At 37.1% G+C, this 144,179-nt stretch overlaps 1 protein-coding gene across 1 annotated transcript; it reads right to left on the reverse strand.

Annotated features, from left to right (window-relative positions):
• Positions 1–18,241: 18,241 nt before the first annotated feature.
• Positions 18,242–92,666, reverse strand: LOC149198954 (uncharacterized). The gene is made up of 2 exons (XM_089400417.1): positions 92,100–92,666; positions 18,242–18,459 (listed from the first exon to the last, which is right to left on the reverse strand). The coding sequence occupies exons 1-2, from the start codon at positions 92,632–92,634 to the stop codon at positions 18,242–18,244; spliced, it is 753 nt and encodes a 250-aa protein (XP_089256543.1). The 5' UTR covers positions 92,635–92,666.
• Positions 92,667–144,179: the final 51,513 nt, after the last annotated feature.

The following is a 144,179-nucleotide window of genomic DNA, read 5'->3' on the forward strand; positions in this document are numbered from 1 at the left end:
ACCTCCTCTACGTTGATCATCAATTTTGCAGAATTAAAAAACAATGAAACATCAATCGCATGTGCACATTAACACAGTATGTAACCCGGGGAAAGCATACAACTGAAAACCCCCAACTATTTGTATATTATAATGATTGAGATCATGTAACAATACATAGTACAATACTCCTCGCAAGTACTCAGTACTATCTCCACCTGTTACACACAAACTATCTCAGATCTGATGCCTCAAATCTCCTCCACTTTTTGCTTGCCTCCACTGCGCAATCCTGCATGAGAATAATGATGAATGGCTGAACCAAACTCGTTATACCTTGTGTGTGACCACGCAATCCTCATTGGCATTACTCAATCCATTGATTGTGCAAATCTCATGCACAACTATAGTCACAACTGACAGCTGTCTTGCCCTTCACTCACCTCTGACACCTGTCTCCACTGAACTGTCCATGCACTGAGTTAACTGATGTATTCTTTAGTTGCTTTATGAGTTAATAACTAGTGAATTAATTCACACAACTCATCACTGGTGTATTCTTCAGTTAGACTGAATACAACTAGTTCAACCAAGTCAAACTGAACACAACTCCATCAACTCCTCAATCAACTCCACCAAAACTCAATCACTTGAGTTCTAACTGAAGTCCATCATGCAATAGCTCAACTAACCCATAAGAAAAGTGTATTTCCTTCTGGCAGCTGCATGTGCCACATCCGTAGCTCGAACTGAAGTGCTCCAAGAGGATAAGAGAATGTTTATAGTCCAAATATTTTTAAGAGCTAATAATATTCGACTGTTCTATATTTAGACTTGGCAGTCTAAAAATAGACTCTACCCATATGTCTAAAAATAGAAGTCCATATATTTTTACCAACATGACCAATCATCCACAAATAGCATCCTGCAACTCATAGACCATGATCCATATGTCTAAAAATAGACATGGTCTAAAAATAGACTTTGCGCTAAAAATAGCCTGCGGGCAAACTTAGTGAAGACGACTCCTTTCCACTAATCTCCATCATCGTGTTGAATTTTCAACATGCAATGTGTTCTATTACAACGCAGGGTAATATTTTGTTATTTAGGTATAATGTATTAGTTGGTTTATATACTATTTTTTAAAGGAGTTGTCTTTAGTGCGACTTTTGGACTTTCAAGTGCCAAAATCCGGTGGAAAATTTTAAGGTGAAATCTTGATTTTTGTTAGTTAAACTAGTTTTTTGACTGTATATATGGATTCAGCACACTGGAAAACCCCTAGGGCACTTCGATTGCATAGGATTACCCATCAAGTTTGTGATTTCAATAAATTCTTACCAGATTTTAGAGAAATTTGACCAGAAAAACCCACTGTAAAAGCTTCCAAAAAGTCATACTAATGACAACTCCTTTTTTAAATTTAGTTGTATATTACTATCAAACAAAGTCTTTCGGTAGAAATCACATAAGCGAATTTTTTGGCCGACGCGTTTCGAACCAACAAGTGTGGTACATTATCAGGGCCAGATGAAGAGGCAGACCACGACAAAGGCTTAAATATAGAGCAATGTAGAGACATAATTTCAAGTAATGGCTATATTTGAACAACAATATTTAAATTATGATATTAATTTATTAATATATTAAAAATAAATATTATTAAGTAACGATTATATTAAACAGTTAGTTTTTGAAAAAAATATTTAATTAATGATATTATTTTATTAATTTATTAAAAATATTAATAGGTAACGGCTATATTGTTGTTCAAATATAACCGTTACTTGAAATTATGTCTCCACATTGCTCTTTACTTAAGCCTTTACCATGCTCTGCCTCTTCATGTGGTCCTAATGATGAACCACACTTGTTGGTTCGAAATGCATTGGCCAAAAAATTCTCTTATGTGATTTCTACCGAAAAACTTTACTTAATGTATATTACTATGTTAATCTATTTCTGATTAAAATCATAATTCTGTATAAAAAAAACTTAAATTAACTATATACTATGAAATTTGGTTTTGCATATTAAATATAAATAAATATTTATAATTTCTATGCTTTGATTTCATCTAGATTTAATTTGAATTAAATTTGTATAAATAAATTTTATAGTAATATTAAAATATTATTAATATTAACAAAATTTTATGTTTAGTTCTGGAGTGATTCGTTTGTTCGTTCAAATCAAAACCACAATATTATAATAAAATATATAAATGTAAAGACATGGATGGAAAACGAGAAACCCAAATTGCACAAGATTTTAAAAAGAAAAACGAAATAAAATTATCTAGTTGTTTCGTGGAATGAACCATTTCATAAAACAAAACAAAGTTGTCCAAAGTCTTCACAATTAAAAAATAAAAATAAAAAATTCCTTCCACCGGGCCTCTCTTTACACAATTATTATTATATTTGCATGGCTTCTATCTACATGTTAATTAGGTAATTGGTTTAATTTATTAATAGAAAGTAGTAAAATTAATTTATTTCACTTGAACAATTTTCATAAAATATATCATTGATGGTAATTATCCACTTGATCCTTAATGTTTAATTAAATAAATAAACTTAATACTAAATGTGAAAAAGAAAATATTAATTAATATTAATAATAATTTTATAATGATTAAATAAATATATTTAATATTAAATGTGAAAGAAAAAATATTAAATTAGTATTAATAGTAATTTTAAAATCATTGTAGTGCTTGTTTTTAATGAATTAGTTCATGTTATACATGAACGTGAATATGAATTTGTTGTTGTTATTATAATATTTTTCAAAATTTTGGTTTATATTTAAATTTCAGAATTTTTCCTTAACTTTGTAAGTTGTTGTTTTTAGTAGCAAGAGTTATCTCATGTATATGTTTTAAGTTTTTTAGTCTTTTTTGTGAATATTTAAGTGTTGTCTTTTGGCATGGTAAATGTCGCACATCACAAAAAGCAGAGTTATGGTTTATTTCAAGGGTCAATTTTGGTGATGATGGGTCTTATTTATCATATAGACATGTATTAGACTCATTTCCAAAGTTTCATGCATTGTCACACAAGTATCGTCACTATCGTCGCCAAGTGTATCTTAAGTGTCACACATGGAGGAGTATGTTGTTTTGTCGTCGCATTAAGGGGACCATGTTTTTTCTGAGTGTTGAGTGTTTAATATTGTTTCGTCGATTGTTTTGATTGTATGATCATGTTCAAGTCCAACCTTGGTTTCATATCTGGTACACTGATCCCCCACTTAGCCAAAATTTGGAATATTTTCTGCTTGAAAACCTTAAGCTCACTCTGCCCTCTTTGAATTGCACATTGTTCAATGGCAAGCCTCAAGCGTGTACCCTTGCCTCCCGGAACTACACAATGTGTAGTTTCTGCCTCTAAGGCATTGTGCGATCACAGTGATCAATTTCCTTTTGCGCATTAGCAATCCAATCTGCAGTTTGCCTCCCTAGCTCATTGAACTGCACAAATACACAATCTACTGGCCTCCCTCTCTCTTGAGTTGCGCATTGTGCAGTCATAGTGGGAAAGCCTACCTCATTGTGACACTCAACTACGTAGTATTCCTACTCAGGCCTCCAATGCTACACATTGCACAATCACAAGCCTCAACACCTCGCACCTAACCTCTAGAACTACACACTGCACAATTCTTGAGCCTTCCTCCCAGTCTAGTATCCGGTTCTAGTTTAATCAGTTATTTTCATGAATCGTGTTAGAATAGGATTTTTTCAAGCTGATGCCATCTTGTCATGAGTGATTTCCAGTTGCAAGTACTATATCTGCATATGATAGGGTGATGATCAAGGAGAAGGAGAAGGAGACTATACTAGAGGACATTTATGAAGATGCAAAGACAAGTTGATTATTAAGAAAGAAGATGAAGGGAAAATAGATTACGACAGAAGTGAAGATCAAGATCATAATGAAGACTCCCTATCTTCAAGCCTTATGGAGAAGGAATAAGAGGAGTATGTATCATCTCTCAAGAAGACACAAAGATAGCAACAAAAAGAGTGGCTTAACAATGCCACATCATCATTAAGTCCATGTCATCAATGTCATGTCATGTATTGTCAAGGTGTCACATGAGTCATCATTTTCGACATCATTTATGGATGTAATCATGTAACTTTCAATAATATGAGAAATTTAATGTAAGGTGGAAGTCCAAGAGTCACCTACAGAATGTGAAAAGTCATGTAGAAGTCAAAGAGTCTCATGGAAATTCGAAAAGTTAGATGGAAGCTCAAGAGTCATGAGCGGAGTCCAAGAGTCACAAGGGAGGTGGAGAGTCACCTCATTTGTTATATATACACCCTCATACCTCAAGAAGATTACTTTTCACCTTATCTCCTCTAACCAAGCATTAGAGAGGAAGATAGTTCTTTTGAGGAGCAAGTGGTAGCTCTATCGTGCCACTGTTGGAGCTAGTGGTGTTCATTGTATCAATGTATCTTGGAACTTTTGCTTAAAAATTTAAGCTCATTGAGACAATACACTTTCATGCATATGTCGCAAATGTTGTAAGACTATTCTTTGAATTTTTGTGATATATGTTGTTTTTCATTTGTACTAAAGAAATGGAACTATTTTGGTGGCTTTGGTGCTTATCTTGTTGAAGGTGTGTTGTACTTTTTTAATGATTGTTACTTTTGTTAGCATCAAGTTTACGCCTTCATTTCAAGGAAATGATATCAGTCCATCCTTTGCAAGGTCATCATTATGTAAATGAGGTATTGTATTCATTGTAAGGTTTGCTAGGCCTAGGGAAATGTATCATTAAAACTCTTTCACCTAACCCTAATTTTATACAAAAATTCTCACAACATTTTGACCTATAGTAAAATTTTGGTTGGCGCTACGAAATGTACTAGATGACAATTATGAAGATGCAAAGTTGTCAAAGTTAATAGAATCAAACAGGTTCTATGCTTAGCAAATTGCAACTTTACAAGTACTCCAAGATAATGAAATCAGAGTTCTCAAATAGGAAACAAACATCAAACTCTAAACAATCTCCTTAGATCATTAAGAATAGATTCATGGTCTGCAACAACAACTGAATAAAATTCAAGAGGTTTTAGTAAGTATTAGTTCTTTTAGAGAACATGCTTTGAAGGTGAATGATCAACTTAAAGGGGTACACTTTTTTTTTCAAACAAATGGGAAAGATTTATAGTTATTTTCAGAAGTTAGTACCTCTTTCTAAAAAACTTTATTTGTTAATTAAAGATGACAAGTTCACAAAGCATAGATTTGGTTTGATTACTGTTTGGAAGAAATAATTCACTCTGAAAATATTCAAAGGTTATCAAAGAATGATAAAAAACTAATGTGGGCATCACTCGATGAAAGGGATTCAAATTGTAATCAAATTAAAGAATGGATTATTAAGGCTACTACAATTTGTGATGTTGTTTGGGATCTTTGTCTAGATGTAACAGAATATTTTGATATGACCTATCGTAAAGCTATTCGAGAGGTAGTTTCAACATAAATCAATCGGTAGGAAGTCCAAGAAAAGACAAAATCAGATTAAAACATTATCTAAGAAATCAATGTATGGAAAGTGAAAAATGTGCAAAGGTTCTTTCAATTTCCCTATGATCAGATGAAGTTAATATCCAAATTTTCATCTGAATACAATGATAAAAAGAGACATATAGGAGAAAAACATCAAGTAAAAATAGAGAGCAGTCATGAAAAGAAGACAACTAGAATTTGAATTTGGTGACCTATTGATGGCATACCTGAGAAAGGAGATATTTCCTATGGGACACATAACAAACTTAAGCTCAAGAACACTGGTCCATGTAAAATTTTGAGAAAATAATATTCTAATGCTTATGAATTGGAACTTCATAAGGACATTGGAATACCATCAATTTTTAATGTAGTATGCCAATACCCCTTCAAGGAATCATATAGTATTATATAAGATGCACCTAGTATAAGTTATGAAGATTAGACTAGAAAATGGAAGAATAAATTTCCAAAAGCAATTCATATTGAAGTTGAAACAATATTGGGTGAGAAAGTAGTCAAGAAAACCATAGGTAAAGAGTATATTTAACATTTGGTTAAATGGAAACAACAACCAACAAAATATGCTACATGGATGACAAAATTAGATATTATCAAGTATGGCACAAGTGTTGAGAAGCTTATGAACAATTATTTTCTTCCTAATGAGTCTAATGTAGGAGCATCTACAAGCCAAGATCATTTTTTACCTCTTGGGTAAAAATTCATTTACTATGGGAGTTGGTTCCCTAATTTATCTACCAAGGGAATTTGGGTTCCCTAAGCCATTTAATTGTAATATTTTTAGTCATATTTTTGAAGGAATCTATGTAGCTAGAATGGATGTTATCAATCTCTTATGTAATAGGGAAATCTAGCCAATTTAGGGAAATTGTTAGAAGTTAGCTTTGGAGTTTTTTGAATATTATTTTATGAGAGATTTTTGTGCAATAAAAATAAATGAGAAAGATATTTCTTGAGGAGAGGGAGAGACATAGAAGAGAGAGGCAAAGGAAGAGAGAGAGGAAAGAGAGATAGAGGGGAGAGAGACCTGCAATAGAGATGAGATAAATCAGATCTTGGAAATTCCCTTTCCAATAATCTGATCTATATGTATTTTTTCATATGTTGGAATGAATTTATATTGGTTGAATGTAGATCAAGTTGAAGCATAAGATGTGTAGTATTGCAGGTTAACCAAGTGAGTGTAGAGTGGCAAGGTTTGAGTCTCATCAAAGAAACACTTCACTGAATTATACTTTTCTGGAATTTTATGTGAATTGACACTGATATAAGTCTTTTCGTCAACCTTTATGTTTATCTCCCATCATCTACTAGAGATAACATCGACTTGGCATAGATTGAACCTTTTCCAATCGATCTAGTAACCATCGAGTGGTCCCATTAACTAACATACATCTTCTTGTTAATCTTTCCATCTATCGGCCATCGACCACTAGAGATATTATTTTCTTAGCACCGATGAAACCTTTTCCAATTGATCCAATAAATATTGAGGTGATCTCATTAAGTAACAATCCTGATAGATGGGTTATTCGATGAAAATTTCAATTCTATTTGCCACCATCGATCTACGAGGAAGCACCAAAATTTTCCAATGTTGACAAGTGTTGGGGTAGTCCCATCAGCTAACAAAACCATTAGATGGCCTAGAGCCTTTGGCATTGGCCCTTAGTCATAATGCTGGTCCCATGGACCATTTTGGTTAGCACCTAAGAGCTGACGAACTTGGGAATAGTGATACAGATCGATTCACTAGATATTATATATAAGTTTAATATTTTTAATGCCTAAGAAATAGGCTATATTCATAAAACCCCAATGCATAATGGAGTGGGTATTGTTTTCTCTAATATACCCATGTGCATTCCAAATGTGTGAGGGTGTGTGTGGTTAATCTCATTGGAATCAACAATAGAGAATAGAATATGGAAGCATCTCTTTACTCCATGGCAAGAACCAAAACATCCCCAAAAGCCCTAGAAAATCATATAAATAAAATGGCTTTCAAAGGATGAAGGGTCTCTCTCTCTACTCTAATATATGAAATGAAGGTATTGGATGGAGGTTTGAAACAAAACGAATGAGGTGGGAAGGAACCCAAATAATGTCGTGAGGTCATCGATTTGATAAATGAGGTATATCTCCATTGTAACTCTCTTTCTTATCATTTTCTTTCTTTCTTTCTTTCTTTTTAATTCAAAGTGAATGTTCCTAATTTCTCTTCCTTGAATTTAAGCTTTTTTTTGTTGTTCATGTATCAAATTTACTAGTTTTATTTAGGGATTGAATTAGTTTGGTTTTGTGTGCTTATTTTGGCTTCATTTGATTAAATATGTTAGTAAGATATATTGTTATAGATATGAAGACTATTTTAGTATGGAAATTAGGTTTTTCTTATTGAAATATATTGTATGTGTTTCATAGATCTATTGCATGGTGATGTGTTTTCTCTCCTACTTCTTTAAGGCTACATTCAATCCCTTAATATGTTATAGATTTTTCTCATACACTATTTTTTTTTTTCTTTTTTTTCAATCATTTTTTATTTGCTTCCATTTTTCTCTATAATCTAGAAAACAATAAAATTAATATTCTTAATTTTAAAAAATAAATTTTAATCATACATGAATACCTTCCTATTTAAATTTTTCCTTAATAAAAAATATTTAATTTTTTATACTATCTATGTATATATTTTTTTTAAATACTAATACCATTACACAATTTTTCCTTTAACCATAAATAAGTTAAATAACAAAATGATAAGTATAAAATTTCAAATTTCAAATCATTAAAAATAATCCATCCAAAAAAATATTTTTCACTCAAATTAATAGATATAAAATTCTAAAGCACTTAGGATGATCACCCACAAAGAAAGAGATTTTTTTTCATTTTCTTCCCAAAGTGTTAACATTAAATTTCCATGGTATTAACGCATTAATTTCTTTTCCCATTTTAATCATTGTTTAATTTTAACCATAAAATTACACAAAAAATTGCAAAACGACGAAGACAAAATTTTGAAACATGCTCTTTTAACGAAGAAAAAAATTGATTATTAAACAAAACTTGAAAAGGTCACCATTTTTTTTTATGACTGTTTTAGTATATGATTATTAAAACAAATTAGATCATAAGTCTCTATCACTTAAGAAAGTAAAAATATAAAATGCACGGGTCTATTACTAGATTTAAAGCCATGTCCATATTCTCTGTTTTTTTAGTGAATATAATTTTTTGTTATTGGTAAAATTTTAAAATTAAATATATATAATTTTTTTGGTAAATAATATTTTTAGAAATTATTATATATATATATATATATATTTATTAGGAAAAACTATGCTGACGTAAGTTTATTATTTAATATGGATATTATTATGATTATTTTTATTAAAAGAAATAATGAACTAAAATATTTTTTGCATTCAAGTTTCTATGATCCATAATGAATTAAGCAAAGTTTTTTTGGTATAAATTATATAAGAAAAATTTTTGGCTGATGCGTTTCAAACCAACAAGTGTGGTTCATCATGAAGATCAGATGAAGAAGCAGACCATGGCAAAGGCTTAAATAGAGAGCAATGTAGAAATATAATTTCAAGTAACGATTATATTTGAACAATAATATTTAAATTATGATATTAATTGATTGATATATTAAAAAACAATTATTATTAAGTAACGGCTATATTAAACAGCTAGTTTTTGAAAAATAATATTTAAATTATGATATTGGTTTATTAATTTATTAAAAACAAATATTAATAAGTAATCACTATATTAAGCAACGAGTTTTTGAGAAATAATATTTAAAATAATTTATTAAAAAAAATTCAAAGTCAAACTCTAAACAAGGAAGGAAGTCAAAAATTATAAAAACGAGCGAAGACTCTAATCGAGACAAGATCATTTGATAAATAAAATAATTAATGGAAATAATATATATATATATATATATATATTCAAAGAAAAATAATCAATAAATAAAACATGGTCAACAATAAAATATGGGGCTGAGGCTCATTAAATAAATAACAAAAATACTAAAGGAAGTTAAGAATGAATAGGATGATAAAATACACAAAAAACACTAAGGATCAAGAAAATAAACTCCAATGAATAATAAATCAACAAAAAATACAATAAAAAAGACGCCAGTACCTACATAGATAAACAAACAAACAAAATAAATCCCAAAAAGAAGTAAAAAACTAGGAGGACATGATAGGGATCCAACTTCTACTAATATTCCAACCATCATCTCTATTCAAATTATTGGGTCTTTTTTCAATTTCTAGGGCCTCCCTCAATTTACGATGATGGAAATGACTAACCCTAGCAATGACTTGGGCCTCCTCAATGTATATGTGATGCTTAGATTTATCTGCATGCTCCACCAAAGCAGAGGAGCGGGTCCTGTCATGCTTGATGTCAGCAACATGCCCACGAATTCTTTGATTAATCGAGCATGATGTTGACATCAATCCTAGCAAGACCGGAATTCATCAAGACCAGTATTCTGAAGCACTCCCAAACCTTGAGAACAAACCCTAGCCGCATCGTCCCATGACCACCTTGGGGGGGGGTTCGACCCCCCCAGCCTTCAGCCCCTTCGTCTTCGACAGTTTTCCCTCTTCGCCCTCCAATACCCCATCAAGCTCCCGATCCAGGGTCAATGGCAAAGCTCCGACTGCAAACCATAATCCTAAAGCAAATGGATCTGTGGCCGTGGGGAACATTCCCAGCCAATACAGGGCAACAGGTTCGTCCCCTTGCAAACCGCTATCGGAGGAAACACCATCATTGATCATCGAAGACCCCTGGATCGACGAATACAGAGATCATATGAGTAAACATGCCCTAATATGTCGTTTCATGGGAGTTCGACTCAATGAAAAGGTTCTCTGCTGGTGGATAAACCAGAAATGGAAGCCAAAAGGGAACTATGAACTTTAGCTGGGGTAAAGAAGTTTTTTCATCGTCATCTTCGCTCAAAGGGATGACAGAGACTGCACTTTCGAAGGAGGCCCATACTTTTACAACTTGGCTGGACTCACATGACGTATTGGAGACCCAACTTTTCTCCAGAAAAGGAATATTTCAAAAAAGTGCCAGTTTGGCTCAAACTCTACTCCCTGCCTGTTGACTATTGGAATAAGTGCATCTTGGAAGCCATTGGGAATAAACTGGGCGTCTTCGTCAAAACCTCAGATCTCACATCTCAAGGTAAATACACTGCCTACGCTAGAATCTATGTTTACATGGATGTTTCAGGACCCCTCCCAGGTCATATTGATCTGATCCACAGAGGAATTCATTGGAAACAATCCATCGACTATGAAAACATCCCATTCAGATGCCGGAAATGCCGACAACATGGACATCTTAGTCATGGATGCCCCCTGAATCAACCTCCACCACAAACCCAAGCAGACAAGGAGGATAACCCACCCCCAAATTTCATCCCTGTTTTAAGGAAGAAGAAAAGGCAGAAGGGCAAAAATCCTCTGAAACCCTCCACCAACCCGACCCCAACCCAGCAGAATGGCTTTGAAGCACTGGGCAACCTTAATCCAAACGAGAATCCACTGGAATCCCCACCGCCACTGCTCAAGATCTACCCATGCATGTTCAGCCTTCAAACCCATCAAACACCTCCATCCTGAACCCTAACTCATACCAAGCCCAACCACATCAAAAAACCCATATCCCAATCCCATCCAGAACAATACAAGCCCTGTCTCAATGCAAACCCCTCCCTGCATAGAATCTCACTCAGACCAGCCACCCTCAACCACTCCAACCAATCCTCTGGAAGAGATCCTAGGTGACCTAGATCTCCAAAAGGTCAACGAGCAATGGTCCAAATTGGGAGTGGACGCCATTCCCTAGGAACATTTGGAGAAAATCAAAATGGCATACCTACAGTTAGAATATCTCAACCAGAATGCAGCCAAGAAGAAATGGGGAAACAATAGCCAAACAGGAATTCAAGCCAGCCTGGATCTGGACCAATACAAGTCAAAAGGTCCGGGAAGAAAAAGGGGGAGAAAATCGACAAAACAACAAATACAAGAACTCGACAGCTGCCTAATCAATGAATGAAAAGTTAGGGCTTTGGTCCTATCCACTCCAAAGGTCACTCAATGAAGATCACAACTTGGAACATCAGAGGGCTAAATGGCTCCTCCAAAAGACGAGTCCTAAAAAACCGTCTTTTCTCGCAATCCCCAGACCTCATTCTTCTTCAAGAATCCAAATTCTCCTCCAACGGCATAGAGACACTTAAGAAACTCTTTGCAAAATGTTATCATTGCATAAGCACAGAAGCCATTGGGCAAGCAGGAGGGCTTCTCATGTTTTGGAATAAAAACAAGTTCTTTATACAGAATGATCTGTCCACTAAGCATTCGTTATTAGTTATCTTCAACATGCCAGAATCAAAGCACACGATATGCATCACCAATGTGTATGGACCTCAACGAATCCAAGAAAAATTCAAGATGCTGGAAGACCTGGACGAGATCCGACAACACCATGGGGCCAACCACTGGATCTTAGGTGGGGATTTCAACATGATCACCACCCTAGAGGAAAAGAAAGGAGGCTTAAGAAGACTGGATAAAGATGCGGAAGCATTCAAAACCTTCATAGCTGCATCTAAACTCATTGATGTTCCCACAGTCAATGGTCTATATACTTGGAACAACAAGCAAGGGGGAAAAAGGCAAGTTGCATCGAGGCTCGACAGGTTCCTCATCTCGGAATCCATCATGCTCCAAAATCTAGATATGGAGGCCAGCATTTTGCCTATTGGGGGATCTGAACACTGGTTAGTGTAGATGCACTTCACCAATATGGACAAGCCTCAAAACAGTCCTTTTAGATTTGAAGGATTTTGGATAGAGCATCCAACCTTCATGCAAAATATACAAAGCTGGTGGACTCAAACCACAATAGAGAGCGATAATATCATGTACATCTTCCAGCAAAAGCTCAAGAACATCAAATCCAACCTTAAATGCTAGAACAAGAACACCTTTGGCAACATTTTTCAAGCCAAAAGAGAGCTCGAGGAAAAAATGGCGGGTCTCCAACAAACAATGATCGAGGAAGGGCCTAATGAGGAAATGTTGGCTCAGGAATCAAACCTACGTAAGCAATGGGAAGAAAGGCTAAGACAAGAAGAGCTGCTCTGGAGACAAAAATCAAGGGTGCAATGGTTAAAATGTGGAGAACGCAACACAAGCTTCTTCCATAAGTCAACCATTCAACATAGAGCCAACAATCGTATTCTATCCCTCACAAAAGCTGATGGTGCTAAAGTTTATACCAAGGAGAAAATAGGATCTGAACTTCACTCTTACTTCAATTCACTTCTCATTGATCCCATTCAAGATAGAACCCAAGCCATCAATAAAGTTATCGGTGCTATCCCACCCTTAGTAACGGAGGAGCAAAACTCCCTTCTCTTAAGAGATTTCACTGAGCAGGAGATTGAAGAAGTTGTCTTCACCATGGCCACTGACAAAGCCCCCGGACCAGACGGCTTTACAATTGAATTCTTTAAAGCTCTCTGGCCCATTATCAAATCCGACCTCTTCAATCTTATTAAGAACTTTCACAGAACCAAGAGAGTGCTATCGGCCATCAATGCCACCTTCCTCACCCTAATTCCTAAATCTGATCAAGATGACTCTCCCGACAAGTTCTGGCCCATAGCCCTTTGCAATGTCCTTTATAAAATCCTTTCCAAACTGATGGCTAACAGACTTAAACCTATCCTCCCCTCAATCATATCTCCTGAACAATCAGGATATGTGGAAGGTAGACAGATAATTGGCAGCATAATTCTCACTCCGGAAGTTTTGCATTCTATCAAAACACAAAGGATCCCAGGTATGCTCATCCAGCTTGACCTCTCAAACGCCTTTGATAAAATTAGCTGGATCTACATTACAGCAATCCTCCAGGCCTTCGGCTTCAGTCAGATTTGGATAAATTAGATAATGGAAATGGTCTCCAGAGCTTTCTTTTCAATCATGCTGAACGGAGGGCCCCTACAATAATTCCTTCCATCCAAAGGTATAAGAAAAGGGGATCCCCTGTCGCCTTTTCTCTTTGTTATCATGGCAGAGGGTCTGGGAAGATCTCTATCCCAAGCACACCAGAAGAATCAGCTCTAAGGCATCAAAGCTGCACATCAAGGCCCCACAGTAATGCATCAGCAATTTGTAGATGATACAATGGTCATGGGATCCCCCACAGTGAAGGAAGTGCGAACCTTTAGCAAGGTCCTAAGGACTTTCACAGAGGCCTCAGGTATGAAAATCAATCTCATAAAATCCAAACTGTTTTTATTCAATACTTATACTCCTGTGCAGAGAAATCTTAGCAAAATTCTCAATATTCAAAAGCACTCCCTTCCAACCAAATACCTTGGCATTCCACTCTCGGAATATGCCCCCAAATCTGCAAACTGGGAAGACCTCCTTAACAAAATGAAGGCCAGATTAAGTAGTTGGACTCACAGAGCCCTAAACATGGCCAACAGACTGGTGTTGGTCAAATCAGTTCTTCAAACAATGCCGGCCTACATGCTCTCGGCCCTAGCGGCACCTAAAGCAGTTTATCAATCCATTCGAAACATCCAGCGGTCCTTCCTCTGGAGTGGAGACTCTAAGAAACCCAAATGGGCCCTCCTCAAGTGGACAAACATTTGTAAACCAAAATTGGTGGGAGGACTGGGCCTAAGAGATCCTGAAATCCTAAGCAAGGCTGTAGCAGTGAAAATTTGGTGGAAATGGGTGGAAAATCCTAATTCCCTCTGGGGCACCTTGTGGAAAGCAAAGTACACGAATCAAGTCCAGGACAAAGACCTTATCAGGCTCACTGGTAACACTCAAGGATCCCCCCTCTGGAACAAAGTATGGGAAAATCGACATATTTTTCAGCAGCACAGCTTCTGGGAAGTGCACCAAGGCAACACCGCCCTCTTCTGGGAGGATGCCTAGCAGCAACTCCCCCCCCCTGGACCACCCAGATTGGACTACTCTTAAAAGGGACATGCAAGAAGAAGGGTTGGTGAAGGTAGCAGACTACTGGCAACCTAGAACATCGGCTGCTACATGGAAAAAATGGTTATCTAAAGAGCAATGGCTAACCCAAGACCACAATGAGAATATAGACCCTCTCTTACAAGATCTAGACCAGCACAGAATCCTCACATCGAATAAAGAGGATATCCTTCGGTGGGGAAATAATCCTAAAGGAACTTTCAGCCTCAAAGAAGCCTACAAAATCATGGCTGCTTCTCCTGACTTACAACCAGACCCCAAATGGCACGCTCTATGGAATAGAGGAACCTGGCCCAAAATCACCCTGTTCTCCTGGCTGGTCTTGCATAACAGAGCACTCACTTGGGACAATCTTTAGATACGAGGTTTCATTGGGCCTTCCCGCTACGTCCTCTGTGAGAATGATCTGGAAACTCTCAATCATATTCTCAACACCTGCCACACTGCTTGCTCTCTTTGGGATGACATGGCCATAGTCTTCAGACAATCCAACAGAAATAGGAACTCTATCTATCACACATTGAGCAACTGGAGATCCTCCATATCCTCCAACAGTCTGGTCAATAGAGCATGGAATCTCATTCCGGGAGCCATTGCTTGGATCATGTGGAAAGAGCGTAATGCAAGAATATTCAAGAATTCAGCAATGACAACGAAAGTATTAATAGGAATGTTGCGACAGCTAATCACCGAATCGATCCATGCCATGGATATAATGCAGCAAGAGGGAAACACATCTCCGAATGACCAAAGGATAATCCAGATCTAAATCTCAGAGCCAAGACCACTCCCACAGGAAGGAACTAGGCCTCCGCTGCGATGATGCAGGATAAATGGTGTTTGCCTCCATTGCAAACATTCAAACTGAGTTTCGACGGGCATCAAAGCAAAATCCAGGAAAAGCCGGTTATGGTGGAGCAATCAGGGATCACACTGGTAACATCCATCTGATCTACCATGGTAATCTTGGCATGAGTACCAATAATTATGCAGAGCTAATTGCTCTCATCAAAGGCATCACCCTCGCTGATCGCTACAGACTTCTACCTTTGGTGGTGGAAGGAGATTCGGAGATTGTCATCAAGATGATGAGAAAACTCCAAAATGGCACTCAGGTGGACAAGCTAACACCCAGCTGGAGGCTCTCGACAATCCTGAAGGATCTACAAGGCCACCTCAGCAACATTCAACGTGTCACCTTTCAAGTGGTTCAAAGAACAAAAAATAAGTTGGCCGACGCCATGGCCAATGCTGGAATTCAATCCAATCTTGAAGATTATCACATCATTTGGCAAGACCTGGAGGAGGGGGAACTCAAATTAAATGCAATACCATAAACAATGCGGACCATCGAGCCCTGTAAATAGGCAGAGCATGATGATCACGATTTTCCTTTGATTCTTCTTTGCATGCATCTATATCGATAATTCTACAGGCTGTAAGTGTTCTATTGGAAAAAAACAGAACAGAGACTAGACCCGCTCAGCTGTATAAAGGCAGACACAGGGAGGTCCCCTTGAATCCCACTCTGGACTATGTATTCTATTGTATTCTATTAATATAAAGTCCCGCTGAACCTTCACAAAAAAAAAAGCATAGCAAGACCTGCTCCTCTGCTTTGGCGGAGCATGCAGATAAATCTAAGCATCACATCTGCATTGAGGAAACCCAAGTCGTTGCTAAGGTTAGTCATTTCCATCATCGTAAATTGAGGGAGGCCCTAGAAATTGAAAAAAGACCCAATAATTTCAAGAGAGATGATGGTTTGAATATTAGTAGAAGTTGTGTCCCTGTCCCGTCCTCCTAGTTTTTTAGGCTTCTTTTTTGGATTTATTTTGTTTGTTTGTTTATCTATGTAGGTATTGACATCCTTTTTATAGTATTTGTTGTTGATTTATTCTTCATTAGAGCTTATTTTCTTGATCCTTCGTGTTTTTTTATGTATTTTATCATCCTATTCGTTCTTACCTCCTTTTAGTATTTTTGTTAATTATTTAATGGGCCTCAACCCCTATTTTATTGTTGACCCTGTTTTATTTATTGATTACTTTTCTTTGAATATATATATATATATATATATATATATATATATATATTCTTTTGACTTGGGTGTATATTTGTTTTATTTTGTTTATTTTTCCATTAATTATTTTTAATTTAGTTTATTTTTTTCATTAATTATTTTACTTATCAAATGATCTTGTCTCGATTAGGGTCTTGACTCATTTTTATAATTTTTGACTTCCCTCCTCGTTTAGAGTTTGACTTTGATTTTTTTTAATAAATTAATTGAAATATTATTTCTCAAAAACTAGTTATTTAATATAATGATTACTTATTATTATTTGTTTTTAATAAATTAATAAACTAATATCTTAATTTAAATATTACTTTTTAAAAACTAGCCATTTAATATAGCCGTTACTTATTAATATTTTTTAATACATTAATAAACTAATATCACTATTTAAACATTATTTTTCAAAAACTAGCTGTTTAATATAAAGTTACCTATTAATATTTTTAATAAATTAATAAACTAATATCATTATTTAAATATTATTTTTCAAAAACTAGCCATTTAATATAGTCATTGCTTAATAATATTTGTTTTTAATATATCAATAAATTAATATCATAATTTAAATATTATTGTTCAAATATAGCCATTACTTGAAATTATGTCTCTACATTGCTCTCTATTTAAGCCATTGCCATGGTCTGCCTCATCATCTAGTCCTGATGAACCACACTTGTTGCTTCAAAACACGTCGGCCAAAAATTTCTCTTATGTGATTTCTTCTGAGAGACTTTTTTTTTCAGAAAGAAAAATCTTCATAGATTTATATTAAGATAATATAAAGATCATAGGACATGTCATTGGACAGCACATCCTGCCCGGATATGAGAGCAGCTTATAACTAAAATATTGTTTGTAAAAATGTATGTTAAATTCATAATAAATGTCAAATATTTAGTAATGTATATATAAATTAAATGGTTAATAAATGACAACAATCCATGATAAATATTGAAACATTTTATTATACATTTTAAGTTTGTAAAACAAAAAAAAAACATATAAAAATTAAGTAAATTATATCTTTATTTAAAATAATAATTAATGATAAAAAAATTAATATATAAGTTGTATATATACACATTAAAAAAAACATGTAACAAGATTTTTAACTATAGATATGGATCCCACTTTATTATGGAGATTGTTAATTTATAAATAAATTATAAATAAACTTTCTCATAATATCATGGACCTACGACAGAACCAAAAACTCATAACTATTTTAATTTTTTAATTAAGAAAAAAGATATAACTATTTTGAAAATAAATCTTATTATTTATATATTATTAAAAATATTATAAAATATTCAATAAAAAATAAATCTCTACAAAATCTATTTAATAATTAAATTAAAATTCCATTTAATAATTATTAATAATTTAAAATTATTAAAAGCCAATTTCAAAATAAACCTAACCATCAACCTAATTTTAAAATTCTGAAAACCTATTAATAAGTACATCCTACTTTCATAGCGACAAATTCAAGAAGCGTGCATTTTGTTTTCGATACTTTTCCAACTAAATCTCTATCCATTAATATTAAGGCGATGAAAGAAGACACCCATAAGCTTGTTGTACCACGGCTCCGTTATCTCTCTTCCGCATGAAGATGAGGATGAAAGGGCTCTACCAACGGTTTCTCCGCCATGGACGCTTACCCCACAACATTCAATGGTTGTATCCTTCGAACAGAGAAAGAATGTGCGGGAACCCAAGTCCTTGACCTTATCTCCTGGATCTAAACCTGCAAACCAAATCCTACTATTCAAAAGACTGGAAATTGTTCATCTACTTAAATCGAACAGAATGGAATAAAGCAAACTCGGAGTCCATTAATAGATTTTAGGTACATAGACAATTTTTGTGTTAGAGTATACTCTCTTCTGTTAACTGAAGTCATCAATCCCGGTTCAAGTTATCAAGTTATTTTTAGAAAGTTAAATTAGAGGTCAATCATGTGTGTGAGAGCTAAGATATCATCACTATTCTTAATGGTTTTGAGTCACTATAATCTTGTAACTTTAAGCAATTGAATGTGTCGATGTGTGTGAGTTATGTGAGTTAAGATAGCATGATTATTTTTAAAAGTTTGAATGTGTAAATTATGTGTGAGTTAAGATAGCATGACTATTATTAAGGGTTTTGAGTTCTTATAATTTTATAATCTCAAGAAATGAAGAAATTCACTAAGCAACCGCACATGGTTTAGTATGTTATTTTGTTGTTTCTTTCTCTATTTGTCTACCAAATTGGTATCAAAACCTCAGTTAGAAAATTCCTAGTCTGCCACCATAGTCTACAAAGAAAAAATTCATCGTTTATTAAATTTTGGTCGAGGGAGCCATTGTCCACTAGCTTGCAGATATTTGCACGACTTGGCCACAACCATCGTTGTTGTGAGCAGCCCGCAGGCCATCTCCTGCAGGTCAGTTTATTTGCTAGTATTCTCTACCAATCCTTGTGATCAAAGCCACAATCTACAGAGAATTGGAGTTGTGTGTCGAGTCGAATCTTGATCCACAATTTTTAATCATTGACCATAATGAGTTGAATATGGGTAATACGAGATTGTATTATCTGTTGAAAAAATTAATCTAATCACCGCATTAAATAAACTGAAAGCAGCCATACTTGAGGTACACAAGTAAATCAAATAAATAGAAGCCATACTTGATGTACACAAGTTGTTGGGTGTGGAACCTGATTATCTTCTTTATTCAAAGGTATCACCACATTGGGCCCTAGTTCGTAATGTGGCGGCAACCTCGCCCGTAATATTTGCATTGCAAGGGGGTCCAAGGGGGGGCGAAAGAGATCTTTAGGATCCCCCCCGCAGGGATCGGGGGCAGTGCCCCTGAAGCTAAAAATAGATGTAAAATTGCCTTTTAAAATGTTGTAATTTCTTAGTCAATTTGGCCCATTCATTAGGGGGAGATCTGACGGTAGAAGTTATGTTTAATTTAGGGTTTTTTCCCTAGAAGGCAACCCCTCGCTATATATGATGGAATTGTATTGCATCTATGTAGATTTGTATTCTTAAGAAGAAAGAGAGAGGATATTTTGTAAGAGCGAAGAGAGAATTACAACGGATCTGTTGTAGGTTGTATCTCTTCAGTCTGCTAGATAATATAAAAGGAAGGACTGGTTGTTTCCCGTGAACGAAGCCCAAATTGGGTGAACCACATATATTTGTGTCTCTCTTGTTTTATGTGTTTACATTTCTGCAATATATTTTATGTGTTCCATTGCTCTGTAATATATAATTTTCTAACATGAGTAAATAGACTTTGTTTGCAAGTTGCATATTTTTTTTGCACGCTGAAGGGCGTAGATTAAATGAAGTTTTGAGTAAGAGTACAAATTCCCCATTTTGCAACACATAAGATAATTAAATTCAAATGAGCATTTAATGAAGGGTTGTTGAATATGTATGGTCAAACATTTATTCAGTGACTAAAATATGTACTCCGCAACATAGAAAATAGTTTCTGTAAAATCGCCCATCCTGTGTCTTAATGTTTTTTTCTATCATGAATTAATGTGTTGAAATGTATGTTTGAATATACATGTGAAGAAGTTTTTTTAGTAGATGGGGTGTAAGTCTGAGAGGTCAAGAGGAGAAAATCGTGGATAAAATTGTGGTGGTGGCGTAAAAACAATTTTGCTATGGGGTTTTACAGAGTTACCCCGCAACTCTTGGTGAAGCATAAATCATAGTAATAATTTCGTTTTACTTCGTGAAGGTGTTGCAAACACTCTATTTTACTATTTAAATTTCTATGTTTTTAGCTCCATTTTAGTTGTGAAGTCTTCAGAGAGACTCCTTTTCCCTATTTCTTTCACGTGGTATCAGAGTTTAGTGTAAGAACAAGTGTTTTTACTTGGAGTTAAAGGTTGTTTGAAGGCATTTTTTTGGAGCGTATTTACCAGCAAGGAGAGTTTTTTTACAGTCAGAAATGGAAACATCATGGACAAGTTTAACTAATCCTCAGAAACCTTAATTTAATGGGAAAAAATTATGATTATTGGGCTATAACAATGAAAGCTCTATTTTCTTCCCAAGATAATTGGGATTTGGTGGAGAATGGGTTGAAGAACCAACAGATGAAGCAACATACAATGTCTTATCACAAGGAAAAAGGGATTTGTTGAGGGACAACGGGAAGGATTCAAAATCCCTCTTCTACATTTTTCAAGCAGTTCATGAAAGTATTTTCCCAAGGATTGCAACATCAACAAAGTCCACACAAGCATGGGTGTAATGACCCATTTTCGATTTATAGGAAAAAATGTACTAACATGTATACAATGTATGCATATGATAGCTACATATGCATACACAACATACTTTGCACTAATATACTTATTAAATAATTATGAAAATTGTTTAAATAAATAATAAAAGGTTTGAGTACCTCAAATAATTAAGAAAGAAGTTATTACCTAAAATTTGACATTTAAAATATGCATAATAAATATTTCATAAGTATAAGATTAATGAATAAAATGAATACTCTCCACCATAATATTAAAGTAATAAGTTAATAATATTATATATATTATTTTATTTAAATATTATAATTAAAGTTTATAAAGTTAATTTAGATAATAAACATTACAAACATATTAATATAAATGTACTTATAATTAAAATTTAAAAGTAAAAGACAAACATATTAATATCTATGGTTATTAAATATTTGTACCTCACCTTTTAGCAACACATAACATTATGACTCCCTAAATATAATCTGTCGAGAGCGGTGGAAGAAGGCGGTGACCACCTGGGAAAGCTACTTATACAAGTATGTGGAGAACTAGAGGGGGAGGAAGGGGAATGAAATATTGAAATCCTGAACTAAAGATTGGAATTTGAAGTTCAAGGATTGGAATTCAAAACTGGAGATTTGAGAAATTATTCTTGAAGCTTTCGAGCATGGGGGCCAAATTACTTCAAATTAGAAGTATTTTGGAGCTGGGTACATAGATTGTGTCTAGTTTGGAAGGGATGTTTTGGTCATTTGGTAACAAGAGCAAATTAGGAAACATCAAACAAGAAACTTCTTCAAATTAACTTCCAGGTATTCTTCTGCATTTTATTTTCAAATTCACTGTTTGGTTAATGATAAATTAGGGCAAAAATTACGAATTCTGGTTAAAGTAAACGTCTGAGTAAATTATAGAGTTGGATATATTTATGTAATTTAGGGCTCTACAATAGGACACCCTCCACACAACCTACCAAGGGATGGAAAAAGTTAAGACATGAAAACTACAAATGCTAAGGAGAGACTTTGAGACAATTTGTATGAAAGATTATGAGAATGTAGACTCATTTTTTACACATGTAATTGGATTTCTTACTCAAATAAGTTCTTATGGTGAGACACTTGAGGAAAGGAGAATAGTTGAGAAAACTTTGAGAATCCTTCCAGCAAGATTTGATGCCATTGTTGTGGCCATAGAAGAGACAAAGGATCTCTCACAATTTTCAGTGGATGAGTTGCATGCATCATTGATTTCTCATGAACATAGACTGAACAGAGTGACAAAATCCTCATTGGAACATGCCTTCAAGACACAAGTTTCATTTGGTCAAGGTAGAGGCAGAGGAGGATCAAATGCTAGAGGAAGAGGAAGAAGCCCACACAGAAATGGAAGATGCAGCCCTTCAAACTCAAGTGGAAGGGGAAGAAATCAGAATCCAAGTCAAGGCTCAAGCCAAAATCAAGCACAAGGTCAGAGGTATGATAAATCTCAAGTTCAATGTCATTATTGTAAGAAGTATGGTCATTATGCAAATGAATTTAGAAAGAAGTAACATGATATAAGTAACAAACCAAGTGAAAATTTCACAAAGGAAAATTAGAACCAGGATAACATGTTTTTAGCTTGTAATGTAGCACAAGAAAAACAAAGTGATGTATGGTTTCTATATTCAGGGTGCAACAACCACATGTCAGGGAACATAGAAATTTTTTCCAATTTAGATGAAAGTGTAAAATCTGAAGTGACATTAGGGACTGATAGCAAAGTCTTTTCCATGGGAAAAGGATGAGTCAGTATTCTAACAAATAAGGGGGAGAATAAATACATTTATGTTGTTTATTTTGTCACTGTTTTGAAACATAACCTCATAAGAATTTGATAGCTCATGCAAAAGGTGTTGGCATTATGATACAGGTGTTGTCCTTGATGGCAACTCACTCAGATGACAGTTCATAGTACAATAGGTTAACAACAAAGGATTACAGATCAGACTCCAAAGATTGAAGAAAGAGAGGTATATGTTGGTTCACTTTGTCCAAGAAGCATATACACATGGGTTAACAGAACAAAAGGAGTGTAGACGTATACACGCACTTTCACAGGAGACAAAACACGTACATGTTGGAAAACCAAGGTATTTTGATCCAAGGTATTGGTCCAAGGTATTTGTTCTGAGGTATTTGGTCCAAGGTATTGACCCTAAGTATTTGGTCCAAGGTATTGGTCCTAAGTGGTTTTGGTCCAAGGTATTGAGAAAGGCCTAAGAGTATATAAGGAGGAGAAGACCATTAGGCCAGGTGTGCAAGTACTGAATATTTGATGAATTGTTAGATCAAATATTGATCCGAATTGGATCCATGAAGAAGAGTTATCAGAGGACCATGACTGTATCAGGTCGGGACAGGCTTCAAAGAATTAAGAGCAGTGATCAGAAACACCTCTAAACAGTGGCCCAGTTAGTAGCCAGCATGGAACAACGAGGACCTTGGTCGAAGCACACTGACCGAGGCCCAAGGAGACTGCGCAGGAGGCGAAACTAGCCCCTGGGAAGCCCAGATAAGGAAAAGGAGGCAGTTTTTGATGTGCGATTCGCGCATCACTAGGCAAAACCCCTCGAGAAGGAGAGGACCCGAGCACTCGGTCGCATGGGAGCCAGGGAAAACTATGGGGAAAAGGCTAAAGTCTAAGGCAAGACCCGCGCTCCAAAAATCGGCTGTATTTATCGGGGGCACCCTTGGGCGGTAAGCAGATTTGGCGAAAACGGAGCAATTCCACTAAGCGCTCGACGCGTGGCAAGCGGAGGAGAGAGAAAATCACCACTCATCTTGCACTAATAGTCGAGCAAGTCAACCGCGCGAAATGTGCGAATGGCATAGGATCTTGAGGCCCCAGATCTAATGGCTGAGATCGCGGCCGATGGGGAAACCAGAATTGACAGGGGAATAAGCTGCGATCTATAAGAATTGAGTTCTGATTTGACCGCCAAGGTGGTACAAGACTCATTCCATGACGTAACCGAAGAATTGAACCAACGAAGCAAGCTGGCGCAGCTGGCAGGAGGACAAGTGGCCACTCCCTGTGAGCTTGATGATGACACTGAAGCAGGGAACTCCAAGCAAAGCTACAGCAGGTGATCCAACGGAAGTGGAAGGGGAATCGAATATCCATGAGCTCGAATGGCTTTAAAGCCATGAGCAGACAAAGCAGAAGACACCGAGGAAGGAAGACAGAAGACAGAGAAAACAAAGAAAGACAATGAAGCAAAAGAAGTTGAAAGAAGACAGAGGGCCGAGCTAACCAAAGGCAGCGTCAAGCAGCAGAGAGCTTGAGGGATTCAAGCCATCCCTGAGAGGATCTATCAGGGCTGAGCATCACACTCGGCTCCTTCCATTAAATACCAAAGAGGTGAAAAAGCTGGTGAGGAAAAGAGTCTGTGCACTCTAGTGGCTTGGGGAATCCAAGAACCACCCTGCCAAGCAAATTCTGCTCAGGAGACTCATATTGAGCTCCTTCATTGTAATTCTCTACTTTTAAGAAACAATAAAAGAAGGCCACCATTGAGAGCTGGACCAGAGATGTAGCCCTGGAGGATAGGGTGAACTCCTTATTAAATTCTTGTGTTCTTATAATTTATTACTGTATTTCTCTGTTGTTTTCCATTTCAAGTGTTCGTATATTTGCAATCTGATCGACCCGTTGCCTAAATAACATAGACACACACCAGCGCATGAGTCTGTAATACCTTCATTTAATAAATCTTTAATTGAGATCACCCATAGGGTGATTTTTAGATCAAGTGGTGTCAGAGATTTAGGCTGTAAAGGTTAGAAAAGCTTGTGTTGGTTTAGCTGTTGAATGCTCACTAGATCAAAGGTCAAATTAGAAGAAGAAGAAGAAGATGAGTCTTATTTCCATGACCACTCCAAAGGAAAAGGAAAAGAGGAAAGCTTTCTCACACCTCCTAATAGCCCCGTGCATCACAAGAAGGCATCTTTAATCAAGCCAGATGTTAAATTTGATTTGCCTATATATGATGGAGAATTAAATGCAGAAAAGTTGGACAATTGGATTAGACAAATTGATGTTGATTTCAGAGTTCAGAACATCGACTCAGACAAGAGCAAGATTCAGTTGGCAAGACTACGCCTAGGAGGCACTGCCTTGGTTTGGTGGGAAGGTAGGACCCAAGCTAATATGAAAAGACATGGTAATACTATCTCTGTCAGGAATGAATTTGTTTCTGCAATCAAAAAGCAGTTCTATCCATTGGCCTACATGCAACAAGCCATGATGAGTTGGCAAACTCTTTGGTAGTTGAAAGGGAAAAGTGTGCAAGGGTACACTCAAGAATTTAGAAAGAGAGCATTGATTCTAGGAATCTCATTAGACTCACCATAGACTTTGTTGAAGTACATTGGTGGTCTACACAGCTACATGAGGCATACCAACCTCATGTTTAATCCCACTAGTATAGATGAGGTATTTGTACAAGCTACTCATCTAGAAGCTAGAGGAAAGAATGGAAATCCAGAAGTTGGGGGACCACCCTAACCCACTGCAAGCAAGAGCAAGGAGAAAAGAAAGCAGAAGTGGAAAGCAAGGAAGGCTAACACTGCATAGAAGAGAAAAGCTTCATGCACTCACTATAAAAAGGATGGGCATGATGATGAGCATTGTTGGATTCTGCATCCAGAGCTGAGGCCTAAGAAGTTCGAGGGCAAGAAGAAGAAGACTGCTGCAGCTATTCAGAAAGATTTGGGGTCAGACTTAGGAGATGAAATAACCATTGTAGCCACATGTATAAAAGGTAAGAATTCTGAAGCATCTACTAGTAATTCTGCTCAATCTATCATTGATGAAGAGGATGAGAGAAAAAGGCATGAGCTTTTCCATATTCGAGTTGTTTCCAAATATCAAAAGATTGATACTTTGTTTGATAGTGGCTCACAAGTAAATTTAATTTCTGAAGCAATTGTAACGAAAATGGGATTAGCAACTACACCTCACAAGAAACCATTCCCATTAGGATGGTTGAATGATAAAGCACAACTACAAGTGACTACACAGTGCAAACTCAAGTTTTCTTTTGGGTCAGAATTTGTAGATGAGGTGGAGTTAGACATAATTCCTTTGGATATATGTGGAATTGTTTTAGTAAGTCCTTACTTGTATGATAGAAAGGCTATTTTCTATAGAGCTGAGAACAAGTATCTACTTGTTAAAGATGGAATCGAATACTTTGTAAGAGCTCATAAGCTCAAGAATAATTATACTCTCATAAACTTAGGGCAGATGAAAAGAATGATAAATTCATGCAAACAATTCTTACTGACGGTTGCAAAGGAAAAGAAACCTGATAAAACCAATGTATTTGAGGGTTGTAATGCTAAACAACAAACTGATCTAGAAAAGGTTGTTTCAGAGTATGATATCTTGTTTCAAGAACCTAAAGATCTACCACCTAAGAAGGAAATAGTACATGATATTATTTTGCAGCAAGATGCTCCATTGCCTAACATTGGAATGTATAGGTTGTCTACTTCAGAGAATGCTGAAATCAAGAAGCAGGTGCAGGAGTTGCTCGAGAAGGGGTTCATCAGGCCTAGCACATCACCATGTGGGTCACCAATCGTTTTACTGAGAAAGAGAGATGGCTCATGGAGAAGGTGCATTGACTATTGAGAACTAAATAAGATAACATTAAAAAATCATTATCCCCTTCCTCGCATAGGTGATCTTTTAGATCAATTGAAGGAAGCTGTTTATTTCACCGAGCTAGACTTGCACAGTGGATACCATCAAGTCAAAGTGGCAGAACAAGATGCATGGAAGACTGATTTCAAAACAAAGCAGGGATTGTATGAGTGGTTGGTTATGCCTTTTGGCTTAACTAATGCTCCTGCTACTTTCATGATATTAATGAATGATGTACTCATACCTTTTCTTGATGATTTTGTTATTGTGTATCTGGATGACATTCTGATTTTTAGTAAAACATGGGAAGAACACTTGAAGCATGTTAAATAGACATTAGATGTTTTGAAAAGAGAAAAACTTTATGTTAAACTCTCAAAATGTGAATTTGGCAAAACATCTCTAAATTGTTTGGGTCATATACTAGTGGGTGGTGAATTGAAAATAGATCCCTCTAAAGTGGCAGTCATTGTGAACTGGCCTAAACCCAAGTCTTCTACAGAAGTGAGAAGCTTCTTAGGAGCAACACAATATTGGAGGAACAACATTTCTAAATTATCCTCAATTTCAGCTCCCTTACATGGTTTAACGGGATTGAACAAGGTGTTTCAATGGGGAGGCAAACCTCAGAAAGCCTTCGACACCTTGAAAGAAAAGATTAGTACAACACCTATACTAGCACTGCCTGATCTGCAAAGACCATTTGAGATCCAAACAGATGCCAGTGACTATGCCATGGGAGCAGTGTTGACACAGCATGGTAAACCCATATGTTATCATTATGAGACTTTTAATCCTGCAGTAGTTAACTATCCTACATATGATAAGGAATTGTATGCATTAGTTCAGAGTGTGAAAAAGTGGAAACCTTACTTAATGGGCAAAGAGACAGTAATACATATTGATCATCAACCACTTCAATATCTACACTCCCAAACTAAGTTGCAACAATCAAGACATTATAGATGGATGGGTTTTCTACAACAGTTTCATTTAGTCATCAGAAATAAAAATGGCATACATAACAAAGTTGCATACATGCTATCTAGACCCATTATAAATGCATCTACTATACTTAAGCATAATTATGTGCTGCATGAAAGCTACGTTGAACAATATGCTCAAGATATAGACTTTAAAGATGTATATGCAACTTTGAGTCAAGGCAAAAGAGTAGAATAATTGGATTACCATGTGAAGGACCGAATCTTATACCATTGTGGAAAACTCTGCATTCCAAAAACTGAGAGAATAAAGATAATTAGGGAAGCACACACTTCTCTAATATTAGGTCATTTTGGGGTAAGTAAAATAGTTGCACAACTACAAAGATTTTTCTATTGGTCAAAAATGAATGAGACAATTTCTAGATATGTAAGAGGGTGTACTATGTGTGCTAAAAGCAAGTACAACAACAAAAAACTAGGCTTGTACACTCCATTACCAGTACCTTCTCACCCTTGGGAAAGTGTTTCCATGGATTTCGTTGGGGGACTGCCTAAATCTAGAAAAGGTCATGATTATCTATATGTTGTTGTGGATAGGTTCAACAAAATGTGTATTTTGATACCTTGTAATAAACAGATTACAGCTGAACAAACTGCAAAACTGTTCTTTGAACATGTATGGGTTCATTTTCGATTACCCACTTCTATTGTATCTGATCGAGACACCCGATTTGTGGGGAAGTTTTGGTCAAGTCTGTGGGAACTGATGGACACCAAACTAAAGAAAAGCATAGCTTTTCATCCACGAATTGATGGCCAGACAGAAGTAGTCAATAGGGCAATGATCCAGTTACTCCGAGGATATTGCAGCAAACATCCTAAGCTTTGGGATGAACATTTGTGTTATGTGCAACATGCTTACAACACAGCCAAACATTCTTCTACACAGAGATCTCCTTTTGAGACTTGTTTTGGTTTCACACCAAGGTCTCCTTTGGATTTTGTCTTTGGTAAAGATACCACAGTTGAGGGAAACAGTGATGTGGACAGGGCAACTGGGTTCATTGACCAAATCCAAGAGATCCACCAGGTAGTATAGGAACAACTGGAAAAGAGCCAAGCCAAATACAAGGCTAGGTATGACAAGCTTCAGATGGAGCATAGTTTTCAAGTTGGTGACCAAGTCTGGCTATATATCAGTAAGGACAGGATGCAAGGTGAAGGTAAAAAGCTAAAGCCTATCAGGTATGGATCTTTCAAAATACTTGAGAAGATTGGTGAGAATACTTTTCGCCTTGATCTATCAGCTTACATGCACATCTACTCAGTCGTAAATGCAGATTGCTTTAGATTGTTTGAACCCTTACTGATTGAGGATCTTGAAGAGTAGAATCAATTGCCTTCTATTGGTGACCTACTATCTGAATATCTTAATGAATTACCGGAAACACAGTGCTGGACAGGAAGGTGAGGACAGAACGCAGAGGATATTTTGAGTACCTCAGAGTAGGGCTCGAAGGTTCAAAGCCGAGCAGTGCAAAGTGGATTGAGATTGGACAAGTGAGAAAACAATACCCTCACTTAGTCGATGCTTGAAAACCAACTTTTGGTGGTCTAAGATCTTTTTCAGTGGGAAGGTTGTGATCCGAATTGGATCCATGAAGAAGAGTTATCAGAGAACCATAACTGTATCAGGTCGGGACAAACTTCAAAGAATTAAGTGCAGCGATCAGAAACACCTCTAAACAGTGGCAGTTAGCAGCCAACATTGAACATGAGAACCTCGGTCAAAGCACACCGATCGAGGCCCATGGAGACTACACAGGAGGTGAAAATAGCCCTAGGAAGCCCGGATCAGGAAAGGAGACAGTTTTTGATGCGCGATTCGCTGGGCAAAACCCCTCGAGAAGGAGAGGCCTCGAGCGCTTGGTTGCATGGGAGTTGGGGAAAAAGCATGGGGAAAAGGCTAAAGGCTAAGGCGGGACTCGTGCTCCAAAAACCGGTGGTATTTATTGGGGGCACCCTTAGGCGGTAAGCAGATTTGGCGAAAATGAAGTGATTCCACTCAGTGCCCAACGTGTGGTAAGCGGAGGAGAGAGAAAACCGTCGCTCATCGTGCACTAATAGTCGAGCAAGTCAACCATGCAAAATGTGTGAATGGCATCGGATCTAGAGGCCCCAGATCTAACGGCTAAGATCACACCCGATGGGGAAACTAGAATTGACAAGGGAATAATCCGTGATCTATAATAATTTGAGGTCCGATTTGACCGCCAAGGTGGCAGAAGACTCATTCCACGACGTAACTGAAGAATTGAATCGACAAAGCAAGCTGGTGCAGTTGGCAGGAGGACAAGTGACCACTCCCTGTGAGCCTAATGATGACACCAAAGCAGGGAACTCCAAGAGAAGTTGCAGCAGGTGATCCGACGGAAGTGGAAGGGGAATCGAATAGCCATGAGCTCGAATGGCTTTAAATCCATGAGCAGAAAAAGCAGAAGACACCAAGGAAGGAAGACAGAAGACAAAGAAAACAAAGAAAGACAGTGAAGCAAAAGAAGCAGAAAGAACACAGAGGGCCGAGCTGACCAAAGGTAGCGTCGAGCACTAGAGAGCTTGAGGGATTCAAGACATCCCTGAGAGGATCTGTCAGGGCTAAGAACCACACTGGACTCCTTCCATTAAAGACCAAAGAGGTCAAAGCTGGTGAGGACAAGAGTCTGTGCACTCTAGTGGCTTGGGGAATCTAAGAACCACCCTGCCAAGCAAATTCTGCTCAGGAGACTCATATTGAGCTCCTTCATTGTAATTCTTTGCTTTTAAGACACAATAAAAGAAGGCCACCACTGAGAGTTGGACCGGAGACGTAGCTCTAGAGGATAGGGTTAACTCCTTATTAAATTCTTGTGTTCTTATATTTTCTTACTGTATTTCTCTGTTGTCTTCCATTTCAAGTGTTTGTGTATTTGCAATCTGATCGATCCGTTGCCTAAATAACATAGACACACACTAGCGCATGAGTCTGTAATACTTCATGTATTAAATCTTTAACTGAGATCACTCATAGGGTGATTTTCAGATCAAATATGCATGTTATGGGTTTATGGTGCTTTTCTTGATCTGAACTAAGGATGAAACTTATTGGTTGATGAGGGATGACATCTAATGATGGATCAGGATCTAAAATGAATTATTATTATCTTGGATAGTCTAGATCGTAATACTGACACATGTTTTATTATGTAAATGTTATGATCTGAGTATGACTGAAGTCTGGAATAGCTGTGAAGTTTTAAGTTAGTATTTCCAATCTGTATGCTAGTTCTCTTTGGTAAAAGCATGTATACATGTTGGTTCGACACATTGAAGTAGCGTATACATTATGAAATGTGATATTTGAAGTTGAAATTGGATCTGATTGTTGTTGTAGAGTTATGGGTTCTACTTTGTGTTCTAGTGATTATGTTCTGTTGACAGTGTTCTGAAAGTTCAAATTGATTGATTGTGATTTGCTTCACTGACGATGGGTTGTCAGTGATTGATATATTCAGTTGTGGTTGATTTAGAGATTGATGATTGAGTTTCAGTGATTGGTTTACATACAGATGTATCTGATGGTTTTATTGCAGTTGTGATTCATTTTGAGCTTGTCAGTAGAACCGGAAGCTTAGGAATTCACTAGGCCATTTTATGGATATAAAAAATGCAAGATAGACATGGACCACATGCTTTGAATCTAGATTAGCCAATTTTTTTCAACCATAAGGTGCTTGCTTGCACATTTTCTTTGGCTTGCTTGTCTTTCTGGCTAGACTGGAAAGCAGTCAATCCCTCTCTTCATTCATTTCACTCAACTAGTGTAGAGGAACAAGCGCAAGCACTAGCTAGCGAGGTGGGGATGATGGCCCAGGGGACTAATGTTGTTGATGGGTCCAGTATGAAAATCTGATGAAACATGGCCTTCAGATTTTGGTGTTCTGTTCCAGGAGTATCCAGTCTGAAAATTTATGAAACGTGGTCCTTGGAGGAAGAGAGAAGGTCGTAGCCTTCTGTAGGTCAGCGCCTATGTACTGGTAAACATATCGGACAGTACAAGAGCCAGGGGGTTGGAGCTCCCTTAAAGTAGAAGCTGGAGAACGAGAGTAGGTTGTAGCCTTCTGCAGGTGGGTGCCTACATACTGGTATGAGTCTGCACTAGTAGAAGATTGTAAACAGGCATTTCTTATATTAAAAGAAGACAGCAGTAGGTGGTTTTTGTCCCGCATTGGGTTTCCACCTTAAATCTTGGTGTTCATGTGTGTTTCTTATGTGTGATGGTTTGTTCTGTTATTACTGCACATGGTTATTGTTTATATAAAGTATTGATGCATTGATTAAAGATCGACATATGATGAATTAACTGAATCATAAGTTTATTGGATATACGTTGGTTGCCTTAAATACAGTTGCGTGTACACGCAAGTTACCTTCATTGAAGTAGTGTATAGAAATCAGAGTATGAAATGAAAAATTTATTGATTTGACTAAATTGATTCACACCCCAACCCCCCCCCCCCCCCCCCCTCCTTTTGAGTATTATTTCCAACAATTGGTATGAGAGAAGGTCCTTCAGAAGAAGCTTGATCCCTTGAAGGAAGATCCATCAAGATGAATAATCACGGAAGCATGGGATCCATCAGACTACCAATCTTCGATGGGAGAAATATTTTTTATTGGAAAATAAGAACCACAACTTATCTACAATATCTTGGAACAAATGTATGGGAAATTGTGGAAGGAAGATATAAATTTCCAACAACAATTCCTACAAACACGACAGGTAAAAAGCAATATGAAACCAAAACCAAAGTTGTCAATACTTTATTGTTGAAAATGCAACAAGATGATGGAGCTTAGTGAAAAGAAGTCGCCTTCACTAAGTGAGCCCGCAGGCTATTTTTGGCGTAAAGTATATTTTTAGACATATGGATCATGGTCTATGAGTTGCAGGATGCTATTTATGGATGATTGGTCATGTTGGTAAATATAGATGGATCTCTATTTTTAGACATATGGGTGTAGTCTATTTTTAGACTGCCAGTAAAAAAAATAGAATAGTCGAATATTATTAGCTCTTAATAATATTTGGACTATAAACATTATCTTATCCTCTTGCAGCACTTCAGTTCGAGCTACGGATGTGGCACATGCAACTGCCAGAAGGAAATACGCTTTTCCTATGGGTTAGTTGAGCTATTGCATGATGGACTTCAGTTAGAACTCAAGTGATTGAGTTTGGTGGAGTTGATTGAGGAGTTGATGGAGTTGTGTTCAGTTTGACTTAGTTGAACTAGTTGTATTTAGTCTAACTACCAAATACGCTAGTTATGAGTGATGTGAATTAATTAATAATTAATTCACTAATTATTAACTCATAAATCAACTAAAGAATACATCAGTTAACTCAATGCATGGACAGTTCAGTGGAGACAAGTGTTAGAGGTGGGTGAAAGAGTGAGACTACTATCAGTTGTGACTATAGCTGTGCATGAGATTTGCACAATCATTGATTGAGATTGGCAATGAGGATTGTGTAGTACAAGCCAAGGGAATTTAAACTTGGATCTGATCTATTCTCAACTTGGAATGCGCAGTAGAGGCAAGCAAACAGTGGAGGAGATTTGAACCCGTGACTTGTTTAGATTTGAGCTAGTTTGTGTGTAGCATGTGGAGCTAGTATTGAGTACTTGTGAGGAGCATTGTACTATGAATTGTTACATGTTCTCTACCATTATAATATATAAATAGTTGGGGGTTTTCAGCTGTATTCTTTCCCCATTACATACTGTGTTGATATGTGTGATTGATGTTTCAATGTGTGCATGCGATTGTTTTTTTATTCCGCAAATTGATGATCAATGGTAGAGGAGTTTATGTATTATGCATGCATTCCACAAATAGTTTATAATTAGGATAATCTCTGTGAATAAGTGTTATATTATTCAAATTTCTACATTTATTGGGAAGTTTGTCACAATCAGAGTTTGTCAAAGTTATGCAGCTCAAATTAGCCAAGAAGATTTTGGACAAAATCGTTCAGAGCTATGAAGGATACTCTCAGGTAAAATGTGTTAAGCTTCAAACTCGCAAAATTCAGTATGAAACTATTAAGATGCATAGTGATGAGAGTATAACTAGTTACTTCTTACATATAGATGAGGTTGTTAATTGTATGAAGAATCTGGGTGAAGAAATAAAGGAAGTTACCCTAGTTGAGAAAATTTTTAGATCCTTGTCTGCTAAATTTGAATCAAAAGTGTTTGCCATAGAAGAAAAATAGGATCTGCAGAATATCACTATGGCACAGCTTCATGGAATCCTAACTGCTTTTGAGATGAGAAAAGGAGGTCCATCAGATATGAGAGAAGCCGCATTTAAAGCTTCAACAAAAGGAAAAGAAAAGGAAGAACATAATGAATCAGGACACATTTCAGAAGAAGAAGATGAGGTAAATTTTGTCAAGAAGCTTCAACGGGGTTCTGGAAGGTTCAGAGGTAAGCTACCTTTCAAATGCTTTGCTTGTGGTAGAGTCGGTCATTATGCTGCCAGATGTCCTCATAAAGATAAATATGAAAAGGAAAGGAATATGCAAAAGGGAATAAGAAAAAAGTTGTGAATAGGAGTTACTATGCTCATGAAGATAGCGATGGTTTATCTAATAGTGATGAAGATGAAAATGGTCAAGATTACAGACTTCTCATGTCTTATGATAGCAATGATTTTTGGGATAGTTTAGAAGAGAATAGTGATGGTTTATCTAATAGTGATGATTATAGACTTCTCATGGCTTATGACAATGATGCTGATTTTTGGGATTCTTTAGAAAAGGAAAAACTTCATGAAGAAAACTCAAAATTTAATTATAAGAAAAGAACATGATCATAGATACCTTGACATGCCAACTTGCTAAAAAGGAAAAACACAATGAAAAACTAGAATGTGAAATTGTGGGTCTAAGAAAAGATCTTGAGAAAACAAAATCTCTCAATCTTAGATTTGCTAAAGAATTAGAAAATTTAAATGAAATTATCAAAGTTTAGCATTCTCCTCTGATAAAGACAGGTCTTGGATATAATGAAGAAGCATCTCAATCACAGAAGTCGTCAACCTCCACCAAAAGCTATCTTGATGTAGCAAAGACTAGTGAACAATACAGCAAAGGCATAAAGCTGATCACCAAGTAAATAACACTCAATTTGTTCCAAGGATGAATATCAATAGAAGCCACAACCAACCTCAGGAAAATCATATTCAATTTGATCCAAATATGAATATCAATAGAAACTACAATCAACAGGTAAATAGATTCGATAGTCACAGAAACTTCTTTAATGGGCAATGTTTTTCATGTCATAATTTGGGAAAAAAGCTGCTCAATGCGTTGCTTACAAAACCATCATGATTAGAGAAGCATGAAATCAAAGAAATGTAACAGGAATCAAGAGAAGTTCCTATAATAAATTTTCTCCTCTTGAAAGTGAATAGAATGCTCGATTTGTAACAACTTTGGTCATGAAGAATCTGAATGCAGGAGCAAATTTCGGCCAACACTTCAAAAGGAGCAAACTCCATTTAATCCCAAGATATGGAGAAGGAAGGAATATTAATCAGAAAGATGTGGCATAGCTTTGTATGCAGAAGGACAAGAAAATCAATGGTACATTGACAGTGGATGCTCCAAACACATGACAGGTGATAAAGGGAAACTTCACTCATAGAATGTTTTAGAAAACGAAAAGAATGTCTCATTTGGAAATGACACTCCAGCTTTCATCAAAGATAAAGGTTCTGCTTTCTTGAAAGAAAAGGTTAAACCTGGAAATGTTATGTATGTAGATCGTTTAAAGCATAACATGTTGAGTGTCAGTCAAATGTGTGATCAAGGAAATGAAGTGGTGTTTCGATCAAACAAATGTGTCGTTTGTGAAATTGACACAGGAAAGACCGTGATCAAAGGTATAAGAACTCCAAACAACTTATACATACTCAAAGGAGGACAACAACAATGCTATCTAAGCAAAACAGATGAAAACTGGCTATGGCATAGAAGATTGGGACATCTAAGCTTTTCTCAAATAAGAAAAGCATGTAGGCTCAACACAATTCGTGATCATCCAGATATCAACATCCTAGAAAATACCATATGCAAACCATGTCAATCGGTAAGCAACCCAGAGTTCACTTCAGTGAAAAGGAAGGGTCAGCAAGTAAGCCTCTTGAACTCATTCATACTGATTTATGTGGACCAACAAGGAAAACGTCACCTCGTGGGGAAGAATACTTTATTTCGTTTATTGATGATTTTTCCAGAATGTGTTGGATAGGTGTTCTAAAGCATAAAGATGAAGCATTTGAAAAGTTTAAAGCCTTCAAAGATTTGGTTGAAAATGAATCAGATCGAAAAATCAGATGTCTCAAATATGATCAAGGGGGAATTCATATCAGATGAATTCATTGATTTTTGTGAACAACATGGAATAAAAAGGAAATTATCCACTACAAGAACTCCTAAGCAAAATGGGGTGGTAGAAAGGATGAACATAATAGTTCAACAAATGGCCCGAGCTATGCTAGATGAATCTAGAACTCCTGCAACCTTCTGGGGTGAAGCTGCATTTGCTGTCATGACTATTCTCAACAAAGCAAATGTTCGGGTAAATAGCTCTCAAACTCCACATGAACTTTGGTATGGTAAGACTCCTACTGTAAAATACTTTAAAGTTTTTGGAAGGAAATGTTTTATCAAAAGGACTGATGAAAAACTTGGTAAGTTTGAACCCAGAGCAGATGAAGGGATTCTTGTTGGTTATTCTTCCAGAAGTAAAGGATATAAATGTTATAATAAAAGACTTGGGAAAATTGTTGAAAGCATTGAAGTTGTAGTTGATGAAGCATGCAAAAATAAAAAACAGATAAAATCAACAGAAGATTATGACAATGAGGAAGATGGGGATTACTTTCCCACATCAAATCAAAATTATTTTGAAGAAGAAACCAATGAAGCACCAAAAGAAGATATAATGGTAGAAGAAAAGACTCCATCCAGGTATGTTCAGAAAAATCATCCAGAAACTCGAATTTTATGAGAAAGGGAGGCCGATGTACAGACAAGCAGAGCTATTATAGGGACCTCAAGCTATCTAGCATTACTATCCTCCAATGAACCTCAAAATGTAAATGAAGCATGCAAAGATGAATGTTGGGTCAAGACCATGGATGAAGAACTTGAGAAAATTGAAAAAAATGACACTTGGGAATTAGTTCCTAGACCTCATGATAAAAATATTATAGGAACTAAATGGATATTCAACAACAAGCTGAATGAAAATGGAGAAGTCATTAGAAACAAGGGCATACTTGTTTGTAAAGGGTATGTTCAACAAGAAGGTATAGATTTTGAAGAAATTTTTGCACCTGTTGCGAGACTTGAAGCCATAAGAATGTTTCTTGCTCTTTCCAGTTTTCGGAAATTCAAAGTATACCAACTGGATGTAAAATCAACCTTCCTTAATGGAGACTTAGAAGAAGAAGTTTATGTTGAATAGCCAGAAGGATTCATTCTTGGAAATGATGCAAAACTTGTATGCAGACTCAAAAACGCTCTCTATGGTCTGAAACAGACTCCAAGAGCTTGGTATTACTACCTTGACAAATATCTTCACCAACGACGTTTTACAAAAGGTTTTGCAGATAACAATTTATATACAAAGATTGAAAATCATAAATTGCTAATTAGATATCATTTTGGGATTCAACTGCGTTAAGTAAGTCATTCATGTATGACCATTTCCATGAGAATGACCATTTCCATGAGAGGTAGTCGTAACTGACTAATTTCTCATGATTTTTGAATAGTTCACTTAGCACTTATTGCATCGGGTGATGCTCACAGGGGTGAAGAAGTGGGATTGAAACTAGTGAAAATGAATCACATAGCATCAATCATCAATTCCGGGGCTTGCACCCGGTAACCAGGACTTCCCAGGAGGTCACCCATCCCAGAACTCCTCTGGCTCAAGCGCGCTTAACTGTGGAGTTTTCCCCACAATCAAGCCCACTTAGCTTGCTACCCCATTTGCAAAACCTTAGCAAGTATTGTGCCTCATGAACCATTCAAGTAGAGATCCCTTGACTCTTTTTGAATTCAAAAAGAGTCAAGGGATCTCTACTTGAATGGTTCATGAGGCACAATACTTGCTAAGGTTTTGCAAATGGGGTAGCAAGCTAAGTGGGCTTGATTGTGGGGAAAACTCCACAGTTAAGCGCGCTTGAGCCAGAGGAGTTATGGGATGGGTGACCTCCTGGGAAGTCCTGGTTACCGGGTGCAAGCCCCGGAAGTGATGATTGATGCTATGTGATTCATTTTCACTAGTTTCAATCCCACTTCTTCACCCATGTGAGCATCACCCGATGCAATGAGTGCTAAGTGAACTATTCAATAATCATGAGAAATTAGTCAGTTACGACTACCTCTCATGGAAATGGTCATACATGAATGACTTACTTAACGCAGTTGAATCCCAAAATGATATCTAATATAATGCACTGCGTAAACCCCCATACTTAAATTGCTAATTATTATTGTTTATGTTGATGATATCATTTTTGGTAGCAATGAAGAATCCATGAGTCAGAATTTTTCTTTAGTAATGCAACAAGAATTTGAAATGTCCTTACTTGGTGAACTTACCTATTTTCTTGGTCTACAAGTTCAGCAAACTAAAGATGATATTTTTCTTTCACAAACTAAATATCTCAAGTAAATCTTGAAAAAGTATGGAATGGAAGATTCTAAACCTATATGTACTCCAATGGTAACATGATGCAGTCTCAGCTCAAATGATGAATCAACAGCAATACATCAACCAACTTACAGATCCATGATTGGCAGTCTACTTTATCTAACAAGTACCCACCCTGACATCATGCATGCAATAGGAATAGTTGGAAGATTACAAGCAAATCCAAAGGAATCACACCTTCAGGCAGTCAAAAGAATTTTCAAATATCTTCAAGGAACTCAGGACTTTGGACTATGGTATCCTAGAGATGCAGATCTTACTCTTCATGCATATACAAATGCAGATTGGGAAGGAAGTGTTGATGATAGAAAAAGCACTAGTGGTGGTGCATTCTATATGGGTTCCAGGTTAGTTTCTTGGTTCAACAAGAAACAAAGTTCAATTCCTTTATCTACAGCTGAAGAAAAATATGTGGCTGTTGCATCTTGCTGCACACAACTACTTTGGATGATGCAAACTTTGCAAGACATTCAGATCAAATGTACTCCACCTATATCCATTCTATGTGATAATACAAGTGCCATCAGTATTTCAAAGAATCCATTCATGCACTCCAAGACCAAGCACATACCCATCAAGTACCATTGTCTACGAGAACAAGTGCTTGAACAAAAGGTCAAATTGGAGTATGTTCCCTGCAAAGAACAAGTTGCTGATATATTCACTAAACCACTGCCCAGAGAAACATTTGAATATCATAGACAAAAGCTGGGAGTAGTTACTGCATCATACTGCTGTTAAATCCAATTTTTTTAGAGGAAGGTTATTATATGCGGGTTTCATGAAGTATAGTCACGTATACACACGACTTTCTATGGATGAAGAAGCATATATGTTTTTCTGACAGGGAACGCAGTGGGACAGACTGAAGAAAAGGGGTCTGATATGGTTCAGTCAATTATCTGCTCTGATTGATGATGGTTACAATCTGTTGATGATATGTGGAAATGTGTTGGTACTCATAAGGTTTTAAAAAGTTGATGTATATCTGATTAATGATGATGCCTTGATGATTCTCACTGATATTTGCAATGATCAGATCTGACAATCAATAGTTGGCACAGGTTCAGGGGGAGCATATGTTTCTAATAATGCGTTGCTGGCATTATGTTAGAATATCTTGGCACTTGAAGATGCTTATATTGATGATCCACATAGTTGTTTTGATTCAGATGACTCTTTTTTATGATGTACATATACAGGCTGTTGATCTTGATGCTATTGACAGATGTTGATGGTGCAGATCATATATGGTGTATGATAGTTGTTGATGACTATCATGGTTTTGTTTAGATTGTTGGTCCCCGTTATAAATGTCATGTATATCATTTGATGTAAAGGTCATGAAAACACCTAATTTGTAACCCCATTATGCATGGGCAGGATGATGTAATAATTTCTATTTCAGTCATTTGGTATATCCCCACTTGGTTGGGTGGATGAGTCAAAATTGGTGTATCCCCACTTGATTGGGAGATTGATGTATGTATGAGTCATTAGTGATAGGAAGGTCATACTCACTTAGTTGAGTTTTAGAGTCAGGTTATTCTTTTGAAAATATTTTTGTAGACTCTACATGTGCTGAGGGGGAGCATGGACAGTTTAGTGCATTTGAGCATGTACAAAGGGGGAGCTTAATAAGAAATCTCAACATGTACTGAGGGGGAGAATATCTTGGTCCGCCCTTTACCCTTGATATCAAAGGGGGAGAGTGTCTTGGTGTTGTTGTTGCCATCAAGTCCAAAGGGGTATATTGTTGGCATTATGATACAGTTGTTGTCCGTGATGGCAACTCATTGATAGTTCACAGTACAACAAGTTAACAACAAAGGATTACATATCAGACTCTAAAGGTTGAAGAAAGAGAGGTATATGCTGGTTCACTTTGTCCAAGAAGCGTATACACGTGGGTTAACAAAACAAAAGGAGCGTATACGTATAAATGCACTTTCGTAGGAGGAAAAGCACGTACATGTTGGAAAACCAAGGTATTTTGATCCAAGTTATTGGTCCAAGGTATTTGGACTGAGGTATTTGGTCCAAGTTATTGACCCTAGGTATTTGGTCCAAGGTATTGGTCCTAAGTGGCTTTGGTCCAAGGTATTGAGAAAGGCCTAAGAGTATATAAGGAGGAGAAGATCATTAGGCCAAGTGTGCAGGTACTGAATATCTAATGAAGTGTTAGATCAAATATGCATGTTATGGGTTTCTGGTGCTTTGCTTGATCTGAACTAAGGACACATGCTGGTTAGACACATCGAAGTAGCGTATACATTATGAAATGTGATATATGAAGTTGCAGTTGGATCTGGTTGTTGTTGCAGAGTTCTGGGTTCTACTTTGTGTTCTGGTGACTGTGTTCTAAAAGTTCAGATTGATTGATTGTGATTTGCTTCAGTGATGATGGGTTGTCAGTGATTGATTGATTCAGTTGTGGTTGATTCAGAGATTGATGATTGAGTTTCAGTGATTGGTTTATACAATGTATCTGATGGTTGTATTGCAGTTGTGATTGATTTGAGCTTCAATGTTGTTGATGGGTCCAGTATGAAAATTTGATGAAACGTGGCCTTCAGATTGTGGTGTTGTGTTCCAGGAGTATCTAGTCTATAAATTTATGAAACATGGTCCCTGGAGGAAGAGAGAAGTTCGTAGCATTTTGTAGGTCGGCACCTACATACTGGTAAACATATCGGTCAGTACAAGAGCTAGGAGGTTGGAGCTCCCTTCCAGTAGAAGCTGGAGAACGAGAGAAGGTTGTAGCCTTCTGCAGGTGGGTGCCTGTGTATTGGTATGAGTCTGCACCAGTACAAGATTGTAAATAGGTATTTCTTATATTAAAAGAAGACAATAGTAGGTGGTTTTTGTCCTGCATTGAGTTTCCGCCTTAAATCTTGGTGTTCATGTGTGTTTCTTATGTGTGATGGTTTGTTTTGTTATTACCGCACATGGTTACTATTTATATGGTTAATAAAGTACCGATGTAATGCTTAAAGATCAACATATGATGAATTAATTGAATCATAAGTTTGCTGGATATACACTGGTTGCCTTAAATACAGTTGTGTGTACACGCAAGTTACCTTCATTAAAGTAGCATATAGAAATCAAAGTATGAAATGCAAAAGTTATTGATTTGACTAATACTGATTCACCCCCCCCCCCTCCCCTTAGTATTATTTCCAACAAAAGGGCTACAATGTCTTTTTCAAAAATGATGAGTGCTCAATTTTGGATAAGTCTCCAAGCAGATATTTGATTGCAAAAGTTCAGATGACAAGAAATAGAATGTTTCCCCTAAATATAAAATCAGATTTGAAGGAATAAGTTGTGCAAGAACAACTGTCAATGAATTCAAAAGAAGATGAAATAAAATTTGCAGCTGTCACACAAGTCAACTTTCAAGTAGAAGTCAAAGATGGAAATTGGTTATGGCATTTTAGATTTGGTCATCTCAACTTTTGAGGTTTAAATTTGCTACATAGGAGAGGCATGGTGAATGGATTTCCACTCATAGAAAAACTGGACAACCTATGTGAAGGATGCATCTTGGGCAAACAACATAGAGAGACATTTCCTGCAGGAAAGTCAATAACGGAAAAGGTACCTTTGGATATTTTCCATTCATCCTTATGTGGACCAATGCAGACACCATAAATTTGGATTAGCTATTATTTTTTGACTTATATAGAAGATTATACAAGGAAGACATAGGTATACTTCCTAAAACGGAAAAGTGAAGTGTTTGAGCACTTCCGCCAATACAAAGCTCTTGTTGAGAAGCAAAGTGGTCACTACATTAAAGTCTTGAGGATTGAAAAAGGTGGAGAATACATCTCAAATGACTTCCTTTGATTTTGCAGGGAGCATGGAATTCACAAGCAATTTACAACAAGGTATACACCTCAACAAAATGGTGTCGCGGAAAGACAAAATATGACCATTATGGAAATGGAAAGGAATATATTGAAGGAAAATCATTTTCCAAGTGACTATTGGGCTAAAGCTATCTCTTGTGCAACATATATCATTAATAGGTGTCAAACCAAAAGTGTCAAGAATGTGGTTCCTGAAGAGGCATGGAGTGGAAGAAAGCATAGTGTCACTCACATGAAAGTGTCCATATGTGTGGCTTATGCACATGTCCCATATGAGTTAAGGAAAAATTTGGACAACAAGGGGGAGAAATGCGTATTTGTTAGATATAGTGATGAATCCAAGGGATAAAAGATCTACAATCCATCATCTAAGAAGGTCATAATTAGCTGAGATGTGCAGTTCATAGAAGAGGAAGCATGGGATGGAATTCTAGAGAAGACAATCAATGTGAAAACATGTAATGCACATGAAGATAAAGAGAAATTGACCACAACAAGTAATTCCTCAACATTGATTCCTTCTACTCCTATTCAAGCGCAACAAAAAAGTCAGCAAGTAACACCATCAACAAATAATAGGACAACATCACACAATCAAGCAAGTGTTTCTCCAAGCACACTGTAAAGAACCACAACGTCATCTACTTCAAGTGCAACATCAAGTGATATGTCAAGCCCATCTTTTGCAAGCATAAGAAGAGAAAAAATCATAAATTTAAGTGAAATTTATGAGCAAGATTATGTTGATAGTAACGTGGTCTAAATCCCTTATTTGCATTTCTTTGCCATATAGATGACCCAATCCATTTTGAAGATGAAGTCAAAGAAGAAAATCAGTTTGCGAAAATGAATGAAGAAATAGGAGCAATAGAAAAGAATGGCACATGGGAGTTAGTGGACCTTCCACAAGGAAAAGAATTCATTGGAGTGAATTGGGTTTATAAGACCAAGAGCAACGCTGAAGGAAACATTGAAAGGCATAAAGTAAGGCTAATTGTCAAAGAATACAAGTAGCAATATGGAAGAGATTATGTAGATACATTTTCACCAGTCACGAGGATGGATATAGTGTGTACAATGTTTTTGATTACTGCACAACATAAATGGAAAGTGTATCAAATGGATGTAAAATCAACGTTTTTAAATGGAATGCTGAAAGAAGTGTTGAGAAATCTAGGGCTTTGATATGTTAATGATTTCTCAATCTAGGTAACTACTTGTGAATTCCATTTTTAACTTTTTATTTATACAAAAAATTTCTTCCCTATGTGTGCGTTCATTAACTTCATCAACCGGCTACCATGAAAAATAAACAAAAGAACAATAACACAAGATATAGGCAGTAGCCAGGGAAAAACCTCTTCAAGACCTTGAGAGGAAAACCCACAGAAAATATTCTTATAGAATCTTCACTTAACAAAATTTAAAAGACCTAGACAAAGACCCTTTGAGTAATGTGTCTCCAAGATCAAGGCAAGTACCTTTGATTGTTGTTTTCCTCTTACTGCTACTGTCCTCTAATTGTTGTACAACTGAACCAACTCCTAGATGAGCTAGGAGAAACTTATACCTTCCTTGTACCTTTACTCAAATTTTACTTGTTTCAAGGGTGATTACAAATCAAGTTTTTACCCAACAACTTGATCTTCCTCTTGCAATTTTAGTCTGCCCTGTAAGTCTGCAATTTCACTATGAATGACTTCACTAGATATCAATTTGCTCTCCTATCCCTCCTATATCTTCACTTTCCTTAAGGATTAGTATTGTGTACCAATATCCTTACCCTTGACCTTATAACAAACCTTTTGGACAAATTTTGGATGACTGTCCTAGCAGCCCTAAATCAGAGAAGAAAAGGCCTGCAATTCAAGTTCACACATGGGAGAGGTTTAGGGCTCTTATAGCCCTCCTAAACCTTTAGTCTTCTAGTAGGATACTTCCACTTATTTCTTCCCTTCAAACTGACCCAAAAATGAACCCTTTCATTGCCAAAACTATCAAACAATATGATGCCCTAGTCTTGATCTATTTCCGCACGTGTGGACATACTTCTTGCTGTTTCAGATGGGAGAACAAACTCCTTTTTCTCGCTGACCTGTGGCTCCTTGTCTTGACCTTTTCCTCTCACCTTTATCTCTGATTTTGACCGATTTCTTGAGTATGAGAGAGTGGCTGAATCGATGTCCTTGTATGAGGTGAGAGGGGTCCTTTTATATTCTTCTTGTGATGCCTCATTAGGCTGACTTGATGATTATCCCTAAACTGACATGAAATCTGCCATGAAGCCATTTTCTATCAATGCATGTGTAAGCCTTATTTGTGCCAAATTAATGGCTCTTTTGCCTTGCTTTTGGAGGAGGAATTTTACATGGTCATTGCCCTTGATCTTGGAGACACAAATTCTCATTTTGACATATTATTTACAAGTGTAACAATTACAATAATGACACAATCCTATCACCTAGCCTAGAGCTCACAATGGGAGCTACTAAAACAATTTTGAGAACAAAACCCATGACTCAACTTTTAAAAAATAATTTTCTAGATACAAATTTACATCATGTGTCATTATAAACACTGAACACAGCTACACTTTATTCAAATCTCCCTCTTAACTAGGGAGGTATTTATACATACATGGTACTTGGATGATTTTTCAAGTTCTCAAAATAATTCTCATAAGAAGATCGTATTTGCAATCAATGTTATAACATCATTTAAACAAACATTGTTTTCATTTAGCAAGGCCTTGACTAACAACTCTATCTCTCACTTAGATGAGAGCATACAATTTTGGCGAGACCAATGATTGATAGACATGCATCATCATTGTCTCTCGTAGGGTCATACAAACCCGGGCGCTTTCCGAGTATGCCCTACTAGGACTATTCTCATCTTGGGTTCCCAACCCTGAAGAATACTATTCCAGTTTTCCACTCTTGTCTTGGATGCCCTAACACATCCTCAAAGAGTGTCAGATTCCATATGACTACAAAATCCTCCATTATTTCTTCCAAACTGAAGACAAGAATGTCGTGTCTAACTCTCCCTCTTAACCAGGGATGAGTTCCAAGTTTCACCTTACTCAGAAACTTGTTCAAGTTCCTTTCCTCATAGAAACTTTCCAGAGCTCCCTCTCAAATAGGGACTCTTTCATCAACACTTTATAGGGTCTTCTAGTTGCTTGATGATCCATAACCTTGATGTCATCACTTTCTTCATATGTAGGGTCCAACCATCCATCAATTTCCTTCATCATGTCATTCCTTCTTTCCCGGAAAGTATCCTTATTGGCTTTATATCTGTAGCTTTCTTCATAGGGCCAACTATCTTCACTTTTCCTTCAATGGTGATTTATTTAGATCACAAGGAACATGGTTGTGACATCCTTCACAAGTCTTCTTTCCATGGCCTTACACACATGTCCAGGCCTTCTCCAAGAAGTCAAAAACCAAAACAAATCACATGTTACCTTTTGGTGATGGCCTTTTCTAGAGACATATTTTACCAATATCCTCCATGCTCCTATCTCCAAGGTTGTTTAAGTGTCAAAGGGTATTCTTCTTCTTTTACAGTTCTTCATGGCTTCTATTGGGAGATGTCATATTTCTTGGATATTGAATTCTTAAGATCAATGTATCTTCTTGGATCTCTTTCTTCCTCTTTACTGTAGTGCTCCACCTCATGTCTCAAATGAGGTCATGTGTTCACTTGCACAACCTAGAGAAAGAGATCTTCTATACCAAAAACAAATGACATGATATCTTAAAATACAATAACATACATACCTCATCAATCTTGAAGCATACCATGATTCTTGCAACAGACTTCTTGAAGGATCTTTGACCTACAATGGAGTTGAGTTGACTCTTGCAGCTTCTCTTAATACCATCATTCTGAATTTCATGAACTTGGATTCTTTACATAGAATATTTTCCTATAAAACCCTTCAAAGATTCAGAGAACCAAAGTGTTCTCATTTTATGGTTTCCTACAGATTGTAATTCATTCTTTCCTAGAATCCTTTCATAAATAAATTCCTATACAACACACTTGGATCATGACTTTAACAGTTCTTTTAGAGGATTCAATGTATCTTTATACATCAAGTGTTTCTCTATGAATGGTACAAAATACAATGTACATAGTCAGACAAAACATCCTTCAAGAAAGTACTAACCATTACTACATAAGAATGTTCATGAATTTCAACATGTCATAAAATTCTTATGCAATCTATCATGCAACTAAGATATATGTAAGAAAGCAGGAGGTGATATTTCAATCATAGTAAAGATCTTGTGGGTCATCCTTTTTTGGCTTCTTTTGATTGTCTTGTATTTCCTAGTTGACATGTGTTGCTTCATGTTTCCTCTTTCCATTCTTATTTCACTTGGGAAAATCTCTCCAGTAGTGTCCATATCCATGAGATTCAAAGCATTAAATATTTGATACGTCTTTCTTGGGACGTTGCTAGTGACCAAACCTTTCAAATTTTCTAAACTTCCCTTTTCTCTTGAAGCTGGAAGCAAATGTTTGCTCCTTGGGTACAACTACAATGTCTTCCTTGGCCTTCAATCTAGCTTCTTCCACTTTGCATATTGACCAAATATCATTGAGTGAGGATGCCTCCTTTCTAGCCCATATTTTGGTTGTAAATTTTCCCCAATCCTCAGGCAGTGCATTTAGCACTAAAGTAGTCATTTCTTGATCACACATGATTTCTCCATGATCTTATAACTGATTTATTATTTCAGAAACCCTCATAATGTATGGAGCTATACCTTCTTCTTCATTGATTTTCATCTTGTATAACTCATTTCTTAAAGTGATCCCTTCTCCTGTAGTGCTGATGGAGAATAGTTCTATCAATTTGTCATAGATTTCATTGACTGTTTCAAGTTTGGTCACATAGGGAATCAAAGAGTCTTTGATAGATTCTGTGAGAATATTTTGAGCTTTTATTTCATTCTTGTTGTGCTTGGCCAATTCTTGACTATCAGTAGGAACATAAATTTTCTTTTGCACATGTTCCATAACTTCTTGTTCTTTTAAGTTGATGTCATTTCTCTTCTTCCAAGCAAAGAAGTTGGCAACCCCAACTAACTTATTGCTTTCCTTGTAAGAGTACATCTTTTCAAGATTAGTTTTTCTCATAAAATAAGATACTTACTTGATATGATGATCCTTGACGCTTGTCTTTGGATGGTTTCCTTGAGGAAGCTTGTACGTTTGTCCTTCAACTTGAATATGAGGGAACTTGATATCTTATTCTTGAGGATATTCTCTTCAAGTGGAGTGTGAGGATTCCTTTTTCGTTCCTCTTATATATCTTCCCTTTAGAATAGTAGATCTTTCCTTCCCTTTGATAGATCTAGGGTTTTGGAATGTAGATCTAGATCTTGTTTTTCCTTAAACTTCAACTGACTTGCCTCTTCTTTAATGTTCTTTGTCAACCCTTCTTTGATGTGATACCATACCCTCTGATACCATGTTGAGAAATATATGGATTTAATATGTTAATGATTTATTGATCTAGGTAACTGCTTGTGAAGTCCTTAACTTTTTATTTATACAAAAAATTCTTCCTTGTGTGTGCGTTCATTAACTTCATCAACCAACTAGAATGAACAATAGAACAAATAACAATAACACAAGATATAGGCAGCAGCCAAAGAGAAACCTCTCCAAGACCTTGAGAGGAAAACCCACATAAAATCTTGTTGTAGAAGCTTCACTTGACAAAATTTCAAAGACCTAGACAAAGACCCTTTGACTGATGTGTCTCCAAGATCAAGGCAAGTACCTTGACTACTACTGTCCTCTTACTGTTACCATCCTATATCTGATGTACAATGAATTGTATTAGCTTCTAGAGGAGCTAATAGAAGATTCTACCTTCCTTGTACCTTTCCTCAAATTGTACTTGTTTCAAGGGTGGTTACAAATCAAGCTTTTACCACACAACTTGATCTTCCTCTTTCAATTTTAGTCAACCCTGTAAGTCTGCAAATTCATTGTGAATGACTTCACTAGAGGTCAAGGGGTGGCTGCCCTAGCCCTCCTATATCTTTGCTTGCCTCAAATATTAGTCTTTTGTATCAATATCCTTACCCTTGACCTTATAACTAACCTTTTTGAGACCTTGTGGATGACTGTCCTAGCAGCCCTAAATTAGAGAAGAATAGACATGCAATTCAAGTTCACACATGGGAGAGGTTTAGGGCTCTTCTAGCCCTGCTAAACCTTCACTATTTTACTAGGATACTTCCACTTATTTCTTACCTTCAAACTATCCCAAAAATGAACCCTTTCCTTGCCAAAATGAGCACACAAGATGATGCCCTAGTCTCAATCTATTGCTGCACGTGTGGATAGAATTCTTGCAACTTTGGATGGTAGAACAGACTCTTTCTTCTCATTCATCTACAACTCCTTTCCTTGACCATTTCCTCACACCTTTATCTCTGATTTTGACCTAGTTCTTGAGTATGAGAGAGTGACCGAATTGATGTCCTTGTATGAGGTGAGAGGGGTCCTTTTATAGTCTTCTTGTGATGCCTCATTAGGCCTACTTGATGACTGTTCGTAAGCCGACTTGAAATCTTCCTTGAAGCCATCTTCTATCAATGCATGTGTAAGCCTTATTTGTGCCGAATTAATGGCTCTTTTTCCTTTCTTTTGGAGGAGGAATTTTACATGGTTATTTCCCTTGATCTTGGAGACACAACTTATCATTTTGACATATTATTTACAAGTGCAAAAATTACAATAATGACACAATCCTATCACCTAGCTTAGAGCTCACAATGGGAGCTACTAAAACAAGTTTGAGCATGAAACCCTTGACACGAATTTTACAAAATAAATTTCTAGATACAAATTTACATTTTGTGTCATTACAAATACTGAACCTAGTTACACTTTCTTGAACAAGAGGAAGTATATGTTGCACAACCACCTGGTTATGAGGTAAAGGCCAAGAAAAGAAGGTGTATAGATTGAGGAAATCTCTTTATGGGATGAATCAAATATCGCATGCATGGTATAACAACATAGATGCTTACTTGTTCGACAATGGCTTTGACAAATATGATGGTGAGCCTACTCTCTACATCAAAGAGAGTGACATTAAGCTTCTTATTGTTGTCTTATATGTAGATGATTTGATTTTTACAAGCAGTGAAGATTTCCTCATCATTGATTTCAGATGAGTCATGAAAAGTGAGTTTGAAATGAATGTCTTGGGGTTGTTAAGGTATTTTTTGGGCATAAAAGTGGAGCAAACAGAAAATGTATTTTTATTTTTCAAGCAAAGTATGTAGGAAACATTGTGGAGAGGTTTAATATGCAAAATAGCAAGCCCACACCAACTCCGAATGTCATGGGGTTGAAGTTGAGAAAAGAAGATTGCAACAACAATGTCAATATGACATTACACAAAATTATGGTGGATAGGTCGATGTATTTGATAACAACTAGGTTGGATATAATGTATGAAAAAAGCCTTGTGTCAAGGTTCATGGAGACACCCAAGGAGACGCACTAGCAAGCAGCCAAAAGGATTTTACAGTATGTCAATGGGACAAAGGAGTATGGTATTTTTTACACCACAACAAATTATTTTAGGTTGGTTGGTTACACTGACAGTGACTGGGCAAGAAGTGTTGATGATAGAAAGAGCATGTTAGGATATGTTTTTCATTTGGGTTCGGGAGCCATTTCATGGGCCTCCAAGAAGCAACCGATAGTGTCATTGTCAACAACAGAAGCTGAATATGTCACTGCAACAACAACTGTGTGTCGAACAGTTTGGATGAGAAGAATATTGAGGGATTTATGCCACGACCAAGAGGGAACAACAACTATTTTCCGTGACAACAATTCCGCAATTGCACTATCAACAATTTATGTTTTTCACAAAAGGACCAAGCACATTGATGCTAAATATAATTTTATTAGATAATTGATTAACAATGGTGAAATTGTGTTGCAACACTATTGGTCACAAGAAGAATTTGGATACATTTTCACAAAACCATTGGCATGTGAAAATTTTGTTTATCTTAGAGTTTGTTTTGGAAATGTCAAATGGTGGTAGTTTTCATTAAAGGGGAGTGTTGAAAAAATTAATCTAAACTACCGCGTTAATAAACTAACATCATCTATACTTGTGGTTCACAAGTAAATCAAGTAAGCATACTTTGTTTACAAGTTGCGGATTTTTGTTTGCAGGCTGAAGGACATAGATTAAATGAAGTTCTGAGCAAGAGTACAAATTCCCCATTCGGAAACACATCAGACCATTCCGCAACACATCATATAATTAAATTCAAATGATCATTTAATGAAGGGTTGTTGAATATGTATGGTCAAACATTTATTCAGCCACTAAAATATGTACTCCGCAACATAGAAAATAGTTTTTGTAAAATCGCCCATCCTGTGTCTTAATGTTTTTTCTATCATGAATTAATGTGTTGAAATGTATGTTTGAATATACATGTGAAGAAGTTTTTTAGTAGATTGGGTGTAAGTCTGAGAGGTCAAGAGGAGAAAATCGTGGAGAAAGTTGTGGTGGCTGCGTAAAAACAATTTTGATACGGGGTTTTACAGAGTTACCCCGCAACTCCTAGTGAAGCGTAAATCATAGTAATAATTTCGTTTTACTTCGTGAAGGAGCTGCAACCACTCTGTTTTACTCTTTTCTACTATGAGTTAAATTTCTATCTTTTTAGCTCCATTTTAGTTGTGAAGTCTTGAGAGAGACTCCTTTTCCCTAATCCTTTCACGTGGTATTAGAGTTTAGTGTAAGAAAAAGTGTTTTTACTTGGAGTTAAAGGTTGTTTGAAGGAATTTTTTTGGAGCGTATTTACCAGCAAGGAGAGTATTTTTTATAGTCAGAAATGGAAACATCATGCACAAGTTTAACTAATCCTCAGAAACCTCAATTTAATGGGAAAAATTATGATTATTGGGCTATAACAATGAAGGCTCTATTTTCTTCCCAAGATAATTTGGATTTGGTGGTGAATGGGTTTGAAGAACCAACAGATGCAGCAACATACAATGTCTTATCACAAGGAGAAAGGGATTTATTGAGGGACAATGGGAAGGATTCAAAATCCCTCTTCTACATTTTTCAAGCAGTTCATGAAAGTATTTTCCCAAGGATTGCAACATCAACAAAGTCCACGCAAGCATGGGTGTAATGACCCATTTTCGATTTATAGGAAAAAATGTACTAGCATGTATACAATGTGTGCATATGATAGCTACATATGCATACACAACATACCCTGCACTAATATACTTATGAAATAATTATGAAAAATGTTTAAATAAATAATAAAAGTTTTGAGTACCTCAAATAATTAAGAAAGAAGATATTACCTAAAATTTGACATTTAAGATTAATGAATAAATGAATACTCTCCACCATAATATTAAAGTTATAAGTTAATAATATTATATATATTATTTTATTTAAATATTATAATTAAAGTTTATTAACTTAATTTAGATAATAAACATTACAAACATATTAATATAAATGTACCTATAATTAAAATTTAAAAGTAAAAGACAAACATATTAATATCTATGGTTATTAAATATTTGTACCTCACCTTCTAGCAACACGTAACATTATGACTCCCTAAATATAATCTGTTGAGAGTGGTGGAAGAAGGCGGTGACCGCTTGGGAAAGCTGCTTATACAAGTATGTGGAGAACTAGAGGGGGGGGAAGGGGAATGAAATATTGAAATCTTGAACTGAATATTAGAATTCGAAGTTCAAGGATTGGAATTCAAAACTGCAGATTTGAGAAATTATTCTTGAAGATTTTGGGCACGGGGGCCAAATTACTTCAAATTGGAAGTATTTTGGAGCTGTGTACATAGATTGTGTCTAGTTTGGAAGGGAGGTTTTGGTCATTTGGTAACAGAAGAAAATTAGGAAACATCAAACAAGAAACTTCTTCAAATTAACTTCCAGGTATTCTTTTGCATTTTATTTTCAAATTCACTGTTTGGTTAATGATAAATTAGGGCAAAAATTACGAATTCTGGTTAAAGTAAATGTTTGAGTAAATTATAGAGTTGCCTATATTTATGTAATTTAGGGCTCTACAATAGGACACCCTCCACACAACCTACCCAGGGATGGAAAAATTTAAGACATGAAAACTACAAATGCTAAGGAGAGACTTTGAGGCAATTAGTATGAAAGATTATGAGAATGTAGACTCATTTTTTACACATGTAATTGGATTGCTTACTCAAATAAGTTCTCATGGTGAGACACTTGAGGAAAGGAGAATAGTTGAGAAAAAATTGAGAATCCTTCCAGCAAGATTTGATGCCATTGTTGTGACCATAGAAGAGACAAGGATCTCTCACAATTTTCAGTGGATGAGTTGCATGCATCATTGATTTCTCATGAACATAGACTGAACAGAGTGACAAAATCCTCATTGGAACATGCCTTCAAGACACAAGTTTCATTTGGTCAAGGTAGAGGTAGAGGAGTATCAAATGCTAGAGGAAGACGAAGAAGCCCACACAGAGGTGGAAGATGCAACCCTTCAAACTCAAGTGGAAGGCGAAGAAATCAGAATCCAAGTCAAGGCCCAAGCCAAAATCAAGCACAAGGTTAGAGGTATGATAAATCTCAAGTTCAATGTCATTATTGTAAGAAGTATGGTCATTATGCAAATGAACGTAGAAAGAAGTAACATGATATAAGTAACAAACCAAGTGAAAATTTCACAAAGGAAAATCAGAACCAAGATAACATGTTTTTAGCTTGTAATGTGGCACAAGAAAAACAATGTGATGTATGGTTTTTATATTTAGGGTGCAACAACCACATGTCAGGGAACATAGAAATGTTTTCCAATTTAGATGAAAGTGTAAAATCTGAAGTGACATTAGGGACTAATAGCAAAGTCTTTGCCATGGGAAAGGACGAGTCAATATTCTAACAAATAAGGGGGAGAATAAATACATTTATGTTTTTTATTTTGTCACTGTTTTGAAACATAACCTCATAAGCATTTGATAGCTCATGCAAAAGGTGTTGGCATTATGATACAGGTGTTGTCCTTGATGGCAACTCATCATATGAAAGTTCACAGTACAACAGGTTAACAACAAAGGATTATAGATCATACTCCAAAGATTGAAGAAAGAGAGGTATATGCTTGTTCACTTTGTCCAAGAAGCGTATACACACAGGTTAACAAAACAAAAGGAGTGTATACGTATACACGCACTTTCATAGGAGGAAAAGCGCGTACATGTTGGAAAACCAAGGTATTTTGATCCAAGGTATTGGTCCAAGGTATTTGGTTTGAGGTATTTGGTCCAAGGTATTGGTCCTAAGTGGTTTTGGTCCAAGGTATTGAGAAAGGCCTAAGAGTATATAAGGAGGAGAAGATCTTTAGGCCAGATGTGTAGGTACTGAATATCTGATGAAGTGTTAGACCAAATATTGATCCAAATTAGATCCATGAAGAAGAGTTATCAGAGAACCATGACTGTATCAGGTCGGGATAAGCTTCAAATAATTAAGAGCAGCGATCAGAAACACATCTAAACAGTGGCAGTTAGCAGCCAGAGTGGAACGACGAGGACCTCGGTCAAAGCACACTGACTGAGGCCCATGGAGACTGCGTAGGAAGCGAAACTAGCCCCTGGGAAGCCCAGATCGGGAAAAGGAGGCAGTTTTTGATGCGCAATTCGCGCATCGCTGTGCAAAACCCCTCGAGAAGGAGAGGCCCCAAGCACTCGGTCGCATGGGAGCTGGGGAAAACCGTGGGGAAAAGGCTAAAGGCTAAGGCGGGACCAGCATTCCAAAAACCGGCGGTATTTATCGGGGGCAACCTTGGAGGGTAAGCAGATTTGGCGAAAACGGGGCAATTCCACTTAGCACCCGACGCGTGGCAAGCAAAGGAGAGAGAAAAGTGCCACTCATCGTGCACTAAAAGTCGAGCAAGTCAACCATGCGAAATGTGCAAATGGCGTTGGATCTGGAGGCCCCAGATCTAACGACTGAGATCACGTCCGATGGGGAAACCAGAATTGATAGGGGAATAAGCCACGATCTTTAAGAATTTGAGGTCTGATTTGACCGCCAAGGTGGTAGAAGACTCATTGCATGACGTAACCGAAGAATTGAACCGACGAAGCAAGATGGCACAGTTGGCAGGAGGACAAGTGGCAACTCCCTGTGAGCCTGATGATGACGCCGAAGTAGGGAACTCCAATTGAAGCTGTAGCAGGCGATCTGACAGAAGTGGAAGGGGAATCGAACAACCATGAGTTTGAATGGCTTTAAAGCCATGAGCAGACAAAGCATAAGACACCGAGGAAGGAAGACAGAAGACATAGAAAACGAAGAAAGACAATGAAGCAAAAGAAGCAGAAAGAAGACAGAGGGTTGAGCTAACCAAAGGCAGCGGTGAGCACCAGAGAGCTTGAGGGATTCAAGACATCCCTGAGAGGATCTGTCAGGGCTGAGCATCACACTGGGCTCCTTCAATTAAAGACCAGAGAGGTCAAAAAGCTGGTGAGTAAAAGAGTTTGTGCACTCTAGTGGCTTGGGGAATCCAAGAACCACCCTGCCAAGCAAATTCTGCTCAGGAGACTCATATTGAGCTCCTTCATTGTAATTCTCTGCTTTTAAGACATAATAAAAGAAGGCCACCACTGAGAGTTGGACCGAAGACGTAGCCCTTACTGTGAACTCCTTATTAAATTCTTGTGTTCTTATATTTTCTTACTGTATTTCTCTACTATTTTCCATTTCAATTGTCTGTGTATTTGCAATTTGATCGATTTTTTGCCTAAATAACGTAGACACACACCAGCGTATGAGTATGTAATACCTTCAGATTAAAAATATTTAATTGAGATCACTCGTAGGGTGATTTTCAGATCAATTGGTATCAGAGCTTTAGGCTGTAAAGGTTAGACAAGCTTGTGTTGGTTTAGCTTTTGAATGCTCACTAGATCAAAGCTCAAATTAGAAGAAGAAGATGAGTCTCACTTCCATGACCACTCCAAAGGAAAAGGGAAAGAGGAAAGCTTTCTCACACCTCCTAATAGCCCCGTGCATCACAAGAAGGCATCTTTAATCAAGATAGATGTTAAATTTTATTTGCCTATATATGATGGAGAATTAAATGTAGAAAAGTTGGACAATTGGATTCGAAAAATTGATGTTTATTTCAGAGTTCAGAACATCGACTCACACAAGAGCAATTTTCAGCTGGAACGACTACGCCTAGGAGGCACTGCCTTGGTTTGGTAGGAAGGCACGACCCAAGCTGATATGAAAATACATGTTAAGACTATCTCTGTGTGGAATGAATTTGTTTCTACAATAAAAAAGCAGTTCTATCCATTGGCCTACATGCAACAAGCCATGATGAGTTGGCAAACTCTTTAGTAGTTGAAAGGGAAAAGTGTGCAAGGGTACACTCAAGAATTTACAAAGAGAGCATATATTCTAGGAATCTCATTAGACTCGCTAGAGACTCTGTTGAAGTACATTGGTGGTATACACAGCTACATGAGGCATACCATCCTCATGTTTAATCCGACTAGTATAGATGAGGTATCTGTACAAGCTACTCATCTAGAAGCTAGAGGAAAGAACGGAAATCCAGAAGTTGGGGGACCACCCCAACCCATTGCAAGCAAGAGCAGGGAGAAAAGAATACAGAAGTGGAAAGCAAGAAAGGCTAATACTGCACAGAAGAGAAAAGCTTCATGCACTCACTGTAGAAAGGATAGGCATGATGATGAACATTGTTAGATTCTGCATCCAGAGCTAAGGCCTAAGAAGTTCGAGGGCAAGAAGAAGAAGACTGCTACAGCTATTCAGAAAGATTTGGGTTCAGCCTCATGAGATGAAATAACCATTGCAGCCACAGGTATAAAAGGTAAGAATTCTGAAGCATATACTAGTAATTCTGCTCAACCTATCATTGATGAAGAGAATGAGAGAAAAAGGCATGAGCTTTTCCATATTCGATTTGTTTCCAAATGTCAAAAGATTGATACTTTGTTTGATAGTGGCTCACAAGTAAATTTAATTTCTGAAGCAATTGTAAAGGAATTGGGATTAGCAATTACACCTCACAAGAAACCATACCCATTAGGATGGTTGAATGATAAAGCACAACTACAAGTGACTAGACAGTGCAAACTCAAGTTTTCTTTTGGGTCAGCATTTGCAGATGAGGTGGAGTTAGACATAATTCCTTTGGATATATGTGGAATTGTTTTAGGAAGTCCTTACTTGTATGATAGAAAGGCCATTTTCTATAGAGATGAGAACAAGTATCTACTTGTTAACGTTGGAATCGAATACTTTGTAATAGCTCATAAGCTCAAGAATAATTATACTCTCATAAACTCAGGGCAGATGAAAAGAATGATAAATTCATGCAAACAGTTCTTACTGATGGTTGTAAAGGAAAAGAAACCTGATAAAACCAATGTATTTGAGGGCTGTAATGCTAAACAACAAACTGATCTAGAAAAGGTTGTTTCAGAGTATGATATATTATTTCAAGAACCTAAAGATCTGCCACCCAAGAAGGAAATAGTACATGATATTATTTTGCAGCGAGATGCTCCATTGCCTAACATTGGAATGTACAAGTTGTCTGCTTTAGAGAATGCTAAAATCAAGAAGTAGGTGCAGGAGTTGCTTGAGAAGGGGTTCATCAGGCCTAGCACATCACCATGTGGGCCACCAATCATTTTAGTGAGAAAGAAAGATGTCTCATGGAGAATGTGCATTGACTACTGAGCATTGAATAAGATAACAATAAAAAATCATTATCCCCTTCCTCGCATAGATGATCTTTTAGATCAATGGAAGGAAGTTGTTTATTTCACCGAGCTAGACTTGCACAATGGATACCATCAGGTCAGAGTGGCAGAACAAGATGCATGGAAGACTGATTTCAAAACAAAGCAGGGATTGTATGAGTGGCTGGTTATGCCTTTTGGCTTAACTAATGCTCTTGCTACTTTCATGAGATTAATGAATGATGTACTCAGACCTTTTCTTGATGATTTTGTTATTGTGTATCTGTATGACATTCTGATTTTTAGTAAAACGTGGGAAGAACACTTAAAGCATGTTAAGCAGAAATTAGATGTTTTGAAAAGAGAAAAACTTTATGTTAAACTCTCGAAATGTGAATTTGGCAAAACATCTCTTAATTATTTGGCAGTCATTGTGAATTGGCCTAAACCCAAGTCCACTACAGAAGTGAGAAGCTTCTTAGGAGCAACACAATATTGGAGGAAGTCCATTTCTAACTTCTCCTCAATTGTAGCTCCCTTACATGCTTTAACGGGATTGAACAAGGTGTTTTAGTGGGGAGGCAAACATCAGAAAGCCTTCTACACCTTAAAAGAAAAGATTAGTACAACACCTGTACTAGCACTGCCTGATCTGCAAAGACCATTTGAATCCAAACAGATGCCAGTGACTATGCCATGGGAGCAGTGTTGACACAACAAGGTAAACCCATATGTTATCATTCTGAGACTTTTAATCCTGCATTAGTTAACTATCCTACATATGATAAGGAATTGTATGCATTAATTCAGAGTGTGAAAAAGTGGAAACATTACTTAATGGGCAAAGAGACAGTAATACATAATGATCATCAACCACTTCAATATCTACACTCCCAAACTAATTTGTAGCAATCAAGACATTAAATATGGATTGGTTTTCTACAACAGTTTCATTTAGTCATCAGATATAAAAAGGGAATACATAACAAAGTTGCAGACATGCTATCTAGACCCATTATAAATGCATCTAATATACTTAAGCATAATTCTAGGCTACATGAAAGCTACATTGAAAATATGCTCAAGATATAGACTTTAAAGATGTATATGAAACTTTGAGTCAAGGCAAAAGAGTAGAAGAATTGCATTACCATGTTAAGGACCGAATCTTATACCATTGTGGGAAACTCTGCATTCCACAAACTGAGAGAATAAAGATAATTAGGAAAGCACACACTTCCCTAATATCAAGTCACTTTGGGGTAAGTAAAATAGTTACGCAGCAGCAAAGATTTTGCTATTGGTAAAAAATGAATGAGACAGTTTCTAGATATGTAAGAGGGTGTACTATGTGTGCTAAAGGTAAGCCCAGCAACAAAAAACTAGGCTTTTACACTCCATTACCAGTACCTTCTCACCCTTGGGAAAGTGTTTCCATGGATTTTGTTGGGGGATTGCCTAAATCTAGAAAAGGTCATGATTATCTATATGTTGTTGTGGATATGTTCAGCAACATGTGTATTTTGATACCTTGTAATAAATAGATTACAACTGAACAAACTGCAAAACTGTTCTTTGAACATGTATGGGCTCATTTTGGATTACCCACTTTTATTGTATCTGATCGAGACACCCTATTTGTGGGGAAGTTTTCGTCAAGTTTGTGGGAACTGATGGACACCAAACTAAAGAAAAGCAAAACTTTTCATCCACAAACTGATGGTCAGACAGAAGTAGCCAACTGGACAGTAATCCAGTTACTCCGAGGATATGCAACAAACATCCTAAGCTTTGGGATGAACATTTGTGTTATGTGCAGCATGCTTACAACACAGCCAAACATTCTTCTACACAGAGATCTCCTTTTGAGACTTGTTTTGGTTTCACACCAAGGTCTCCTTTGGATTTTGTCTTTAATAAAGATACCACTGTTGAGGGACATAGTGATGTGGACAGGGCAACTGGGTTCATTGAACAAATCTAGGAGATCCACCAGGTAGTATAGGAACAACTGGAAAAGAGCCAAGCCAAATACAAGGCTAGACATGACAAGCATCAGATGGAGCATAGTTTTCTAGTTGGTGACCATGTCTGGCTATATATCAGTAAGGACAGGATGCAAGGTGAAGGTAAAAAGCTAAAGCCTATCAGGTATGGACCTTTCAAAATACTTGAGAAGATTGGTGAGAATACTTTTCGCCTTGATCTATCAGCTTACATGCACATCTACTCAGTCGTAAATGCAGATTGCTTGAGATTGTTTGAACCCTCACTGATTGAGGATCCTGGAGAGAAAAATAAATTGCCTTCTATTGATGACATGCTACCTGAATATCTTAATGAATTGCAGGAAGACACAGTGCTGGACATGAAGGTGAGGATGACGCCCAGAGGAGATGTTGAGTACCTCAGAGTAGGGCTCAAAGGTTCAAAGCCGAGCAGTATAAAGTGGATTGAGATTGGACAAGTGAGAAAATAGTACCCTCACTCAGTCGATGCTTGAAAACCGAATTTTGGTGGTCCAAAAGCTTTTCAGTGGGAAGGCCATGATCTGAATTGGATCCATGAAGAAGAGTTATTAGAGAAGCATGACAGTATCAGGTCAGGACAAGCTTCAAAGAATTAAGAGCAATGATCAGAAACACCTTTAAATAGTGGCAATTAGCAGCCAGCATGGAATGACGAGGACCTCGGTCAAAGCACACTGATCGAGGCCCATGGAGACTGCACAGGCGGCGAAAATAGCCCCTGGGAAGCCCAGATCAGGAAAAGGAGGCAGTTTTTGATGCGCGATTAGCGCTTAGCACTAATCGCGCATCGCTGGGCAAAACCCCTCGAGAAGAAGAGGCCTCGAGCGCTCGGTCGCATGGGAGCCAGGGAAAACTGTGGGGAAAAGGCTGAAGGCTAAGGCGGGACCCACGCTACAAAAACCTATGGTATTTATCAGGGGCACCCTTAGGCGGTAATCTGATTTGGCGAAAATGGAGCGATTCCACTTAGCACCCAATGCGTGGTAAGTGGAGGAGAGAGAAACCAACATAAACATTCTTATCAGAATTTGAAGACAAACTAGAATTGTTTACCTCTTCTTCAAGCTGATACTTGGCTAAGGCTTCTTTGTCAACAAGGAGTTGTGTCTCCAACTCATGCATCCTTTCCAGCTTCATGTTTGCAATATGAAGTTGGCCTTCCATTTCCTACAATTGGTTAGAAAGCAACTGATTCTATTTCCTCATGGAATTCAACTACTCTTGAAGTCTAGAGCTCTTTCTTTCATCCTCATACATTTCTCTCACCATATTCATCATGATGAAAAATTCTTGCTTCAAGCCTTCATCAAAGAATCTTGTGAAGGATGACGATTTTGAGAACTCACTTATGGAAGTTGTCATTGTAAAAATGAACAAAAGAGCTTCAGCAACTCAAACAACAAGTAGTTTGCAGAATAATGAAGCAGTCAATCTTCAACACTGCTTAAGACACCTTTCAAGCTACACAATCAAGCTAGTGATGTCAGTCAAGAAAACCTAGTGCTCTGATACCATCTGATCTGAAAATGGAATGTACTTGTTTAAGGGTGCAAGGTATCCATTTCCAATAATTTCAACTGTGAGCTAGACACTCCAAATGACCTCTAAAAATGTATAAACTTCTTATTTCTTATACAGAGATAGACTGTAGGGGCATTCACCGGACATGTCACCTCTAAAAAGAGGATGAGTTCCAGAGGCTACCTGGCCCTCTACAGGCTCTGCCTAAAGAAATAACAAAATAAACACTTAGAAGTCTCTGACATACACATACTTGAAGTTTAAGGTCTTGCGGAATAAGACAAGTAACTTTCTGCAGCTGAACAAGTGATTATGTGTGTATGCAAGTTATATTTATTTGCTGTTTAAAACTTTATATCAGTTTTGTTTAGCATCTCATCTTCAGCAAATAAAGACATCAAAATGATAAATAAGTTCACCCCTTCTGGGCTACATCTGCTGGACCAAGCCTCTCCAACTAGGCTTGTCCTCTTGTATTAAAATTGCTACAAAGGCTAATACAAGAATATGGGTGTCTCAAAGGACAGATCTAACTGTAAATACAGAATCAGAAGATAGGAATTAGCTAAACATGCTCTTTCCCAAACACTAAACAGTGAATTTTGTACCTTATACAGTACTTTTCCCAATTGGCCCTGGTGGCCCTTTAAACTTGCATGGAGAATTTCGAGGTGAAGATTACCTCAATTGGTTCTAAAACCTCTACCATTAGACTCAGGAGTTCGAAAATAGTAGACATAGGCTTTTGAATCACCAAAAACGGATGAACAGAGCCCCCAAACAGCCCAATCCCTGAAATGTCCCTGGTGGCCCTGAAAGCTTCCCTGAAGCTAAACAGTGAGAAGAATTCCTAAGAAGGAAAAACAAGCTGTAGAAATGGATTCAGAATGCTGAAAACCTTTAGGAATGACCTTCGTTCCACATTCACTGGCTGCACAATTCCCAATGCAGCTCCCAAACTGATTTGGCCCTGGTGGCTCCTGGAACTTCCACGAAGCAAAAACACCTGCAAATGACCTCAAATGGTTGTGAAACCTATGCCAATGGCTTCAGAAGGTCCAAATTACCCAAAATAAAAAATAAAAAAAAAATCGTCCAAAACGGACTTTCCTAGCCAAAGTTATGGCCATTTACTCCCAACTGCCAGCTTCGCTTAAAAAAACTCCAGTTAACTTTAGTTATGGCTAGATAGGCCCGCCAAATGTGGAGCAGCCGCCAAATTTGGTGGCTCCGCAAAATATTATGCCATGCTAACTGTAGTTACAATAAATGTTTATGAATGTTGGGTGGTTAACCTCGGATTTTGTGCCGGCGGTTAGGGGCTTAGCCCACGGTTCTCGGCACCTGGTCGTATAGTATGGGGGATGGCCCCCTTGGGGCCCCGCCCAAAGTCATTTAAACTTTAAAAAATGCTTTTTCTGCCCATATAACAAGTCTCATGCGTGTGGTGCATTGGTAATGTGTTGCACTTGTGTGGAGTAGGTTGTGAGTTCAAACCTCTTCGCCACCATAGAAATTTTAATATGCACCCAACCAACATTTGTTGACGTCATCATGGGCCATGTGGTGCCCTCCAGGTCTGCCACGTGGCAGCTTTTGATTGGCTGGAAAAATATTCCAAGGAATATTCCGTGGAATATTCTTTTTAAATTTTTTTTTTTAAATTTAAAAACTAAGGGTTATTGGGCAATTTTGTTTTTGGCATAACTTTCTCATACGGCGACCGTTTTTCGAACCGTTTGCGGCACTAGAATCAGGAAGATGAGCTCTATCCGGTCATTCAGGTTCCAATCAGTTCTGGATACTTTCATTTTTGACCATTTTACGACACTTGGTACTGAGCTCCGGATCAATCTAGTCTGAAAATTTATGAAATGTGGTCCCTAGAGGAAGAGACAAGGTCGAGGCCTTCTGTAGGTTGACACCTACTTACTGGTAAACATATCGGACAATACAAGAGCTAGGGGGTTGGAGCTCTCTTCCAGTAGAAGCTGGAGAATGAGAGAAGGTTGTAGCCTTCTGCAGGTGGGTGCCTACGTACTGGTATGAGTCTGCACTAGTAGAAGATTGTAAACAGGTATTTCTTATATTAAAAGAAGACAGCAGCAGGTGGTTTTTTTCCCACATTGGGTTTCCACCTTAAATATTGGTGTTCATGTGTTTTTCTTATGTGTGATGGTTTGTTCTATTATTACTGCACATGGTTATTGTTTATATAAAGTATTGATGCATTGATTAAAGATCAACATATGATGAATTAACTGAATCATAAGTTTATTGGATATACGTTGGTTGCCTTAAATACAATTGCGTGTACACACAATTTACCTTCATTGAAGTAGCGTATTGAAATCAGAGTATGAAATGAAAAAATTATTGATTTGACTAATACTGATTCACCCCCCCGCTTTGAGTATTATTTCCAACAATTGGTATGAGAGCAGGTCCTTCAAAAGAATCTTGATTGCTTGAAAGAAGATCCATCAAGATGAATAATCACGGAAGCATGGGATCCATCAGACTTTCAATCTTCGATGGGAGAAACTTTGTTTATTGCAAAATAAGAACCACAACTTATCTACAATCTCTTGGAACAGATGTCTGGGAAATTGTGGAAGGAGGATATAAATTTCCAACAACAATTCCTATAAACACGAAAGGTAAAAAGCAATATGAAACCAATGCCAAAGTTGTCACAATCAGAGTCTGTCAAAGTTATGTAGCTCAAATCAGCTAAGAAGATATGGGACAAAATCGTTCAGAGCTATGAAGGATACTCTCAGGTAAAACGTGTTAAGCTTCAAACTCGCAGAATTCAGTATGAAACTCTTAAGATGCATAGTAATGAGAGTATAACTAGTTACTTCTTACGTATAGATGAGGTTGTTAATTGTATGAAGAATCTGGGTGAAGAAATAAAGGAAGTTACCCTAGTTGAGAAAATTTTGAGATTCTTGTCTGCTAAATTTGAATCAAAAGTGTCTGCCATATAAGAAAAATAGGATCTGCAGAATATCACTATGACATAGCTTCATGCAATCCTAACTGCTTTTGAGATGAGAAAAGGAGGTCCATCAGATATGAGAGAAGCCACATTTAAAGCTTCAGCAAAAGGAAAAGAAAAGGATGAACACAATGAATCAGGACACATTTCAGAAGAAGAAGATGAGGTAAATTTTGTCAAGAAGCTTCAATGGGGTTCTGGAAGGTTAGGAGGTAAGCTACCTTACAAATTCTTTGCTTGTGGTAGAGTCAGCCCTTATGCTGCCAGATGTCCTCATAAAGATAAATATGAAAAAGGAGAGGAATATGCGAAAGGGAGTAGGAAAAAAGTTGTGAATAGAAGGAGTTACTATGCTCATGAAGATAGCGATGGTTTATCTAATAGTGATGAAGATGAAAATGGTCAAGATTACAGACTTCTCATGTCTTATGATAGCGATGATTTTTGGGATAGTTTAGAAGAGGATAGTGATGGTTTATCTAATAGTGATGATTATAGACTTCTCATGGCTTATGACAATGATGATGATTTTTGGGATTCTTTAGAAGAGGAAAACCTTCATGAAGAAATCTCTAAACTCAAAATTTGTTTATAAGAAAAGAACATGATCATAGATACCTTGACATACCAACTTGCTGAAAAAGAAAAACACAGTGAAAAACTAGAATGTGAAATTATGGGTCTAAGAAAAGATCTTGAGAAAACAAAATCTCTCAATCTTAGATTTGCTAAAGGATCAGAAAGTTTAAATGAAATTATCAAATTTTAGCATTCTCCTCTGATAAAGACAGGTCTTGGATACACTGAAGAAGCATCTCAATCACAGAAGTCGTCAACCTCCACCAAAAGCTATCTTGATGCAACAAAGACAAGTGAACAGTATGACAATCATCAACAAAGGCATAAAGCTAATCACCACGTAAATCATACTCAATTTGTTCCAAGGATGAATATCAAAAGAAGCCACAACTAACCTCAGGCAAATCATACTCAATTTGATCCAAAGATGAATATCAATAGAAACTACAATCAACAGGTAAATAGATTCGATAGTCACATAAACCTCTTTAATGGGCAATGTTTTTAATGTCATAATTTTGGGAACAAAGCTGCTCAATGTGCTGCTTACAAAACCATCATGACTAGAGAAGCACGAAATCAAAGAAATGTAACAGGAATCAAGAGAAGTTCCTATAACAACTTTTCTCCTCTTGAAAGTGAATAGAATGCTCAATTTGTAACAAATTTGGTCATGAAGAATCTGAATGCAGGAGCAAATTTCGGCCAACACTTCAAAAGGAGAAAATGCCATTTAATCCCAAGATATGGAGAAGGAAGGAATATCAATCAGAAAGATGTGGCATAGTTTTGTATGCAGAAGGACAACAAAATCAATGGTACATTGACAGTGGATGCTCCAAACACATGACATGTGATAAAGAGAAACTTCACTCATATAATGCTTTAGAAAAGGAAAAGAATGTCTCATTTGGAAATGACACTCCAGCTGTCACCAAAGGTAAAGGTTCTGTTTTCTTGAAAGAAAAGGTTAAACCTGGGAATGTTATGTATGTAGATGGTTTAAAGCATAACATGTTGAGTGTTAGTCAAATGTGTGATCAAGAAAATGAAGTGGTGTTTCAATCAAACAGATGTGTCGTTCATGAACTTGATACAGGAAAGACCGTGATCAAAGGTACAAGAACTCCAAACAACTTATACATACTCAAAGGAGGACAAAAACAATGCTATCTAAGCAAAACAGATGAAAACTGGTTGTGGCATAGAAGATTGGGACATCTAAGCTTTTCTCAAATAAGTAAAGCATGTAGGCTCAACACAGTTCATGATCTTCCAAATATCAACATCCTAGGAAATACCATATGCAAACCATGTCAAATCGGTAAGAAACCCAGAGTTCACTTCAGTGAAAAGGAAGGGTCAGCAAGTAAGCCTCTTTAACTCATTCATACTGATTTATGTGGACCAACAAGGAAAACGTCACCTCGTGCGAAAGAATACTTTATTTTTTCTGTTGATGATTTTTGCAGAATGTGTTGGATAGGTCTTCTAAAGCACAAATATGAAGCATTTGAAAAGTTTAAAGCCTTCAAAGATTTGGTTGAAAATGAATTAGATTGAAAAATCAAATGTCTCAAATCTGATCGAGGGGGAGAATTCATATCAGATGAATTCTTTGATTTTTGTGAACAACATGGAATAAAAAGGAAATTCTCCACTGCAAGAACTCCTCAGCAAAATGGGGTGGTAGAAAGGATGAACAGAACAGTTCAACAAATGGCCCGAGCTATGCTAGATGAATCTAGAACTCCTGCAAACTTTTGGGGTGAAACTGCATTTACTGTCATGACTATTCTCAACAAAGAAAATGTTCGGGTAAATAGCACTCAAACTCCACATGAACTTTGGTATGGTAAGACTCCTACTGTAAAATACTTTAAAGTTTTTGGAAGAAAATGTTTTATCAAAAGGATTGATGAAAAACTTGGTAAGTTTGAACCCAGAGCAGATGAAGGGATTCTTCTTGGTTATTCTTCCAGAAGTAAAGGGTATAAATGTTATAATAAAAGACTTGGGAAAATTATTGAAAGCATTGATGTTGTAGTTGATGAATCATGCAAAAATAAAAAACAGATAAAATCAACACAAGATTATGACAATGAGGAAGATGGGGATTACTTTCCCACATCAAATCAAAATTATGTTGAAGAAGAAACCAATGAAGCACCAGAAGAAGATATAATGGTAGAAGAAAAGACTCCGTCCAGGTATGTTCAGAAAAATCATCCAGAAACTCAAATTTTAGGAGAAAGGGAGGCCGGTGTACAGATAAGCAAAGCTATTACAGGGACCTCAAGCTATCTAGCATTACTATCCTCCACTGAACCTCAAAATGTAAATGAAGCATGTAAAGATGAATGTTGGATCAAGGCCATGGATGAAGAACTTGAGCAAATTGAAAAAAATGACACTTGGGAATTAGTTCCTAGACCTCATGATAAAAATATTATAGGAACTAAATGGATATTCAAGAACAAGCTGAATGAAAATGGAGAAGTCATTAGAAACAAGGGTAGACTTGTTTGTAAAGGGTATGTTCAACAAGAAGGTATAGATTTTGAAGAAAATTTTGCACCTGTTGCCAGACTCGAAGCCATAAGAATGTTTCTTGCTCTTTCCAGTTTTCGGAAATTCAAAGTATACCAAATGGATGTAAAATTAACCTTCCTTAATGGAGACTTAGAAGAAGAAGTCTATATTGAATAGCGAGAAGGATTCATTCTTGGAAATGATGCAAAACTTTAATGCAGACTCAAAAAGGCTCTCTACAGTCTGAAACAGACTCCAAGGGCTTGGTATTACTGCCTTGACAAATATCTTCACCAACAACGTTTTACAAAAGGTTTTGCAGATAACAATTTATATACAAAGATTGAAAATGATAAATTGCTAATTATTATTGTTTATGTTGATGATATCATTTTTGGTAGCAATGAAGAATCCATGAGTCAGAATTTTTCTTCAGTAATGCAACAAGAATTTGAAATGTCCTTACTTGGTGAACTTACCTATTTTCTTGGTCTACAAGTTTAGCAAACTAAAGATGGTATTTTTCTTTCACAAACCAAATATCTCAAGTAGATCTTGAAAAAGTACGGAATGGAAGATTCTAAACCTGTATGTACTCCAATGGTAACAGGATGCAGTCTCAGCTCAAATGATGAATCAACAACAGTACATCAACCAACTTACAGATCCATGATTGGCAGTCTGTTTTATCTAACAAGTACCCACCCTGACATCATGCATGCAATAGGAATAGTTGGAAGATTCCAAGCAAATCCAAAGGATCACACCTTTAGGCAGTCAAAAGAATTTTTAAATATCTTCAAGGAACTTAGGACTTTGGACTATGGTATCCTAGAGATGTAGATCTTACTCTTCATGCATATACAAATGCAGATTGGGCAGGAAGTGTTGATGATAGAAAAAGCACTAGTGGCGGTGCATTCTATATGGGTTCCAGGTTAGTGTCTTGGTTCAACAAGAAACAAAGTTCAATTGCTTTAACTACAGCTGACGTAGAATATGTGATTGTTGCATATTGCTGCACACAACTACTTTGGATGATGCAAACTTTGCAAGACATTCAGATCACATGTAGTCCACCTATCTCCATTCTATGTGATAATACAAGTGCCATCAGTATTTCAAAGAATCCATTCATGCACTCCAAGATCAAGCACATACCCATCAAGTACCATTTTCTACAAGAACAAATGCTTGAACAAAAGGTCAAATTGGAATATGTTCCCTCCAAAGAATAGGTTGCTGATATATTCACTAAACCACTGCCTAGAAAAACATTTGAATATCTTAGACAAAAGATGTGAGTAGTTGCTGCATCATACTGCTGTTAAATCAAATTTTTTTAGAGGAAGGTTATTATACGTGGGTTTCATGAAGTATAGTCATGTATACACGTGGGTTTCTATGGATGAAAAAGCATATATGTTTTTTCGACAGGGAACGCAATGGGACAGACTGAAGAAAAGGGGTTTGATATGGTTCAGTCAATTATCTGCTCTGATTGATGATGGTTACAATCTGTTGATGATATGTGGAAATGTGTTGGTACTCATAAGGTGTTAAAAAATTGATGTATATCTGATTAATGATGATGCCTTGATGATTCTCATTGATATATGCAATGATCAGATCTGATAATCAATAGTTGGCACAGGTTCAGGGGGAGCATATGTTTCTAATAATGCATTGTTGGCATTATGTTAGAATATCTTGGAACTTGAAGATGCTTATATTGTTGATCCACATAGTTGTTTTGATTCAGATGACTCTTTTTGATGATGTACATATACAGGCTATTGATCTTGATGCTGCTGACAGATGCTGATTCTGCAGATCATATATGGTGTATGATAGTTGCTGATGACTATCATGGTTTTGTTTAGATTGTTGGTCCCTATTATAAATGTCATGTATATCATTTTATGTAAAGGTCATGAAAATACCTAATTTGTAACCCCACTATGCATGGGAAGGATGATGTAATAATTTCTATTTCAGTCATTTGGTATATCCCCACTTGGTTGGGTGGATGAGTCAAAATTGGTGTATCCCCACTTGATTGGGAGATTGATGTATGTATGAGTCATTAGTGATAGGAAGGTCATAGGCACTTAGTTGAGTTTTAGAGTCCGGTTATTCTTTTGAAAATATTTTTGTAGACTCTGCATGTGCTCAAAGGGAGCATGGACAGTTTAGTGCATCTGAGCATGTACAAAGGGGGAGCTTAATAAGAAATCTCAGCATGTACTGAGGGGGAGAATATCTTGGTTCGCCCTTTACCCTTGATGTCAAAGGGGGAGAGTGTATTGGTGTTGTTGTTGCCATCAAGTCCAAAGGGGTAGATTGTTGGCATTATGATACAGGTGTTGTCCTTGATGGAAACTCACTTAGATGATAGTTCACAGTACAACAAGTTAACAACAAAGGATTACATATTAGACTCCAAAGGTTGAAGAAAGAGAGGTATACGTTGGTTCAATTTGTCCAAGAAGCGTATACACGTGGGTTAACAGAACAAACGAGGCACATACGTATAAACGCACTTCCACAGGAGGAAAAGCGCGTACATGTTGGAAAACCAAGGTATTTTGATCCAAGGTATTGGTCCAATGTATTGGTCCAAGGTATTTGGTCTGAGGTATTTGGTCCAAGGTATTGACCCCAGGTATTTGGTCCAAGGTATTGGTCCTAAGTGGCTTTGGTCCAAGGTATTGAGAAAGGCCTAAGAGTATATAAGGAGGAGAAGATCATTAGACCAAGTGTGCAAGTACTGAATATTTGATGAAGTGTTAGATCAAATATGCATGTTATGGGTTTGTGGTTCTTTGCTTGATCTGAACTAAGGATGAACCTTAGCGGTTGATGAGGGATGAGATCTAATGATGGATCAAGATCTAAAATGAATTATTATTATCTTATATAGTCTAGATCTGAATACTGATGCATGTTTTATTCTGTAAATTTTATGATCTGAGTATGGCTGAAGTCTAGAATAGCTATGAAGTTTTAAGTTAGTATTTGCAGATCTGCACGCTGGTTCGCTTTGGTAAAAGCGTGTATACATGCTGGTTCGACACATCAAAGTAGTGTATACATTATGAAATGTGATATATGAAGTTGCAGTTGGATCTGGTTGTTGTTGCAGAGTTCTGGTTCTACTTTGTGTTCTGGTGACTATGTTCTGTTGATAGTGTTCTGAAAGTTTAGATTGATTGATTGTGATTTGCTTCAGTGATGATGGTTTGTCAGTGATTGATTGATTCAGTTGTGGTTGATTCAGAGATTGATGATTGAGTTTCAGTGATTGGTTGATACAGATGTATCTGATGGTTGTATTGCAGTTGTGATTGATTTTGAGCTTCAATGTTGTTGATGGGTCCAGTATGAAAATTTGATGAAACGTGACCTTCAGATTGTGGTGTTGTGTTCTAGGAGTATCTAGTCTGAAAATTTATGAAACGTGGTCCCTGGAGGAAGAGAGAAGGTCGTATCATTTTGTAGGTCGGCGCCTACATACTGGTAAACATATCGGCCAGTACAAGAGCCAGGGGGTTGGAGCTCCCTTCCAGTAGAATCTGGAGAATGAGAGAAGGTTGTAGCCTTCTGCAGGTGGGTGCCTACATATTGGTATGAGTCTGCACCAGTACAAGATTGTGAATAGGTATTTCTTATATTAAAAGAAGACAACAGTAGGTGGTTTTTGTCCCGCATTGAGTTTCCACCTTAAATCTTAGTGTTCATGTGTGTTTCTTATGTGTGATGGTTTGTTCTGTTATTACTGCACATGGTTACTGTGTATATGTTTAATAAAGTACTGATGCACTGATTAAAGATCAACATATGATGAATTAATTGAATCATAAGTTTGCTGGATATACGGTGGTTGCCTTAAATACAGTTGCGTGTACACGCAAGTTACCTTCATTGAAGTATCATATAGAAATCAGAGTATGAAATGAGAAAGTTATTGATTTGAGTAATACTGATTCCCCCCCCCCCCCAGTATTATTTCCAACAAAAGGGCTACAATGTCTTTTTCAAAAATGATGAGTGCTCAATTTTGGATATGTCTCCAAGCAGATATTTGATTGCAAAAGTTCAGATGACAAGAAATAGAATGTTTCCCTTAAATATAAAATCAGATTTTAGGGAATAAGATGTGCAAGCACAACTGTCAATGAATTCAAAAGAAGATGAAATAAAAGTTGCAACTGTCACACAAGTCAACTTTCAAGTAGAAGTCAAAGATGGAAATTGGTTATGGCATTTTAGATTTGGTCATCTCAACTTTTGAGTTTTGAATTTGCTACATAGGAGAGGCATGGTGAATGGATTTCCACTCATAGAAAAACTGGACAGCCTATGTGAAGGATGCATCTTGGGCAACCAACATAGAGAGACATTTCCTGCAGGAAAGTCAATAACGGAAATGGCACCTTTGGATATTTTCCATTCATCCTTATGTGGACCAATGCAAACAGCATAAATTTGGGGTAGCTATTATTTTTTGACTTATATAGATGATTATACAAGGAAGACATAGGTCTACTTCCTAAAACGGAAAAGTAAAGTGTTTGAGCGCTTCCGCCAATACAAAGCTCTTGTTGAGAAGCAAAGTGGTCACTACATAAAAGTCTTGAGGAATGACAAAGGTGGAGAATACATCTCAAATGACTTCCTTTGATTTTGTATGGAGCATGGAATTCACAAGCAGTTTACAACAAGGTATACACCTCAATAGAATGGTGTCGCGGAAAGACAAAATAAGACCATCATGGAAATGGAAAGGAAGATGTTGAAGGAAAATCATTTTCCAAATGACTATTGGGCTAAAGTTATCTCTTGTGCAACATATATCATTAATAGGTGTCAAACCAAAATTTTTAAGAATGTGGTTCCTGAAGATGCATGGAGTGGAAGAAAGCATAGTGTCACTCACATGAGAGTGTCCATATATGTGGCTTATGCACATGTCCCATATGGTTTAAGGAAAAATTTGGACAACAAGGGGGAGAAATGCATATGTGTTATATATAGTGATGAATCCAAGGCATACAAGATCTACAATCCATCAACTAAGAAGTTCATAATTAGCTGAGATGTGCAGTTCATAGAAGAGGAAGCATGGGATGGAAGTTTAGAGAAGAAAATCAATGTGAAAACATGTAATGCACATGAAGATAAAGAGAAATTGACCGCAACAAGTAATTCCTCAACAATGATTCCTTCTACTCCTATTCAAGCGCAACAAAAAAGTCAGCAGGTAACACCTTCAACAAATAATAGGACAACATCGCACAATCAAACAAGTGTTTCTCCAAGCACACTGTAAAGAACCACAACGTCATCTACTTCAAGTGCAACATCAAGTGATATGTCAACCCATCTTTTGCAAGCATAAGAAGAGAAAAAATCATAAGTTTAAGTGAAATTTATGAGCAAGATTATGTTGATAGCAACGTTGGTTTAAATCCCTTATTTGCATTGCTTTGTCATATAGATGACCCAATCCATTTTGAAGATGAAGTCAAAGAAGAAAAACGGTTTGCGAAAATGAATGAAGAAATAGGAGCAATATAAAATAATGGCACATGGGATTAAGTGGACCTTCCACAAGGAAAAGAAGTCATTGGAGTGAAGTGGGTTTATAAGACCAAGAGCAATGCTAAAGGAAACATTGAAAGGCATAAAGTAAGGCTAACTGTCAAAGGATATAAGCAGAAATATGGAAGAGATTATGTAGATACATTTGCACCAGTCACGAGGATGGATATAGTGTGTACAATGTTTTTGATTACTGCGCAACATAAATGGAAAGTGTATCAAATGGATGTAAAATCAGCTTTCTTAAATGGAATGCTGAAAGAAGTGTTGAGAAATCTAGGGCTTTGATATGTTAATGATTTCTCGATCTAGGTAACTACTTGTGAATTCCATTTTTAACTTTTTATCTATACAAAAAAATTCTTCCCTATGTGTGTGTTCATTAACTTCATCAACCGGCTACCATGAACAATAAACAAAAGAATAATAACACAAGATATAGGCAGCAGCCAGGGAAAAACCTCTCCAAGACCTCGAGAGGAAAACCCATGGAAAATATTCTTATAGAATCTTCACTTGACAAAATTTAAAAGACCTAGACAAAGACGCTTTGACTAATGTGTCTCCAAGATCAAGGCAAGTACCTTTGACTATTGTTCTCCTCTTACTTCTACTATCCTCTAATTGTTGTACAACTGAACCAACTTCTAGATGAGCTAGGAGCAACTTATACCTTCCTTGTACCTTTAATCAAATTTTATTTGTTTCAAGGGTGATTACAAATCAAGTTTTTACCCAACAACTTGATCTTCCTCTTGCAATTTTAATCAGCCCTGTAAGTCTGCAATTTCACTATGAATGACTTCACTAGATGTCGAGTTTCTCTCCTAGCCCTCCTATATCTTCGCTTGCCTTAAGGATTAGTATTGTGTACCAATATCCTTACCCTTGACCTTATAACGAACCTTTTGGACAAATTTTTGATGACTGTCCTAGTAGCTCTAAATCAGAGAAGAATAGGCCTGCAATTCAAGTTCACACATGGGAGAAGTTTAGGGCTCTTATAGCCCTCCTAAACCTTCACTCTTCTAGTAGGATACTTCCACTTATTTCTCCCTTCAAATTGACCCAAAAACGAACCCTTTCCTTGCCAAAGCGATCAAACAATATGATGCCTTAGTCTTGATCTATTTCCACACGTGTGGACATACTTCAAGCTATTTCAGATGGGAGAACAAACTCCTTTTTCTCGCTGACCTGCGGCTCCTTGTCTTGACCTTTTCCTCGCACCTTTATCTCTAATTTTGATTGATTTCTTGAGTATGAGAGAGTGGACGAATCGATGTCCTTGTATGAGGTGATAGGGGTCCTTTTATATTCTTCTTGTGATGCCTCGTTAGGTTGACTTAATGATTATCCCTAAACCAACTTGAATTCTGCCATGAAGCCATTTTCTATCAATGCATGTGTAAGCCTTATTTGTGCCAAATTAATGGCTCTTTTGCCTTGCTTTTGGAGGAGGAATTTTACATGATCATTGCCCTTGATCTTGGAGACAAAAAATTCATTTTGACATATTATTTACAAGTGTAACAATTACAATAATGACACAATCCTATCACCTAGCGTAGAGCTCACAATGGGAGCTACTAAAACAATTTTGAGAACGAAACCCATGACTCAACTTTTAAAAAATAATTTGATAGATACAAATTTACATCATGTGTCATTATAAATACCGAATAGGGCTACACTTTATTCAAAGCTCCCTCTTAACTAGCGAGGTATTTATACATACATGGTACTTGGACAATTTTTCAAGTTCTCAAAATAATTCTCATAAGAAGATCGTATTTGCAATCAATGTTATAACATCATTTAAACAAACATTTTTTTAATTTAGCAAGGCCTTGACTAACAACTCTATCTCTCACTTAGATGAGAGCATACAATGTTGGCGAGACCAATGATTGATAAACATGCTTCATCATTGCCTCTCTTAGGGTCATACACACCTGGGCGCTCTCCGAGTATGCCCTACTAGGACTATTCTCATCTTGGGTTCCCAGCCCTCAATAATACCATTCCTCTTTCCCACTCTTGTCTTGGATGCCCTAACACATCCTCAAAGAGTGTCGGATTCAATATGACTACACAATCCTCCATTATTTCTTCCAAACTGAAGACAAGAATGTCATGTCTAACTCTCCCTCTTAACCAGGAATGAGTTCTAAGTTTCACCTTACTCAGAAACTTGTTCAAGTTCCTTTCCTCATAGAAGCTTTCCAGAGATCCCTCTCAAATAGGGACTCGTTCATCAACACTTTATAGGGTCTTCTAGTTGCTTAATTAACCATAACCTTGATGTCATCACTTTCTTCAGATGTAGGGTCCAACCATCCATCAATTTCCTTCATCATGTCATTCCTTCTTTCCCAGAAAGTATCCTTTTTGGCTTTATATCTAGAGCTTTCTTCATAGGGCCAACTATCTTCACTTTTCCTTCAATGGTGATTTATTTAGATCACAAGGAACATGATTGTGACATACTTCACAAATATTCTTTCCATGGACCTACACACATGTCTAGGCCTTCTCCAAGAAGTCAAAAACCAAAACAAATCACATATTACCTTTTGGTGATGCCCTTTTCTAGAGACATCTTTTACCAATATCCTCCATGCTCCTATCTCCAAGGTTGTTTAAGTGTCAAAGGGTCTTCTTCTTCTTTTACAGTTGTTCATGGCTTCTATCGGGAGATGTCATATTTCTTGGATATTGAATTCTTAAGATCAATGTATCTTCTTGGATCTCTTTCTTCCTCTTTACTGTAGTGCTACACCTCATGTCTCAAATGAGGTCATGTGTTCACCTACACAACCTAGAGAAAGAGATCTTCTATACCAAAAACAAATGACATGATATCTTAAAATACAATAACATACATACCTCATCAGTCTTGAATCATACCATGATTCTTTCAACAGACTTCTTGAAGGATCTTTGACCTGCAATGGAGTTGAGTTGACTCTTGCAGCTTCTCTTAGTACCATCATTCTGAATTTCATGAACCTGGATTCTTTACATAGAATATTTGCCTATAAAACCCTTCAGAGATTCAGAGAACCAAAGTGTTCTCATTTTATGGTTTCCTACAGATTGTAATTCATTCTTTCCTAGAATCCTTTCATAAATAAATTCCTATACAACACACTTGGATCATGACTTTAACAGTTCTTTCAGAGGATTCAACATATCCTTATACATCAAGTGTTTCTCTATGAATGGTACAAAATACAATGTACATAGTCAGACAAAACATCCTTCAAGAAAGTACTAACCATTACTACATAAGAATGTTCATGAATTTCAACATGTCATAAAATTCTTATGCAATCTATCATGCAACTAAGATAGATGTAAGAAAGCAGGAGGTGATCTTTCAATCATAGTAAATATCTTGTGGGTCATCCTTTTTCGGCTTCTTTTGATTGTCTTGTATTTTTTGGGTGACATGTGTTGCTTCATGTTTCCTCTTTCCATTCTTATTTCGCTTGGGACAATCTCTCCAGTAGTGTCCATATCCATGAGATTCAAAGCATTAAATCTTTGACATGTCTTTCTTGGGACATTGCTAGTGACCAAACCTTTCATATTTTCTGAACTTCCCTTTTCTCTTGAAACTGGAAACAAATATTTGCTCCTTGGGTACAACTACAATGTCTTCCTTGGCCTTCAATCTAGCTTCTTCCACTTTGCATATTGACCAAATATCATTGAGTGAGGATGCCTCCTTTCTAGCTCATATGTTGGATGTAAATTTTCCCCAATCCTCAGGCAGTGCATTTAGCACTAAAGTAGTCATTTCTTGATCACACATGATTTCTCCACGATCCTATAACTGATTTATTATTTTAGAAACCCTCATAAAGTACGGAGCTATACCTTCTTCTTTATTGATTTTCATCTTGTATAACTCATTTCTTAAATAGATCCCTTCTCCTGCAGTGCTGATGGAGAATAGTTCTATCAATTTGTCATAGATTTCCTTGACTGTTTCAAGTTTGGGCACATAGGGAATCAAAGAGTCTTTGATAGATTCAATGAGATTATTTTGAGCTCTTATTTCATTCTTGTTGTACTTGGCCAATTCTTGACTGTCAGTAGGAACATAAATTTTCTTTTGCACATGTTTCATAAGTTCTTGTTCTTTTAAGTTGATGTCATTTCTCTTCTTCCAAGCAAGGAAGTTGGCAACCCCAACTAACTTATTGCTTTCCTTGTAAGAGTACATCTTTCCAAGATTAGTTTTTCTCATAAAATAAGATACTTACTTGATATGATGATCCTTGACGCTTGTCTTTGGATGGCTGCCTTGAGGAAGCTTGTATGTTTGTCCTTCAACTTGAATGTGAGGGAACTTGATATCTTATTCTTGAGGATATTCTCTTCAAGTGGAGTGTGAGGATGCTTTTTTCCTTCCTCTTATATATCTTCCCTTTAGAATAGTATGTCTTGCCTTCCCTTTGATAGATCTAGGGTTTTAGAATGTAGATCTAGATCTTGTTTTACCTTAAACTTCAACTGAATTGCCTCTTCTTTAATGTTCTTTGTCAGCTCTTCTTTGATGTGCTACCATACCCTCTGATACCATGTTGAGAAATATATGGATTTAATATGTTAATGATTTATCGATCTAGGTAACTACTTGTGAAGTCCTTCTTAACTTTTTATTTATACAAAAAAAACTTCCTTATGTGTGCGTTCATTAACTTCATCAACCAACCAGCATGAACAATAGAAAAAATAACAATAACACAAGGTATAGGCAGCAGCCAAAGAGAAACCTCTCCAATACCTTGAGAGGAAAACCTACATAAAATCTTCTTGTAGAATCTTCACTTGACAAAATTTCAAAGACCTAGACAGAGACCCTTTGACTGATGTGTCTCCAAGATCAAGACAAGTACCTTTGACTACTACTATCCTCTTACTGTTACCATCCTATATCTGATGTACAATGAACTGGATTAGCTTCTAGATGAGCTAGGAGAAGATTCTACCTTCCTTGTACCTTTCCTCAAAGTGTATTTGTTTCAAGGGTGGTTACAAATCAAGTTTTTACCCAACAACTTCATCTTCCTCTTTCAATTTTAGTCAACCCTGTAAGTCTGCAACATCACTGTGAATGACTTCACTAGAGGTCAAGGGGTGGCTGCCCCATCCCTCCTATATATTTGCTTGCGTCAAATATTAGTCTTGTGTATCAATATGCTTACCCTTGCCCTTATAACGAACCTTTTGGAGACCTTGTGGATGACTATCCTAGCAGCCCTAAATCAGAGAAGAACGGGCATGCAATTCAAGTTCACACGTGGGAGAGGTTTAGGGCTCTTCCAGCCTTGCTAAACCTTCGCTATTTTACTAGGATACCTCCACTTATTTCTTACCTTCAAACTATCCCAAAAATGAACCCTTTCCTTGCCAAAACGAGCACACAAGATGATGCCCTAGTCTCAATCTATTACTGCACGTGTGGATAGAATTCTTGCTACTTTGGATGGTAGAACAGACTCTTTTTTCTCGTTGATCTATAGCTCCTTTCCTTGACCATTTCCTCACAACTTTATCTCTGATTTTGACCTAGTTCTTGAGTATGAGAGAGTGAACGAATTGATTTCCTTGTATGAGGTGAGAGGGGTCCTTTTATAATCTTCTTGTGATGCCTCATTAGGCCTACTTGATGACTGTTCATAAGCCGACTTGAAATATTCCTTGAAGCCATCTTCTATCAATGCATATGTAAGCCTTATTTGTGCCAAATTAATGGCTCTTTTTCCTTTCTTTTGGAGGAGGAATTTTACATGGTTATTGCCCTTGATCTTGGAGACACAATTTATCATTTTGACATATTATTTACAAGTGTAAAAATCACAATAATGTCACAATCCTATCACCTAGCCTAGAGCTCACAATGGGAGCTACTAAAACAATTTTTAGCATGAAACCCTTGACACAAATTTTACAAAATAAATTTCTAGATACAAATTTACATCATGTGTCATTATAAATACTGAACCTAGTTACACTTTCTTCAACAAGAGGAAGTATATGTTGCACAACCACCTGGTTATGAGGTAAACACCAAGAAGAGAAGGTGTATAGATTGAGGAAATCTCTTTATGGGATGAATCAAATACCGCATGGATGGTATAGCAACATAGATGCTTACTTGTTTGACAATGGCTTCGAAAAATATGATGGTGAGCCTACTCTATACATCAAAGAGAGTGACATTAAGCTTCTTATTGTTGTCTTATATGTAGATGATTTGATTTTTACAAACAGTGATGATTTCCTCATCACTGATTTCAAATGAGTCATGAAAAGTGAGTTTGAAATGAATGTCTTGGAGTTGTTAAGGTATTTTTTGGGCATAAAAGTGGAGCAAACAGAAAATGGTATTTTTATTTTTCAAGCAAAGTATGTAGCAAACATTGTGGAGAGGTTTAATATGCAAAATAGCAAGCCCGCACCAACTCCGAATGTCATGGGGTTGAAGTTGAGCAAAGAAGATTGCAACAACAATGTCAATATGACATTACACAAAATTATGGTGGATAGCTCGATGTATTTGATAACAACTAGGTCGGATATAATGTATGCAAAAAGCCTTATGTCAAGGTTCATGGAGACACCCAAGGAGACGCATCAGCAAGCAGCCAAAAGGATTTTACAGTATGTCAATGGGAAAAAGGAGTATGGTATTCTTTACACCACAACAAATGGTTTTAGGTTGGTTGGTTACACTGACAGTGACTGGGCAAGAAGTGTTGATGATAGAAAGAGCATGTTAGGATATGTTTTTCATTTGGGTTCGGGAGCCCTTTCATGGGCCTCCAAGAAGCAACCGATAGTGTCATTATCAACAACATAAGCTAAATATGTCACTGCAACAACAACTATGTGTCGAACAATTTGGATGAAAATAATATTGAGGGATTTATGCCACGACCAAGAGGGAATAACAACTATTTTCCGCGACAACAATTCCGCAATTGCACTATCAACAATTTATGTTTTTTCACAAAAGGACCAAGCACATTGATGCTAAATATAACTTTATTAGATAATTGATTAACAATGGTGAAATTGTGTTGCAACATTGTTGGTCAAAAGAAGAATTTGCATACATTTTCACAAAGCCATTGGCACGTGAAAAATTTGTTTATCTTAGAGTTTGTTTTGGAATTGTCAAATGGTGGTAGTTTTCATTAAAGGGGAGTGTTGAAAAAATTAATCTAAACTACCGCGTTAATAAACTGACATCATCCATACTTGTGGTACACAAGTAAATCAAGCGAGCAGACTTTGTTTACAAGTTGCGGATTTTTGTTTGCAGGTTGAAGGACATAGATTAAATGAAGTTCTGAGCACGAGTACAAATCCCCCATTCGGAAACACATCAGACCATTCCGCAACACATCATATAATTAAATTCAAATGAGCATTTAATGAAGGGTTGGTGAATACGTATGGTCAAATGTTTATTCCACCACTGAAAGATGTACTCTACAACATAAAAAAGATTTTTTGTAAAATCGCCCATCGTGTGTCTTAATGTTTTGTTTTGTAATGAGTTGATGTGTTGAAATGTATGCTTGAATATACATGTGAAGAAGTTGTTTTTAGTCGAGGGGGTGTAAGTATGAGAGGTCAAGAGGATGAAATTGTGGAGCAAATTGTGGTGTGCGCCTAAAAACAATTTTGTTATGGGGTTTTACAGAGAGTTACTCCACAATTCCTGGCTAAGTGTAAATCACAGTAAGAATTTTGTTTTACTTCGTGAAGGAGATGCAACCTCCATTTATCAAACTCCTAGCTAAGTGTAAATCACATAAGAATTTTGTTTTACTTCGTGAAGGAGATGCAACCTCTATTTATCATGCAAATGTATTTTCATGTGTTTTGAAATATAATCTAAAGTATAGTTTGTTGGGATTTGTTTTTGAAATTTCACGTCTAGTTTTACCACGCAACCACTAAGTTTTCCTTTGTTCTGGACACTGTGAGTTAAATTTCTGTTCTTTTAGCTCCATTTTAGATGTGATTTGATCTCCGCAACTAAAGTCTTGAGCAAGACTCTTTTTCCCTAAATATTTCATCATCTCGGAGGGTTGTAGCCCTAGACATAGCTGAAGGTTAGTTTGAAAGGTTTAACATTTCAAAGGTATTTTTTTCTTTTAATTATTCAAGACCCCTATCAGTGAATCCCTTATCATTTTAAAGTGATTTTAAATTATTCTATTAAAGATAAGTTTTTTTTTTTATATAGTTTTGGGGAGTTATAAAAGAAACAAATTTTATTTTTTTTATTAAAAAATTTCAAAAATAATTTAAGGCTATATTTTATTATTATTTGGAAAGAAGTCAGCGACAAGAAAAAAAAGATTTTAAAAAAATTCGCTTATTTCTTTTCTTGATAGGTGAATTCCACATTACGAGAATGAATTTCTCTCCTTATTTAAAAATGGGCTTATTTCTTTCTTGAAAGGTGATTTTCACATTATGAGCATGCTTTATGTAATAAAGACTATGAGTTTTGGGCTATTAATATGAGAACCATATTAAGAATGGATAAATTATGGGATATTGTAATATATGGGTTTCAACAATCCCCAAGTCAAGTAACTTATGATGCTATGATACAAGATCAAAAGGATCATCTTATAGCTAAAAAGAAGGATGATGTAGCAACAATGTTTCTCATTCAACTAGGTTTAGATGATAATATTATTCTCAAGATTGAAGCAATAGCTATGTGTTGACAATCCTGAAACATTCTAGAGATGACATATAGTGAAAGGGGAAGCAACATTGATCAACATCGAAATAAGCCACAAATTATTTTAGTTGTTAATGAAGTGTCTGTTGTAACAAAAGTGGTAGGAGAAGTTGTAAAAGAGCCAACTGAAGAAGAGGAAGATATATAAGACAATGGGTCTACAGTTGTTACAAAGAAATTTGTTGAAGAAATTGCAAAAGATTTTGATATGGAGAAATTATGGAAGAAGATGTAGGCCAATAAAAAAGTGTTATGAGCTTGTATTTGGCCCTAATTTAAACTCTTAATCCCAACCTATATACGAACTTATAAACACACATTACTATATATATGTGTGGGGGCCCTTTTATATATTAGTACTACTGATATAAACCTCAAATTTTAGATGGGTTGTCACTAATCGATATAGAGTAGGTGATCCAAGGTTATTCATAACACAAAAGTGCAAAGTCACTTACCTTTCACATCCTTTCGAAATTTGAAACACTACAAATATTAATAGCCTCCACGATCTCTGCAGTTATTTGAGGTACTGATCCTCCTTTCCACTCTACCTTGGCTTGGCGCTACTATATTTTTTATAACTAGCAGTCTCTAACGGAATGCAATATGACCAACGTTATTTCCAGGGGATGGAATCTTTGTCTTAATCTTTTCCTTACTAAGCTACTTTTCCACTTTTTCGAATGCCTAATCGATAGCGAAGGCTTTTGTCTCTCAGCCGTCAAGTGGTGTGTATCCTCCTTTTTTGGCTCAAGACAAATTTCTGTTCATTGCAACTACCATACAAAAGTCTATCTCTTGGGCATATCGAGTGACATGTCTCCTCCATTTTATGTCCTGAGATAGACTTTGATTCATAACTCTTGTCGAAGAAGGTTTTGTCCTTCTCGACTATCAAATGACATATTTCCCTCGGCTGAAAATCTAAGCCTTCTATCATTTTCTTTAATGAATCTTCCTTGATGAATCTCATCCAACATTCTCCTCAGATGAAACTTCTCTAAGATTTAGATCTAGAAATGAATGGAAATGCACCCTTCTATCAATTAATGATTTCACTCAAATAGTTTCTGAGTCAGACTATGAAGGATTTCCTCAGTTTATATTGAACACTCCCATAGCCTGAAGGCCTAGAAACATGAATAGATATATGAATTGGAAGATTCCTTGATGAATTAGCAGAACCTTTGTCGATACTCAAATTAGTGAAGGATATAGATTCTCAATCAAGGTTCCTTAGGAGACTTTAAATTCCCACTCTTGTTACGCCAAGGAAAAAAAATGTGATCCTACTTTGTAATGGTCTATGCATACACTTAATACTAAATAGAATGGTTATTACAAAAGGGATTATGATAACAAGCAACACAGGTCATTCTACAAAACGTTAATAGCACATGAAATCCCAATATATGCTCCCCCATTTTCATTAATACGAACTCCAATCTTAAAACTATTTCTGGGCTCCATAGGATCCACAACAACATGATCAAGTAAGCCAATGAAGGTATAATCTTGGAAAAACATTCCTTATCAAACAATATCTAATAGTTTACTGAACTTAAGAAATTACATGGCAAATCAAATAAGAAGCTACTCAACAAATTCCAAACTTTAAGGAACCAACTCCTTTGGTAAATGTTTTTGACCTTCTCAGGGTAATACTAAGTTTGACTGATGCCCCTACATCATACTACAAAGGAACAAATAATTCATTATCTCCTGATCATGAGTCTTTTGCGACTGAGGTCATCCAAGGTTCCAAATCTTATGTTGTTGATTGTCACTTGCCTCATTGTCTTGTTTTTTTTTTGTTGCTACCATCAACCTTCTAGGATCCCAAACTTTATTTTTTCCTTGTACAATATTCTTTCTCCAACTTTCATCACGAACCATCTACCCCTTGCGATAGTTATTCTTTTTCATCCACTTTGGAATCTTTATCCTTAACCCTACTTTTTTGACTTTTCTTGATGTTAACTACTGCCTCTTTGAATTAGACACTTCACTCCTTCACAAAATATTTTATACTTACACAAATGTTCTCTTAAGGTTTCAAAGTATTCAAAACCCTTCTCCATGAATTTTCTATTATTTATTTATCTTTGGCTTCCACCATTAATATCATTTGCTATCTCAATTTTTTTTTATTTAGTTTGTCAAGTGCAACAATCCACAACTCCTTGAATTGATAATTTATAGAGGTTACAATACATAACTCCTTTGTTGCTTCCATTTTCCACATGCTCACTATCTCAAGTGGAATCCTTTCATCTTAAAAAAAATTATCCTCTTGCTTGGTATGAAAATGTAAAGTAATTTCTTATGCTTCACTGTCATTATAAGAATTTTCCCTTGAACCTTTCGGAAAATTGCTAATTTATCTTTGCATTCAGGGTATCCCCAATTTCATTTTCAACCTTTACGCTTTCTAAATAAATTATTTTGTCTTCACTTCCTCTTGGACTTGATGAAAAAATTTGTTTACACGCAGCAACTTTACATTCACTATAATCCTCATTTACCTCAGTAACGCCCAATGTAATAGTTGTAAAAACTCTTCTTCCTTCATTCTAAATCTCTTCTTCTTGAGAAAATTGTTCTTTGAAAATATAAAACTAGAAATATATACATCTTATGATCAGGTATCAATGATCATTTACATCAACCCTGTCATTGTCTTCTATTGTTATTATTTATTTAGCAGGGTCCATACTTGTATTAATGCAATTCTGCATCAACCATCTCAAAACTCTACAATATGAATCATCTTCAATTCAAATAAATGTTTTCATGTCTTCATTTCTTTTATATTCCTTTTGGTTGTCTTTAACCTCTGCTTCTTGTGTCTTCGTGATCTTAAATTTTCTTCTTTGATGCAAATCAATCTATAAGGCATTCTCCTTTTCATCAAACCAAAAGTTATATTGGTTGTTCCATATATTCCATTCATCATATATTTTATCACCTTGAAGCATTCTCTTCCACTCAACCATCAACATCTGAATAATGTGGTGTGAGAGAGTTGTAACATTATTCTCCCACTTTTGTTTGTAGATCTCCAAGGTATATGGTTGCCATGTACAATCTTCTGCTTGTTTTATGGAAGGTTGTTAATTTCCATTTCCACGATTTTCATTTCTAGTTACACTTACATATAGAACAAACTTATTACGTAAAATATTTTTTGAGTCCATTTTCAATTACCAATAGATCTCATTCCTCTTTCTTACTATCCTTGAAAATTTTGTAGTTTCCTATCTCATCATGCACATGAGTTCCTCCTTGAACTTTTAATTCATTTCTTGCAAGTTTCTAGTTATTCTTGACACCCTTATCACTTTTCCATAGAATAAATTCTTGATCTACATCAACTATATCATGCAAAACATATGAGATTTGCTAATATATGGAAGTAGCAGCACAAACTCCATTCCTACAACAAACTTACAACAAATAAGCACAATAAAACTCCTCCAAAGTGAGCATGATGCCAACAATCTGCAAGTCCAGTTGGAAGCACAAATTCTCCCCCTGAATGTGTGATCATTCATCACAACTAGACAATGCAAGGCTTCCATACCATCATTAGTATCAATAAAATGAACATGAAATATGATATATTTAAAATGAAAATACACTTCAAACCTCATATACTCTTCCTGAAGACACGCATCTCTAAAAATGCAGATTTGTCTTCTCATATAGTTTCCCCAATGTTTGCACAATTAAGATTCATGCAACTCATTATGCAACCATATTCTCCCCCTAAGGCCATGCATGCCTCAATTTTTTGTGGGAGTTCCTTACTATTTTTTTCTCCTCCAAACTATTATATGCTGATCCTTCTTCTTCTTGTGTGGTTCTCATTTCATTTTCTAATTGGATCCCCTGAAACACATGGGTTGCTTGCAATCCTTGGCCTTATGGACAACATTGTCACACATAAAACATCTTATGTGACCAATGAAATGAGGAATATCCCGATGTCTTCTATTAATATGATTTATATTCCTTGCATGTGCCTTGCAATCAATAGCCCTATGGCTAAAATCATTGTATGAGAAATAATAACCATAAAATGGACTATTGTATGTAACAGATGGAAATTTCCTTTGCATGCATGCTTGATGTTGCTTCTCCTTTGGCTGCTCTTTTTGATGAGAAAGTTTGATCTCTCCATTATTACAAGTTGTTGTTATGTGTCCACAAACTCCACAATTATAACACTTTCCTACTCTATTATTCTTCTTTTTCCTTCTCTTATTGTTCTTCTTCATGCATGGCTGGTGAGGTTTCTGTTGATTCACCATTTTATTGTTGCGACTAGCTGCTCCAATAATTTCTAATTTGCTTGTTGATGCTCGAGCACTAGATCTGAACTGCGCTAATTCTTTTCTAGTAGAAATTGCTTCAACTTTCAATTTTGGTACTCATCTTCCAACTCATTGCACTACTTCCTCATTCCAATCTCAATCTTCATTCCTTCTTGCAACTAAGTTTTCAAATATGAAATTTCTTCTTTGAATTCACACTCATTTTCATCAAACATTTTCAACAACATCTGTTGATCTCTATTTTTAGCCTCAGGTCTTTGAATATCCACTTCTAGTGCCATTATCTTGGATTTCTCATCATCTTTTCCATCACTAGAGCTCCCATATTATTCTTGTGAGGAGGATTGATTTGTTACTACAATAAAAGTAGAATCCTTTGCATTTTCCAGATCTAAAAAATGCATTTTTCTCAAAGATACAACTTCTACAACATGTCCAACATTTATTTGGTAGTCTCACAATTCTTCACTTACAACTTATTATATCTCGGAATTCCATGCAAAATAATCTCTTTAGCTTTTTTTATTAAAAATATCTATAACTCCATACTCTACAGACAACAAAATATTTTCATGAAGTGATAGAAAATGTGAATCCAACTTTGCTCTCCAAGTTACAAATTTACCTTTACGAAGCATTGAAATTCCTTGTTGATCCATTTTGAAAGAAAATTGCAAAAAACTTCCAAAATATCCAAGATCCACTCTCTAGCAATCAATATGCACCTGAGAGGCTGGTTCCGATATCAATTGTTGGAAATTATATCACTATTGAGAGGGGAGTGTGGTGAATTAGTAGTGAGAGCACATATAAACTTTTTCACCAATTATTAATTACTTTAATCCATGCACAAACTAAAACACAAAACCATAGATTAGAGCATCAAAATAAACATGCAACCATAAAATCAATCGACACAATGGAAACAAGTATGTTCCATGGAAAACCCTTCCTCAGGAAAAAAACCACCATGTTGTTGTTGCACTGCTCAATTATTTTATTATTTTGTTGAATTTTTTTACATGGATCAATTTACTCCCATGAGTCGGAAGACTCGACTTGTTTCACAGTATGCTGACTCCTATCAGATAGGAAATCATTTATCTCATGAATCTACAGACTACCATCCACTGAAGGCCACTTGTTATGCAACCAACTCACAAATAGATAGATCAATGACTTAAAATTATCCTATTCGAGGGGGAAACCTCCTTTACATTACATAAATGAACAATTCTTGGATGATACAAATGACAACACCTCCTTTGTATATATAGGAGTATAAGGGGTCACAATATAATTAGAGCCTACATAACAATAAAAATAGTGAGCTTTTATGGGGCACAACAATCACAATATGGGGGCTACATGGGCACAACAATAACAATAAGGGGGCTAAACTAGTATTATAGGGACCTAACATGGCCCTCTCCTTGAAAAAGGTGTTTTCCTCAACATTTGAGTAGTTTTGGATGCTTTTGTATAAAATTATCATCCTCCCATGTGGAATCTTCAGCGGGTAAATTATTCCACTTAATGAGACACGCTAAAATGATCGCTTCCGTAGCTACCGGGTTCTTGTTTCGTAACTGCTTCAGGCTCAAATATTACTTTTCCTTCTTTGTCAAGTTCTCTCAACATTGTTTGAACTGGAAGCTTGTCACCGATAATTTTCTTTAACCATAAAACATGGAAAAATGGGTGTACTCAGGAAGATGCAGGTAACTCCAATTTATATGCCATAGTACCAATCTTTTGCAACACCTTGTAAGGACCATAGTACTTGAGTGATAATTTATTATCCTTCTTAGCTTGCTTGAGAGATAGTTGTTTGTATGGTTGTAGTTGTAAGAATACCCAGTCACCTACATCAAAACTTCTTTCATTGCGATCCTGATTTTCCTGTTGTTTCATTTGATTCTGCACCAGAGTGAGGTTATCCTTTAAGAGTTGGAGAACTTTTTTTTGATGCTCAATGTGATATTCCACTTATTGAACCCGATAATTTTATCTTAAAGTTGATGTGATGGATGGTGGATGATATCCATAAAGTTCCATAAATGGTGTCATTTTTGTTGTAGTATGGAAGGAAGTGTTATACCACCATTCAGGTAGATCTAACCACTTGACCCATTGTGTTTGTTTATCATATTAAAAGAAACAAAGATATCCTTCCAAACATTTTTTCATCTATGAGCTAATTGAGTTCCAAGACAAGGAAATAATTATGTCCAAATATTTCCAGCAAAAATGGGATCTCTGTCACTTACTATAATCTTTGGGTTTCCATGAATCTTTTGAATTATTTCAATAAATGCAGTTCAACTGTACTAGCTTTAAAAGGATGAGATAATGCACAAAAGTGTGCATGCTTGGTAAGTTTATTGACTACCACCATCATGAAACTCTTTCCTTCAGACTTGGGTAAACCTATGATAAAATCCACTGAGACCTCCTCCCAATGCTGACTTGGAATGGCTAAAGGTTGTAACAGACCCGAGGTCTTAATTGTCTCAACTTCATTTTGTTGGAAAACCAATCATTTTTCCATAAAAAAATGCCTTCTTGATCCTATGGTAAGTTTTTATAAATCTTGAGTGCCCTCCTAAGGGATAGGCGTGCAATTCCAAAATAATCTCTTTTTTTGAGTTGGTAATTCTTACAAATATATAAGCGATCTGTGTACCATACTGAATCATTTTTCTAGCTAAAAGTATAAGATGTAATGGGATCTTGCTGCAAATTATTAATGAGTGCCCACACCTCTTCATCATTCTTCCATTCATCCCTTCTTTCGTTATCCACTCAGGTTGGATAATAGAAATGGCACGAAGCAATACTTCAACATCCTCATCCTTTCTTGAGAGTGCATCTGCAACAACATTTTTCTTCCCTTTTTTGTAGAAGATTTCAAAGTCATAACATAACATCTTTGTCACTCATTGTTTCCGCTCTTTTGAAGATAATATTTGTTACAAAAAGTATTTAAGACTATCATGATATGTTTTTACCTTGAAGTGTCTTCCCATTAGCTAAGTCCGCCATTACTTTAGGGCATGTAGTATTGCCAACATTTCCTTCTGATAAATAGGTTTTCGTAGATACTTTCCTTTGTTTGTATGACTTTCAAAATAAATGGATTTTCCATATTGCACTAAAACAACACCAATTTCATTTCCTGAGGCATCACATTCCACAATAAAAGTTTTTGTGAAGTCTAGTGTAGCTAAGACTGGTGCTTGGCACATTCCATCTTTTAGATGTTTTAAGGCCTTGGTTGCTTCTATAGTCCAAGAAAATGCATCTTTATGCTTGAAAAGATGTCGTTGATGTCCTGCTATTTCATCTTGATCTCCTTGTCTATGAACAACTTAGTGTCTTCATAGATGGGAAAGCTCATAGACACTTGCTTGACCACATCTCCATTTTCACTCTCAATGGTGTCCTTTGACCCTGCTCTTTTGGAAGCCATTATACCTGTATTGTTGAGAGATTGATGAACGCCTGTGATACCTAGAGATAGAGCAACACTCATGGAAAGAAAACGGTTAGTTGAAAACCAAAAGCAACTTGAGGACTGACATGAAACACACCCAGGTGACTGACTAGAAGGTTTGCACAATTTTCATTGGGACGCTGGGAGACTGACTGCCAGAACTGTGTAGAACATAGTCCGGACTGTCAGTGAGCTGACTGACTATGGAAACTGTGTAGAGCAGAGTCCAGCTTGGCCTACTGAGCACTGAAACTGTGCAATGCGCAGTTTCATTCAGCATGACTACAACCCGGTAAAACTGCATTGTGCAATTCTGGGGGTGAACTGAGGCACTACCTCTCAAAATTGTGCAGAGCAAGCCTAGGAGGCCAGTGTGAGGCAAGTTCTGCGCAATTTTTGGGAGCAAGGCATGGTCTTCCATCCCATAAATACGTAGTGCAAGTCGGGAAAGGCAAGGTCCATGACAAGGCAACTCAGACCCACCGACAAGCGACTGAAAACAGTAAAGAATAAATGCATGTGTGAAGCTGGGTGCATACATGAGTGAATCACAGATGCATGCAATCAGTGAGCATAAGTTTCAGTAAACGGGAAAACAAGTAATTGTGTGAAGCGAGTCGCTGCAACAACAACTGTTAGTGTAGAAACATTGCCATGCATGTGATGGCAAGGAGATGCAATGGAAAACTTGAAAGCATGGCTCTGCAAGCTACATGCATTAAAACAACAACAAACGTTCAATGAAACCAAGCAAACAATACTCACACAAACCGAAATACATAAAGCGACAGAAAAGCAGCAAAAGACATGAAAATCAAACTTACCACGAAAAATCTTAGTTGAGTGTACCGAAGGTTCATAGATGCGATGGGAATGTGAAAGCTCTAAGATTGAAGTGAAGAATGAGCTCTGAAGGGTCAAATAAAAAGTTTTGACAAGATCAAGGCTTATGACGCGCATGTCACAAATATAAGAAAAAACAACACTTGGCGGAAGGTTTCTAAAATGAATTTTGAATGTAACCCCCAACTGTTAAAAATGGATCCCTAAAATCTAGGGATGCTTTTCGCGTTTTGCTTTTTTAGGAAAAAGCAACCCATGCATGCAGAGCAAGATTTCTTAGTCTTGGAGGGAATGGGTCAAATTAGGAGCACATGCAACATATTACAAGCCTCTGGATGACTTTTGCACGGTTTTTGCATTGAGTGGCCCTGGTTGCCCCTCAAGCTCTGCGCAATTTTTGGATTGAAGCCAAGGCTTCCAGCGAGAACTGCACAAATTTTAAGAGCGAGCCCAATGATGGGTTACTCTACACAATTTTCAAAGTGAAGGTATTTTGCTTGCTCTATGCATTTCTGGAGAGCAGCAGGCTACCTTGATGCTCTCCACAATTTTGGAGAGCAAGGCTAGTTGCCCTCCAATTCTGCGCAATTTTGCAAGTGAGGACAATATCTAGTTGATGACCAAGTCACGGGATGTCAGTTTACGGGTGAAAGGCAAAAAACTAGCAAACATAAGCTGATAAGCCAAGAAACTCAACTTAAAGCATATGTACCTAGGCAGTGCAAGACATGCTTCTAAGGATGGTTGGTAGGGAGGCTTCAAAACGAAGCTAAGAAAAAATTTTGGAGGATGGTTGTCGCTGCTACAACAAGTACATAACCATAATTTGACAGTGGTATAATGTCTCAACCCGTGGCATATAGTTTCAACGGTATAATGTTTGAACATTAATCTGGCGATGATGCATACCATTTTCCCCGCATTAACTTTGGACAATTGTTATATCATATGGTTGCTCCGCGCCATTTATGCAGGTCCGTTTGGAAGAGCGCTAAGCATAACTGGGGTTTGGTGGGTCTGCGAGATATGGCAGGCTCCGCCAACCCTTCCACCATACCAATTCAACGAACCTTTAAATATATCCATGTGCCCATGGATAATAAAGCATTGTAGTGGCTTGTTGGTAATATTTTGTAGTGTAATCTCGGTGGTCACAAGTTCGACCCCAACCTTGGAGTTTGACCTGCCGCACCATGTGTCCTGCTGAGAGACTGCCACTTGGCCTGCTCTAGCCTCTATTTTGCCCATTGGAGAAAAACTTCAAAACATGTTTTCTCCCTCATACGGAGGCCAAACTTCAGAACATGTTTTCTCCCTCATACAGAGGCCATTTTGCAAACTGAATATACCACAAGTGCAACAAGCTCTTTGACTTGGTGTTGGTCTCGTGAGAATCCAAAACTGTTGATTTTGACTTTTTGCCCAGCATGACCTAAACTTTGACTTTGCATAAATTCTTTGTAGGAGGATTTAAGTCGTTCAAGTTGCGTTAAATTCATGACGACAATATCTACGCAATGAGTCTGAGTTCAACTACATCTGAGATTGTAAAATTTGGAGCATTTGGAGGATCTGTTGTTATCCATGACCATCGGAGTCTCAAAACATTACATAGCCAATATGAATCGATTCAATCAAGATCCATCTAGATCAAAGAGAGTGTCACTTTTAATTTAAGAATTTAACATTAACATTACCATGAAATGCATATCAATACTAAGGCCATAGGCTTGATCATTAGGCTCTCTGACTCAAAAAAATTTGTTCCTTTGGAAAAAAAATTGTGTTGTGTTTGGAACATATTTTCATTAAAAAAAATTGCGAAAAAAACTAGAGAGCACTTCCGAAATTCACTCGTGCAAGAGGGAATTTCAAGAGCGGGCTTCGATAATGTTTCTAAGTCTTTATAATCTTGTAACCTTAAACAATTGAAAGGAACAATGCATCTATCACTCCAAAATTCCTTAAGCAAATGAATGAAACAATGCATCTATCACTCCAAAATTGGAATATTAGGTTGAAATTGTATATAAAATTCAAAACAGTTAACAGCACTAAAACGATTATAATCTTGTAACCTTAAGCAATTGAATGAAACAATCCATCTATCACTCCAAAATTGGAATATTAGATTGAAATTGTATATAAAATTCAAAGCAGTTTACAGCGCTAAAAACAAATTAAGGTACTTACAGGTGATGCTGAATTGTGAATAATGGAGCCCAAACAAAGTGGGATCGTTGCTGAGAGATGGCTTACGCCCTTCCTCGGCATAGAGCACAAGGGTGGCTTTAATCGCATCCTCCACTGTCGCATCATTGGAGAGTAATGCACGCAGGGAACCAATGCTCCGTTCAACTGTCACGTTCACCAGCAATTTATTAGCGCCTAACGCCTGATCCACTCGATTATTCGTCCAAGTCGTGTGTTTCCACTGATCCTGATTGAGAAGCTCAGGTTGTGTCTTTGGTCTTCTCATTGTTACAGTCGTATTGTTCTTCAATTTCGATGATGAAAATGAAGCTGAAGCCTCCCAAGTCTTTTGGGTTTGCGAAGAGCGCCTACGGAAGTTTTTCTCATGATGATGAACTTCTTGCTGGAGATTTAAATTGAGAGGCACTGGTCTTCGAGCTCTTCCAGACCTGGTCATGTCGCCCCGATGTCTTTGCACTGATCCATTTCTTGGATTCGGCCTACTCCCTGACGTTTTCGCCGCTTTTTTCTCCATCTTATGTTTAATTATAACTGCAGAAGACAACATCTTACTTCACCTCAATCTCCGGTATCTGTAATACTGAGCCTTCAAAAATATTAGTGGGAAAGGATAAAAAAGAACCCAAGACACGATTGCATCGCCGCAGCAAAAATAATCGCAATCCCCAGTGCCAGTGCTCAGCGTATTGGCTGCAACAGATGCCCACAGGGCGGCCTTACTTCTACCACACATCAATCGAAATCTCTGCAAGAGATTCTAATCCAGTTCAGAAATTATAGACCCCTTTTTGAAATGGTAGCAGCCATCATTGCAGCTTGTTGCCACAAATTCAAACAGACAAAGGAAATGATCAGTAACAACAATGAAGCTAAACAATTGTTCACATTTCAAGGTAATCTAGAAAATCCAATCTACATTTCAGATCTGCCCTTCTATGCTGTTCATACGACGACCAGATAACCACACCAAATTCTTTAAATAAATTGAAAAAATCTTCTACTTCAAGGAATTCATTTGTTAAATAACTGGGGGAAGTCATGGCTGGTGAAGTTACTGTTGAAATCATAATTTCAACGCTGCCTACGTACGCAGCCCAAAACCACCGAACGAAACCATAAAACCGCCGAGGGATATCGCACCGCTATCAAACGAAAAGCAGTTTCCGTATATTGGCCTCCGATGCGTTTTGGTGCAGGCACGTGGCTCTCGCCTGACGTAAGCAACTCTGACATATCGGGAGGTAAAGCCCAGCATTAAACTGCCTTCCGATATCCATTCCAGCCGTCCGATCTCCTTGCGTGTTGTCAGCCGTCGATCTCCGAAGCTGCATACGGGACTGGGTCAAATCAATTTTTACTCGGAATGAATGACTTTTCTGTTGACCGCCGTAGTGGAATCAATGGTCTTTAATGTGTCTTCGTAGATATTAGGTGGAGGCGTTAATTTTAGTCATGGGCACACGTCCCACATATATTATTATATATTTTTTTATATATATGTTTTATGTAGTTTAGGTGAGGCCCTTTAATATTGTTATGGGCACACGTTATATTTTCAATATACTTGTTTTTTTTATGTTGTTATGTAAGTGCGGGCGTAAGTTTTTTTATGTGTGGTATGTATGGTGGCTGCGAAAAGCAGTGTGTGTTGTCTTGGTGCACAGCAGTGCGATTATTTTTTTATATATGCACAGCAGTGCTGTAGTGTTTGTCTGGCATTGAAAAACAAAGGTATGTTTTGAAATTGTTTTATGTAATATCCACAGCAGTGGAAAATCTGTGACTGCAACAGAGTTTTTTTTGTGATTCCCTCTTTGGACAGAGGAAGAAATATGTATCAGTGATTTGTTCTAAATTAATAGAAATGTCTTTGTGACTGTGTAATGGTGTCTTCTGAGTCATTTTGGTTTTAAGAGGTTGTCTGCAAAAGATCCTGGACAGAGTAAACAGAGCATTGTCTCTGTGGTGAATTTTATTTTGGTTTTGGTATTTCTCCATTTGAAAAATAACCAACAGTGGTATCAGAGCAGGCTTAGGCGCTTTAAAGAAGTTAAAGAAGCTGAAGGGAGAAGGTTGTTGCTGCAGCAAAACTTCTCAGGCAGACAGAAGACTCAGACATCAAAGGATTTAGGTATTTCAAAAGTTTTTTTTGTGTTGCTGAAGAAACAGTTAGTTGTTTTTAAACATACACAATCAAGGAATGGCTAGCACAAGCACTGGTATGGGTATGTTTAACACCCAGCTCCCACAGTTTAATGGGAAGAACTATGACTACTGGTCTATAACTATGAGAGCCTTGTTTGCTTCTCAAGATTTATGGGAAATAGTTGAGGAAGGTTTTGAAGAACCAGCAGATGAAACTGAGTTCAATGCATTAACTCAGGGAGAGAGAGATCTCCTGAAGAGCAATAGGAAGAAGGATGCAAAGACCATTTTATTGTTGCATCTAGCAGTAGACCAGAGTATATTTCCAAGGATAGCAGCAACTAAAACATCAAATGAAGCATGGCAAACCCTCAAGACAGTCTATCAAGGCATGGAGAGAGTGAAGACAGCAAAATTGCAAATGCTGAGAAAAGATTTTGAAAATTTGAACATGAAGGAGTCAGACAACATTGAATCATTCTTCACTCATGTGATTGGTGTAATCACACAAATGAGAACTCATGGAGAAACAATTGAAGATAGAAGAATAGTGGAGAAAATATTGAGGGTCTTACCCTCAAGGTTTGATGCCATAGTCACCACCATTGAAGAGACAAAGGATCTCTCAAACTATTCAGTTGATGAGCTACATGCATCACTGATAACACATGAGCAGAGGTTGAGTAGGAATGAAAACTCATCTCTTGAGCAAGCCTTCAAGACCCAGATGTCCTTTGGAAGAGGAAGAGGTCAAGGCAGAGGAAACAAAAGAAGAAGAGGCAGAAGCCAGAATAGAGGTGGAAGGAACAGCTCAGCAAATGCACAAGGAAGAGGCAGCAATCCAAATCAGAACCAAGGTCAAGGCAGCAGCCAACAAACAGATCAGTATCAGGCTCAAGGACAAAGGTATGATAAATCTAATGTTCAATGCTATTATTGCAAAAAGTATGGACATTATGCTAGTGATTGTAGAAAGAAACAACATGATAAGAACAGCAGACAAAATGCCAATGTTACAAGAGAAAACAGCAGTCAAGACAATGTCCTGTTAGCTTGTAACATGGTTGAAACACATAGTGAGGACATATGGTTTTTAGACTCAGGTTGCAGCAACCATATGACAGGGAATATAGCCCTCTTTTCAGCCTCAAATCAGAATTTGAAATCAGAGGTCACACTAGGAACTGATTGTAAAGTGTCTGTTATGGGAAAAGGGGAGATAAAAATATTTACAAAACAAGGAGAAAGGAAAACCATAGCAGATGTCTACTATGTCCCCGGAATGAGATGTAACCTATTGAGTGTTGGACAGCTTATCCAAAAGGGTTACAATGTTTACTTTGTAAATGATGTGTGCACCATCATGGACATACCACCCAGCAAAAGATGCATTGCTGAAGTGAAGATGACAAGGAACAGGATGTTCCCTCTCCGGATCCGGGCAGACTTGAAGAACAAGAAGGAGATGGCAGCAGTCACCCAAGAGGCCTTCCAAAGCGTGCCAAAGGATGAGAACTGGTTATGGCACTTGAGATTCGGGCATCTAAATTTTGGAGGTCTAAACTTATTGAGCAGAAAAGGAATGGTAAAGGGATTACCATTGATAGAGAAACCTGACAGCCTATGTGAACGCTGCATTTTGGGAAAACAACACAGAGAAAGTTTTCCATCAGGGAAGAGCATAAGGGCAAAGGCACCCTTAGAGATTATCCACTCAGATTTGTGTGGACCAATGCAAGCTCCATCATTAGAAGGCAGCCTATATTTCTTAACATTCATTGATGACTTTACAAGAAAGACTTGGATATATTTCCTTAAAAACAAAAGTGAAGTGTTTGAGAAATTTCAAAATTTCAAGGCATTTGTGGAGAACCAAAGCGGGCTGCACATAAAAGTATTGAGAACTGATAGAGGAGGTGAGTATATCTCAAATGAATTCCTAAAGTTTTGTAGAGAAAATGGAATACATAAACAGTTCACAATTCGGTACACCCCACAGCAAAATGGAGTTGCTGAAAGGAAAAACAGAACCATCATGGAGATGGCAAGGAGCATGATGAAGGCAAAGCATTTGCCAAATGAGTATTGGGCTGAAGCTGTACATTGTGCAGTTTATATATTGAATAGGTGTCCTACAAAAGCAGTGATGAACAAAGTGCCAGAAGAGGCATGGAGTGGAAGAAAGCAAGGAGTCACCCACATGAGAGTTTTTGGGTGTGTGCCCTATGCACACATTCTAGATCAGCTAAGGAGGAAGTTGGACAGCAAAGGGGAGAAATGCATCTTCATTGGATACAGTGATGAATCCAAAGCCTACAGGCTGTACATTCCATCTACCAAGAAGTTCTTTGTCAGCATGGATGTTCAATTCATTGAAGAGGAAGCTTGGGATGGAAGCATAGAGAAAACAGTGAATGTCAAGAACTGTTTGTCTCATGATGAAGATGAAGAGGAAGTGGCTGAAATGCATCCCCAAACAGCAGCGCCAACACAAGGACAGCAAGGTACACCATTGAGGATCAATGAGAGTGCTTCTCCAAGCACACCACAAGGAGGAAATTCAAGTGCATCTTCAAGCACTTGCACACCAAGTGAAAGAGGTAAGAAATTTAGAAATCTAAGTGACATTTATGATGAAGGAATGAATTCCTTATTTGCCTTGTATTGTCATGTTGATGATCCTATTCATTTCGAAGATGCAATTAAAGATAGGAAATGGATAGAAGCTATCGATGAAGAGATGAATGTCATAGAGAGAAACAAAACATGGGATTTGGTTGAGTTACCAAAAGGCAAAGAAGTCATTGGTGTGAAATGGGTCTACAAGACCAAGAGCAATGCTGAAGGCAAGATTGAAAGGCACAAGGCAAGGCTGGTTGTCAAAGGCTACAAGCAGCAATATGGGAGAGATTATGAGGAGACTTTCGCCCCGGTTGCAAGAATGGAAACAGTGAGAGCAGTGCTGTCCATAGCAGCATAAAACAAATGGAAAGTCTACCAAATGGACGTGAAGTCAGCATTCCTAAATGGAGTGTTGAAGGAAGAGGTGTACATTGAACAGCCTCTCGGTTATGAGAAGAAAGGTGAAGAGCACAAAGTGTGCAAGTTGAAGAAAGCTCTTTATGGGCTGAAGCAAGCGCCAAGAGCATGGTACAACAGGATAGATTCTTATCTATTGGATAATGAATTTGACAAGTGTGAAGGAGAACCCACTGTCTACATCAAAGAAAAAGATGGTAAAATTTTAATTGTTGTCTTGTATGTTGATGATGTGATTTTCACAGGTAATGATGATCAGCTCATTGAGAATTTTAAATCAGTCATGAAGGATGAATTTGAAATGACTGACATGGGTTTTTGAGATACTTCTTAGGCATAGAAGTAGATCAAAATGAAAAAGGGATTTTTATATCTCAAGCAAGATATGTAAATCAAGTTTCGGGCAGATTTAAGATGGAAGAATGCAAGGCAGCGATCACTCCCACAGTAATGGGATTAAAGCTCAGCAGAGAGGACAGCAGCAAGGATTTTGATCCTAGCTTGTATAAAAGCATAGTGGGCAGCCTTATGTATTTAACAGCAACTAGGCCTGATTTAATGTATGCTGTTAGTTTGATTTCTAGATTTATGGAGAGGCCGAAGGAGGCACATTGGCAGGCAGCAAAGAGAATTTTGAGGTATGTCAAAGGTACCAAAATGTTTGGAATTCTATATCATGCCTCAGAACATTCAGGTTTGGTTGGATACAGTGACAGTGATTGGGCTGGAAGTGTAGATGATCGGAAGAGCACTTCCGGTTATGTATTTCATATGGGTTCAGGAGCCATTTCATGGGCTTCTAAGAAGCAGTCCATTGTAGCATTGTCTACAGCAGAGGCTGAATATGTGGCAGCTACAGTAGCAGCATGTCAAGCAGTGTGGATGAGAAGAATGTTGAGAGGCCAAGAGCAGGCAAAAGCGACGGTGATCTTTTGTGACAATAGCTCAGCTATTGCATTGTCAAAGAATTCAGTGTTTCATAAGAGAACAAAACACATTGATACAAGGTTTCACTACATCAGAGAATTGGTGAACAATGGAGAAATTGTCTTGGAACATTGCAGGACTCAAGAACAGGTTGCGGACATCTTGACAAAGCCGCTGGATCAGAGAAGCTTTGAATTTTTAAGAAAGTGTCTCGGTATGACCGAATGGCCAGCAGTTGAAATTAAAGGGGAGTGTTGAAATCATAATTTCAACGCTGCCTACGTACGCAGCCCAAAACCACCGAACGAAACCATAAAACCGCCAAGGGATATCGCACCGCTATCAAACGAAAAGCAGTTTCCGTATATTGGCCTCCGATGCGTTTTGGTGCAGGCACGTGGCTCTCGCCTGACGTAAGCAACTCTGACATATCGGGAGGTAAAGCCCAGCATTAAACTGCCTTCCGATATCCACTCCAGCCGTCCGATCTCCTTGCGTGTTGTCAGCCGTCGATCTCCGAAGCTGCATACGGGCCTGGGTCAAATCAATTTTTACGTGGAGTGAATGACTTTTCCGTTGACCGCCGTAGTGGAATCAATGGTCTTTAATGTGTCTTCGTAGATATTAGGTGGAGGCGTTAATTTTAGTCATGGGCACACGTCCCACATATATTATTATATATTTTTATATATATATGTTTTATGTAGTTTAGGTGAGGCCCTTTAATATTGTTATGGGCACAAGTTATATTTTCAATATACGTGTTTTTTTTATGTTGTTATGTAAGTGCGGGCGTAAGTTTTTTTATGTGTGGTATGTATGGTGGTTGCGAAAAACAGTGTGTGTTGTCTTGGTGCATAGCAGTGCGATTATTTTTTTATATATGCACAGCAGTGCTGTAGTGTTTGTCTGGGATTGAAAAACAAAGGTATGTTTTGAAATTGTTTTATGTAATATCCACAGCAGTGGAAAATCTGTGATTGCAACAAAGTTTTTTTTGTGATTCCCTCTTTGGACAGAGGAAGAAATATGTATCAGTGATTTGTTCTAAATTAATAGAAATGTCTTTGTGACTGTGTAATGGTGTTTTCTGAGTCATTTTGGTTTTAAGAGATTGTCTGCAAAAGATCCTGGACAGAGTAAACAGAGCATTGTCTCTGTGGTGAATTTTATTTTGGTTTTGGTATTTCTCCATTTGAAAAATAACCAACAGGTACGTAGAAGCTCATTTGAATATTTCTGTGGTGCTGAAGATCGAATCGCTTTTTTGTGATTTACATTTATAGTTAGTGGTGAAGGCATTATCCAGTAGAATTATTGGATGCATAAATGCTATTTCCACAATAACTGGGGAATCTATCAGTAGAGCGTTTCCCAAGTCATACCCTCCGGAAACAAAACTCCCGTTTGATGGATTAATCATTATCTATGACACAGGGAAAGCGACTGCGTGCAAACAGACAAACATCACGTTCAATGACCTACTTTTTATATAAATTACGGCTATAACATGTCTCATCAAATGACTTTAAACACTAAAAATAAAGCAGTAACATCAGGAAGGTTTGCAGCTGAACGCAAATGTTGGCTTTGTTATTAAGATCGGTCGGTTTTGATGTTTTGCTTGTGCACTTGTCGGATAAGAGATAAACATAACCTTCACATAATATTTTGATAACGGAATTATATCACATATTTAAATTATTTAATTACAAAATGTTTATGTCATTTTACCATTTTACTATATGGTAAATATTAATATTAATAATATATTATTTATATGAAAGTATAAGTGAATTATTTTATTAAAGTTTAGTTTAACGTATAGACCAAATAGTTTTTAAGGTATTTTTTTTTGGTTAATTTTAATTAAATTATGGTTGAGATTTTTAAAAATTGAAGTTTAAGTTGTATAATATATAGAATTCCAGCTTTCTATTGTTTTTTAGGGTGCTGAATTTATTTATGTATTTAGAAAAGTATTTTAAACAACAAAAAATCACAGTCTTGCTTGAAATTCTATCACCTAATTTTGGTTTTGTCTATATAAGTTAGACTATGTCTTTTATTAATGTGGTTGTGCTAATAATGATAATAATCTATTTTTATGGTGGCTAAATGAGACACCAAATTGATGTATGAGACTCCCTTGCCTTTGGAAGAAGGACCTATCTTCGTGATTTTACTATTTAAGTCTACGGAAGTGTACATAATTTACCCCCTTCTAAATTTGAACCTGTGACCTTTGGATTATGAATGATTATTCATAACCTTTTACTTATTATACTATATATAGTATAGTAATATATAGGTATATATTTAACACATTAACAATGCTTCTTCTATAAAAATATATTAAATATACTCCTAGTGTACTTGTTCTTAGTAACTAGTTATTACGGAGAACCATATATTATTATTAAAAATGTTTCATTTAACAATTAATTTATGGAGGAATGAATGTTATCCACCCCATCTAAGTTCAAGTTCAATTACTTGAGAGATGTTGATCTCTTGAGCTTGTGACAATTTTGGTTTACCTTTAGTACTATCCTCAAAATAAAATGAATTACCTTTTAGGTTCGCTGGGGATAAATATTGCATGGTTTAAAAAAGAAAAATGAAAAAAAGAAAAGGTTACTTTTTAAGACCATCTTCTTATGTTTAATATCATTATGGAGTAGTATCACAATAATGAACCAATATCTTTTGTTGTTTCATTGATTTTAGAAAATATTTTGACAGTGTGTTAAGGACCAACCTTTGAAATAGGTTAGACGAGCTAAACATTCCCTTTAAGGTGAGGGCTATTGCAGCAAGTCTTGATGAGAGTGTTATTTCTAAGTTTAGGAACACTAAGTATTGATTGGAAGAAATTAATTGTAATAAATGAGTTAGTTAGTGTTGTCACATGTTCCTTACCTTCCTTGGCATATACATTAATAAGTTAGAATATTGGTTGGAAGATGTTGGTCATACTAGCCCAACTCTTGCTAATATAGTCATCATCCTTCGTCTTTATGATGATGATATTGTTCTTATGACAAGGACTCCTTATGACCTTAGTAAGTATCTAAGGATCCTAAACAACTTCCACTCTATTATGGGTATGGTTGTGAACACTAGAAAAACAATGAGGTTATGATAATAAAAAATAAAATAAAAAAGCTTTGACTCTTTTGTATATGACAACAATAACTTAGAGTAAGGTCCTTAACACCAATATCTTGGAATTGATATTTATCAAAAGCTCAATTGCAATGATAGTGTCGAAAAGAGGATAAATAGAGAGTGGAAATTTTATCACGGAATAGAAAACAAGGGTAAATTAGGGAACCTTTGGTTGTGCGATAAGAAAGATAACTCCTCATTGACACTCTATTCACTCATGTTATCTTATATGGATGTGAGTTTTGGGGATCTGGTATTTTTAGATAATCCTAGAGAAAGTTAGAGTGGATCCAAAAGAGTTTTATGACTTATAATCTCAAAATAAGGAAAATTCGCTATACTATCTTCATCATATAAGTAGGCCTTGCCCCATTGAGATTCTAACCATGATTAGGTAATCCATGTACAAGAGAAAGATAAACAACATAGATGACAAGATGGTTTCCAAAATCACTTCAAGCTCCAACCACTCTAGCAGGGATGACATCAAGATGCCATGTCTTCACTAAGTCATTGGGGGATACAAGAAGATGTCGTTCTCCAAAATATAGATAATATTAACAATATTATTGCTTCTAAATTTAAAGAGAATCTATGCTGCCATAAGGATGTAAAAGATAAAAGGAAGTGATAATACTTCATGGAAGTGGTCAACACTAATCTAGTATATCAAAAGTATCTCTCATTTTTCACTAGTGCTATGAAGAAAATTGACATAGCAGAAAAAATAACCAACTCTCACATACTACATAGTAAACCTAGGAATTAGACATTCCTAGAACACAATGTGACACAAGAATTTATCATCTTTGTGATAGTAATAAGGTTGAAGATAAAAATAACTTTTTCTTAGAGCACCCTGTATAAATTCAAATTAGATCACAATTACAAAATATCTATCATGATACTGCCCTTCCTAACCTCCTTTAATAGCTCATTGCTCCCACAAGCTTCCCATCCTGTCACCCATCACTCCATTACAATTGAACATTCTAGCACTTGAGAATACAACATGTCTTTAGCGTGGGAGTGATGGATGTCAAACTTCTAGATTAGGTCATTCACAAGGATAGCATCTTGATCCATCTTATCCTGACTTGGTTGGGTGTCAATTATTAGGGAAGCTTCCTCCCTTGTAATAACACTAGGTGTCCAGATACATCCACCTGATTCCAAGAAATCCTATATAATGAGACCCCCTTAAGGGGAGATGAGAGTCGGATAAAGAATAACTCAAAATGTTATTGAATTTCTACTATATCTTTCTTCTATTGCATTCAAAATTATCGTAGTCCTCCTATAAGCCGATGGAAAAAGAGTGTCAAGGACAAAAGGAGAGTCTATTAGTGAATCATATAATATCTCTTTTTACTCTTCTTGTTTATGAATGAAAATTTCGAATTGCCTTTCATATTTCATGTTCTCATATGTTTGAATGCGATCTAGTTATTATTCTAGATTTTGGTGCATACTAACTTGCCTTTTGCAAAGGAAAACATAATCACGTTTGACGGTGTATACACGTAGGAGATCAGATCAGAGAGCTTAGAGCAAGATCTTCATATTGAAGTAGGGTTTCCAACAGCTCATTAGGAATTCAAACTACACCAACCTACATGGATACACAAATATGTTCTTTTCATACTCTTCTTTGATATGAATGGTTATTAATGAATTAGATATAGGGAATTTATTTGGATCCATCACACGTTTTTTGGCTAATCTTGCGGCAAGATTGATGGAGAAACAACTCCTTAGCCATTGAAATATTTTCAAGCTAACACATACACATGCAGATATATATGCTTATGTACTTTTGTTTGATCCTACACTATAACTAAGTTGTGATTTGATATTTTGAGAACCTCTTGTTGGTGTAGTATGTGGTCCTTTACTACTTGATCTTTTACAACCCCTTTCAAAGGTGATGTGATGGATGGAGGATGGTATCCATGAAGTGCCATAAATGATGGCATCTTTGATAAAGTATGGAAGGATGTGTATGCAACTATGATGCCAAGGGAAATAACTTGACCAATTTTGTTTATTTCTCATATACAAAGAAATGTAGATATCCTTCTAAATGTTTATTCACAATCTTAGTTTTCTCATCAGATTGAGGATGGTAAGATGAGCTATGAGCCAATTGAATACCCAAACAAGAAAATAATATAGTCCAAAAATTTCTAGTGAAAATTGGATTTTTATCACTTATAATAATATACAATATTTCATGTAGCTTTCGGACTATTTCCAAGAATTCTTTTTCCATTGTAGTTGCTTTAAAATGACGAGAAAGAGAAAAAATGAACATACTTTGTCATTCGATATGGCACTACCATAATGATACTCTTTCCTTCGTATTTGGATAAAACTGTAATAAAATCCATTGAAAATTCTTCTCGATGTTTGCTTGGTATGACTACTGATTGTAGGAGCCCTGGGGTATTTATTGTCTCTCCCTTATTTTGTTGGGATTCCGCATAGCTGCCACAAATGTTTGCTTATCTACTTTAATACCTTTTGAAAAAATCTTCCTTGATCATATCGCATATATTCAAGAACCCTGAATGTCATCCTATAGGAGAAGTGTGTAATTCCAAAAGACCCTTATATTTGAGTTGAGAATTCTTACATAGATATAAGTGATCTTTATACCACAACAAATCATTATTCCACATAGACTTTTCTACTCTATCAAGGTCCTCTTATAGTTGTTGAGTGATCTTGCATACTTTCTCATCTTGCCTCCATTATATCCTTGCTTCTTGCACTAGTTAGCTTGTGGAATGAAAATAGCACATAGTAAACCCTTTCTATCTTCTTCTTTCCTTGAGAGTGCATCTACCACAATATTTTTTTTTCCATTTTTGTTGATAATTTCAAAGTCATAACCCAACATATGTGTAACACATTTTTGTTTCTCTTCTAAAGATGGTCCTTTTCCTAAGTACTTCAAATTATTATGATCTATTTTTACTTTGAATTATTTTCCTATTAGGTATGAATGCCCTATCTTAACTGTTGTAGTATGACCAACATTTTTTTTCATAGATGGGTATGGGTGGGGGGTCTAATTTTTTTGTTTTATGTTGTTTACTATTGAGCAATGAGGCACCAAATGAGGTTAATCAAGGCCACTACATGTTTTTTTTCTATGGACCAATGGGTTATGGATGATGGGCCATGTCATGTCTATGTCACGATTTACTACTTATCATGCCATGTCACCACCATGTAATTGTATGCCACTTGTCATGCGATGTCACTTAGAAAAGGGCCACTTAGCCACCCAAAAAAGCCAAATCCACCTACCATGTTTCACAACCATAGTGTGCCATATCATAGTCCACGCCACATCACTCCAACCTAGTGCTACCTAGATGCAACTTGTCTTTTCATATGGATACCACATGTCCTATCCTCCTAGTACTACAATGTCATCAAACTACTTGCCACATCACTATCGCTAATATCATCTTTCCATGTCAGTATAATTCCACATGTCTTTTGACATCGTGTTGTGACCACCTTATTAGGAGAATGTGGAAATGCGTGATTCATTCATTTTCATTATTCATTGCATGTTGAACATCTCACACCTCATATGCTGAGATAACCTCGATAGGACCAGATTAATACAACTAATTTTCCCATTCGACATTTCACTTCAGTAACTTTACCTTGACAAAATGCATTGAGGTCATTCCTCGTTACTAACATTGTCTTTTCTACAAAAGTGTTTTTCTCCTCATTCCTTCAGAATTCGAATAAGTGTCATATACCACTAGAAATATCTTTGAGAGGGATAACGAACAAATTTTCATGCTATTTTGAGCAAGGTACTTATAAACAAAATTATTTGAAAGATAGGAGGTTGGGATATGCATCCAACCATAAATAAACAAACTACACTACCAACACTCAGTAAGAAACTAAGACATCAATGACATTGTAACATTAACACATTGTTGATAAACCCAATATGCTCTTCCTGAACTTGTTATCACTTAAATCAATGACTGGACTTTGAAATTAATGACAAAAAATGACAATAGACTTAGCATCCCTAAGCCATTTAATTTTAATGTTTTTAGTCATAGTCTAGAAGGAATATATGTTGTTAGAATGGATGTTATCAAATTCCTATGTAACAGGGCAATCTACCCAATTTAGGGAAATTGTTAGAAGTTAGCTTTGAATTTTGTTGAATGTTATTTTATCTTCTGCTATGTAATAAAAAATAAATGAGAAATATTTTTCTTGGAGAGAGGGAGAGAAATAGAATATAAAGGTGAAGGAAGGGAGAGAGAGGGAAGAGAGATAGAGAGGAGAGAGATCGACAATAGAGTTGAGCGAGATCATACCTTGTAAATTCTCTTTCTTATAATATCATATTGGTGTGTGTGTTTTCATATTTTTGAATGAATTTATGTTGGCTGAATGTAGATTGAGTAGTAGTATAAGATGTGTACTTTTGCGGGTTAACTAGGAAAATGTAGAATTGCAAGGTTCGAGTCTTAGTTTATAAACACTTAACTAAATTCTACTTTTTTGCCATTTTCCATGAGTTGATAGTGACAAAATTATTTCCATCAACCTTTCCTTCAATCAACAATCGAACGCTGAAGATAACATAAACTTGGAATAGAAGAAACCTTTTCCAACCAATATGAAGACGATTTGATAGTCCTATTAACTAATAGAAATATTCCCATCAAACATTCCATCTATTGGCCATCAACCACTGGAGATAGTATTGACTTGGAACTGATGAAAAGTTTATCAACCAATCTGACAAATACCAAGGTAGTGTCATTAACTAATGAGCCTAACATATGGTCTATTCCATGAAAATTGGAGTCTTGTTTACTGCCACCAACTAATGAGGAAGCATCGAAAGTTACAAGTGTTGGCAAATGTTGGGGTGGCCCTGTCAGGTAACTGGCCTGATAGATAAATATTTCATGGTGGTTTTATTTTTGTTCACCACCATTGGGATGGCCAATAAGTGACAATAGTCGCGAGGAGTCTGATATGCCTAGATCCTTTCCCTTTGGTCCTTAGTTATAGCGGCAGTCCTATGGACCATTTTGGTTAACACCTAGGAGCTAATGAACTTGGCAATAATGAGACTATTTGGCTAATGAACTTGGCGATAATGAGACTTTATGGCAGATCAATGAGGAGAAAAGAGAGGAGTAGGTCAAGGGAGGCTTGTAGCAAATTCATCCTTGCAAATAGAGGTAAGACACCTATAGGAGAGATTCGCAACCATGGAGACTACATAGAGGAGAGGGTTGACATGAGAGATATTAGTGAAGCATATGAAGAATATTCCACTCAAGAATAAGTACATAAATAAACAAAAGAGAAAATACTTAGAATGATGTCTAAGATGACTACTAGACCAAAAATGGAGGTACTAGTAACTGAAGGTAACTTGAATATTGATGAGCTAATGATTCGATTAATTCTTTAGATAAGAATTTTGATTATAAGGATGTTGATGAAGATAAAATAGTATAATATGCAATGACCAGACTAAATGGTGATGCAACCCTATGGTGGGATGAAGTGCAAGGAGACAGAAGAAGAAAGGGCAAGTCAAAAATCAAAAGATGGGATAGAGTGGTGGAAAAATTTAAAGGTAACTTCCTACCTAAGTATTTCCAGTTAAATATATTTTAAAAATTACAAAATATTAGAAAAAATTCTATGCCATTCAAAGGATACACTGAAAATTTTTACAAATTGAATAATTAGAGCTAGTCATAGTGAGGAAGTTGTCGAAAAGGTAGCTATATACCTCAATAATTAGAGATGTGAGATCCAAGATGAGAATGGAATTTTTTCCTTAAGAATAGATGAATATACATACCAATCTTGGCTAAACGTGGAAGAGAATATTGCTAGGAAGAAGAGTCAAAGAGGTAGAGGAAGATGTACTACATGGGGGAAAGGCCAATAAAGTGAAAGACGGAAAGTTCAATATTCCAAAGAAGAAGGAAGTTCTAGTAGCTAATCACCATAGAGGGTGTCATTCTAGAGGGATAATTTTCTAGAGGTAGAGGTTGCGGTAGTGTTGATAGTGCTAGAACCCCCAACATTCAGGGGATCTCCCTTATATGAAGTCCCGACTATACCTCACATTGTTTGGAGTAGGAGTCCCAACAGTGGTTGGTAATGTTATGCCTTGACTTCGAAAACGAGCAGAGGGAAGTATGACAACTTTGGGTGAGAGAAAATGTGCGACCCTATGGAGAGTCAAGTGTGGTGTATGAAGGTTCCAACACATGGAGGGAAAAGGAAGTGCACCCTTTTGAAGCTTGTAATAGTATGCAACTTGAAAGGAATGTATGAAGAGAATGAAATCAAAAGCTAAGATGCATAATAGTCAACAAGTTAAAGTGATGAGTTAATACAACAACAAGCATCTAACTAGATTCATGCAAATAAAACAAGAATAGCCTTACTATATTCACAACATATGCATGAAAACGTGTTGGCTCTGATTTTATTATTATAAGTGAAAGTTCCATTCATACATACACCATTGACGACCACTAGCCCCAATAGTGGAACATTACAATCAAGAACACCTGCTCCTCCAAAGAATTATACTTGCTCTATGCTACGAAGAATCCAAGGCTCTTCAAAATACTCCCTAGCTCCTTCTAAGCCTAAGCTTGGCTCCCAAAATCTCGTTACATGAGTTATGAGGTTCTAATTATAACAAGAGGGGGTGATTGTTCAACTCTCCTTCATGACCTTCATGAAACTTCAACTTCTTCACAAAATGACACATTACATTACATGATGACTCTTCATATTCCAATATTGGTACTTGGAATTTCACTTACAACACAATTACAAATAATATTACACTTTACACTTGTACCCATATAAGACAAAATAGGGTAGAGACAAATTGATAGCTTAACAAGACACAAAACTATGATGTTTGAGTTTGGGAGAAGTCTAGCTCAACAACCTCCACTTGCTACTTATTCTTCACATATTGGTGCTAATCTTGATACTGTGTGATGATGTCCCCAAACTACGTGATGGTGTCTGGCTGGAAGTAGACTCTGGCCTCCATGGCATCCAAGTACACTATCTTGAAACCTGTGTCCAGTTCGTTTTGAAGCATGAGAAACATTTTTATTACTTTGACAGGACCACCGATGAAATTCTACATGTTCTTTCTTTTTAGCTCCAAGTCTTCCCTCATGGCATTCTTTCTTAGTTTCTCCAAGTAGTCTTAGATATCCTTCTTGACTTGATTCTTGGGTTTAGCTTTGGTGAGTGAACCGACTGATGGTATTTGGTGTGTTATTGCTAAGACATCCAAACTATTGAAAAACCGTACATATGAGGCCTGAATGCTTCCAATGAATGAGGTGAGTTTCTTTTTGTTCTTAATCACTTTCTCTAGCGTTGCCTGTGGCTTCATTTTCTTCACTAATTCAAGAGGTGCCCCTTTGTATCGCATTGTCCACTCTTTCACATAAGCAATGGCAACTTGTATGTTCTTGACATTTTTAACAAACTCTTTGCTTTGATGTTGTAGGCCATGCAAACAGAAAACTGCTTTATGTGCAGTGAAAAACGCCTCATAGAGCTTCCACATGGTTTCTCCAAGTGTTGATACTTTAACAAGTATCGATGCTCTCATCTCCTCCAAGTAAATCTATGCGGAAACTGCATTTAACACTACTGCACGAAGTTGTTTTGCCTTTTACATGGTAGCCTAGAATTTTTGTGCCAGTTTCTCATTCTTAGTCATCAAATACTGAATGTTTGATCTTGTTTCTCCTTCATAGGCCAAGTTGGCTTCGAAAATGGAATTTTGATGCCTCCTGGTGTCCAATACTATTTCCCTTTCTCTAAAGAATGAAGGCGATGTGTGATCATCTCGAAAGTGCTTTCTCTGTTCTTGTACAGTCCTGCTTTGGAACTCATCGAATGATAGATTGTACACATCCATTACTGGATCATCATCCAAGGGAACAAAATCCCCTTACTCGCTCGGGGTTGGATCTGTTGTTGGAGGTGGTAAAGATTGATGGATGACCTATGGTGCGCTTGACATCAAATCAACATCTTCATTCTGAACCTCCTGTTCCATCTCCATGTTTTTTACTTCAATTAATTGCTCAATCGGCTAAGAAATCTACCGATCCTGCATTTGTTCACCTTCCTCCTCAGCTATTGCTTGGTCTTGTTCTTTCTCTTCAACCTGTATCAGAATTTTTTCCTTTGTCATTGCACCTTGCCTCTATTCTTCTTCCTTCTTATGATTCTGTTCTTGTTCTATCCTCCTCAACTCCTGTTCTTTCTTCAACTTCTGCTCTGTCTCCTATAGCTTCAGTTATGCTTCCTGCAACCTCTGCTTTTCTCTCTTCCTCCACTCTTCTCTCAGTCTCCTCTGCTTCCTCTTTGCTTCTACTTCCAAAGTTGCTTTCATGAGAATAGGATTTTCTTTCATTTTATATCTTTGTTCCCCCTATTTAATGTCAACGATCTTCCTCTTTACCTTGTCCTGCATCAGATTGCTACCTTCTTTTGTTGTTGCTTCCAGAGTTGTTGTCGTCTGTGGAGTAGCTTGTGAAGTCCCTGCTCAGCTGACCGGCTCATGGAGTCTAGACCCATTGTAACAGTGCCTCCATGGATCCTCCTCTAGCTAATGGAATTCCTCGCGTATCGATGGAAAGTAAACTCTCACACCGTGGTATTTATAAATACTACAGGGATCATACAGATTAAAGTCCCAAGTGCCAAATTCAAATCTCACTATCTCCTTTGCCTCAACATCCAGGTCTTTCAAGTTCTTTATCTTGTATAATCCAATCTGCAAAGGAAGAGTGGTCCATGGTGCTTTCTTCTTCTTGTGCAACGTTGCAGATAACCCTATGGCGAGATCGTATGATACTTATTGCATGACAAGTTTGTCAGTGGCGTACCTTGGTAAAACATGCGGAGGATTCTCTCCGCCAAAGGCTTCTCTTTAGTGAATGAACATCCTAAACAGTGGGATCAAATATTTTTTCAAGTTGAGTTTACATACAATGACTCACCTAATAGAAGTATAAGGATGATTCCATTCTGAATATTGTATGGAATGCACCCTAGGGGAGTGTATGAGCTACGAAATTTTGGAAAGTAGGAGCTTAGGAGTGCATATGATGAAGATTTTGTAGTGAGCATGAAATATTTGTAAGAAAGAGTCAAGCTATAATTGTAGGAGAACAAAATCAAGTAGAAATAGAGAGAAGATATGAAAATAAGACAAATGGACTTTGAAGTTGGTCACCTCGTGATGAACGTACAACAAACTTAAGCTCAAGAAAATTGATACATGCAAAATTTTGATAAAATTTTCTTCCAATGCTTATGAATTAGAATTTCCTAAGGACATTCGAATACCACCAATTTTTAATGTAGCATACCTATACCTCTTCAAGGAAAAAAAATATTATAGTAGATCCAACTATAAGTGATGAAGATCAGACCAAAAAATGGAAGAAGAAATTGTTGAAAGAAACTCGGAATGAAGTTAAAACAATATTATTTCATAAAGTAGCCAAGAAAATCAAAGGTAAAGGCTATCTTTAGTATTTAGTTAAATGGAAACAAAAACGAGCAAAATATGTTACATGGATGACAAGAATAGGTATTATCAAGTATGGCACAAGTGTTGAGAGGCTAATGAATTTTTATTTTCTTCCTAAGGAGTTTGATGCATGATCATCAACAAGCCAAAATCATTTTTGACCTATTCGGTAAGAACTCATTTACTAGGGAGTTTTTTTCCCTAATTTATTTACCAATGGAAGTTCATATCCCTAAGTTATATAATTGTAATATTTTTAGTCATATTCTAGAAGACATTTTGGATATATAAATAAATAGATGGTTTCAATGTTTGAACCTCTAGTGAGCATAACTATGAAATTACACCTTGTTGTTATTTCTTCAAAAGATTTGATATACCATTAGTGTTGATTATCTTCCCCAATTTCCCTACAATACCCCTTAATTCAATTTCCTTTCCTTCCCAAAAGAATTCAAGAAAATTTATTGGAAATTAAAGTTATTGTCCCCAAAAATTGTAACCATTAGACTCCCAGTACAAGATCAACACCACACATTGGAATGGAAAACATTGGACTCTTCAATTATGGCATTTTCCAAAGAAATTTATATTTTCTCCATTTGCAACCATCACTTGACACTCTGGTGCTAGATATAGAAAGAAATTCAATTCCTTGGTTATCTTACATTGTATAAAATTATGGGTACTACCTGAATCAATCAACATTATTACCTTTTTCTTCTTGATATATCATTTTATATTAAGAGTTTGAGGAATGGTAATTCCCACCAATGCATTACAAGATATTGTCAAATTCATTTCTTCTTTTTCTGGGATTGGTTCCTAGTCTATATCCTCTTCTGTTGATGTTTTTTACTTCTCTTCCTCCTATTCAAAATCTATGTAAAATAGTTTCTTCTTAGCATGCTTATGACCTTTAGTGTATTTTCTATTGCAACTGTAGCAAAGCCATTTTTCTCCTTTTTACTCCAATTTTTGTGGTGTCAACCTTGTAGGTTGTGGAAGGCTAGTAGAAGTAACACTTCCATATCTATAGTTGTGAGTGGTAGATTTCCTTATTGACATAATTTTTCTTTTAACTTTTCTTGCCACCTTGAATGCCTTCTCCAATGAATCAGGTTCCCAAAGGCGAACCTCATGTTGGATCCCTATGAAAATATCAATCCTATGCTCTTATAGAATACCATTTACCTTGATATTCAATAATTGTAAGTCCTTAAAGTGATCTGACATTGAACCCTTTTGTTTGAGATTTATCAATTGGCTAAATAAGGCATTTCTATTTATATCCTCATAATTTGCCACCAATTCTTCCGCAAAAAAATTCCAAGTGATAATTGATTTATGAGAAGAAAGCCATTGATACCACATAAACTTATTTTGTTCTAAATATAAAGATGCAATGCATACCTTTTGTGTGTTTGATGCATCATGTAGATCAAAGAATTGCTTCATCTGTAGTATCCATGTTACCAGATTCTTTCCATCAAACTTCCTCATATCGATATTTGGAATGTGGTTAGTCTTCAATCCAACGTTAGAGTCTCTAAAATCATGATTAACATTATTTTTGTTTTCATCATGAGTTTCATGGATTACCTTGTCACCACTAGGAAACATTTCTTGTAGCAACTTTGTCAAACCTTCCTTCAGACCTTCCATTTCTACTTTTAAACTATCCTTCAAGATTTCCGTTTCTCTTTTTATTTTTTATTCTAAACAATCCATGTTACCTTTTAAACCATCCTTCTTACTAATTCATCATTTCTTCCAATTCATTTTTGGTTACTCTTTGTGAAAGAGAAAAGTGTTGTGCTTGGTCTTGTAATTTTGATATATCATGTTGCATTTCTTCCTCTTCTTCATCCATCATATTAGATATTTCTGGTTGTTTACTAGGTGTGTCCATTTTTTTTGTTTAGAGGAATATTGGAATGAAATAATGATATATATTCTTCTCTATGCCCTTTGAATCACTTCAAACTGATTTTTCAAACAAAGAAGTTGCAAATTAAAAAATATATATACACATTGTTTTGCTTGTTTTTTAGAGATAGATATTGAAACTATTTTATCTCTATAATTTTGGCTCTCCAAGATCTGAAATTCCATTCTATGGTAGTTCTACGAATCTTCTTTACAACGCCACAAGTCAAACCAAAATTTGATACTTCAAGATAAATTTATGCCAATATCCCACAATGACCCAATTATGGACTCAATCAAAAAAGAGAATTTATAAGGAATGCCACATGTCATTGTTGAAACCTTCATCCCTAAAAATGATACATGAAAAACTAAAGTTCGTGCAATTTCAAGTAGAATTTTACAAAATTCAAATCTAATTCCCGTAGAGAAAGTTAGGATGATTTTCCCAAGGTCACCTGTTTGAGACTAAATTCTAGAGCATGAAAAAACACTAACTTATTTGGAGCATATCTAATAAAATATAGTGAACCAAGATCTGAAATTTTTACAAGAAGTTCACCAAGATTCCTCTATGTGGTCAAAATTTCGACTTCTGAAACTTCATAGAAAAACATTATAGCAAAAATTATAAGATGACCTATTTGAAGTAGTGAAACCCAAGAATCCAAAGTTCTGATACCAAATGTTATGAAACCATATCACAAAAAATATGATAAGATAGATAAACAACTTTAAATTAGCCTCTGAGGGAGGAAACCTTCTTTCCATCACATAAATGAACAATTCTTGGATGATACAAAATACAAGACCTCCTTGGTATATATAAGAGTCTAAGGGGTCCAATATAATTAGAGGCTACATAACAATAATAATGTAAGGGCACAACAATAATAATAGTGGGCTTCTATGGGGCACAAAAATAATAATATGTAGGCTATATGGGCACAACAATAATAATAGGAGGCTACACTAACAATAACAATAAGGGGGATACACTAGTATTATAGGGACCTAAAATCAAGAGTAGAGTTCCTTTGTTTAATGGAGATCACTATGCACTATGTAGGGGAAGGATTCAAGTTCATTTACTTGCATAAGGATATGAATTTTGGGAAATAGTCGAATGAGGCTATACAACAACACCAAATGAACATGGTAAGAAAAATGTCATATATGATGCCAAAGACAAGGATCTTATAATAAGTGGACTCACTCAATCTATCTATGTGAAGGTATTGGGCTGTAAAAATGCTAACGAGCTATGGGACAAGATTCAAAGCATATATGGAGACTCAAAGGTTAATGAAGAAAAACTTCAAATTTGCAGAGCTAAATTTGAACAACTAAGGATGAAAGAATATGAGAAAATTGCAACCTACTTTCAATGAGTGGATGATGTAACAAAATCCTTGGAAGTATTAGGGGAACTAGCTGATAAAAAGATCATTGTACGGAAGGTCCTCAAAACTCTTTTAGCAAGATTTAATCCTAAGGTTTCTGTCTTAGAATATAGTCAAGATTAAGAAACCTTAGTATGGACGAACTACATGGGATAATTATAGCTTATGAAATGAGTATTGAATAGGAATATGGTTCATCTAATATAGAAACAACATTCGCAACATCCAATAAGACCAAGAAGGGAAAATAAGTATCTAAACAAAGATCTAGTAGTCACAAAGAAGAGGAAGAAGACGGAATTTCAGATGAAGAACTTTCCTGCCTTATGAGGAAGATGAAAAGAGCGACATGTAAGTACAAAGGCAAACTTTCGTTAGTATGTTTTGATTGTGGTGAGATTGGTCATTTTGCAGCTAAGTGTCCTCATAAGAATGAAACATATACAAAAGGAAAGAAGGGTCAAAGAAATTTCAACAAGCAAGGTAAGAAGAAAGGGTTTAAGAAAAGCTTCTTCTCCAAGGAAGATAACTCCTCATCTGAAGAAGAGAGTGACAATGATGAAGAAAACAAAGAAAGAGTATTATTTATGGCTAAGCACAAAAATAAGGAAGCACTTGATGAAGAAGAAGATGAAGAAGAAGAAATGATTGAAATTGAATTTCAAAATGAAGTTGTCAGAGTTATAAAAGAACTCAAAACAGAAAGGAAAAATGTCAATTCTCTGGAAGTCGAATTGAAGGAAGTAAAAGAACACTCCAAGAACCTCAACAAAAGGAATGAAGAAGAAATCATCAACCTCAGAGTATAGTTAGAAGAAGCCAAAAGAATTGAAGAATCACTCGGGAATTAGTTAAAAGAAAGCAACGACCCAAGGGAAGAACTAGAAGATGAACAAGTCTCTCTACGAAAAGAAGCAAAAAGGGGAAAATTTCTGCAAAACTTTGCAAATAGCTCCAGAACCTTGTTAGCAATCAAAGGTTATATAGTGATAAGACTGGTCTAGGCCACAAAGAAACATCTGAAAAGGGCTCAAGATACTCCACGACAAAAATGGTAAATAGACAAAAAACCTATGCAAAAATTGTTAAAGGATCTATCAAGTAAGGAAGCTTCCTAGTAGAACCCAAAAATCAAGGTATGCAAGAAGGCTCTTAGAGAACAATTCCACGAAGAAGGTTTCCTCTAAAGTATCAACCCGTATTTCATGGATTCTGTTATTCATGTGGAAAGTTTGGACATAAATCTATAAATTGTCATACATATGGTTGGAACAAAAGAAACTTTGGAAGACCCTTCAGGAATGGTTATCCCAGAAGTGCGCAGGAAAATTTCAGGCAATGTCACACATTAGAGAAATTTTGAGGTCTAAAATGGGCCTCAAAACAAAAATTTAAAACCAAAATTTAATTTATAAGAACCAATAGGATTCAAGATGACGATGTCAACCATGGGGGATGATTCACCATTTTTGGAGTAAAAAAGTAAAAATATTAAAAAATCAGAAAATAAAAAAACTACTTTTTCAACGTATCTCCCTACGCTTTTATTCAAATTTCAAGTGGGAGCACTCAGTAGATGCAAAATTTAATTCCACATCCAAGGAGTACCATGTTTCATACTTTTAATGGATCTTGCTACATGAAAAATGGGAAATGCATGGAAAACATGATTACAATCACGTTTTTCATGTATTTCTCATTTTTCGTGTAGCATGGTCCATCGAAAGTATGCAACATCAGTACTCCTTGGATGAAGAATTAAATTTTGTATCCAATGAGATATCCCACTCGAAATTTGAGTAAAACCATAGAGATATAAGTTGAAAAAATAGTTTTTTTTCCCATCTAAAATTTGATGATGTAATCTAATCTTATTTTATTATTTCCACTATTATTTTATAATATTCCTTAGGAGTCTTATTTTAGACCTCAAACATTCTCTACTAATAGGTTTAAGTACTTAAGAGATGAAGTAGAATGCTATAAATGCAACAATTTTGGACATTCGGGTAAAGATTGCAAGTTCACTGCCCTCCCAAGGGAATCACAATAGAATCAGAATGAAGAAGTCTAGAATAAGAAAACTGAAAGATGTTCTCTTGATCTAAAAGCTCAAATGAAAAATATTGTATGCTATGTTGATATTGGTTGTTCAACACATATGACTGGATACGGGAATACATTAATATCTTGGAAAGAAGGAAAAGATGGAATAGTATCTTTTGGAAATGGCATATCTGCAAATGTTATAGGAACATGCACAGTCAAGCTTGGAAGTAAGGATTCTATAGCAAAGGATGTGATTCTTGTTGAAAATATGAATCAAAACTTGTTGAGCATAGGTCAAATGTGAGATCAAGGACATACAATGTTATGTTGGAAATAATACTGAGAGGTGGGGTGAATCAGTATTAGTAACTCAATAATTTTTCATTTCCATAGGCAGATTTGTATACACTACTTTAGCTAAGTGAACCAGCGTGTACACGCGACTATTATTAAAGCAACCAATGTATATGCAAAGAACCTTTTGATTTACCTAATTTATCATGTATTGAACTTTAACCAGTATGTCAGATATTAATTAGACAATGCAGTAAAAGAAGAATAAAGCATAAGCATCATACATGAACACCAAGATATAAGGTGGAAACCCAATGTGGGTAAAAACCACCAGTCACTCTCGTCTTTATCTTCTTTTAATAATAAGAAAATTCTGTTTACAATTTTGTACTAGTGCAGACTTATACCAGTATGCAAGCTTCTACCTACAGAAGGCTGCAACCTTCTCTCATTTTCCAACTACTACTGGAAGGGAGCTACAACCCCCTTAGCTCTTTTACTAGCTGATATGTTTGCTGGTATGTAGGCGCCAACCTACAGAAGGCTACGACCTTCTCTCTTCCTCCAGAGACCACGTTTCATAAATTTTCAGACTGGATCCATCAACAACATCATAAGATTAATTCAATCATCAAATATATCTGCATCAACCAATCACCTTTTGAACCAACCACAACCGAATTAATCAATCACTTTGACAACCCATCAATATGATCATTTAGAATACTGTCACTAGAATACAGTAACTAGAACCCAAACCAAAACCCAGAACTCTGCAACAACAAACAACAACAACTAAAACATATTTTATAGGGTATACTCTACTTCCATGTGTTGAAGCTGCATGTATATGTGCTTTTCTCAAAGCCAACCAACATATACATCTGCAAATATTTATTCAGAATTCTGCAGCTATTCCAGACTTCAGTTATACCTAGATCATATCATTTATAGAATAATATATGCATCAGTATTCAGATCTAGAATATACATGAGCAAAAACACATAATGATAGTTCATTTTACACCTTAAGATCCTGATCCATCATTAGATCTAATCCCTCATCATCCGCTAAGGTTCATCCTTGGTTCAGATCCAACAATGCACCATAACCCAATAACCTGCATACTAGATCTCACACTTCATCAAATATTCGATACTTGCACACGTTGGCCTAATGATCTTCTCCTCCTTTTATAGTTTTAGGCCTTTCTCAATACCATGGACCAAAACCACTTAGGACCAATACCTTAGACCCAATACCTAAGGTCAATTCCTCGAACCAGATACCTTGGACCAATACCATGGATCAAAATACCATGGACCAAATACTTCGGACCAAAAACTTAGTTTTCCAAGGTATACACATTTTTCTTTCTGTGAAAGTGCGCGTGTACGTATACACGACTTGTATATAGTGAACCTGCGTGTATACCAACTTGGTCAATGGTGAACCTGTGTATACCTCTCTTTCTTCATTCTGTGAAGACTTATCTGTAAATCTTTGTTGTGTACCTGCTATACTGTGATCTTTCATCCGAGTGAGTTGCCATCAAGGACAATACTTGTATCATAATGCCAATAATATCCTCCTTTGGCTTTGATGGGAACAACCACACCAAGTCACTCTCCCCCTTTGACATCAAGGGCAAAGGGTCATGCTCCCCCTGGGTACATGTGGAATTCTCTGGTATGTTGAAGTGTGCTGATTGAGCTCCCATGATTGAGTTCATGCTCCCCCTGAGCACAAGCAAAGTCTGCAAAAATATGTTCTAAAAGGATGCCATGACTCTATTCATACATCACCGATGACTCATACATATATCCATCTCCCAACCAAGTGGGGATATACCATTTGTTTATACATTACATCATCCATCCCATGCATAGTAGGGTTACAAATTAGGTCTTTACATGACCTTTACATGACATATATAATAGATACCAAATATCTTTAAACAAGAGCATGATAGTCATCGGCAACTATCATATGATCTGCACCATCAACAACATCTGTCAACAACATCCAGACTAGAAACCTATATATGTCCATCATTAGTTCCCAATATCATAAACCTGTTTCAAAGTATGTCAGCATATATCAAGTCATCCTCTTGATATCATCAAGATCAACTTGCTTCGTTCCCTTATCATAACCTTCCTTAAATCAACTAAGCATATGTCATATCTCCAAGTGGTAGCACAAAATCATATCATATGTATATGAAAACATCACAGACATCTTTATCAAGAACTGCAAGATCTTTCCACAAGAACCTTCATTATATCAACACTAGGGAACATCCCATATCATCAACCATGATAATCAACATATGTGAGTATCAACCTATCATCTTAAAGTAATAACTCATTAGGTACCAAAGACTTCTAGACATAATGCCAACAATGCTTTATTAGAAGCATACCATGTTCTCCCCCTGAACCCGTTCCACCTATTCACTATCAAATCTGATCATTGCATATGTTAGAAGAGATATCATAACATCATCATTAATCAGATATACATCAAGTTATCAACAACTTTATGACGACCGATATATTTCTACATGTTAGCAGCAGATTGTAACCATTATCAAACAGAGAAGATAATTGACAAAACCATACCAGACTCCCTTTTCTTCAGTTTGGCCCACTGATTTTCTTCAAATCAACATATATGTGACTGTGCCCACAGAAACCCGCGTATGTACACAACTTCGCTTCATGAAACTCACGTATAACAACATTTCTCTGAAAAATAGGATTTAACAGCAGGATGATGTAGCAACTACTCCCAGCTTTTGTTTGAGATATTCAAATGTCTCTCTGGTAAGTGGTTTAGTGAATATATCAGCAACTTGTTCTTTGGAGGGAACATACTCCAATTTTACCTTTTGTTCAAGCACTTGTTCACGTAGAAAATGATATTTGATGGGTATGTGCTTGGTCTTGGAATGCATGACTGGATTCTTTGAAATATTGATGGCACTTGTATTATCACATAGAATGGAGATGGGTGGAGTACATGTGGTCTGAATGTCTTGTAAGGTTTGCATAATCCAAAGTAGCTGTGTGCAGCAAGATGCAGTAGGCACGTATTCTACTTCAGCTGTAGATAATGCAATTGAACTTTGTTTCTTGCTGAACCAAGACACTAACCTGGAACCCATATAGAATGTACCACCACTAGTGCTTTTTTTGTCCTCAACACTTCCTTCCCAATTTGCATTTGTATATGCATGAAGTGGAAGATCTATATCTCTAGGATACCATAAACCAAATTTCTGTGTTACTTGAAGATATTTGAAAAATCCTTTTGACTGCCTGAAGGTGTGATTCCTTCGGATTTGCTTGGAATCTTCCAACTATTCCTACTGCATGCATGATGTCAGGTTAGGTACTTGTTAGATAAAGTAGACTGCCAATCATGGATATGTAAGTTGGTTGATGTACTGCTACGGATTCATCATTTGAGCTGAGATTGCATCCTGTTATCATTGGGGTACATACTGGTTTAGAATCTTCCATGCCGTACTTTTTCAAGATCTATTTGAGATATTTGGTTTGTGAAAGAAAAATACCATCTTTATTTTGTTGAACTTGTAGACCAAGAAAATAGGTAAGCTCACCAAGCAAGGACATTTCAAATTCTTGCTGCATTACTGAAGCAAAATTCTGACTCATGGATTCTTCATTGCTACCAAATATGATATCATCAACATAAACAACAATTATTAGCAATTTATCAGTGTCAATTTTTGTATATAGATTACTATCTGCTGATCCCTTTGAAAAACCCTGTTGGTGGAGATATTTGTCAAGACAGTAATACCAGGCCCTTGGAGCTTGTTTTAGACCATAGAGATCCTTTCTAAGTTTGCATACAAGTTTTGCATCATTTCCAAGAATGAATCCTTCTCGTTGCTCAATATAGACTTCTTCTTCTAAGTCTCCATTAAGAAAGGAAAATTTTACATCCATTTGGTATACTTTGAATTTTTGAAAACTAGAAAGAGCAAGAAACATTCTTATGGCTTAAAGTCTAGCAACAGGTGCAAAAGTTTCTTCAAAATCTATACCTTCTTGTTGAGCATATCCTTTACAAACAAGTCTAGCCTTGTTTCTAATAACTTCTCCATTTTCGTTCAGCTTATTTTTGAATATCCATTTAGTTCCTATGATATTCTTATCATGAGGTCTAGGAACTAATTCCAAAGTATTATTCTTTTCAATTTTCTCAAGTTCTTCATTCATGGCCTTGACTCAACACTCATCTTTGCATGCTTCATTTACAGTTTGAGGTTCGGTGGAAGATAGTTATGCTAGATAGCTTGAAGCTTCTGCAATAGTTCTTCTTTTCTGCACACCTGCCTCTTTCTCCACTAAAAGCTGAGTCTCTGGATGATTTTTCTAAACATACTTAGATGGAGTCTTTTCTTCTACCGTTGTCTCTTCTTCTAGTGCTTCATTGGTTTCTTCTTCAGAACCAATGTAACTTGATGTGGGAAAATAATCCTCATCTTCTTCATTGTCATAATCTTCGGTTTTTATCTGTTTTGGATTTTTACATGCTTCATCAACCACAACATCAACACTTTCAATAATTTTCCCAAGTCTTTATTATAACGTTTATATCCTTTGCTTTGGGAAGAGTAACCAAGAAGATTAGCTTCATCTGCTCTGGGTTCAAACTTACCAAGTTTTTCATCAGTCCTTTTGATGTAACATTTGTTTCCAAAAACCTTGAAGTATTTTATAGTAGGAGTCTTACCATACCAAAGTTCATGTGGAGTTTGAGTGTTGTTCACCCGAACATTTTCTTGGTTGAGAATGGTGAGGGTGGCGAATGCAGCTTCACCCCAGAAGGTTGCAGGAGTCCCAGATTCATCTAGCATAGCTCGAGCCATTTCTTGAACAGTTTTGTTCATTCATTCTACCACTCCATTTTGCTGAGGAGTCCTTGCAGTGGAGAACTGCCTTTTTGATGATGATGATGATGATAGTGGTTAACGTCCATTGAGACCAAATTGGTCTACCGGACATATAATTTTCTTAGTTTTTAATTGTCTGGCTCCTCATCTTTCTTGGCAAGATTCATGCTGTAGCTTTCTTTTTTTCTCTACGGTCTTCCAACTTCCTGTATCTTGCATCTCCTTCAACTCTTCTGGTTCTTGGGACATTGGTGTCTTAGCTTCGTGATCTATTGTGTTCATCCTCTTGAAGATAGACAGAGAAGAAGTTTGGTCTAGGAGATCTGCTTTGCTGTTAAATGAAGATTTATTTTGTGCGGTATCCAAATCCTCATAATTGTAGATGCTCGAGGGGTTGTGGAGTTCACTTTTTTGTTGTTGGGTGGGGCTTTCTCTTTGCTTGTCTTGAGAGTTGTTTCTTTCCTGTGATTTAGAGTTTTCTCTAGAGTATTCTTCTTTGATGACAGTGTAGTGTTCTTTTTTGTGCTCCTTCCCACCATGTAGATCTGTGGTGGTTTTTTCTGGCAGACTTTTGGGCAATTTTTGGCTAGATGGCCTGTCTCAAAGTAGGATCGACATCTGAAGAGGACACTTTCATAATCAAGTTTATGGTTCCACACATAGTCTTTACTTGTGAGGTTTATTTTAGCTGGGAATCCAACGCTGAAGTCCATTTCTACACAGATGCATGCATAGGTGGTTTTGGCATATTCCTCTATTTCTGGGCACCTGCAGTAAAATTTCCCAATTGCATTTCCAATGGCTTTTAGTGAGGATAGATTCCAGAGATGCAAGGGTAGGCTTGGAGATCTCACCCAAACTGGTGCTGAGGTTATGACTACTGTTGAGGGATCGAATGATGGGTTCCATGGCTTTGCAAATAGGCTTGAGTTTTCCCAAAACCAAGGGTCGGAATCTAGAATACATTGTCTGCTTTCAAGATTTTTAAAATTTATTATAAAGAAACCCCTAGCACAAGGGTAGATATTAATTTCATCAGAAATGATAGGCTTCCATACCTCCGATATCCAATTGTGGAGAGCTGTCAACTGCGGCCAAAAACCATTGAATCAGCAGATTAGGGCACTTTCAGAAAACTTCAAAGCCTCATCGAGTGAGGCCTGGACCACCTGGACAGTGGGAGCTGGGGCTTCACTGACGATATGGGCAGGAGCTTGCCCTCCAGAAGCGGATAGAACTGAGCCAGCAGCTATTTTCGCAAAGCTGGGAGCCATATTTGCCTGTAGAAAGCCAAGACCCAGCCGCAGAGTAATAAGGTAGAGGATTAGATCTAGATCTAGCCATAGAGGATTATATCTAGAAACCAGCTGCAAAGAATATTAGATCTAGATCTAGATCTAGCCACAAAATATTAGATCTAGAACCTAGTAGGAAAAAATAAATCACTGACTTTCGCTTCATGAACCACTCGATCCGGAGATTCCCACGTAAAGGAGGACTTGCTCATAGATCTATTTTGGCAGATCTAAGATCGGTGATCATTATGGGGAATGTTGAATGTAGCCATAGATGAAGAAGAAAGAACTAACAATTGGTTTAGAGTGATAACTAAGAATCGTAGAACAAACTAAGAATTAGAGTGAAGAACTAAGAACCCAATCGCAGATGGAAGAACATAGCTTCTTACAATAAAAACAAATATAAAAAAATAATGCAGATCTGAGAACCGTAGCCCCAAACGGAAGAATGCAGCTTATAAAAATATAAGAATATAATAACCGCAGCCGCAACTTAACGGCGTGCCTTCATAAACTTGTTTACTTTATGCTAGAGATAATCTTATGCCGCAGCCACAGACGGAAGAACGCAACCACAGAGATAATTGGTGGGCTCCAGTATTGTAGCAATAATGCTACAACTCCTGGGGCTTCCTGTCTCTTAATTTTATCAACCCGGTAGTTCGTACAAACTTGGAAGCGGCGGTGCTATATGCACAAGTACTAGCTCTTGTCGCAGTTGTCACTTGGTCAGCTGGCACAAGTCCACTAGGGCTCAAGCCAACTTCTATAAGCTCTCAGAAGAAGCTTGCTAAATGATGGACGAAAGCTAGCTCAGAGAAAACTAATTTACTTGACAAAAATGAACTGAAAGCAAATCAAAGCATGTAAACCTAGGAAACCCTAATTTGACTAGTTTAACCTCTATGATGCAATAGTGAGAGTGCAAATGTCTACAAATGATGCCATTACTTCCAATGATGCGAAATGCATGGACTCAAACTACTTCTACAAAAAAGAACATTGCTTTTGTGTTTTTGCTTAAGTGGATGGAGTGATTATGAATTTGCTCTTATTAGGGTTTGGCTGTGCAGAGGCGGATCAAGGAGGAGAAATGCTTGGGAAAGGTTGGGAAGGTTCATAGAGGATCTAAGGGGTCCCTAACACCCTTCCAGAGAATCTCACAAAGTTTGGCCGTCAAGGAACCATGTTTATGGGCTTCTACAGGAAGTCTGCAGGGGTTTCTACAGGAAACTAAGGAATTTCTACAGGATGTTTGGCCGTGAGGGTTTTGAGTGATGGTGAAGTGATGGAGTGGTATGGGAGGATAGGTGAGGTGGAGATGGGACTGGTGATGGCTCAGAGACAGAGAAGTCAGATGGGGAAAGAGTGCATGGAGTGGGTTGGTGAATGGAAGGATGGTATCTATGAAAGGTTAAGTAGATGGGGCTATGTGAGTAATAGAAGAGCTGGAAGTTGAATGAGCTGGACAGAGGGTGGTTGAGTGGCTTTAGGTGTGGTTGACAAGAGGAGGAAGGTAATGGAGTGGTATGGGGCAGTGTAGATGAAACAAATTGTTTATGAGTGTCACCAAAACGAGAATGCTTCAACCTGAGCGACTTGTGACATAAAATCAATGAACAACAATATAAATTGTGAAGGAAACTCATGCATGGCAGTGGAATGAAGAAGTAATGCTAAATATAAAAGTGCATGAATGGATCTAAGTAATGCCTCAGCCTACTTCCAGACAACTACAACAATTCTAACTGATAAAACCAATCTGTTTGACTTCTACAGGAAATCCAAATCAGCAACTGTTTAACCACTACAGGAAATCTAAATCAGCAGCTATACTTGAATGTATGTAAAGGGAAATGGAAACGAAATGCGAAAGGAAAAATATTGATACAAAGGAAGGAGGCCTGAGCTCTCAGGTTGGGCCCAACCCCGAGAGCTTTAGGCTCCTTTAAAAACTCAAAATCTGATCCAAAACTACTTGCTTTTATTCATAATCAAAAGTCTAATGTCATGCCAAAACTGGCTTACAAAGAGCAAAAACCAAATTGACTAACTAGCTGCTACGAAATGACTAACTACTAGCTACCAAAAATGACTACCAACCAGCTAACCAAAATGAGGCCCCAAGCCTTCTTATTTATACAATTTGAGGACCCAACAGTCCTCCTAAAAGTTAGGGACTTGGCTGCCCAAGACTTGTAGTTAACAGCAGTCCAACTTGACTTGCTTGGCTGCCCTTGAGCTTCATTGATTTGGTGGCCTTTGAACTCCGAGCTGATGGTGGAGAATTCGAGGTAAGGGTCCATAAATGAGAGGGACACCTTCCTACAAATCCTCTAGCTTGTTCTCCCACGAATTTGGCTGCCAAGTGCTCATTAAGACCTTCAATTTTGTCTCCAAGTTGACCAACAAGGCTACACAAAGCACCCATTAGACTTGTTGGCATAATGACTAACCAAATTCACTCTATTAACATAAAAATAATAAAAAACATGCAATAAACAAATGAGAATGGTGGACTAAGCCAAATTAGGAGGTTGAATGAGCCCAAATAATTGTACATTTTTGGGGCTCATCATCACCCCCCTACTGAAAGTGTTGCTCATCCTCTGAGCAACCAAATCTCTCCCCTTGTCTTTGATGGCCTTGGTGACTTTCTTGGCTAGCATTTCGGCCGATTTCTCCTTTGGCTTCCCTCTTTTCAAACTTTCCTGTAGAAACTGTTCTGTCTTCCTGTAGAAATAGACTTTGTCTTCCTGTAGAAACAGACTCTGTCTTCCTGTAGAAACAGACCTGTAGCTGAGTTTTGGCTTCCTGTAGAAATCGTTTCAACTGTTTTGGTCTGCTTGGTTGGGGGTTCCTTCTCCTTTCAGCTTTTCTGTGGCAACCTTCATCTCCTCCCCCTTTCTGCTCTTCTTCCTCACTGTCTGCTGCTTTTCTTACTGAGTATTCAGCCTTGTTATGAGTGCACAATCATATGGAAGAAATGGTGCCCTCTTCTCTGTCAAAGACAATTCACCAGCATTTTGTGTGAAAGCAAATGTACCATCAAACTATCACCTCTCAGCTCCAAAGTAATATCTTCACAGAAATCATCACAGATGAACATCTTGCCAACAATCCTCAAATGCTAAGTTGGACCAGTTAGCAGAATGAAGCCATCACCAAATCACCCCACTTTTCAAAGGCTTTGGTAAGCAGGTTATTGTGCTTAAGCAAAAAAAAAATAAAAAATAGACCTTCCTCTTTTATAAATTTTACAAACATCAGTGAAACAAGGAGACACAAGACACTCGATCAGAACCAAGCCAAAATAGTGTTTTCAAGACTTCCTGTAGAAGTCCTGTAGCTGATTTCTGGCTTCCTGTAGAAGCCGTTTTTACACTTCCTGATTTGGCTTGCATGGCTGGGATGTATTCTTCTTCAATTTTGTTGTGGTTGCCTTGGTTTTGTCTTCACTTGTTTGGACTTTTTCAGTCCTCTCTACCCTGCGTTGCAATTGTTTCTCCCTTGGCATTTATGCCTTTATTCTACCCACAGCTTTGGTCTTAGTAGCTTGGCCTTTGTTTGTTTCTCTTCTTTCTTTTCCTGTGGTGGCTTGTCTTGGGTCTTTTCTCTGCTGTTCATCAGATGCTTCCTTGTCTGCGCTACTAGATGAGGTGAATTCATAACTTGAAGGCTGACCTTGCTACCAAAAAGGATATAAGCTGGTTGGTCTGGTTTGGTGAGAGTGCCCTGTTTCAATGCTCTGAGCAGAAAGGGACTGTTTTTATATTTTTTTTTATTTTTTTTATGCTTTCCTCTTTTGATCCTCAGGACAAGATTTCTCGGGTGCTTGTATTTCAACTTTGCACCAATTCCCTGGTTATAATGCTTTTGGTGCCCAAACCCGACTGTCAAAAGGGAATCAGGCTCCCACAGACAAAGTGTAGAGCTTCATCCTCAGCATGCATACAATCACATAAAATTCGTATTCTTCATGCATAGGTTAACCCTCATAGTGGTTTATCGTTTCTAGCAGAGGAATTTCTTAACATGAACTGTGGAAGAGAATCTGACGCAGGACCAACTAAAACATTCCATGTAACACACAGGAAAACTACTATTCTGGATTCACAAGCAGATTTGTTTCATACTTTCTTATTCAAAACAGTTTTAATTTGCCATCTTTCAGATGTATCATGCATGGAAGAGTTTTTTTCAAGCCTACCACTTTCGGGACTCCCAATTTGTCGAAATAAAATCCAAGCTTTTCTGCTCTGGAAGGCTCTGCTGTACTTTCCTGTAGAACGCCTTCCTGTAGAAACGCCTGTAGAGTGCCCCTGCGCCTCTGAGCGAGCTGATACTTGGGATAATTTCAAAAACAGGTAGAAACCAGTGGAGGATGACTAGTTCATCATTTTGTGGAAGCGGAGGATGCATACTTCAGTCAAGTGCAAATGGACAGCAGGTAGTGTGAGTTTCAGCTGAGTGTTTGTTAATTGTTGCGTGATTCACGTGAGAGAGTGAAGTGGCCAAGTGTACATGGCCACATGCAACTGGAAGTGTTGTCCCCGAACTGCATGTTTTACCCCTGTAATCACTGTCGTGAATTGAACTGAAGTTTAAACAACCAACACTCCTTGTTGTTTTAATTTCCACGTAAGTCAGCTATCCACGTGTATTGCGTGACTTCCAGCTGAGTGCTAGGGAAGAAAATCGGTTGAGCCTCGCCAATCCGTGGCTTAATCTCACCATTTCATTCATTCATGCAATTTCCAAATTAATTTTATGCAATAGAAGAATGGGTTTGTCACATACCTCGAAGTTGAATGGTTGCCGTGAGCTGCTGTGGGCTGTCATTGCTACATGCATTTGATTTTATGGTTGCATGATGGCTGGGCTGCTAATCCATGGCTGGTTTTCTTGTGCAGGTGTCCTCTGGCCAGATGCATGCAACAAGAATTCATTTCCACGTTCAGATCTGCATCCTGAACCTGCTGCCATTGAATTTTCACAGGACCAGAACTTCTTTTTTCCATTTCTCCCAAACGGCAACCCGGATTGAGCTGAAACTTGGTGGGCATGTTCCTACCATCATGATGCATCTCCCATAGCAAATTCATGATCAATGGATGCATGGATTTCGAGAAAAATGGAAAATGGCTGAAGAATTCAGAGGTCGATTTCTCGGAAACCGTGCATCGAAATCGACTGAAACTGCTTGGGTAGGCTACTATCACCCACGTGCATCTCCCCATGAAACAGGTTTTGAAACAGATGCACGGTTATGGAGAAAACGCAAAAATGGCTGATGGTGATGGAGGCTGATTTCTTGGAAACCGTGCACCGGAATTGCATGAAACTACTCAGGCATGTTGTCATCAACCTTGTACAAGCCCCCACAAAACGGTTTGTCAAATGGATGCATGGTTTTCAAGTTATGGCAAAAACAAATTTCGTTCTATGTCTTTTTGCTTCAAGGCTTCTTGCAAATTTTTGCATGGGATGACAAAATGAATTTTGGCTGTGATGCAGGTGTGGAGATGATGGAGGATGAGTTGGAAGACTGCATGAGGACTTCTGAACCCTTGACGAAGCTACCATGTTCGCCAAACCACTTTTTCAAATGCATGCCTAGTTTCCCACAATTTCTACAGGAAGATCCTGTAGAAGCACAATGAGAAGCACAAGGAGGTGGAAAAAGTGATGGATGAAGGCAAGGGATGGACACACAAGTGCTTGTAGGCCTAATCAACAGATTCTCACCATTAGATTCATTTTTGAGATTGAATTTGGCTCGTCCAAAGGTTCTACATGATGTTTCCTGTAGAAATATAGAGCATCCTGTAGAAAACACAGTTTTGAGGAAAGAAGCATAATGACATGAACAGAATGATGGAAAAGGGGTGAGGAGTGGAAACATAGATGAGTGTAGGCCTCATGGACATATTCCAAGCCTTCAGGTCCTCTTTGGAGATCAATTTGGCTTTTTTGTAAGCTTCCTGTAGAAGATACGAAACTTCCTGTAGAAGGCACAAAAACTCCTTTGTCTTTGATTTGAGTGCTCCTCCTGTCATGAAACGTCCTTCTTTAACCTGCAATGTCATTGCTGCAACATGAAATGGAGATTAGCTTTATTTTTCTTTTTCTTTTTCTCTTTTTTTTTTTGAAAAACAACTAGGGCGCCTCATGGAGGTTTTCACCCTAATTGCCTGCCTTGGGCGCCTCCAAGGGAGGTTTTCACCCAAAGATCTTATTCTCTTTTCTCTTTTTTTTCTACCCATTGACCGCCTCATGGAGGTTTTCAATCAATGAGCCAATCTAAGGCACCTCCAAGGATGTTTTCACCTTAGATTTCTATTTTCCTCTTTTTTCATTTTTTTCTTTTTCTTTTTTTTCATTTTTTCTACCCTACCCTACTTGAAAAACAAAATCATTTTCAAGTATAGGAATACTTCCAATGGAGCCATGTGCACATCGAGATTAGAAAAAAAATGATGTGGAGGCTCGAAATGCATGCTCTGACAGGTATCCAGATCTCAGAGACCAAATGATCTGACTTTGAAGGGATCAAACATAGTTGAGGAAGAGAGTACTGCTGCAACTTAGTGACTGTCTGGAACCATGTCTCAATATAGCTTTGATATCCTTGGTCCCTTTGCTGATCTGGATCATTCTTCATGTCACTTTCTATCATGACTTTCTCATCTTCCTCCTTTTGCTGATCTTTCTCTTGAATACATGGAAGATTTGATGGTAACCATGAGGGAACTTTCTCCATCTCTGATTCTGATCTCTTCTCTTCATCAAGTGCAGCCCATGGTTCTTTGATCTTTTCTTTTGGATCTTCTTTTGCCTTTGGTCCTTCAATGCTTTCAAGATGATCTCTTTTTTGCAACACTCTTCCTGAGCTTTGGTGAAGATCATTGGGCTCAAGAGGAGTTGTTTGGATATGTTGTGCCTCAGATTTGCAATGGGGTTGAGCTACTCCATTGCATGGCTTTGGAAATGGTACGGGTAGATGAGTGGAGGTGTGAGTTTGAGATGGAGATGGATGGCATTGTGGTTGGGTAGGCATTTGGGGTTTCCTTGGTGGAGGAGGAGGCGATGGTTGTGGATGAGCAGGTGGTGGAGGAAAATGAGCAGGATGAGAGTTATACTGGGGCCTCCACTCCTGATAAGGTGCATTCCAATGAGGTTGTGGCTGAGCATAAGAGTGAAATGAATGAGCAACTGGTTGGGCATAATATGGATCTATGAAGGAACAAGGAGAATATGACCAAGGAGGAGGTGTAGACCAGGAAGGATGAGTAGGGGAATCCCAAGAAGGCATGAAAGTGGCTTGATAAGGGTCATAATAGGTCTCGGGTATCCCTTGCATCTCCTGCTGGTAAGATCTAGGTCCATGTGGCCTCCTTTGGTTCATATAATAGAGTGATTCAGTGGCTCCCTTGGCTTTTTGATATGCAGCTTTGATTCTGGGCAAGGAAGGGCACTGATCTGTAGGATGGTATTCTTCACATACAAAACACACTTCTAGGGAGTGCATTGGACATTCGTTCCTGGGATGCTTTTTAAGGCACCTAGGACAAAAAATGACCAAAGCCCTCTTGGCTTCTTCTTGCTTCTTTTGGATCCGCAAGGTATCCAGTTGCATGGCAAGAAACTGCCTCATGTCACTCTTGAAATCTTCGATCTGATTTGCAAATTCATCTTTGGACAAGATGTTGCTCCCAACATCTCTACTTGTAGCCATTTGCTTCAGAGGAATGTTTCGTTCTTCTTCTCCCCTAGAGGTTCTTTAAATATGTCTTGATGTCCACCCAGGGGTCCTTTCATCACAGCCATCGAAGAAGAACATTGGCTGTGTGAAGCAGTGGGGGTGTTGTGCAATCATTTTTCTAACTTATCTCTACTCCTACAAAGCATGAAATAGATTGAACTGCAACTAACTATCTTGCGAAATTGAAAGGACTAATCTATTTTGCTCAAATGAAATTGCAAGAATGAAATGCTAGTCTACGCTTGCAGAATTGAAATGCTAATCTACGCTTGCAGAATTGAAATGTGGAATTGAAAGGCTATTCTAGGAAAGCAGGAAATGCTAATCTATGAAAGCAGGAAATGCTAATCTAGGAAAGCAAGAAAGGCTAATCTACTTTTGCATAAATGAAATTGCATAATGGAAATGAAGTAAACTACTTAGAAGAAGGTTGTAGTAGAAAATAGAAGAATAGAAACAATCACCAATACTCTGTCGCTTCCCCGGCAACGGCGCCAAAAAGATGGTGGGCTCCAGTACTGTAGCAATAATGCTACAACTCCTGGGGCTTCCTGTCTCTTAATTTTATCAACCCGGTAGTTCGTACAACTTGGAAGCGGCGGTGCTATATGCACAAGTACTAGCTCTTGTCGCAGCTGTCACTTGGTCAACTGGCACAAGTCCGCTAGGGCTCAAGCCAACTTCTATAGGCTCTCAGAAGAAGCTTGCTAAATGATGGATGAAAGCTAGCTCAGAGAAAACTAATTTACTTGACAAAAATGAACTGAAAGCAAATCAAAGCATGTAAACCTAGGAAACCCTAATTTGACTAGTTTAACCTCTATGATGCAATAGTGAGAGTGCAAATGTCTACAAATGATGCCATTACTTCTAATGATGCGAAATGCATGGACTCAAACTACTTCTACGAAAAAGAACATTGTTTTTGTGTTTTTGCTTAAGTGGATGGAGTGATTATGAATTTGCTCTTATTAGGGTTTGGCTGTGCAAAGGCGGATCAAGGAGGAGAAATGCTTGGGAAAGGTTGGGAAGGTTCATAGAGGATCTAAGGGGTCCCTAACACCCTTCCAGAGAGTCTCACAAAGTTTGGCCGTCAAGGAACCATGTTTATGGGCTTCTACAGGAAGTCTGCAGGGGTTTCTACAGGAAACTAAGGAATTTCTACAGGATGTTTGGCCGTGAGGGTTTTGAGTGATGGTGAAGTGATGGAGTGGTATGGGAGGATAGGTGAGGTGGAGATGGGACTGGTGATGGCTCAGAGACAGAGAAGTTAGATGGGGAAAGAGTGCATGGAGTGGGTTGGTGAATGGAAGGATGGTATCTATGAAAGGTTAAGTAGATGCGGCTATGTGAGTAATAGAAGAGCTGGAAGTTGAATGAGATGGACAGAGGGTGGCTGAGTGGCTTTAGGTGTGGTTGAAAAGAGGAGGAAGGTAATGGAGTGGTATGGGGCAGTGTAGATGAAACAAATTGTTTATGAGTGTCACCAAAACGAGAATGCTTCAACCTGAGCGACCTGTGACATAAAATCAATGAACAACAATATAAATTGTGAAGGAAACTCATGCATGGCAGTGGAATGAAGAAGTAATGCTAAATATAAAAGTGCATGAATGGATCTAAGTAATGCCTCAGCCTACTTCCAAACAACTACAGCAATTCTAACTGATAAAACCAATCTGTTTGACTTCTACAGGAAATCCAAATCAGCAACTGTTTAACCACTACAGGAAATCTAAATCAGCAGCTATACTCGAATGCATGTAAAGGGAAATGGAAACGAAATGCGAAAGGAACAATATTGATATAAAGGAAGGAGGCCTGAGCTCTCAGGTTGGGCCCAACCCCGAGAGCTTTAGGTTCCTTTAAAAACTCAAAATCTGATCCAAAACTGCTTGCTTTTATTCATAATCAAAAGTCTAATGTCATGCCAAAACTGGCTTACAAAGAGCAAAAACCAAATTGACTAACTAGCTGCTACGAAATGACTAACTACTAGCTACCAAAAATGACTACCAACTAGCTAACCAAAATGAGGCCCCAAGCCTTCTTATTTATACAATTTGAGGACCCAACAGTCCTCCTAAAAGTTAGGGACTTGGCTGCCCAAGACTTGTAGTTAACAGCAGTCCAACTTGACTTGCTTGGCTGCCCTTGAGCTTCATTGATTTGGTGGCCTTTGAACTCCGAGCTGATGGTGGAGAATTCGAGGTAAGGGTCCATAAATGAGGGGGACACCTTCCTACAAATCCTCTAGCTTGTTCTCCCACGAATTTGGCTGCCAAGTGCTCATTAAGACCTTCAATTTTGTCTCCATGTTGACCAACAAGGCTACACAAAGCACCCATTAGACTTGTTGGCATAATGACTAACCAAATTCACTCTATTAACATAAAAATAATCAAAAACATGCAATAAACAAATGAGAATGGTGGACTAAGCCAAATTAGGAGGTTGAATGAGCCCAAATAATTGTACATTTTTGGGGCTCATCAATAATCTTATGCCATAGCCGCAGATGGAAGAATTCATGTTGTTCACAAAAGTCAAAGAATTCATCTGAGGTAAATTCGCCTCCTCGATTAGATCTGAGGCATTTGATTTTGTGATATGATTCATTTTCAACCAAAGATTTGAAGGCTTTGAACTTTTCAAATGCTCCATCTTTATGCTTTAGAAGACTGATCCAACACATTCTGGAAAAATCATCAATGAACAATATAAAGTATTCTTCTCCACGAGGTGACTTTTTCCTTGATGGTCCACATAAATCAGTATGAACAAGTTCAAGAGGCTTACTAGCTGACCCTTCTTTTTCAATGAAGTGAGATCTGGTTTACTTACCGAATTGACATGATTTTCATATTATATTTTCAAGAATGCTGATATCTAGAAGATCACGAACAACCTGGAATCTGCATGCTTTTCTTATTTAAGAAAAGCTTAGATGTCCCAACCTTCTGTGCCATAGCTAGTTTTCATCATTTTTGCTTAAGCAATAGTTTTGTTGTCCTCCCTTGAGTATGTATAGGTTGTTTGGAGTTCTTGTACCTTTGATCATGATTTCTCATGTATCAATCTCACGAACAACACATCCATTCGATCGAAACACCCCTTCATTTCCTTGATCACACAGTTGACTCACACTCAACAGGTTATTCTTTAAACCATCAACATACATAACACTGCCAGCTTTAACTTTTTCTTTCAAGAAAACAGAGCCTTTACCTTTTATGACAGCATGAGTTTCGTTTCCAAATGAGACATTATTTTCCTTTTCTAAGGCATTATATGAGTGCAGTTTTTCTTTGTCACCTGTCATGTGTTTTGAACATCCATTGTCGATGTACCAGTGGTTTTCTTGTCCTTCTGCATACAAGGCTATGCCACATCTTTCTATTTGTGGTTCTTTCTTTCTCCATATTTTGGGATTTAATGGAGTTTGCTCCTTTTGAGATATTTGCTGAAATTTACTCCTGCATTCAGATTCTTCATGGCCAAAGTTATTACAAATTGAGCATTCTATTTCATTTTCAAGAAAAGAAAAGTTATTATAGGAATTTTTCTTGATCCCTGTCACATTCCTTTGATTTCTTGCTTCTCTAGTCATGATGGTTTTGTAAGCAACACATTGAGCAACTTTGTGTCCAAAATTATGACATGAGAAATGCTGACCATTGAAGAAGTTCCTACGATTATTGAATCTATTGATCTGGTGATTGTAGTTTCTATTCATCTTTGAAACAAATTAAGTATGATTTACCTGAGTTTGGTTGTGAGTTTTGTTTATCCTTGGAGCAAACTAAGCCTGATTTACCTAGTGATCTGCCTTATGCCTTTGTTGACGATTGTCATACTGTTCACTGTTCTTTGCTGCATCAAGATCACTTTTAGTGGAGGTTGATGGCTTCTGCGATTGAGGTGCTTCTTCAGTATATCAAGACCTTTCTTTATCAGAGGAGAACGCTGCACTGATAATTTCATTTAAGGTTTCTTATCCTTTAGCAAATCCAAGATTGAGAGATTTTCTTTTCTCAAGATCCTTTCTTAGACCCACAATTTCACATTCTAGTTTTTCATTGTGTTTTTCTCTTTCAGCAAGTTGATATGTCAAGGTATCTATAAGCATATTCTTTTCTTCTAAACATATTTTGAGTTTAGAAATTTCTTCATGAAGTTCATCTTCTTCTAATGCATCCAAAAATTTATCATCTTCATAAGCCATTAGAAGTCTATAGTCATTACTATTTTCATCTTCATCACTATTTGATAATCCATCACTATCTTCATGAGTATAGTAGCTCTTTTTACTTACACTTTGTTTTTTATTCCATTTTGCAGATTCATTCCCTTTATCATATTTATCTTTATGAGGACATTTGGTAGCATAATGATCGACTCTACCACAGGCAAAACATTTGAAAGGTAGTTTACCTCTAAATCTTCTGGAACCCCGTTGAAGCTTCTTGACAAAGTTTACTTCATCTTCTTCTTCTGAAATATGTCCTAATTCATTGAGTTCTTCTTTTACTTTTGTTGAATCTTTAAATGTGTCTTCTCTCATATCTGATGGGCTTCCTTTTCTCATCTCAAAGGAAGTTAAGATTTCGTGAAGTTGTGTCATAGTAATAGTCTGTAGATCCTGTTTTTCTTCTATGGCATATACTTTTGATTCAAATTTAGAAGACAAGGATCTTAAAACATTTTTTCAGCTAAGGTAACTTCCTTCATCTCTTCACCTAGATTTTTCATGCAATTAACAACCTCATCTATACATAAGAAGTAACTAGCAATACTTTCATCATTGTGCATCTTAAGAGTTTCATATTGAATTCTGAGAGTTTGCAGTTTAGCATGTTTTATCTGAGAGTCTCGTTCGTAGCTTAGAATAATTTTGTCCCATATTTCTTTGTCTGATTTGAGCTGCAAAACTTTGACAAACTCTGATTGTGACATACTTCCCAATAATGTATTGACAACCTTGGCATTGGTTTCATATTTCTTTTTACTTGCCGTATCTATAGGAATTGCTGATGGAAATGTATATCCTCATTTCATAATTTCCTAGACATCTGTTCCAAATGATCGAAGGTACACTGTGGTTCTTATCTTCCAATAAACAAAGTTGCTCCCATCAAATATTAGCGGTCTGATGGATCCACCGCTTTCTTGATTACTCATGATGATGGATCTTCCTTCAAGCGATCAAGCTTCTTCAGAAGGACCTTCTCTGATACCAATTGTTGGAAATAATACTGAGAGGGGGGGTGAATTAGTTTTAGTAACTCAATAATTTTTCATTTCCATAGGCAGATTTGTATACGCTACTTTAGCTAATTGAACCAGCGTGTACAAGTGACTGTTATTAAAGCAACCAGCATATACGCAGATAACCTTTTGATTTACCCAATTTATCATGTATTGAACTTTAACCAGTATCTCAAATATTAATTAGACAGTGCAGTAAAAGTAGAATAAAGTATAAGCATCACACATGAACACCAAGATATAAGGTGGAAACCCAATGTGGGTAAAAACCACCTGCTACTGTCGTCTCTGTCTTCTTTTAATAATAAGAAAATTTTGTTTACAATTTTGTACTGGTGCATACTTATACCAGTACGCAGGCTTCTACCTATAGCAGGTTGCAACCCCCTTATCTCTTGTACTAGACGATATGTTTGCTGGTACGTAGGCATCGACCTACAGAAGGCTACGACCTTCTCTCTTCCTCCAAGGACCACGTTTCATAAATTTTCAGACTGGATCCATCAACAAAATCATAAGAGTAATTCAATCATCAGATATATCTGCATCAACCAATCACCTTTTGAACCAACTACAACCAAATCAATCAATCACTTTGACAACCCATCAATCTAATCATTCAAAATACTGTCACCAGAATACAGTAACCAGAACCCAAACTAGAACCCAGAACTCTACAACAACAAAGAGTAGCAACTAAAACATATTTTATAGGTTATACGCTACTTCCATGTGTCGAACATGCGTGTATACACGCTATTCTCAAAGCCAACCAACGTATACATCTGCAAATATTTATTCAGAATTCTGCAGCTATTCCAGACTTCAGTTATACCCAGATCATATCATTTACAGAATAATATATGCGTCAGTATTATGATCTAGAATATACATGAGAAAAAACACATAATGATAGTTCATTTTATGCCTTAAGATCCCGATCCATCATTAGATCTAATCCCTCATCATCCTCTAAGGTTCATCCTTGGTTCAGATACAGTAATGCACCATAACCCAATAACCTGCATACTAGATCTCACACTTTATCAGATATTCGATACTTGCACACTTTGGCCTAATGATCTTCTCCTCCTTTTATAGTTTTAGGATTTTCTCAATACCATGGACCAAAACCACTTAGGACCAATACCTTGGACCAAATACCTAGGGTCAATTCCTCGGACCAGATACCTTGGACTAATACCATGGATCAAAATACCATGGACCAAATTCTTCGGACCAAAAACTTAGTTTTCCAAGGTATGTGCGCTTTTCTTTTTGTGAAAGTGCGTGTGTACGTATACGTGACTTGTATATAGTGAACCTGCATGTATACATAGCTTGGTCAATGTTGAACCTGCGTATACCTCTCTTTCTTCATTCTGTGAAGACTGATCTTTAAATCTTTGTTGTGTACTGTTGAGGGCCCCGAAGTCGGGTCGACAACAAGGGGGATACCCACCCGGTCTGGAACCTGGTTGGCAGCCCCTTGCCCGTTTGGAGTAGCGGGTCCGACTAGGGGTAATGGGACCAGTTTCCCAATGTGAAGGGTGTGCGTGTGTGTGTAGAGTTTGATGGTATTAATCTAAAGGTTTCTCTAAACTAGTCTTAATTTTAACTGCTAAACTAACTCTATGCTAATGTAATCTAATGAAGAGAAACAATACATCTAGTCTACGCTAACCCGGGGTGTTTTCTTTTGTTATGCGATCTAGAAAGATTTCAAACAACAGCTGGTAATAAAGATCATTCAACTGTTATCAGAATATAAATCGATAAAGATAAACCATTCTGCATAAGAAGTTAGGCAGAGTAGTTGTGAACAACATATCGCATAATCAGTTTTCTATATGTCAAGCATAAATAAATGACCCCACTGTACAGAAGTGCCAAATGGTAATACATACATTCATACAGTAACATATAAAGAACTCAGCTGTGTATTACTTTAGGGATACTAACAGAATTTAGTCAAGAGATAAAAGTACCATTTATGACTGATTTCACTAATAAACTTCAAGCAATAATGATTTATTTCTACTTGTTCTAATATCTGCTAAGAGTACAGAAGTGCAACATCAGTAACAGACATTAAAATGCAAACATAAATAAATCTCGATCCATCCATTCATCAAAAACCTCCTCTGAGGGTGCAGAAGTGCATGTTATGAGGACAAGTTTTTTGACAGATTTCCGGACCCTTCTCCAAATGCCATGAGAAGGGTTAAATACTACTAACTAATTAATCTTAATTACAAGAAATTAGGGAATCGGCTTCAAATGACCGCCCTTTACTAAAAGCAAATTTATTTCTAAAACTTTAAATCTAATTTCTGACCGTTTCTGTATATTCTCTTTAGTGCTGTCAACAGTGCAACGTTTTCCTGGGAACAGTCGGCTGGCCGCCTTCTTCTTTCGCTCGGGAGATAAAAGTGGAAATAACAAGAGCTGGCACTTCCTTCTGACAGACCAGAAGATATTTTCGAAAACCTTTCTCTAGCTAGGTGTATTCGCCGCGTGTATACTTAGCACAACCCAGGTTCTTCTCGAACTGATTTTGCTGTTGCTATTCCGGTTTCCGGTCATGCAAATGACTGAGTGGGTTAGGAGTCGCGCTGTATGGACAATCCCCTGTTTCGAGAATTGTTTCCACTCTTTGTCCCAGGCTTTTCTGGAGCGTCTTCCTTCTCATGCGCTTCTTTCTCTGCTTTACCAAGTCTGAGCTTCAGGATCTTTTGTGAACACGCTGCTTTTGTGCGCCTTTGACTCTGAGTCCTGGATAGTCTAATTTCATCAGTGCTGGTTGGTTTATAGTCTGGAATCCGCGGCCCTGCTGCATGCGGCATCCATTTGTGGAGGCATATTCTCTATGTTGTCTGATTGGCGCTTTCCCTTTTCCTTTAGATATTTCCTGCATATAGATTTATATTAGTTGCGTGTCTTGCAGTCTACGCAAAGAAGAAGGGAAATGAAAAGATTGACATGAAAGCATTAAACTCTAATGAATGCATAATCCTGACATTCATCATGACTTGACTCTTCGAAAAATGCGATGCAATCATTCCTTGATACTCAAGCATGTGGTCATTAATTTCCTTTAAGCCGCGCGCTTAATCTTGGGTCTATCGAATATGTCGGAGAATTCGTGCGATGAGTCTTTTCATATCGCAGATCGCAGATCGCAGATCGCGGTTCGCCGATATCGCAAATCGCAGATCACCGTCATCGCAGATCGCTGATCACAGATTTTATTCAATGGTTTATGCCACCTAGTGCGACGTTTGCGATGTGCGATGTCGCATATCGACGATCGGCAACTCTTGAAGGTCTTCTTTTTAGAGAGCGCTTGGGATGTATGCGATGCGATGAATTTCGCATCGCTCTTTCGCAGTTTTGTTTTCCGCGCTTGGGTAATGCTTCAGCCTTCCCTTGCGATGCGATTTAAGCCTTAGGGAGAAAAATACAAAATTTAAAAATATTTTTGGGATTTTTCTTTCAGGGTCCCCCCCTTTGCTCGATGTTATTGCTAATATCGAGCAAAGAAGGGGGGGGGTTGTTGATGACCACAACAATGGTGATTCACTGTGAAGAACCAATTATCTCTGCTTGTTCTATTGCATTTTCACTTCCAAAACAGAAAAAATTTTCTTATGCCTAAATTTTGTTATGGACAGATAGAGTATTACCCCTTATCCCGTCAATGATGTTTCGTCACAACTTTTATTTCATTCCGATTGTTTGCTCCCTCTGGGTCATTTCTTGTATTCACACCTAGACATTACTCAGTGCTTTTCAAAGACAAAATAAGGTCTTCTCTGCGTACTGGCTTTGTAAAATATGCTCATTTGTCGTAGGTAGAGCCTCTGCTGCCCGCAAGCGTCCATAGCCTCGACAGGGTTACCATGTTATCCAGCAATGATCCTTTTTCCTATTTGAGGTTATTTACAACATACCAGAGAAAAATCCTTTTGACACTTTTTCTTTCTTTTTTGATTTTTTATTCTCTAAAGAACAGTGTCTTGGTTTGGTGGCCAAATTATGACACAGTCATTCACTTGATTTACACTTTTGCTGAACAAGCTGGCTCGTGATGAGACCCCTTGTCTTTTGATTGCAACAATCTTGAGTCGTTGCCCTGTTTTGGTAGACAGTAGTGGCAAAGTCAGCAAGTTATAATATCTGTGATCATGATAAGCCAGCTCGTGATAAGACCTCTCATTCTTTGAGATATAGTGTTTTCTTGGATTGTTTCTCTGGATGCCGCGATTTCCTTAACAGGGAGGAATTCATTGTTTTTCCTTAAGAAAGCTCTGGACGACAATAATAGAGTTTAAGAACAACAGTTTTGCAGAGAATAATTATTTTGCTATTGATGATACTTTTCATTGCGTTGGCCTAAAACAATTTTTTGCCAAAAGTTACTTTCATCCCAGATTTCTTTGTGAAGTTGAAACTAACATCATATTCAGGCTAAAGTTAACTCTATCTGTCAATAATAAAAGTCATATTTTTTTTTCGAAAAGTTTTACTATTTATACAAGTGAAATCAAAATCTGATAGAGAAATGGTATGTTTCTTCATGAATATAATTTATGATCATTCATAACCAACCTTATTTATAAGAAATAAAAACTAAAAAAAATAAAAAATAAAAAAATAAAACTAAAATTATCCTACAAAAATAGAAGGATGACCTTCTATGGAAAATACATTTTGAGGATTTGTCCATTCACAGGCAGAGAATCTCTCCTGCCTGTCAAGTCCTGCAACACAAAAGTCGACGGGCCTATGACCTCTACGATCTGAAAAGGACCAAGCCATAGCTTCTGGAATTTCGTATGTTTGCGCTTTTCTTCGTGAGCCTTATCCCATTTCAAAACTAAATCTCCCATCTGAAAGTTTTTTCTGGTCATTATGTTCGAATCAAAAGAGGATTTTATCAGCGCTTGGTGGTGAGCATGGTTTTTCTTGGCCTGTTCTCGTTGTTCTTCTAGCTTGATTATTTCCATTTGCCTTAGCTGTAAGGGAGAAGTAGATACTTCATCAATGTATTGTACTAAGGACAAGGAGGGAATGACTAAGTGAGTAGGAAGAACTGCTTCTCTCCCGTAAGCTAAATTAAAGGGAGAAGTGCTGATAGAGGCTTTCTTTGTAATTCTGTCTGCCCATAAGGCGTTTACCAGCGCTTTATGCCAATTCTTTTGGTTTTGGTCGACTGTCTTTTTGATAATCCTGATTAGGTTCTTGTTCGTTGATTCAGCCAGCCCATTACCTTGCGGATAGTAGTTGGCAGAATACTTCAGTTTGAACCCTCTGCGAACTCAGTCATGGTATTTCCAGAAAAATATGAAGCATTATCAAATATTAAGGCCGTTGGCAATCCAAACCTAGTAATGATAAACTGATTTATGAATACAATAATGTTTTCAGAGTTAGCTGTCTTGAGAGGAACTGCCTCTACCCATTTAGTAAAATAGTCAGTTGCCGTGAGGATATACCTATGCTGTTTAGAGGAGTGAGGAACGATCTCACCTATTATGTCCAGGCCCCATTGGCTGAACAGCTGTTCGATGTTAACCGGCTGCAGTGGCATGGATGACTTCTTTTGTTTTCCTGCAGCAGTTTGGCAGACTTGGCATTTCCTTACGTGATGGTGCGAGTCTTTGAACAGCGTGGGCCAGTAGTATCCTGCACATAAGATTTTGTGCGTGGTGGATTCTCTAGCATAGTGTCCACCTGCTGGTCCATCGTGGAGTTCCTGCAAAACCTTTTCGGCTTCAGTTTTCTCAAGACATCTAAGAAGCACAGAATCATAATTCCTTTTAAACAGGACATCATTTACGAGCTGGTATTGTTTAGCTTTTAATCTCAGGGCTCTCTTCTTGATGTGATCCAGGTGAAATGGAGCATGCCCGTTTTTCAGGAAATAAATGGTGTCAGCATATAATGATTGTGCGTCGTTTAGGCTTACCTCATACGCGTGTACCTCTTCAGATGATTTTTCGGGGATTTGCGATGCTCCAGCTAACATCTTGCAGAAGCCTTGGCCTCTTACGATGTGTGCCGGCTTGATCTCCAGGTCGTATTCTTGCAAGGCGGTGATCCAATTCGCTCTCTTTTTGCCCACATCTTTCTGTATTAGGAGGTTTCTTACTGCTGGGAATGGTACTATGACCTTGGTATGGGCCTTTAGCAAGAAAGGTCTGAAATATTTAATTGCTTTGAAAATGGCGTATGCCTGTTTCTCTACGTCCGAATATTTCAGCTCAGCACCTTGTAAGTTTGAGCTAAAGAATGCGATCGGAGCTTCTACCTTTTCTTGATTCGCTTGAGTCAAGATCGTAGCATAAGAATTCTCTGAGGCAAACGTGTATAAGACAAAGGGCTCTGAAAAATTTGGGGTTGCTAGAGATGGAGCGTTGATGATGGCTTGTTTGATTAAGTTAAATGCTTCGTGCTCGTCTAGACCCCATTTAAAGTTTGAATTCTTTTTTATCATTTTTTGTAAAGGAGAAATAATACGTGAAAAATCTGGGACAAATCTTTTCACAAAATTGATCTGTCCTAGGAAAGATTGCATGGTCTTTTTGTTATGAGGCATGGATATCTCGGAAATTTCTTTGATTCTGTCAGGTTCAATGTGAATGCCAGATTTGGACACTATGAATCCTAGCAACTTTCCTTCACTCAACGCGAAAAAATATTTCTTCGGGTTAAGCGAGATCCCATACCTTAAACATCTTTGAAAGATTTGCTTCAAATCTTTGAGGTGGTCATTTCGGTTCTTGGAGTATACAGTTATATCATCCAGGTAGATCACTACCGATTTATTGACTAAACCTTTAAACGCAATGTCCATGGCTCTCTGAAAAGTGGCGCCGGCGTTGATTAGACCGAACGACATTTTCCGATACGCGTAGGTACCCCATTTAGTTCGGAAGGTGGTTTTTAACTGATCATCTGGGTGTACCAACACTTGATTATATCCTAAAAATCCGTCCAGGAAAGACATTAACTCTGAGCCTGCGACAGCCTGTAATATTTGCTCCATAGGTGGGAGGGGAAAATTGTCTTTCTGACAGGCTTTGTTGAGATTCCGGAAGTTGATGCAGATTCTAATATCTTCGTTTTTCTTCCTAACAGGTACCATGCTGGATACCCATTTGCAATGTCTGACCGGGAAGATTATTCTGGCTCTCAACAATTTATTCAGCTCAGTTTTTATCTGATTTTCCAAGTTGGGGTGAATTTTTTTGAGCTTCTGTTGGACAGGTTTCTCGTTGTCAATCATAGGGATAGTGTGTTGAATGATAGAAGTGTTGTAAGTCTTCAGCTCATCGTAATTCCAGGCAAAGACGTTTTTGTACTGTCGTAGAAGACGGATATATGCTGATTTTTCTTCAGGAGCTAGGCCTTGACCTAGATTAACGTTTTGCGGCTTCTCATCGGTTCCTAGGTTCACTGATTCGTAGTTCAGAGTTGAACTGTAAAGTTTGGCGTTAGCTGACCTTTTGAACCGACTTTTCAAGTCGTATACGTCTTCTAGTTTGACCACCGATTTGGGTATAGCATTATCAGTGCTATTTTGTTGTATCTGGTGATCATGACAGTCTTCGTCAATTATCTGGTTTGAGTAGGATCCTTCAGAGGTGAGGAAACTTACGATGTCTGGGTCGTCGTTGAATACTCTCCAGTTGGTGATGTTGTCAGGGATAGATGGTTTAAAAATCAATTCTATCGAAAACCTATCTGGACTAAAGTCTTCGGAGGGGATGAGTCTGGAGGCTACGTTAGCTAACAGGTCTGCGTTTGCATTGTGAAGTCTCGGGATCGACGAAATATTGAACGCTGTAAAATGTGCAGTGAGATCTTGTACTAAAGATTGATAGTGCTTTAAATGATTAGACAGGCAGTGTATGGTGTTACGTACCTGTTTGACGACGATCTCAGAATCTCCAAAGACTTGAAGATATTTGACGTTGCAGCCGATTGCTTTGTATAGGCCTTGCACCAAGGCTTCGTATTCCGCTGTGTTGTTCGTGCAATCGAACTCCAGTCTGCATGTGAGCATGGTCTTATTTCCGTCTGGGCTGATCAAAACGCATCCTGCTCCCGCTCCCTCGTTGGATTTAGAGCCATCAAAATATAATTTCCAAAATAAAGAAGTATTTACAGGGTTATCTAAGAAACTAACACATTTTGAATCATCAGTCTGGGAAAAGTT

The sequence above is a fragment of the Pinus tabuliformis genome, chromosome 2_1, assembly GCF_031772625.1.
Source record: "Pinus tabuliformis cultivar Carrire ecotype Pingquan chromosome 2_1, CPIR1, whole genome shotgun sequence".
NCBI lineage: Eukaryota > Viridiplantae > Streptophyta > Pinopsida > Pinales > Pinaceae > Pinus > Pinus tabuliformis.

What these genes read in the sequence shown, in the direction of transcription:
- LOC149198954 (XM_089400417.1), bottom strand. Translation starts at nt 92,634, where the DNA reads ATGGAGAAAAAAGCGGCGAAAACGTCAGGGAGTAGGCCGAATCCAAGA. An exon ending in TTCACAATTCAGCATCACCT is followed by an intron (nt 18,460 to 92,099) that starts GTAAGTACCTTA and finishes TTTGGTTTGCAG; the next exon opens with GTTTAGATCCAGGAGATAAG.